Below are 144,179 nucleotides of genomic sequence, written 5' to 3'. Positions count from 1 at the left end.
GTGGAGAAACAACAGAGATCCCACTTTGTGGGACAATGCTACCTTGGCTGGGCTCATTGCCTGAGGAATGGAGCTTCATGTGATGTGGTGGAGAAATTATAGACCCTTCCGACCCTACTCTCCTGTTGGCACTGCCAGCGCCCCTGTTGCGTCTCTCACAGTGTGAGCGATGCCTCATGAAGCTGTCGCGCCACATGAACTTCTTCCCACAGCCGTGGCAGTCATAAGGTTTCAGACCAGTGTGGGTCTTCATGTGTTCAGTGAGGTGATGCTTCATCTTGAACTTCTTTGCACAGATGGGGCAGTTGAAAGGCCGCAGGTCCAGGTGCATGTTGATGTGGCGGTCCCGCATGCTCTTGTGCGAAAACGTTTTCCCGCAATGACACATGAAGGCCTTACCAGAACTGCCAGCCCCGCCGTCTAATCCTTCTATCCCACTACTCAGAGCCCCTTGAGCAGGTAAATGGACTGCCCCGTGCTCCAGGCTTCCTTTTAATGAAACACCAGACATACCTCCGGCAAGCCCTAATGGAGATGAAGATTCTAGGGCAGCCTGATTGTACAGAAGAATCTGGTTTCCTTGCATATCCAGAGGGAAGAGCTGAGCTCTTGCGGCCGAAGACTGAACTGAGCCAAGCATGGTGGAAACGGCCCTACTGGTACATTGAATGGGATTGTCAGGAGGGTGTTGAGAGGATGTTTGGTCCATCAAACCCCTCTCATACTTGAGGTAGTCTTCTGAGGACTGGCAATAGTCAACCTATGAGGAAAAACATTTTTTTAATAATAATTAAAAAAATAGTTAAAGAATTATAATTTTTTTCTCCCCAATTTGGAATGCCCAATTGCCAATGTGCTCATATCCTCGTAGTGGCATAGTGACTCGTCTCATTCTGGGAGGAGGAATCTCAGTTGCCTCCATGTATAAGACAGACAATCCGCACATCTTATCAAGTGGCTTGTTGAGCACGTTACCGTGGATACATAGCGCATGTGGAGGCTTCACGCTATTCTCCACGGCATCCATGCACAATACACTACACGCCCCACCGAGAGCGAGAACCACATAATAGCGACCACGAGGAGGTTACCCCATGTGACTCTACCCTCCCTAGCAACCAGGCCAAATTGGTTGCTTAGGAGACCTGGCTGGAGTCACTCAGCACTCCCTGGATTTGAGCTTGTGACTCCAGAGGTGGTAGTCAGCGACTTTACTCGCTGAGCTACCCAGGCCCCCTGAAATATATATATTTTTTAATCACAAGATCTTTTACTTTATGCCAGGTGTGCTCATTATGTAATGCATGTGTGTGCTCCGAGAGCACTTGCATAGCTGTGGTAATCCTTATGGTAAAATTCAGACATAGACAGTGAGAAAAAGTGGATTTGTATCAAAATATTGAACTTGGAAGGGTAAATGCAGTCTAACAATAATACAAAAATATATAACAAAATGTGAAAACTACTCACTGCTCTTGTCAGAATAACTTTAGCAGTTTTAAAAGCATCCATGAATCAAAATCATAAAATGAAGAACATTAATTCAAGTAGATTTGTTTATGTAAGGCTTTTTAAGTTCTGAATGGATACTTGATACTGCTGGTAATCATTTCAAGCACTTTTTAATTGTTTTTCCTGTTCTATCGTTTTATTTGTTCGGTTGCTTGTAATTCTTTGTTCTTTATTACTGACAGTTTACTTGTCTTCAATAATTGCTTAAAGGTGCACTCAAAGTTTTTGTCTTTGAGTCATCTTGGACTTAAACTGACACCTAGCGGCTTCATTTAAAATCAATAGTGTTCGGTTTCAGATGGCATTGTAGAAATGTAGTATTAGTATTCAGCTGGTCATGTGATTCTAATATGGCAGCCACCATGTGCGGACCCTCTCCATGTAGAATAAAACAGCTTTTATTAAGTTACTGATATGACTGGAGTCTTCATTTTAATGTGAGTGATCAATATTTCCAACATATATTGCAAAATTACAAAGTATCTCAACACTCTGCCCTTATAGAAGTCATCAAGTGTAGTAACCCCCCTCGCAATCCACTCTGACAAGCAGAAAAGGGACTTACTAAAAGATAATTTGGGGTTCAGCCATAAGCTTGAGGCAACATTTAAATAAATGCAGAGTGTAAATACGAGATAACGGGGTGTATTTTAACATCTCCGGTTAGTATGATAGAAAGGCTTTGCAATGGCGAAATAGGGGCAAGAACTTCCTGTTCAATACAAAACCAGGGAGGGGCTCTCTCAGGTGGAAGAGACCAATGAGCCAAATGTCTGAGACCGAATGCAAAATAATAAAACAAAATTTTGGGTAGGCCTATTCCATCAGTGACATTCGGCCAATACAGCTTACTGAAATGTTATATGGGGCGTTTCCCACTCCAAATGAAGGACTTCGCTATGCTGTCAAATTGCTTGAAATAAGAGAGGGGGACATCTATTGGGAGAGATTGTAGCAAGTAGTTGAATTTTGCTTTTGAATTCATTTTAATAACATTAACCTTCTCAATAATCAATAAATGTAATTAAGCCCACCTACTCACATAACTCGAAAACCATTTTATTGAAGGGTCAAAATTAACTAACTAAATCACAAAGATTGTCTGGGAATAAAACACCCAAATACTTAATGCCCTGTTTGGGCCACTGGAAGGCACCCGGTTGAAAAGCCGTTATCGGGCTGTACGCTGTCAGAGCCAAAGCTTCGGATTTAGACCAATTAACTCTGTATTCCTAGAACTTAGAAAAGGAATGAATAATTCTGTGGAGGCCATGAATAGATCTATCAGGGTATAATAAAATATAATCTACGTAAAGCAGAAGCTTATGTGCCAACCTCCTGCTATCCCACCTGGAAAATCATCCTCCTTTCTTATCGCGGCTGCTAATGGTTGCAAGGCAAGACAGAACAATAATGGGGAAAATTGCATGGTAACTCTTACACTCGCTTGGATCTTTGTCCTTTTTAAGAATCAGACTGATCCGGACTGGTGTCATGGTTGGCGGAAACTTTCCATTCTTTAATGATTCTGTATAAACTTCTAACAAATGTGGAGCCAATTCTGTAGCATAAGATCTAAAAAATTAAGAAGCAAAACCATTTGGCAACGGAGCCTTGCCTGTAGGCAAGGCCTTAATGACCTCACCAAGCTCATCTCAGAATCAAGATAATTTTTTTGGTCATTCATCAATTTAGGGAGTTATAATATCTTCATCAGTAGAAAAAGACATGGAACTATAGCATTTGTTGGAATTCAGGATTTTGCAAAAGGGATACATTAAAGCGGCAAGTATATGATTTCTTTTTCTCCTTATGTGGCAACACCTCTAAACTCACCAGGGTGTGATCTGACACTAAAATGTTTCCAATTGAACAAATCAACAACAGATGAAATGAGGGACTTGGATATATTAAAAAAATCTATTCTAGAATAAATCTTTAGGCCTGATGACAAAAATGTATAGTCCCAATCAGATGGGTTCAAAAGTCTCCAAATATCTGTAAGACCATGATTTTGACACATCCTATGAAGCGTCACTGTTGCTCTAGGGGGCTTACACACTTTTGCTTCACTGTGATCAAGGACTAAGTCCAACAAAAGATTAAAGTCTCCTCCCAATATTATATCATGAGGGGTGCCAGCAGCTTGTAACATCCCTTCAAGATCTATAAAAAAGCCCTGATCAACTGTGTTAGGTGTGTAAATATTAGCCAAAATCAACCTTTGCCCCTGAATTTCTGCTAAAACAATAATGACTCTTCCTACTTTATCTTTTATCTGTTTGAGACATTTGAATTATAGATGCTTACTTATCAATGTAATGATAAAACGTGCGCATTAACCTGACAGCACCAACTGGCGTCCATCCCTCTAAACTCAAACAGTCCATGTACGCCTACGAGAGCCCCCGTGACAACTTTGCCATCAGATTGCTGAAGTCTGGTGTTTCTATACAAATTTTGTGAGACAGAATTACACAACAGAAAATGATCTATAAAACAAACTCCATTCAATAGGAGGCATAAGCACAAAGAACGTGCAGATTCATCCACATACTGTCCCAAAGGTGTGTTTCTCCACAAAACAAACTCCAGCCATTAGCCGGAGCCAACACAAAAAGAAACAATGTTGGCACCCAGTTTCCTCAGACAGTCAAGTGAATGTTCAGTGAGTCAGGTCCACTTGGCTGCATCGAGAGATTCACACAATTACTTATTCCATTGACTTTATGAATGAAATCTCTTGATGTGGGCATGTAAACATTTTGCGGCCATCCTTAGTATCTATTGTTGGTGTTGATGTAAGAGTTTCTTGCATTCCTAGATGAATGTTTCTCTCTTGTCGAATTCACAAAGTCTGGGAACAAGAAAATGCTGTGGTTTTACAAGAAAGCTTTACTTTACTCCTTGCCTCACGTAACGCAAGATCTTTATCGGATGATCTCTGAAATTTGGCCAGAATTGGTCTACCTCTGCGGTGTCCATGCCGGAACACTGTGAGCTCACTCGATTTCCATCTCATGGCCTGTGATTTCGAACAGACTCGGGAAGAGCTCGTCTAGGAATTTCACCATATCTCTGCCTTCTTCGTTCTCAGGAATTCCAACAATTCGGATGTTGTTTCGCCGGTTACGATTATTAATGTCATTCAACTTTTCCCAAAAATGCTCCAAGTCCATCTTGATCACTAGTGGATTAGCAGCTAGTTCCCTCTCCAATGACTCCAGATAATCAATCCATTTCTCAATGTCCCCCATTTTGTCTCCATGGCAGTGATCGATCAACGTATTACAGCAAGATCCTCGAAGTCAGCAATGATCTTCGCCAGCATTGCCGCCATGCTCGACAGTTGACACTGAATCTCTCCCACCGCACCGTCCAAACCGAGTCCCCGGTCTGCGGCCCTGTGCGGGGGTATCAGCTTGTGCATGTAAGTGTCTTTTAATGTCTCCAGAGCCTGAGGATTTAGAATTCTTTGACATATTGTCTTCATAGAACAGTTATAGAATAAGGCGTATCGAATCTCACTGGTTTATGACACAAAGTATTAAAAACTAGCAAAGTGATCAGAACTCGCCGTTCACACAGCCGACCCTCGCATGGTGCCACGCGACACCATCTTTCCACAGTATTAAGATTAATGTTATCCAAAGTCTAAGTGGGATTTTGACTAATTGAAAGAACTAGTCCCCACATAGGTTGCATTTCCATTTCTATGGGCATTAAATCTCCTAAACTCTCATCCACCACAATAATAATCACTGGGAAAACTGTGGCTATCTGCTTTGTAACAGCAAACGTGAAGCTGCGTTCATGATTCACATCAGGGTGTCAACGCCAGAGTCGCTTTGAACACCATATGAAAAGCCTTTCAGACAAAAAGGTCTCATTCTGCATTTTTGTGATAATTAATACTTTGCGTGCTTCTTTGGTAATTAAAATGCCCATTACTTAGGCTGCAAAATACTTGATTTCTGTCACAAGTTCGATCAGGGCTTGTTTTGTACAACAAATAGCATTTAGAGCTACTTTCCCCATCACTTTATCACTGACACAGAATCACTGCTGTCTAATCACACCCTTCCAACCAATGTTTATGCATGTTTCTGCTGTATTAGGGTAATTCCAGCGTTATGGATGTGACATTTGAACTCATAATGACAGGTGAAATGTCTCAGAAAAAAAAAAACTTCTTACAATATTTAAATTGGAAATGCATATTCTCAGAGCACCCAATCTGGGGAATTGACAGGCAAAATATGTTTTTCTAAAATATATTTAAGCACCCCCAAAAAAGGAAAATATGCATGCGTTATGGATGTGACGGATGTGACGAGTTTTTGGTATACTGTTCGATTTCCTTTAAAGTCTGTGAACTTTTAAATCCAATGTATAAATATTGCTATCCACATGATGAAGGGGTCTTAGCTGAACATAAAAATATCAATGTTTAAAATATATATATTTTTATGAAGTGTATTATGAGGAAAAACCAACGTTATGGATGTGACAAAAACCCTGTTATGGATGTGACGCGTCTGAAATCCATAGAATCTGTTTGGAAAATCAACAATCAAACCATCATGTTACTTTTGTTGACGCATAATGGCTGTGTTTCCCCCCCCTCCCCCAATTATGAATTAGTTATTTTTTTAGCTTGGATCTTACTGTACATCTTAATTCATGAAAATTCTTCTTAACTAATGAATATTTTTCATTCATTCATTCTGCCAGTACAGCCTCTTTGAAATTATAATGGCCTCTGTTGTCAACGAAAGGACTGAGATGGTGGATAATTTGTCCTTTCTCCACCCACGACTTGTCCTCCTTTGTGGGCAGGATATAGACAAAGCCCAGTTCATCGTTTCTCCTTAGGAATTGCATTTCAAAACCACCAGGATCCAAATCAGTGACAAGGCCGACAAACTGCCTGCTGGACTTCTTTCCTTTGTAACTGATCAGCAGGCAATCACCTGTTTTTATGTTGCCCAATGGCTCACATGGGTGGGCTTGAGGCTCAACCTCACTTGAATGATGAAACGCGTGTGTTGCTGCCTCTGAGGATGAATACAGACTATGTTTGATGAGGCCCCAAGAGGTGGGCTCAATGTGGTGCACACTTTGGGTTCCTAAGAAAGAGTGCAAAGAGGTCATCATAATAATACAGATATCGCTTTGAATAACATTATGTACACATTCATTAGGGAGCACAAATTGCTATCCAATACTTACCTATGAGAGGTCTTACATTAGTCCACAGACGGTCTAGCTGGTGTTCATGTGTGAACATCTGGATGTCCCTTTCCAAAACGAGTTTAATATTAATGTTCGGGCAGTAATGTGCAGCTGTTTCCGCAAAGGACTGTGGATTGTTCACAATTACCTTGCGGCTTAGCACAGCTGATCTAACGCCCCTTTTCACTGTCCCACCTACTTCATCAACAGCTCCCTTTCCATGACTTGTGGCAAAGAAGTGCCATTCCACCTGGATTAAAGAGTCAAATGAATATCACTAAAGAACACCATATGTAACCTTCTAACACACAAGTCCATAATGATACAATAACATTTGAATAGTCATACCTTAAGGTCTGGAAAGATGTTCCTGAAAATTGTGGACATGAATGACCAAATGAATTTGTTTTTAAACTGCGATGCTGCTCCATCACTGAAGATGTGCAACTTTTCCATGCTTGGTTTTTTTTTCATCAGGTCATCCACCACCTTGGAGAGAAATGTAGCAACAGCCTTCTTTTCATGCTCCAGTGTATCACTGACAATAGCATAGGATTGCACCTCTGCTTTGCTCCATCCAACAGCAGTGAAAAGTGTGACTTGTCTGCTGGTCCAGTGGGCTGCCTGGATTTCATCTTGATATGCAGTAGTGTAATTTTCTGCAAAGTCAATCTGTAACACCACTGTAGTCTCACTTGCCTCTTTCATCTTCTGTTGGAAAACTGCACTTTGATTTCTTTTTATGAAGCAGTGCTTAAGAAATTTAGTGGTCGACGCCAGCAGCAATGCGAACACACCGCGCAATACTCCACTCTTCATTATCTTAACCTGAAACCCCCCTTCAGATTCCCATGAATGCCATGTTGTTTGGATGTTCTTATCTTCATCTGGGATGTTGCTAATGATGTTCTGAAGGAGAATTGCATCACAACATGTTTCACATCCATTTAACATACACTCCGGAGAATCAGGACTGCAGACCACAGCTATGATAAATGCTGGTATGCTTTCGAAAGCATGTCGTGGGATGTGTTTATGTACACTCTCAAGCAGCATTTGTGTGTTCTCATGGTATTTACAGAGGCAAACATTTCGAGGTGTTTCTGCTTTTGTGAAGACCTCTCCTGGCCGCAGTGCTGCAAATTTAGATTTTCCGATTTTAATCTCTGGGTACTCTTGCTGAAAGACTCTATATGCCTCTAAAATAGACATAGTTAAGTGCCTCTTTTGATATGTCTTCTTAACTCCATCTTCTTTTATGGTAACAGAATCTTTCCTCCCAGGTGCCTGTCGTGAGATGTCATCCCGGACATAAAATTGCTTAACCTTTTCTTTAATGTGGTCTGTTGTAACTGATAGGCCTACTTGTTTCATTTCACTGTGCTCAACACATCCAACTGTGTCAACAATCTTTTTCATCACTGCTTTTTTTTTGTTTGGACTTTGAGGAAGAGCAGTGAGGACTCGTTTGACTGCCCTCCCAAGAGACTGCTTACTCTTGTATGCCGGGACAGGAGCCCTTTGTTCATCTAAATGTTGATGTTTAAAACGGAGTCTCCTTTTCCTTTGTCTCTCTTTTGCAAGAGTGCAAACTCTTTCTTTCTCCTCATTAGTTTGCAGAGTTTTTTTTCTGGCCCTTTCCTCTCTCTTTCTTTTCCTTTCCTTTTCTTTGTAGTTTTCATCATTTTTGTGCCTTTCCCTGAAAGCTTTCTGACGTTCAGCATTGGACATAGCTTTTACCTATAGTGTAGCAGCCTAGTATTAGGTCCATTGGCATTTATAATTTTTATAAAATTATATAACATGTGTGTGTGTATATGCATGTATATGTATGTGTGAATATGTATGTCTGTACAAACACACACACACACACACATATATGTATACATATATAGCCTGCTATAAAGTAGGTTGTTATATTGTCATGGTATCTTATCTGAGGTGATGACTCTGAGGTGACAAGGCTATTTGATATGACACATTAATATAACTAGATTTTTATTCAATTTATTTTCCCTGATTGTGTGCGGTTTTTAGTATCATACCATTTTATCCATTTGTCGTTGTGGTAGGCGTTTAGCTTTAAGATATCGCTATCTTCGAGCTGTCAAAACCTGAGCTTGAATGACAGGAAGCGCGAGCGAATTAGAGGGCGCCTGTTTCGCGCCTAAACCAATCAGGTTCCTCGCGCAATTGCAGGACGCCTCTCGACCAGGACGTGAATAGGCTACTATAAACACACAGATTTAACATTAAAGCAGAGACTATTACGGAAGACAGTCAAAATTAAAATACATTAACAATTAATGTTTGTCATATAGGAGTTCAAATCACAGGTTTCCTCCACAGTCAGGTGAACCGATGGACATTATTGTCCGTAGATGTGAGTCACTAGCAATCATGTAACGCCTACGTTTTTTGTGTCTAAATGATCGCACGGTTTTCGGCCAGTTTATGGATTTTAATGCACAGTCGCGAGTCAAAATCATCACATTTTATTTAGTATAAAAATGATTTGACAAAATAATTGACACGCAATATTATTAGCCTATTATTATTATTATTTTGTCAGCGTGATCGTACCGAGCCTCTAAAGGGACGTGGTGGTGGAAAAAGCACATACAGATTACACAATCAGAGTTGCCTATTTCTTTTCGTTTCTTTGCAATCTTTCTATAGATAGGCTATATTTCTGAGAGGCATACGTTGAGTTTCTGTTCAGTTATGAGACGCGCTCAAGTTTACATGTTGCAAGTGATCGCACCTCCATGCTATATTTGCTTATTTATTAAATCCAGGCAATTGGTTGATGAAACTTTGATTTAAAATTAAGATACAATTTATACAAAACGAAATTCACTTTAAATAAAGTCTTTCTACAAAACAAAACTTGAAATGAAGTGGCCAAAATCATTTCTGTCTTGAAACAGATCACAATAGTCATATGCATGATTTAATATGAAGCGTCCGTAACGGTCACGTCCGTAACGCATTATTATGGTTGTTCAGAGCAAAGTAGTGAGATGAATTGTCTATCCTAATAAGCATAAACATAATTTAGCTCTGTAAATAAAGTTTCAAGTTATTTGCATTTATAATTGTCATATTAAATAAACTAAACCTTTAAAATGTTATGGACGTGACAGTGCACTGAAGCGTCAAGACCTCTTTATTATAGCCCTTATAAATTCAACAGGCAGTGCTGTTATGACCAAATTAGTATATTTATTTCTCAGGCATGCCTCCATCTTTCTGCAAAATGCTTACTGTTAAAATAAAGTTTAAAAAGGGGGGTCTTTGATACCTTTTTTTGAAAGCATGAAATATGGCTGGTTGAAAATGTAATTTAAGCATTGTTGCTCACCTCATATCTGGTGGATAAACAAGGCAATTTTCTTAAAATTTTTGTTAAAGCACATGAATACAGTATATTACAGATCTAAATGGACAACTTAAAAAGGGTTTTGTTCTTTTGGTTAAAACTTTATTTTTTCATGGTAAAGATGACCTTTGCATGGAATTGCCCATTAACGGTAAATATGTTTATCCTGATTAAGAAAAATAACGTGTTAACACATGCGATTAATCAATGCATAATTTTTTTTTAATCGTGAATAACACATTTACCATTTTGACGGCTCTAGTATGATTATAACAAAAATATATCCCAATTAATATCTAATGCAATTTAATCGAAAATTGGATCAGTAAACCATTATTGATGTCCAACACTATGAATTACTTTCTTCTTTAGAAAGAAGGACTGGATCATTGAGTTGAACTTGAGAACCGAATCAGGTTTAATTACTGTAGTTAAAAGTCATTTAAACAGTGCTGTGAACAGAATCACTTAATTTACTGAAAAGTTCTGACTATAAAGAACGATTCATTCACGAATTGGAAATTGCAGCTATTCTCTGCTACTTTCTGTCTGTTCCTCACACAAAGCTATAGTATTGCTTTAAAAAACGGAGTACAACTCACAAGTTTTACTTCAAAACTTTTACGTTGCTTTTTAGTGATTTTGGAGCTTGACAGCCCACATCCTCTTTTACTTTCTTTATATGGAAAAAAAACGGTCAGGATATTCTTCAAAAATTAAACTTATTTATTACATTAAAGAAAGTCTTATGTGATGACAAAATTACTTTTTGGGTGAATTATCCATTTAGGCTGAGTATGTCCAATTTTGAAAACCTAGTTACTCACCCGTGCCTCCAATTCAGTATCTTCTCGAAGTCCAGAAAGGGTCCTAACATTGGAGATGTTAAATGTCCTGTCTCTTTCTCTGACCATCTCCATCTCTCGCAACTCTTCATCTTCACCGCCTTCCTCTCCTGACACCACGATCAGGTCATCATCTCTCGAGTGCTCCGTCTTTACCACCACCCACTGTTTCCTAGGCATGATGCTCGGCTGACTATATGATGGACGCTTTTGGGGTGGTGAGGAATCTCCATCTTGATAAGACGAAACTCCAAAACTGTCGCTCTCCCCAACCTCTTGATCGGATACAGAGGTTGTGTTCTTCCGCTTGCTGCCTCCTCCGTGCTCTCTTTTCCTGGGAAACAAGAGCTCCTCCTCGTCTTCATCTTCTTCAATCATAAAACCCTCCTCCCCACCAGAAGGGGTGCAGTAGTTTGGATTAGAGTGTACAGCACCCTCCCCTACTGCTCCTGTTGTCACCATGCCCCCTCCAAAATTTGCTTCTCTAGGACTGAAGTAATTGGTGCTGCTAGGTGACTGGCTCTCATTGAACGAAGGTCGGCTTGGAGGCTGAGATGTAGAAGAGGTGTCTCCTCCATCTGCTTGGGCAACCTTGTTGGGACAACCACTGTGCCCCTCGTTTTCCTTTTCTCCGGATCCCTGAGGTCCACTTGAACCCCCCCTGCCCTCTTTGAGAAGCTCAGTGCATTTGTCCACAATGTGCCACATCTGAAGCACGCTGCCAACGGTGAGGTAGTTAACAATGTCTTCACGAAGCATTCGCAGCTGGCCAGTGTAAGCACAACTGAGAACACTCTCAAAGGCCAGGGGGTCCATGACGGCCGGGATGGAGACAGTGGACATGTTCTTGAGCAGCACCTTGTGTGCAAAAACAAAGACTGTGATATTACTAAGAAGGATTGCACAGTGCAACTTTTATGACAAATTTATATTTACTTTTAAAATAGCTTTTAAAAAGGTTTTGATTCGTGCTTTACGTTTAATTTTTTGTAAATCTTAAAATAAATCTTGAAAAGTGCATGTTATCGATAAAACTGTGTCAGCTCTTATTCCCAAATGACTCAGTGGGAACATCTACATTTGCTCCATGGAAAATAAATGTTATGTAAACTTAAAGGAATATTCTGGGTTCAATACAATTTAATGTAACAACAAAAATTCAAATCTGGGTTCCAGTGAGGCACTTACAATGGAAGTTAATGAAGCCAGTCGATCAATGTAAAAATACACATTGTTTCAAATGTATAGCCACAAGACAAACATTATATGTGTTAACATGATTTTAGTGAGATAAAATTACTTACTAACCGTATCAATGTAAATACTTTTGAAAAATTGTGTATTTTAACCTTTATTGTCTGGCCCCATTCACTTCCATTGTAAGGGCCAAATACGTAACTGCAATTTTTACTTTTTTTTTTTTTTTTAAATAAACTACGGATAAGTCTGAATAATTTTTGGCAACCAATATTACGCCACACATGCTGCTTATTAAGCTTAACTTGTATTGAACCTTGAATATTCCTTAAAAGGAAGGACATACCTGGTCGTGAAAGTAAGGTGACGATGCAGCCAGCACACATCGGTGGGCCTTAAACACTTGGCCCTGAACATGAATGGAGAGGTCACAGAGATGGCCTTCCTCACGCTGTCGATTCAGGCTATCCAGCACTGAGGTCTGCACCCTGGAGAAGCACACCTGCACCACTGAATCAGTGATGGGAGAACCCGCAGAGTCACCATAGCCTTGGTCCGCTGTGACCGACTGCATTCTGGAAAGAGATGAGCATCACAAAACAGCTGACTTTGTCAATATTAATGTATCGCACAGTGTATTTGGGGCGATCATGTTCATGTTGCTTGCTAGTAGGCATTATACTTCTGTATATCCACAGCCTGATATAGTTAGGTGTGCTAGCTTCTGCACATTTACTTTAATGGACTTAGGTGTAAATAGCACCTAGCACACTGTGCAGCTTAATGCACCCCAATATTCTGGTGGGAACACAGATGTTTGTTTTACTACAAACTAACATGGCTAAACTATGATAACTGTAGTAAAACCATGGATAATAATTATAAGGGAAGTTTAGTGCTAGGATTACAGGGAAAGGTTGGTGTAGGCTGTCTGTGGGACTCTAAATAACATGCATGCACACAAAAATAAAGTGAACTCACAAATAAATAAAATGAGATTTGCAAAAAAAAAAAAAAAATATATATTTAAAAATATATTTTTGAACTCACAAGCACAACTCTGTCCAGCATTTATTTGTGGTTAGCTTCCTGTGCATTTGAGGATCGCTACACATATTTGGCATAGCAGATCGTGTACACTGTGTAATATAGGGTATTCATTTATTGTTTGTGCACCTATGATCATCTAATATGATTCAAGTTTTATAAAGGCACTATCTGTACTACTGATCTTTTGTAGTGTCTATTAAGAGTAAAGGTTTTGATGACACATTTCATTTAAGAAACTTGGTTAAATCTAAAATAGCAGACTCATAGTCAGCCAGGTTAGCTATGAAACTAATTATCAGGACACTCTACAAATGGGCAATTTTCAGCTGTCGACATATATCAAAACACTACATATGTTAACAACTGAGAAAATGAAAAAACCTTAAATCACAGTATTCCTCTGATGGTGTCCGTTTCTTTAAAAGTTTGCAGCCTTGGAGTGTATCTGTATGTAACTGATTCCATGCTCATGAGAGCACTGTGACTCTGGTCCCGCCCTGATTGTAAAATGAAGTGTGATTGGTTGAAGATAGAATGTGCTACGATTGGTCCGAGTAATGTGGCCTTTATCTGATTGGCTTGAATAGATTATGGGTGGAGTCCACCTATTTATAGATTTGTGCGCATGTCTTGATGCTAGATATGTTTCAAAATCGACAAATGAGTGTAGCGGTCTGCAAAAGCACAGTAAGCGATCCACAAATAAATGTGTACGATTCACAAATTAATAACAGACAGAGTTGTGTTTGTGAGTTAAAAATTATATTTGTAAATATTTTTTTTATTTGTGAATTCACTTTATTTTTGTGAAACTCTTTCAATTTGTATGTTAATATGATACAATTCTATCTCCATATTGAACGCCCCTTTGGGCTATTTGCATTAATAATACACTCTATATACTCATTTTAAATAAAGCAGAAGTCCATAATGCCAAATTATCACATATGACAGATAAAAACAAACAGTTGCTGGAAATTGAAGAGTTTGTTTTCCACTGACAGAATGACAATATTACAAAAATGTTGAATATGTTTTCTTCGTATTCTCAGTAGATCCTGCAAATCAAATTGCCAAGTCCAAAGAACAAGGGGCATTGACCAGCCACTGCACAGATACTTTATTTATTCGAATGTTTTACTTATTTATGTTAAATACCGTTTTCTAATAATGGCAATTATCGTGACTTTTGTTTCCTCTGATAGTTAAATGTTACTCGTTCAAACATGAAGGGAACAGCAGTGGAAATGTCATGAATATGTGATATCCGGGAAAGTTGCACTGGTGTTTGCCCAAATAAACAACTCGTGGCATTCGCACACGCGAGATCAGCGTGAACTACGATTAAATTCGCCGCAAAACAAATTCAGTCATGATGATTTCTAACGTTTTGCGTCACCGCAAATTTGTATTAAAAAAAAAAAAAAAAAGTAGCTTCCCGGAATATTTACGTTAGCCAGCTGCTGCGAAACCGAACCGCACAACGTGTGGCCTTTAAAAATAAGGATTGACTCTTTTTTTTTAATCGAGGAAAATATCTTACCTATTTAAGTATCTCCGTCAGGCACTAATATAGGGGATTTTCATAATGATAATTCGCTCTTTCCCACCGTTCGGGAGTGCCGAGCCTAATGGTGGACTTCCATCAGAGGTTTTGAATCTCAGACGGACCGCTGGTTTTACCTTTAAGGAATCCCAGACAGCTGCGCTAGACTCGGCCGACTAAAAACAAGAAAGCAAAACGCTGCAGCTGATTCACTGTTGTCATGGTAACAAGTGCTGTTTTAGAACCCCAGACCGTCGAAATTGTAGAAGTGGGTTGCAACCACGGATCTATATAGATCCGTGGTTGCAACGCCTACAAACAATTTCAATGCAACAGTGGCCAAAAATGAGCATTTATAAAGGTGCACTCAGTAATTTTTTCCTCATTAAATGTAACCCCTAAAAGACATGAATAGTAATTTTGCAATATATGTAGGTTATCATGAGCACTCACTTTAAAATGAAGACTCCAGTTATATCGGTAACCTTATAGAAGCTGTTTTATTCTACATGGAGAGGGTCCGCACATGGGGGCGGCCATGTTTGAATCACATGACCAGCCAAATACTACTCACTTAATCTCAGTAACCATCCTGTTATTTAACTCTTTCACTCATCAATTAAAGTAATTATGGCTGACTGTGAACATTGCATTTTTACAATGTCATCTGAAACTGAAAACTATTTTAAATGTTGCTGCATCCAAGACTGGTAAGTGTAAGTCCAAGATGACACAAAGACAAAAGTTACTGAGTGCACCTTTAAACTACTTTAATTACTTTTTTTATTCCGTTTGTATGACCTTACATTTATTAAATATTTGTACTTTCATATATATATATTCACACTTCAGGAATATTTAACTGCAAAATGGTGATTAAAATGGTGAAGCGAAGGGGGTGAATCTGGAAAAGTTAAAGGAATATTCTGGGTTCAATACAAATTAAGCTTAGTCAATGGCATTTTTGACATATTCATATTCAAATGCATCCTTCATTCTCTTAAAATAACAAAGAATAATCTGAGTTACAGTGAGGCATTTACAGTCAATGGGTCCAATCCATAAACATTTAAATACTCACCAAGCGAGTCAAAATAAACTTGAGGTAATCAATATTATTCCACAAACGCTGTCGATTAAGCTCAACTTGCATCAAACCAGGAATATTCCTTTAAAATACAGTTTCAAAAGTATAGTCACATGATGTAAACAATATTCATGCCAACATGATTTTAGTATGATAAAATTGCTTATGTTTTCTGTGTGAAGTTATATCCAATTTTACAAAATAATAATAAAAAAAAAACTTTATAGCTGAAATATAAAGCTAATAAAATTGATGCAAGTGCTTTGATATAATTTGTTAAGCTTATAATTCTAAGCAAAAATTGACCCCATTCACTCCCATTTTAAGTGCCTCACAGTAACCTCAATTTCTGCCCCCCTTCTTTTCTTTTCTTTTTTAAACAGAAGTCGAAATTAGTTTTTTTGGTAGGCATTTTTTGGTAGCCACAAATGATGTATATTGAGCTTAATTTACATTGAAACACATACATATTCCTTTAAAAGTAATTGTGACCAGTCACAGTATCTAAAAATATTCACTCTTTTTTTTGTAAGTGGAAATAAAAATAATCAAACTAAACGAAAGAGTCTGCGGTCCCTGAGCATGCCCTTATACATTCATAAACATTTTATAGGGTTATTTTGATGAACTTAAAATATTGTTGGGGGAAAAAAAAAAAAATGTCTGTTGCAAAGTTATTACTATTAAACCATAACAGATATGGGCTCTCCTTCAAACAATCAACAAAGCTGCGAGAATGTAATTTTATTCCTTTTGGCAACAGTAGCAAATACCAAGGTACCGTACCAGTTTTATAGTTACTTTAGCATTCTGACAAACTATGGTTATCATTTTTGTAACAGAAAAATATGTAGCTAAAACATTTACAAACTGAATTCATTTTACCAACTTAACTTAATTTGAACTAAAACTACACATCATTCATTCGTTTTAAAATCCTTAGCTCAGTAAAAATAATTAAATAAAAAAAGAGATATATTCAAACTTGTCCACTTGGCATCATAATCATGCGTACTGCTGCATTACACGCCAAAATTGAACATTTATTGAATTATCTTACAAGTTTAAGTACAATTGCCTTTGATAGTTGATATACATTGATAAAAAAATTGTCTGCCAATCAGAAATCTAAAAAGATACCAACTGAACTGTACATTAAAATGTATCACAGACATATAAAAAGACAGATGGGGGGGATTGGGTAAATACGGAATAAGTGATGGGAACAGATCAAAAGAAAAACATAAAATCACAACATTGGAATATGAGAAATGATAGCTAATCTATTTCCGATTAGCTGAAGCGGTTCCGATAACACAGTCGTTCACCTGCAACACAGTAACCATGCGAGTTATAAACAGTGTTTAAGATCACAAATAAACTCAATCTATATTTTAATGGAATACAGACTTTCACATGATCACTAACCTTGCTGGCGAAGCGCAGAGAATTCAGGGACTCACTGAAACTCTCTTCCTCAGGGGAAATATTGGCAAACATCAAACTGCAAAAAGCAAAACACTAAAATGAAATAATTATATTCCACAAAAATCCCAAATGAAGTTAAATTGTAACCGCCATATCAAAGTGTAGTTTTTAAGTTTTGTACTTTGCTTACGTTTTGCTGTTGCCTCCGAGACAGTTCTGGAGGAGATAGGTGAGCTTGGAGTTACGGTAGGGAACAAAGCTGTCCTATAAAGGTTGAGAGAGAAAATGAGCGGGTGAAATCCAACAATACTCGCAGCTGTAGGCAATTTTTTACTGAATGGAATAAAAATGAAAAAGGATTAGTTCACCCAAAAATTTTAATCCAGTCATTGTATCCTCACCCAGTGTTGTTATAACCCTATATGAATTTCTTTCTTTTTCTTCAACTGTCAGTAAACATACATTCGATTTCTGTTTGTTTTTCACCAAACCATATCGTATGTGTTCATAACAATCATGAGTCTCATGGAATAATTTATACAATTTCTGAATGATAGTTTTGAAGCTTGACAAGGTATTCACCATAAACTGCCATTGTACAACACCACTAAGCATAACAATTAATCCCTTTGTGTTAAAAAAAAGAAAGTCATGTAGGGTTAAAACAACACAGGGATGAGTACAAAATGACAGAATTGTCATTTTTGGGTGAACTTACTTTTAAGAACAAATTTAACACCAAGTAGTTCATTACTTCAGCTTACCTTGTTGGCCAAAGCAGCGATCACGATTCCCAGGTTGGTGAGGGAAGAATTGATGGCAGTCATTTCCTTGAAGCGTTCTCCTTGTGACTGACTTTTCTGCACTCTTTCACTACCAGCCAAATCCACAAGACACAGTGTAGCTGAAAAGGAATCGAGTGCAAGATGATGACAGAAACCAAGTCATAATATCGGCCCCATTTGGGTTTTGCTCTACTATAATAATTTTACAACCAAACACTTTAATCCCTGAAAACCTCTAGACAAATATTCACACTTGATATCAAATTTTCACTTTTGCATCAAGAGTAATTAAAGCAATTCTTCATGTTTAATATTTCACTTTGAAAGCATGGACAAACTTAAAACTTAATGTAGGCAGCGTTACGTTATACTTACACTTGCACTTAGTGTCTCGATCAGAGTTCTTGCCCTCTATGTCTAGCTGGAACACCGAGTGAGAACGTGAGGACTGATCGTTCATGCAGGTGCGGGCGGTGGACCTGTTTTGGTTTGCCAACATGATCAAATTGTGTACCTGAAACATTTTAGAAACCACACTTTGAACAATCAGCCTCACAATCTAAATTTTGCCAACAGAATCAGTTTCTATATCAAACTACAGAAGCCCAATCATATAAAATCTTTGAGTATTAGCAGCCCATAAACATTAAAAATGATCCTATGAGCTTGTGACTAAATATGAGACTTTTTGGTGGATCTGTACTTTAAATGAACATTACCTCATCCTCATTGTTGACTTTTTGGTATGTTAGGTTGGTAACTGTGATCTCATTGTTGGAGACCTTCCTGATCTCATGCTCGAGTCTCTTGTTCGGTTTTCCCGTATACAGAAGGTCTCGAAGAGTCTCGTTGTAGATCTCCACAAAGCTAGCAGTGAATGTGTACTACAAAATATCAACACAGGTCCATTAATAAACCACAAGGAAACTTTGTATTTGCAAATTCTTACCAAATAGATGCATGGCACGATAGGTCACACTTCTTTTAACCTCATGAGACCCCGCATCCACATTCATGGATGTTGTATTTTGGCTTTGCAACACGCAACGCATAATGTAAATGAATTTAAACCAACTGAATAATGTTCACAAGACTCTAGACTCTTATTTCAAGGTTAAAATTCTGGTGCACCAAATTGTTTTCATTAAAACCTGTTGCGTGTAAAACAACGTAGCATCTCTGGTTTCTTTTGATAGGCCACTTTAAAAAACTCTTAATTTTTCACAGGTCAGCACGTTGATAAACATGTCCACATATGTGGATTTTGGTAATTATTCCCTCAAAAGTAAAAAAACAAAAACATGTTAGTTAGTTAGAATAACTTTTAACATGATGACATCTGTGGATCACTTCACTTCATTATAATATCAATGTTGAATGATTTTATTTTGTTATCACTGTACAATACGGTTCTATTCATTAACATTAGTTAATGCATTTTCACATTGAGAATCAATGGGTTCATCCAAAAGCTAAACATTTTTGCTTTCAAAGGCTTTATATGTAGTTAGGATGAAAATAAGATGCATTTCAATCTGTTCTGAGACCAGTGCAGACAGACTGCACACTGGAGGTTAATTAGGGAGCATCCTATTGCTTTCCTAGGCAGCTAAGTGCATTCACTCCTAAAATCTGACCTAAAGATCAGTTTCAGGCTGCAGATGATGTTTGGACCACTCAACATGTTTGTCAGATACGGGACAATGGAAATCAGTACATATTGTAACAGTTGGCAGTGATTGAATGATGCTGGACATTACATTGAATCAGAATTAATTTAGCCAATTTCTTGTGTAATGTCTGTAACATCTCAAAAACATTAATAACCAACACTCCTGGAAGAAAACAATTTGATGAAAAAAAAATAAATAAATAAATCTGACTTCGTAAGAATTGGTACCATTTAAAATAAAAATGTTAAACTTAGTCCCGCTGTTCACATATGTGGACAAATATTTTTTAGGAAATCTATTTGCTATATTTCTTTTTTGCATGTTTATTGGGGGGCTACTAGTTACAAATCAAAAAATGAAATGGAAAATGCACCGCAGTCACGTTTGGGTCACAGGAGGCTAAACTAGGCACTCAAGTTCAATACCAAGCTTGGACAGAGTTATGCTACAGAAAGATTCAGCATTTGCACTTCTCTTTGGCCCTTACCTGCCACCCTTGCTCACAGAGTGCTTTGGCATACTTAAAGATTTGCTGGACGGCACGTGGAATGACACCCCACAAGTCCTCCATTTCGCCCCCTTCCATGGTGAAGGTCTTACCACTGCCGGTTTGACCATAAGCAAAGCAACATACGTTGTACCCATCCAGAGCTGACTGGACCAGCAGGGAAATCTCTTCAAAAACCTCACTCTGAGAGGCACGTGGTCCAAACACACGGTCAAAGCTGAAGTTATAGCTTTTCTGTGTGTCAGCTGTGCGGCCTATGTGCGACTAAAAAAAGAAAAGGTGAAATTGCAGAGGCTGAATATGATTACATGCTAATAAATGCATAAGCTTGAACGGATGCATCTACCTCTTCCATTTTGGCCAGCGTGAGAGCCTTGTTGTCATGGGCAGGCAACTGAATATGCCGAACGTCAAACTTATTGCCAGTCAGCAGTGGCCGGACTCTACAAAAGACTCTAATGTTGCCCTATAAAAGGAGGGAAGATTTGATTTTTAGTTTTAATGTTTCTTACCACAATGAAAGCAAAAATACAGTGCAAAATAACAAAAATCATAGTCAAAAATAAAGTATTAAACGTTTAAGATATGTGGAGGATTTTGGACCGATAAGATTTCAAATTTTGCTGAGCTTCTCAGTGTGACAAATAGAAACCATGTGATGTGTAGGAAAGATGCAATACCCAGTGGAGCAGGTGGGGGCGCTAGAGAACAGTATGGGGCTGGGTACAAAAATTTGAAAAAATATGAAATATTTTAAGGTAAAATGTGATTAATAGATGGACAAAAAACTATTTAAAGTTGTATACATCCAGTAAGGTGAAAGGTCACAACTGTTTTTTCCTGTATGGGTCAAAATTGACCCATTAAGACAATGAAAGGAACAATTTGTTATAACCAGTTATTTCTCTTAAACAATTATATCAAAACATTTTTTTTTTCTATTTTGTTTGATTTGATGGTTTTGACAAAATCAATATATTTGGTTCCAGAACCAAAAACTATGCTGCATTTATAACATATTCTTTACCTGTCCCGGGTCAAAAATGACCCTATGACAATGCAAGGGTTAAATAAACAAAGAACAAGTTTGAATGTCTTTTTCTGGTAATCAACATTATGCAACAATTGCTGTTGATTAAGCTTAACTTGTATTAAGCCATTCCTTTAACATGGAAGAGATGCAATTTCATTGTTGCTTTGCAATCATGTCAAACCTTGATAGGACTTTTACGATGCAAATTTACAATTTAGTCTCATATTGTCCTCTGAAATATCCAGATGGGCCTTCACCAGAGCTTACTTTGAGCTCCTGAATGGTGTTGTGGAGTTTCCTTCGCTCCATTTCTCCAAAGTGTAGCTCTTCCTTTTGACGGGCCACAGTCTCTTCAAGGTTTCTGACTATTTCCTGACTCTCTTTCAGACTGTCCTGACACCGTCCCAGTGCAGAGGTCTGAATGGAGAGCTGAGTCTGAGAAAGACAAAAGAAGATTACAATTTGAAAAACACACTGAATCATGTTTACACATGTATGTAGTGCTGTATACTTGAGATAGAATCACCCAAAACACATCAAGTCTTCACTTTATTGCCTATTCTCATCTTGCATTTTTCAACACCAGCATAGATACCTGCACATTGCGGAGCTCAGACTCCAAATTATCCCTGAGACCTTCCAAAATCTTGTGTTCCTCGGTTAGCTTGTTGAAGTCTTTCTTAAGACTATCTCTCTCTTTAGAAGTTTGCTCCAGGTCATCTTTTACAGTAGCCAGCTTTACCAGTTCATCTTCACAGTCCCTATAACAGAATTAGAAATATTAAGCTAACATTAAATGTCACTACTTTCAGGAATATTATACAAACTAATTACCAACTATTCATAATACAAAATAAGACTTTAAGCTTTATTTTTAAGATTCAATTCTAATTAGTTTTTCAACACTTACCGGAGACGCTTTTTGATTTGATTACTTTCCTCTCTAATTTCAGCTTCTCGCTTTTGGGCTTTGGATATGGAGTCTTTCAGACCATCGTTTTCCTGATTTATAGATTTTACTTTGCTCTGGTAATTTTGTACTTTGTTCTCCATGTCACTGACTTTACCCTTCAGGTCCCATCCTGGCCTTCGGGACATCCCTGGACCTGTAGTTGCTGAAAGTAGATGCACTTAAGCACAATAAACGCCCTAAAACTTTTGTATCAAGTTCTGCATATATGAGCAAAGGTTTTGTGATTGCACAAATTACATTTACATATCCATCTCACCTTTAGCAACTGCTGCAACTGGTCTTTTCTGGACACCTAAACAAAGAAAGTTTTTAGATTCAAGAAATTCTAATTGCAGAAATGTGATTCATCCATAATATATATGGCATTAATTGGCATGTTTTGAAATACCTCTTGAGGGGGCAACAGCCACTGTAGCAGCTCCAGTTGGACGAAGAGGTTTGGCTGATAAGAAAAGGAGAGAGAGAAAACATTAAGACTCCATGCTCAGCTTCCTGATACATTTATAGCAATTCTAGCCAAACAGCCTTAAAGGAATAACCAGGGTTCAATCCAAGATAAGCTAAATTGACAGCATTTTTGGAATAATGTTCAGTACTACAACAATGGATTTAGACTCATCTCTCCTTTTCTTAAAAAAAAAAAAAAAGCAAAAATGGAGGTTACTGTGAGGCACTTTCAATGGAAGTCAATGGGGACATTTTTTGGAGAGTTGAAAGGCAGAAATGTAAAATTTATCATTTAAAAAAAATAACCCGCTGGTGACTAATCACAGACATTTCTTATAGCATATGGGAAGTATTTATACATATATGATTGTAAGGGATTGCAGATAGAAATATCTTGCCATTTTAAGAATCAACATTGGGATCGTACAAATTAAGATTAAGTTAAATAAATCTATATGATTGCCCGACCCTAGATCCAAATGTGTAAGAGAGGTCCAGTATGTCCATGAGAGAAACCGTTAATCCTGCAGGATCAGTTTCAGTCTCTTTCAAGCCTCATAGAAGCATCTCTGAAAATATCACGATACATGGAAAAAGTATCGTGATATATATCGATATTTGATTGTATCAACACAGCCCTAACTAGAACCCAGAGTTTTGGCCTTTTTTTAAAGAAAAGAAGGGGTGAGTTGAAATTTTTTATATAAAATATATAAAGGAATATTCCTTTTAGGCAGCCATGCATAGTTAACTTTATTTATTTTAAGGTAATTTTTTTAAACATAACTCACCTAGAGCTTTGACTGCTACAGGTCGTCTTGGGGGTACAACACTTGCTGCAGTTTTGAACCTCTGAGGCGGCGGCTCTGTGTCCACCTTGCGCATCTTCTTCTGTAGAAATATTGACATTTTTCATTATATTTTCAAAATAACACAAATATGTACATTTGTGTTAAATTAATTCTGCAGGTACAAAACAAAGGAGATTTGAGTAACAGACTTCAACTAAAAACAACACCTGTGCAGGCTGTTGTTGCTCCCCATCCGAGCTAGAGGTGTGCACCCGTTTCCCAGACATAACTGGGAGACGGGATGATGTATTCTGTAAAAGAAACAATATGTATGCCAGAATTACTATAGTAGACTTTGAAAAGCACACAAATGTATGTACAGTATACATGACAGCTGAGATGCGTCAACTTTTCAAGTACTTCAGACATGTAATCCAGAGCAAAAGTTTTTAGTTTAGGAGTAATACACTCATAGCTTAAACTGATTTTTCTGTTATTCTGTAAAAGTGTGGTATAATGTACATTACTAAAAATGTACAGCGGTGGGTGGGGGGCGCATTTTACATGCATGTTGTTAATTTTGACAGATCTTGAACCTGTAGGTCCCTGTACATGCCTAATTAAACATAAAACATTGCCATAAAAAAATTTTTAAAATTGTTTTTATCCAATACAAAATATTACCTCTTTGTTCATGGATGTTGTTTCAATTCTTCTGGAAGTCAAGCCCAAAATAAACAACACAGACATATTACACAAAGTACATTACAATGTAAATTAAAGTTAGCTAGACAAATAATTTTGCATATGAAGAGCGGAACCAAATATAAAAATTCCAAGGTACTGATTAGCAGATTTAATAAACACTGAGCTGGTAATTTTGGGTGGGAATTTTATCTCCTATCTTGATAATCACACGAAGCAAACACTTACATTAACAATCTCATTGTTGATGTACAGAGGTAAAAATTTGAAGAAAAAAATGAACCTTTATATACGTAAATGAGAAATACGACTGCAAATAAACACTTACCTGCGCAATGATTTCTCGTAGCCGTTTGGATTTCAAATTGAAAAATGTTTAGTCGCTATTCATGCTGACCTCTCATTGGTCGGATCTGAACCAATCAATACAAAGCACTGAATAATCCCGCCCAAATGGGGTGGAGAAAAAACCCTGCGTCCCCTCCTATGGCCCCAAGAGCCGATGCATGACATTTATATGTAAATTATATATATAAATAACATATTGAGGCGGACTGACATGAAATTTGTTTTTATTTAGCGTAGTTTGTCTTTTTATTGGAGGGAATTATTTGACCATTCTTGTCACGACCTCACAGGGCGGAAGTAATTTTTGGCGGTGAACGTTTAATCATTTTGACCTCATTCACCGGAAGTTTAGTCGTGCTAAATCGGACAGCCCTTCGAGAGAGAGAAAAAAAATAGAAAAAAAAATTGAGGGGAAAAAAATCGGTGAATCCAAGGGGTTTGGGCGGATTTGGACGAAGTTTCCGAACTGTCCCAGCCCGGAGTAGCCCTGGGGGTTGAAAGGGAATCGCCAGCACCGGTAATTAACTTAGATTTATGAGTTAATTGTCAATGATTTCTCCAAATTTGAGCAACTCGCGCGCGCGGTTCTCCCCGTCTCGACAGCCGGAAGTCTGCATGAAACTGCGTCTCTCTCGCATTGGCGTCGACGCTTTTTTTCCTCTTCGTTTTTTTTATGGTCGAGTTTTTTTTTATTTTTTTATTTTCTCAGCGAGACTAATGGAGAGAGGGATGGAGGCATAGGGGGTTATTGTTTGCAAGCGGAAGTTTACATGTTGCATAGCTTTTGGACAGAGGTTCTCCTTTGCTCGGATAACAAAAGCTGACATTTTAATGGAGGGTGGTTAGGAAAGCCCTGATTATACCTTTCCTTAATACTATCCATGCATATGTAATAAGAAGTTGTTCACTAGATTGCAACGTGCAGAATGAGCTGCTATTGCATCAGTTAGTGGATAAAAACACACCCGCAACATTTGATGCCGAGCAAAACGAATAAAAACTCGGAAGTTGTTTGCTAGGTGCCCATCCCCTGGCTTTCTTTTGGCATGCATTCGAAATATATTCACAATCTTCTTCTGTTCATTTAGAAGCCTGTACGTGAGCTGTTCATGTGCATTTTTTATTCTTATGATGAGCAATCGCAGTAATTCAGTTCAGACAGTTTTTGGCGCAGGATAGCGCGATGCCTTTTGTTTTGATGCCTATTTATAGCACGCTCTTTAGTGTTGCACCTCCATGCAAGGTATGCAGCTGTAGCTGCTCCCGTCTTGCATGCAATTAGACCCTAGGTGCAATTGAACCAGACAACAAAATTATGTTTATAAAGATAATTAAAATATGAGGGGTCAAGTGCTCTGCTTTTTATTTTTCTTGAATGTTTTTGTTGTTGCCTTTAACCAATTAAGTACATGTTCAGAGTTGGCACTTATGTAGTTTGCATTCATATTTCATGCATGCAATTTAAGTTTTGCACGTTGGGTGTGAATGCATCATGATTCCTAACCCAACACACTTCTTTGCCAGTCCTATGGCGATCATAGGGTCATCCACCCTCAAAATGAGCTTATGGCCTTTGCTGAAAGTGGAGTTAATAAAGATGCTTTACATTTGGCTGATATTTCAAAGCCAGTATCCTGAATTAATTGAATGAAGCAAGGGGCCTTGCATATTGTGTGGGGTACTTGGGTGTCACAGTGAAAACCTTCTTGCCCAAGTGAATAAACCTTTATACTGCCACACAACAAATCTATAAAAGGCAGGGTGTCATTTCACAACTGTTGCCGGAGGCAGAGTGGGTGTTTTACCAGTTATGTTGCTTTTTAATTGCAGAAATTATGGAAGATTCCCATTTCAACTCATCATACTTTTGGTCTCCCGTTCCAACAGTGCAAGGACAGGTAGACACCTTATTATTGGACTCTCTTGAACAGTACATCGTTGTGTCTTTAAAGGAGACACCATGCTTATAGAGCATAATCTAGAACTAAAAAAACATACCAGTCCAGGATGGCTAAACACCAGCCTCGCACTGATCCTTGTGAAATTAACACACTGGAAGCCCTGCACAACCATCGTGAAAAATTAACCCTTCCCTCGCTGCTCTCTCCTTCTCCTGTTTCATCCATCTGTTCATCTTTTCTGCATTTTTCTCTCAATCCATCCTCCTTTCTCTCTCCTCCTCCTCTCCTTGTTTTTTCCTTTCATTCCTCCTGGGAGTGTAGATTGAGAATGCCATGTTTCTGAATAAGATGAAAGAACAGCTGGGTCCGGAGAAGAGCGCTTCTTTTCCGCACTCGTCCACAGCGCACTACCCTACGGCGGTGCTGACGGTGCCAGGCACGGTCACCATGGACGCAGGATCTATCGGGAGGGTGCCCAAACAAGAGGGTGGAGGAGGTGGTGCATCAGGGGTGCAAATGGGTGGCGTGGGAGCGCACCTGCACCCGCCTCACACATCCCACAACATCACGGTGCTGCCCGTACAGTCTACGGGCATCATGACAGCAGGTAGGTGCTTAGTGTTTCAGTAATGGTCTCAATAACTGTGGACCCTTTTCACAAACTTTAATAACGTGATTCTGCTTTATTTAGCAGTGAAAGTCTAGCAAACTTTAACATTTTTAAAATAGTTTTTTTTTCTTCTATAATTTGTGTCATATTACCATGGCATTAATAATAATAAAAAAACACTAGTTACCACTGCTGTAATGCGGTTTCAAATACAGATGCTGAGGGAATACATTTGGCATACATCACTCTTCTGACTGTCGTAATCCATCGCTTTGTATTTGTTCCATTGAAAGTCATGGGAACGCAATAAACACAAAAATAATATTTGTTGTGGTCTCTCATTCAGCGCTATCAAAATTTACCCTGCTGTAGTTTACTTCAATGTTCCAAACCCCAAAATGTAAAAAGGGTCCATTACTTAAAATTAAAAGAAGCATTTTTTTTTTAATTTGTTGATTCCCATCATGTTTCCATTAGATTTTGATTCCTTTCATTTTATTTGTTTATTTTTAGTCTTTGGTTTAGTTTTTTCTTGTTTTTGACATTTTTCAAATGCAGATGTTCTTGACAGTTTCCATTAGGGTTGCAGCGGTATACCGGTTTCACGGTATACAACGGTTTGAAAATTGACACTTATCGTACCATGTACATTTGCTTGTCTAGCGGTATTGAGAAAAAAAATGCAACTGCACGGAGATTCTCTCATGCGCGTGCGCATCTCCTTTCCTTCTCGACTGTCTGTCAGACTCGTCAACTTGCGCCACACACAAACGCAGCATATGTCAGAGAGAAGCGAGGCGAGGGGGTCTGACATGAGTGTGTGAGTTAAAGAAGTGTTTCTCCATTGGTCTATTCGGACTGGGTCGCGGACAGCAGGGAAATAACAATGCCATGGTAACTTCTCCCATTCAAGATATTTCGGCGGTCGCCCGATTGATCGACTATTTAGGACTTCCGAGGCAGATTTAATGATAATCTCGCAAACAGCTAAAGACTTCATCTGCACTTTCGCGAGTGTAACGAGTTCGCGCTAATGATCTGCTCTTCTCTCTGGCCCGTCAGCAACTGGGCTTCCCTCGATATAGCGGAGCGCAGACATCAAAACTGTGACCAATTTCAACTTTTTTTTTTTTTTTTCCAACTTTTTTAGTTTAAAGTGTTACGGAGATTGTCAATTCGAACCTCCCAACAGTAGCAGCTCTGACATCCCAAACAGCACTGAGGAAAAGAGCAACACTGTGCTATGCGCCAAAATAAAAATAAATTACACGCATCACCTTTACAAATTTGTTTCAGGATTTTACTTGAGTAAAAGTAATTGTTATATTTTGACAAAATGTTATAGTTTCATATGAAATAATCTAAAGGTAGAATCTATTAGACCTCATTTTATATCAACAGTGGCAGTTTTAGTTAGTTTCAAGATGTGTTTCAGCTAGTATTTATTTTTCATAAATACATTTATTATTATTATTATTATTATTATTACTATTATTTAAGGCTAGCACACTGACCTAACCATGGTAATGAGGAGTATTTCCTTCTGTGAAATATGTGTATAAATATGTAATATTAGGTAACAAACGGGATAATAATGGGCTCAAATAAGTAAATATGCTCTTCAATTTTTAAAATGGGGAGAGACAACTTCCTGTAGATTTTGACATCAACAACAAAAATAATGTCGCTTAATGCATGTCCTTGTACTGGAAAACCATGAACAAATCTATGTAACACAAAAGGAAATGCAACCCAGGATACATTAAATACAGTTTATGTTTAATCTATGGCTGATTGCCACTTGATGTCCAATGTAAAATCTGTCCTGAAGCAAAACCAGTTGAGAACCACTGAGATAAAGGTACAGACAGGAGCAATATATGTCAATTATTAATAATCATAGGACATTACTTTAAAAGCTCACACAGCTGATGTTATTTTTCATTTAGTATTTCATTTAACATGTAAACTAACATGCTTTAGTTATATAACGTTATAGTTACATGATATTTTTATCATGTTTATAATTCTGTTTATTATAATTCTGTTAGCTTTCTTATTTTTTCTATTTATTTTATTTTCAATAGGGAGACTTTTTTTTACACATACTTGAATAAAATAAATGGTTTCAAGTTTCAATTATAATAAAGTGTTTGCTCAAAAATAAATAAATAAATAAAATAACCCTTCTGTTTTCACTGATAATAGTAATTGTGTAATACCTGAGAAACCGTGATATTTTCTGAGACGGTTATCATACCGTGAAAATCTCTTACCGTTGCAACCCTAGTTTCCATTCAAGTTGCAAATTTAATTTATGGGAAAAAACATTATCGCAAAAACAATGTGCGAATAAAGCCGCATTTCCATCCAAGGGTGTTCAAAAGGAGGAAATCGTCACTTCTGGACAAATTGTAGCCACTGTGAGTGTTTTAATAAAATACTGCCAGTCTAGAGCATGCAGACAAAACTCTCTGACTGTACCGTGCTGATCTATGATATTTGTCAAAAGTGTCAATAAACCTTTTATTCCATACAGTTCAAGTTTGTTTTCGACTTACTTGTTCTGAAAACTCTTTGTAGGCTTTGGATTTTATAAACCGTTATTTCAAGATGACCAGAGCAACATTTCAAATGTGATGATTGGCCCACCAGATAGTCCAGTAATGAACAAGTTTTTCAGTCACATGACCTTTTTAATGTGCATCTTTTATTCTTAAATATTTCAAATATTTGCTAATTTTGGAGATTTATTCCCATCTTGGTGTTTCTATCCAGCAGTTTTTATGCAATATCACAAAATGCGCATAAAAAACATTGATGGAAACATAGCTAATGTCAACAAAAAATATACTGATAATTTTGTTTTTAGTACAGACTAACATGTATTTCCTCTCCCCCTCTTAGCGGGGTTGGTGATCACGACTCCTCAGGGCACGCTGGTCACTCCTCCCGCCTCCTCTCAGTCTTTTGTTTCTGGCCCACCCACAACGACCATGATTGTGTCTGCGCTACACTCATCCACCACAGGTAAACTCACCCGTCTGATGCAGCCACCAAAAATTAAAATACTCTCGTCATTTACTTACACTCATGCCATTTCTTCAGCAGAACACAAATGAGGATTTTTATAAGAATATTTCAGCTATGTCGGTGCATACAAATTATAATGCAAGTGAATGGTGATCAGACCTTTTGTAGCTCCAAAAATCACAAAGGAAACATAAAAGTAATCCGTATGACTCCAGTGGTTAAATCTATATCTTCAGAAGCAATATGATAGGTGTGGGGTTTTTTTTGTTTAGTCTTTACTCTTTAGTTTAGTGGATATTTATGTTTTCTTTGTGATTTTTGTAGCTACAAAGGTCTGATCACCATTTACTTGCATTGTATGGACCTACAGAGTAGTGCCCGACCGATATATCGATATTGACGTATCTGTTTACTGATATAGGCAGAAAACTTTTTTCAGAACATATAATGCTGAAAACGATGCTTTAGAATTGGTGTCATAATGTAGTTTGTCCAGCAGAGTGCGCTCCCACTCCATTGTTTACAGAGCTGACTCTGAACTTACGGTGGTTCTGCAGACAGGGCGGAGTTAAGTGGTCTCTTCTCGGTAAGTTGTTAACTAGTTTGTGAAATACATACCGGAAAGATAAACAATGACCCCATAATATTCCCTCTTCAATATAACTAATATAATGTTAACCCTGTCCCTGACAACCATGTCAATCACGTTTAGCACATCTGTTTATGTTAGCCAGCTATAGTTTGTCAGTGCTGTCAGTAATGTAGCAGATTGAAAGGTAAATATCAGAGCATCTTTTTCCACCTTTAATATTTATAAGTCTGGTTTTCCACCATTGAAAGTTTCCCATGAACTTGTATAGCAGAATATGGTGTAATACCGCTGCTGCTGTTTATCTCGTGACTTGTCAGGTGTAAATGCTTCTTGTTTTACAACCTGCCAGTAATTGACTGGCAGTATTAATATAGTCAGCATTTGACTGATACTAAACAGTACTAATGTTTATTTAGTTATTTTATTTTTATTTCTTCTTTATTTTAATGGTCAGCATTTGACATACTAAACTTACATTACTGATTTTTATTTAACTATTGTATTTTTATTTATTTAAATGGTAAGCAATTGACTTGTACTAAACAGTACTGATGTTTATTTTGCTATTTATTGTATTTTTATTTATTCTTTAATTTAATGGTCAGCTACTGACTGATACTGAACATACAGTACTGATGTTTTTTAAGCTATTTATTGTATTTTTATTTATTCTTCATTTTTTCTGTGTCCATTTCTAGAATTTGTTGAAAATGTATAATAATAATGTAAAATATTGTTTTATAAAAATATTTGTTAAGAAAGCAGCCTTCTGAGTAGCTTTGCATATTGGTGCAAAATCGGTGAACAATCCACATAGAAAAGGTCAGTTTTCATTCCAGCTCAACAATTAACTATCGGCCACCATATCGTAATCTGTGAATTTTCCTAAAATCGGTATTGGTCTCAAAAATCCCATATCGGTCGGGCTCTACTACAGAGCTGAAATAGTCCTTCTTAAAATATTTGTGTTCTGCTTAAGAGAGTCATACACATCTGGGTTGGCATGAGGGTGAATAAATAATGAGAATTTTCTTTTTTGGGTGAACTGTCCCTTTAATCATCTGCGTGTTATTACGCTTTCTTTGTATGCTGTCAAGAAGCTTGTATAAAACTCACTTTTCACAAACCCTTGAAAACGTTTTGAACAAAGTCAGTCCTGAGTTTTTAGCCTATGATAATTGGTACAACAAGAGGGTATAGCTACATTTTTAAATATATTAAATTTACCCAAATTAAGGGCTGCACTTAGTTTACATTTATCCCCAAGTAATATGTCTGATCTGTGTTTGGTTCAGTTGACCCTAAGCCAGTCTTGGCAAACCCACCAGCTGTATTTCTTTTTATTGAATTTTTTTAGAAATACGCAATAATTTTTAAAAAATTTTTTTTGCATATCTTATCTTAAGTCCATTCAGACTCTATGATAATGAGATAATCGCAACAGTATTAAAAGTATTAAAATCAGGGACTAAAATCGGTTCAAGGAACAAAAACTGAAAACAAACACAAACTTTTGCAGAAAGTAACTGAAAATAACTGGTTCATTTCGTTACGATAATTTTTTTAATGAAACCAAAGACCAAAAGAGTTTTTCACAGTACATTTTCAGAATTACACCACTTCCTGTTAACCAAAAAATGGGGCTTCTCTCTTTTTAGTTGAACATAAGCATGTGCTTTGATTATGAAGGACACATCACACATTTCTTTGCCTTAATGCACATTGTGGATGTAGCCCACTGTGACATGCTGAAGACCTTTTAGACAGCTATATATAATTACAATTTATACATCCTGGATTAATCTAGATGCAAGGGAAATTATAGAGGTAAAAAGTATATTTCTCAGATGTTTCCAAGTCTTCACTAAATTACTGTCAGATTTGATGCATTGATACAGATTGCTGCTCTAGTTTTGATAGAGAAGCAGTTTTGTAATTATAACAAGTAAATAATTTGCATAAAAATGACATTTAGTCCAAATATACCCATGCAGTGTGTGCATGCATGCAGGAGAGAGAGATTTTGTCTATTAACTGATTTTAGATGGCCAGATGTATATTTGAGATTTTTAGGGGGGATATATTTGATATTGAAAAGTCGTTACTTGATTTAGGCTTCTGTATACTATGCTTGCTATGATTTCTATGCTGATAATTCCCCCACATGGGAAAATCAATAAATATTTTTGAAATATAAGTTTTGGGTGAGGCAAGTCCCCTGTGAGATCTGGGAACTGGAACATCACCCAACCTTAGCACAGAGTACTGTAATTATATAAAAAAAGAACATTATTAACCGTTCTTTAATTTTGTTGTAATGGTTACAAATTTGAAAGGAGGCAGCGGAACGCCAGAACCGTAATGAAAAAAAAAATACAGTTCTGCTCAGAATGAACTGGAATGGAAAAACATATTTTTTTTGTCCCTGAATTAAATTATAACTGCTGGCTAGAGAAATTTAATTTGATGATAATACGGTATCTAATGGGACCATTTGATGGCTTCTTTTGAGACTAGGGGTCGACCAATATGTCTTTTTGTTGTTTTTTTCTTTTCTTTAAATGGCAGATAATACTGTATGTAACATTCAAAATGTATGTAAAACAGACAGACAGCATGATTTTGCTTACTCATCCAATCTCAAAGCGAGAGCGATTGTGGGAGGGAGAGAGAAAAGATGAAAGAAGGGATGGATAGATAAAGGGAGAGAGGGACAGCGAGCTCTATATGTTGAGTATGTTCTGCTCTTTTCTGTCAGAAGATGGTTGGCCCCCCTCCCTCTATCTTCACAGCCACAGTAAGTATAAGAGCACATGTACATTTTTACCAAATGCTGGAAGGAAATGAGACACACTTCCTTCATTACAGGGACATGGCATCATTAGATGATCAGATAATTCGATTTGTAATCAAAATTGGCTGAATTGATGTAGATTTTAAGTAACATTTCATATAAGACTTGATATTTATTTTCAAAAATGGATGAAAGTCTACAACACAGAATAACCCTCCTCCTCATTAAGTTACTATGAGATCATCCTTGCATTTGTCCATTAACTGGACAGATGTAGGAAGATATTGTGCACAGCTACATATTACATTATGCTTTATCCTAGCAGCTGGGAGGATGCCATATCTTTACATTAGTGCATAATGTTTTTGCCTATTTTGCTGACTTTAACAGACAAGAAAGAAGATGGCAGTATTCCACCAGCTGTAGTCATGCCAGCACCCTCGAAGCGTGGCAGAAAGAAGAAGTCCATGATGTCAAGGGTCGGCCCCATTTCAACCCACACACTTGCCACAGGAAGTGATGCGCTGATTCTTGCACACCTGGCTGCTGGGGGACAGGTGAGAGGTTGCAGAGGTGTCGTACCTATCCTTACCTTCCTTACTTGAAAGAGTCTTCAAATAACAAGATATTAAATTGTAGGTTGATGAAGGAAAACCTTGGTGCATCTTTTTCCTCCCCTTTTCTCCCCAATTTGGAATGGCCAATGTGCTCTTAAGTCCTCGTGGTGGCATAGTGACTCGCCTCAATCCAGGTGGCTGAGGATGAATCTCAGTTGCCTCAATCTGCGCATATTATCACGTGGCTTGTTGAGCACTTTACCGCGGAGACCTAGCGCATGTGGAGGCTTCATGCTATTCTCCGCGGCATCTACGCACAACTCGCCACGTGCCCCACCGAGAGCGAGCACCACATTATAGCGACCACGAGGAGGTTAACCCAACGTGACTCTACCCACCCTAGCAACTGGGCCAATTGTTTGCTTAGGAAGCCTGACTGGAGTCACTCAGCCCGCCCTGGATTCAAACTTGCTTCTCCAGGTGTGGTAGTCAGCATCTTTACTTGCCGAGTTACCCAAACCCCAAACCTTGGTAAATTTTTAGTCTGTCTAGTTTATCTATTTAGCTTTATTACAAAATTATAACATTTCCATAACTGTCGGACTCGTTGTTGTGAGTGTGACCTCTGATGGAATACAGATGATGACTGGTAAATAAGTCAGGTTTTTCAGTTCTAAGATGCTAAATGAAGTTCCTTTTTCATAGCACAACACAAGTGACCCCTATGACCTCTCCAACGATGAGGATGATCATCCAGGCAAAGATGGGAACAAGTCCTACAGGTACAAATGATTAAGGAACACCTATATTAATATGAACATTGTACCTTAATACTTGATCTGGCAACTCGATTCATCCTAGTTCTTGATGTGCATTTAGCACTGTAAAGCCCCGTACACACATGCAGCGACTTTGTCGCTTGATGTCACTAGTATCTGTACTATGAAGTCGCTAGTGGGCGTTCCTTCTGCTGTCGCTCTAACGTTATTGGTGGTGTTACGAATGGAGGCAGCGAAGCAGACGAGGAGATGCGGATCCAATCGCAGTTCAACTTTATTAAGTAAACAAGCAAGAAAAAACACAAAGGAAAACCCTCAATGGGGAAATAAACATAAAACTAGAAAACACAGGCAGGGAACACACACCAGGCTAACAACATTCAACGAACGACAAGGAGTGAACAAAAAGCAGGGCTTAAATACACAGTGAGTGATGACAGAATGAGACACAGGTGAAAACAATGAACAAAATGGCAGTGATGATGGCAGGTGGATTCTGGGAAGTGTAGTTCTAAACAATGACAAGTGAGACAGTGGAGCTAAACAAGGGACAAAAGTGAAAACTATGGAATGCAAAGGTGACAAAAATGGCAGACAGAGGGCAACAGTGAAACAAGACAAGGAATTCCTAACATAGCCCCCCCTCAAGGATCGGATTCCAGACGATCAACATAAAACAAAAAATGTCCATTGACTGGGGGGGGGAGCTTGTGGTGGGCAGACAGACCAAGGGGGGCAACGACGGGCAGACAGGCAGTCCAGGGGGCAATGAAGGGTAGACAGGAAGTCCAAGGGGGCACAAAGGGAAGGCAGGAAGTCCAAGGGGGCACAAAGGGCAGGCAGGAAGTCCAAGGGGGCACAGATGGCAGGCAGGAAGTCCAAGGGGGCACAAAGGGCAAGGACAGGTTCAGGTGGTCTGGGAGCTGGCCACCGGGCAAGGACAGGTTTGGGGAACCTGGGAGGAGGCCACTGGACAGGGACTGGGTCAGGAGGCCTGGGAGGAGGCCACAGGACAGGGACTGGGTCTGGGGGCCTGGGAGGAGGCCACAGGACAGGAACAGGGTCAGGAGGCCTGGGAGGAGGCCACAGGACAGGGACTGGGTCAGGGGGCCTGGGAAGAGGCCACAGGACAGGGACTGGGTCAGGAGGCCTGGGAGGAGGCCACAGGACAGGGACTGGGTCAGGAGGCCTGGGAGGAGGCCACAGGACAGGGACTGGGTCAGGAGGTCTGGGAGGAGGCCACAGGACAGGGACTGGGTCAGGGGGCCTTGGAAGAGGCCACAGGACGGGAACAGGGTCAGGAGGCCTGGGAGGAGGCCACAGGACAGAGACCGGGTCAGGAGGCCTGGGGGAAGGCCACAGGACGGGAACAGGGTCAGGAGGCCACAAAGGCGGTGACCTGGAAGGCTCTGGCGGTGAAGCCGTAGGAGGCTCGGGAGACGGAGCCGCAGGAGGCTCGGGAGGCGGAGCAGAGGGAGGCTCAGCTGAGGGAGGCTCTGGAGGCTCAGAGGCCTCAGGGGGCGGAGCCGTGGGAGGCTCAGGAGGCAGAGCCGAGGGAGGAGGAACCATGGAAAGCTTGGGAGGCTCAGGGGGCGGAGCCGCAGGAGGCTCGGGAGGCGGAGCCGTAGGAGGCTCTGGAGGCAGAGCTGAGGGAGGCCTCAGGGGGCAGAGCCGTGGGAGGCTCAGGAGGCAGAGCCGAGGGAGGAGGAACCATGGAAAGCTCGGGAGGCTCAGGGGGCAGAGCCGTGGGAGGCTCAGGAGGCAGAGCAGAGGGAGGCTCGAGAGGCGGAGCCCTGGGAATCTCGGGAGGAGGAGCCCTGGCAGACTCGAGAGACTTGAGAGATGGAGCCCTGGGAGGCGGAGCCCTAGGAGGCTTGGGAGGAGGAGCCCTGGGTGGCTCGGGAGACTTGAGAGGCGGAGCCCTGGAAGGCTCAAGAGACTTGAGGGGTGGAGCCCTGGGAGGCTCAAGAGACTTGAGGGGTGGAGCCCTGGGAGGCTTGAGAGGCGGAGCACTGGGAGGTTCGAGAGGAGCCCTGGGAGGCTCGGGAGACTTGAGAGGCGGAGCCCTGGAAGACTCGAGAGGCGGAGCCCTGGGAGGCTCGAGAGGCTTGAGAGGCGGAGCCCTGGGAGGCTTGAGAGGCGGAGCCCTGGGAGGCTCGGGAGGCGGAGCTCTGGAAAGCTCGGGAGGCTTGGAAGGCGGAGCTCTGGAAAGCTCGGGAGGCGGAGCTCTGGAAAGCTCGGGAGGCTCGGAAGGCGCAGGCTCTAGGATGGGCATGACCATTGGCGCTGGCTTTTGGTCAGTCCAGGCTATTGGCATTAGCCCGGGAACGGTCGAGGCTACAGGCGCTGGCTCAGGGACGGTCGAGGCTACAGGCACTGGCTCAAGGACGGTCGAGGCGACAGGCACTGGCTCACTGACCTCTGAGATGACAGGCACTGGCTCACTGACCTCTGAGGTGACAGGCACTGGCTCACTGACTGTGGTATGCGCTGGCTCACTGACCTCTGAGGCGACAGGTACTGGCTCACTGACCTCTGAGGCGACAGGCACTGGCTGGGTGACTGTGGTATGCGCTGGCTTGGGTTCGCTGACCGTGGCTGACGAGGGCTCTGGCTCGCAGACCGGGGCAGGCGAGGGTTCTGGCTCGCTGACCGTAGCTGACGAGGGCTCTGGCTCGCAGACCAGGGCAGACGAGGGCTCTGGCTCGCTGACCGTAGCTGACGAGGGCTCTGGCTCGCAGACCGGGGCAGGCGAGGGCTCTGGCTCGCTGACCGTAGCTGACGAGGGCTCTGGCTCGCAGACCGGGGCAGGCGTGGGCTCTGGCTCGCTGACCGTGGCAGGCGGAGACTGGGGAGCAGAAGCCTTTCCTCTTCTCCTCCTCCGCCGGGCAGACGAAGCTGGCAACGCTGGCTCGTTGGCCGTGGTAGGCGTGAAGGGACGAACCACGGGCGAAGGGAGAGTTACCACTGTGCTAGGAGTGGCAGGGTTCTCCTCGATGACGCCCACAGTAAACGGTGAACCGCAGGCCAGCAGAGTCTCCTCCACGAACGCGTGGAGCGTCCAGCCGCGCGTTGCCTGTGGCAACTGCTCCTTGAGCGCACTGTTCAGGCTCGCCCGGAAAAACCCCACCAGGTCGGAGTCAGGAAATTCGGTGGCAATCGCGAGGAAATCGCGGATGTGGTCCTCCACCGGACGATTTCCCTGACTAAGGCTGAGCAGCTGACAGCTCGCTTTTCGAACCGCTGGATCCATGTTTGGTCGTTCGTTCTGTTACGAATGGAGGCAGCGAAGCAGACGAGGAGATGCGGATCCAATCGCAGTTCAACTTTATTAAGTAAACAAGCAAGAAAAAACACAAAGGAAAACTCTCAATGGGGAAATAAACATAAAACTAGAAAACACAGGCAGGGAACACACACCAGGCTAACAACATTCAACGAACGACGAGGAGTGAACAAAAAGCAGGGCTTAAATGCACAGTGAGTGATGACAGAATGAGACACAGGTGAAAACAATGAACAAAATGGCAGTGATGATGGCAGGTGGATTCTGGGAAGTGTAGTTCTAAACAATGACAAGTGAGACAGTGGAGCTAAACAAGGGACAAAAGTGAAAACTGTGGAATGCAAAGGTGACAAAAATGGCAGACAGAGGGCAACAGTGAAACAAGACAAGGAATTCCTAACAGGTGGATGCACATCTGGCCATGTCTTTTGAAAATTTTATCACAGATGAGGGATTTTGCTAGTAAAACTAAGATTTCATTCTAATTTGACAAGGAATCCATTTCCTTGCCCCTAATAATGCACGATCTGCAGGGAGAGTGTGTTTATGTGAACTGCAGCAGTGCTCAAGGCATCATAACATTAATAAGTTGAACGAACTTGCAATGTACGAAACTCAGACTGCCAACAAATTCTTTTCCACACATAATTTGTATTGTGTATATATATATATATATATATTATGTATGTGGTTACAGACTAGTCACATAGCAGTGAAATCGCTCACAGAATCTTCTCCTCTGTCTTGCCTGCACTTGACTCCATTATCTCACAGGAGACAGATGACCTGAGCTCCACTGACACAGTCTTAACTCCTATTGGTTGTCGCTCCTCGTCTGAATAAAGTTAAACTTTTCTCAACTTTGTTGTGTCACTCGCCACGTCCACATCTAGATTGGTCGCTATCGCCAGAAGTCGCCAGCTCTCATTGTCAATGAATGAGATGAGATTGCTTTGTCGCTGGAAGCCGCTGCATGTGTGTACAGGGCTTAACAATATTAGCACTGTTTGCAGCTGTTTTAATGCTCCTCTTTGAATCGAAGTGGCAGCTTCTTGGTAAAATATCCCAGACATTATTCTCAGTCATTTTGGAAAGAAAGCATCGCTAAGATCTTAAAATTAATGCATTGCAAACTAGTTTATATATTTTGCCAATATATTTTTTTCATTAAATCATTGTTGAAAAGTAAATAAGGCACTAACAGTCATTAAAAGAGTCTCTCAAAAGTCATATGGGTTTCCGCTACCGATTTTCTTCGTAGGTGCCGGATGTGTGCGGTGACTTTCTTCAGTAAATCAGACATGCAGATTCACGCCAAGTCACACACTGAAGCGAAACCACATAAATGTCCGCACTGTTCCAAATCCTTTGCCAACTCCAGCTATCTGGCGCAGCACATCCGCATCCACAGCGGGGCTAAACCCTACACCTGCTCCTACTGCCAAAAAACCTTCAGACAGCTCAGCCACTTACAACAGCATACACGGTACTGAATGCAATACGTATGTGTATGTGGGAATTTTACATGTTACTTCCAATGGGAAGTACCACTTCACCTGCTTTGACATGGACCTACATTTTGGCAAGGCTTTGTTTAGTTGGCTTAGATAAGCATTAGGGCTGCACGATTAATCAAAATAAAATTGTAATCGCGATATGACCTTGTGAGATTATTAAACCGCAATTTTAATCAAATAAGTAAATAGTCTGCTAGCGGTGCTCGCTTCAGTTTATTTAGAGCACTGCTCTGTCCTGTCGGTATTGTGTTAGTGCATTATTACAGATTTTTCAGAGCGGTTCTGTGCTCCACAGCGCCATCTTGTGCTCAGATTAACAGATGTGCTATGAGTTCGGTTCCGTTTGCTTAAGTGAGCTGAGCTGAGCGTGTTGTATTTAAAGCACTCCAGAATCACTTTAAGTTCTCTTCTGCAAATATCTTTGGTCGCTATAAGTTATACAAATACAAATATTATATCCCATGGCTCCGGGTATTTATGGGCAGAGGAGGAGATGATAAAATGAGGAGCTGTAATTGTGAAGTCAGCAAAACAAAATAAAAGCTTGACAGTTTAGAACTCATAAGTTTAACTGGACCGCATAGTGATGCCCCTTGCAAGTTAACGTTTGATTAATAAATAATAATAATCAATATATTATTATAATATTCAATTCAAGTTGACTGGGTTCCAAAAAATAATGATGATGAGTAGTATGCTTACAAAGATGGCAGTTTTTTTTTTTTTTCCTTCACTGTTTTATTTGTTTGGTGCTAAAGTGAAAAAGGTCTGAGTTTGATTCTTTTAAAGGTGTGAACCCTCAAAGAGTAGCACAAGTCTTTTATTGACCGTAGAACATAGGGAAAAACATGAACACATTTTGATCAAAAGTAATCACTAGTTTTTTGTTAATCATTTAGCAGTTCAAATCGCAATATTGCTCAAAATAATCGCAATATTACTTTTTGTCCAAATCATGCAGCCCTAAGAAGCATGTATCTTTTTCATTCCCTCTTTCTCTTAATATCTTCCAGCTCTATACTAACTTAAAGCTCTGACATACAGTATGATTTTACAGGTACATGTTCACTCATATTGATAGACCACCAATTTAAATGAAACTGCATATTGATTGGAGATGGAATCATGTCTTTGCTCAATATCTTTTTTGTCTCATTCAAATTTCATCACGCCACTGCTTGTCTCCTTTCTTACCCCAATTACTAACTTAATATTTGTTTTATTTACTTATTTTGGGTTCTTTTATTCTTCACCTTTTAGGACTCTCAGTATCATCTTTAAATTTCTGTCTACATACAGCATGATTTTACATCATTCTACATTGTGTACTACTCCAACCAGTTTTTTTTCCTCTGCTACTTGACCTTAACTGATGTTTATCCTCATCCTCCATATTCTTTTCCTTTTCATGCATTTAACCCTTGTGTGTCAATTTAAAAAATTTACTTAGAGGGCCTTAGAGGACAAAAATGTCCATGTCAAAAAACTGCCATAATAATATTATATATTAATTTTATTTTCCACTTTCAATGAGTTAATTTCTTTTAACCAACATAAGTCCTGACCATAACTACCAAACATTCATTCATTTTCTGGATTTTAACCCTTTAAATGCCAATTTGTTTATATAATGCCACTGTGTTTTTTTTAATAAAATAATAAAAAAAACACAAAGGTTTTTCCATATACTAAATGCTAAGGGAGTTTTTTATTTGATTTATTTTTTGGATTATCGCAGTCTGGGATATGTCCATGATTTGCCACAACATTTATTTTTATGCATTATTAGATTGTGTGCAGTGTCGGATAAAACATAAAACAAAAAAACTCCTTAGAGGACAAAAATTTCAACATCAAAAACTGCCGTAAAATAATATATTAATATTATCTTCCACTTTCACTGACTTTTTTTACACACACACACACACACACACACACACACACACACACACACACACACACACACACACACACACACTTCTCAATACACACACACACTTCTCAATACACATACAAAACACACTTGTGTGTGCTCAATAATACAGCAAACAGAAAATAGGAAAAAAGCATATATTTGCTCCATAGGCTAAACATGAGAAAAATGGCACCATCTGGTGGAAATTTTTAACATTTTGAAGCCAGGGCTCCTGAATGAAAGCGTAATATCATAGAATTCATGATGTAAATGTTGCTGTTTTAACGGGTTTCAATGAGGACATTTTTGTACACTGTGTATTATAGATGTATTATAGGAACTGGGTTTAAAATATCACAATTCCCCCAAAAATGCACACCTTTGGCAAAATTAACACAGTCAACATGATCGAAAAAGACAAAAATGTCCCGACGGTCGCACAAGGGTTTAGAGTGAGACTTCATTCCAAGCTGGTTTTGGGATGGTTTAATTTGAACTGATACCACACAGTAGTTAGGGAGAGGGAGGGGGGGAGGAGGAGAGAGGGAGAGAATGAGAGAGACAATAAGTTGATTGTGCCTTGTGTTTTTTGTGTGCTACGTTTTGAAACCCATACACAACAAAGAGCATTACTAGAAGCATGTAACATACATCACATTTTCTGATACATTCATGATTTGATCCATAAAGGGGTTATTTATTGGTTTCTGATAAATCTCTCTCTGTTTTTTCTCTCTTTTCATCCCCTTCCCTTCATCTCTTGTTAGAAACCACACAGAGGGCAAACCGCACAAGTGTCCTCACTGCTCCAAATCATTTGCCAACTCCAGCTACCTGTCCCAGCACATCCGTATCCACAGCGGGGCCAAACCCTACACCTGCTCCTTCTGCCAGAAAACCTTCAGGCAGCTCAGTCACCTACAGCAGCACAACAGGTAACAGAAAGGGATAGATAGAATCAGTATAGAAACATACAATATAAAAAGTGCCTTGAAAAGAACTCACAATCTGTCACAAGTTGTCACAATTTTGTTTGTCAGATTCCAAATTTAGAGTATGTTAAAGTATAACTTTTTTCCCCAGCTGGTACATTGTATTGTATATCATGACAAAAAAAAACTAAAATGTTGAGGATTAAAAAAAGGATTCATACTCTTCGTATTTACTAGGTTAACCTTGCTCTGGAGCAAGATAATGTCTTATAAACACATCCAATTTGTTGCTCTAGTCTCCACTATTGTTGAAAATTAGCCTATCAGCTGCTTTCAAATACTTCATGAGCATAAATACCTTCCCTCTCTATCCACCTTGTTTTTCAATGTAACTAGGGCACCTAAATCCTGCTTGTTGTCAGAGAAAATGTTTTGGGGGGGATTTTCTCCCAATTTGGAATGTCCGATTCCCAATTTTACTCTTAAGACCGCGGCATCTATGCACTTCACACCACGCGCCCCACCGAGAGCGAGAGCCACATTATAGCGATCATGAGGAGCTTATCTCGTGTAACTCTACCCTCCCTAGCATCCGGGCCAATTTGTTTGCTTAGGAGACCTGGCTGGAGTCACTCAGCACAACCCTGTATTCAAACTTGTGAACAAGAAACACTGTATCGTCATAAGAAGCAGATTTTATTATTGTCTCTTCAATACAACAACACAGCAACAAGTGAATGATTTACTTACTCTTTTACTATAAATGCTGAATTTAGAAAATTATCCTACATTATTCTGCTATATATCCTGTGGTTGCATGAGTTTATGAGCCCATATTAGAGTGCGGATCGGGCCGTATTTTTCTGTCCGAGCCCGGCCCGCGTCCGACAGGGCAGTAACCCAACCCGAACGTCATTAAGATATTTATGTCCGAGCCGGACACAGTTAAAAATCTCGTTTTTTTTCTCATACACGCACGTGTTGCGCGTTGTCACAGCAACATAAACTAATTTCCGCACACATGAAGATGGATGTTAGGGTAATATTTCAAATTTATTTTAATCACAAAAATAAACATTTGCATCCAGTTAAACATTATAATAAGCTGTTTTAAATTTCAAATGTTCAATGCCTTATCGCGCCGATGTGACCGAGCCCGACCCAAACCCGAACGTCATTTCAAAATATGTGTCCGAACCCGGCCCGGCCCGTCGGGTCCCGTCTGGCTCGGTTCGGGTATCCATCCTCTAGCCCATATCACTAAATTCTGGTATAATTATCCTTCTAGTTATTTACACAGTGGCTAATGACAGCGGAACTTTGTTACACTTGCCGGAAGTGCAGCCATCTGATTACTTCCGCTTTACAAAATAAGATGGATATGATCAAACTGTATATATATTAGGGATATAAATTGTGGAAAAGCACAAATCTGAGGAAGGATACAAGGACATTTCAAAGGCAATGTGGCCACTGCAAAAAACAACTCTGACTGATCTACAGAAGTCATTGGCTGTGACTGAAATCAATGTCCATTGCTCAAAAATCTCAAAACTATTACACAAAAAGGGGCTGTACAGCAGAGTTGCTAGGAAGCAGCCTTTGCTGAAAAAAAGCACATGCTTGCCCATGAATACTTTGCAATCTGTTACTCGGGTGACACTGCAAAGATGTGGCAAAACGTCTTGTGGTCTGATGAGACTAAAGTGGACATTTTTGGCTTAAGCACTAAATGGTATCAGTTGTGCAAAGCCAACACTACACATAAGCCATAAAACACTATCCCTACAGTGAAACACACTAGTGGTAGCAAAATGTTATGGGGGTGCTTTTCACTTGCAAGCACTGGCAATTTTATGAAGATTGATGGGATAATGAATGCTGCAAAATACTCTACCTATTCCCCTCTGCCAGAAAGTGTAAAATTGGGAGGAAGTTTGTGATTCAGAAGGACAATGACCCAAAGCAAATAGCCAGTGCAACACTGGAGTGGCTTAAAAATGAAGACAATTTATGTCCTTGAGTGACCCAGTCATGATCTGTGGAGAGACCATCAAAATTGCTGTCCATCAACGATTCCCAACTATCTTTGAATAAATTCATGCTTATTTATTTATGCATTGTTGCAGAGTTCAGTGATTCACAAATAATAATACAAATCTGTTGATTTACTCGATCTCCGGTTGTGCAAATCATTTGTGTGAAATAATGGTTGGGTGCCGAGTACTTTTTCAAGCCACTGTATATATTCCTCCTTGCATTCCTCTTCCTTCCTTCCTTTGGTAGGCATCCTGGAAATGTTTGTAGTTGTTCAAATTTTGTAGAATGACAGTAATTGAGGTGATCTTTTAATTTTGAACATGATCTGTGGTTAATTGCCTTAATTTTATTTTGAAGGATCCATACTGGTGATAGGCCGTACAAGTGTGTCCATCCCGGCTGTGAGAAAGCTTTCACCCAACTTTCCAACCTCCAGGTAACCATATTTTCATCTGATCGATAAGTCTTGACAAACTACAACCCTTTTATTGGTGATGATGTTCACTATAAAATAATGTGTAGCTGAAATGCCACCTGACATGATTTTGAACTATAACTGTATACAAAATGCTGTTACAAATATCTAGAGATGTCCCGATACAATTTTTTAGTACGAGTACTGATACTTTTTTTTATCACTCGCCAACAGGGTTGTAAAATGTTCTCAGAAATTATACTTAAGTGAAAGTATGGATACTGAGCATAAAGTTAAAAATCCAAGTATCTAGCCAAAAAACATACTTGAATGTACAATTTAATGTGAATACGTTTTACTTAAGTATTAAAAAGTAAATGTATTTTTTTCCTTGCTAGAATGAAATCAAGAGAGGAGATCGTGTGAGTGAGAGGATGTTGTTAAATTTGATTGGTTGAAGTAGCCTTTTTACTGTCTCCAACTACTGTCATATTTCTCCCCATGTGGCTTTCGCAACCTGGTTATAGAATCATGTTACAAGTACACAACTATATTTTTTGAAAAAATAATTTTTATTTGGACTGGTGTACGAAAAATGGCAATTTCCTAAGTGCTACAAAAACGCTAGATTAGACTCTAGACTCAACTTTCACTTAAATCATGAGTAAAACGGCAGATTATCAAGTCATAAACGTACTTTTCGCCGTGTTCCTCAAAATGCATATTATGACGTCTAAACACTTTTACTATAGCGCATGATTTATTTCACAAAATGACGTGGTTAATTCAGAAATGTGTTTTTTAAGACACTATCGATTAGGATTAAGTTTGCTAACAAGCTTAAACATCTTGGCTGATGTCTTGCTTCAATATATCCACAAAATATTCCTTCCTCGTGATGCCATCTATTTTGTGAAGTGCACCAGTCCCTCCTGCAGCAAAGCACCCCCACAACACGATGTTGACACCCCCATGCTTCATTGTTGGGATGGTGTTCTTCGGCTTGCAAGCCTCACCCTCACTCCAAACATAATGATGGTCATTATGGCCAAACAGTTACATTTTTGTTTCATCAGACCAGACACTTCTCCAAAAAGTAAGATCTTTGTCCCCATGTGCACTTGCAGACTGTAGTCTGGCTTTTTTATGGTGGTTTTGGAGCAGTAGCTTCTCCCTTGCTGAGCAGCCTTTCAGGTTATGTCGGTATAGGACTCATTTTACTGTGGATATAGATACTTGTCTACCTGTTTCCTCCAGCATTTTGTCATTTGCTGTTGGTCTGGGATTGATTTGCACTTTTCACACTAAACTATATTAATCTCTAGACAGAATGCATCTCCTTCCTAAGCAGTATTTTGGCTGCATACTATTGTTTGTACAGATGAACCTTCAGGCATTTGGAAATTGCTCCCATGCTTGAACCAGACTTGTGGAGGTCCACAATGTTTTCTTTAGATTTTACCATGATGTTAAGCAAAGAGGCACAGAGTTTGAAGGTAGGCCTTAAAATACATCCACAGGTTCACCTAATTGCCTAAAGGCTTGACATCATTTTCTGGAATTGTCCATGATGCTGAAAGCACAGTTTACTTTGTGCATGTAAACTTTTGACCCACTGGAACTGTGATGCAGTCAATTAAAAGAGAAACAATCTGTCTCTAAACAATTGTTGGAAAAATTACTTGTGTCATGCACAAAAAAGATGTCCTAAATGACTTTCCAAAACTATAGTTTGCTAATATGAAATCTGTGGAGTGGTTAAAAAATTAGTTTTAATGACTTCAACCTAAGTGTATGTAAACTTCTGACTTCAACTGTAAATCTCTATAGAACAGTAACCTTCATCTCATCTGTTCAGGAGAACATTTCACTTGCTTTTAGCACCACACAGTGAACATTTCACTTCAGAACTCCCCTGAGACATGTAATGAACCACAATTTTATTTTGCAAAAACGTTGCCACAGTCACACAATGTTCGTTGCACTTGAGAACGAATTGCGATGTCGGAGCACCCAGCCCCTTTAGACATAGAGAAAGATGAAAAAAATAAATAAATTAGCTTTGAAGAAAGTTAGTAATGTTGTTGGTTTTGTGAATGGTTTTCTAAGGTTTGCTACCTAACCTTGCTGTTGTGCAGATAGATAAAGTCAATACAATTTATAATTAATATTTACTCAAATTCTGTTATTTGTATTATTATCATTGTCATTGCTAGTTTTATAGATATTAATGTAATAGTTCCATAACAACAACAATAATAATTCAGCAAATAGAGAGTATAAATAAGCCTTTTGTTTTTTTTATATATATTTGCAACACAAATGATAATGTTATACTTCATAACTGTCCAATCTGTAGAAAGCAGCGGCGTTTAGAATAAAGATTAGGACAAAAAACATCAGTGTTTCTCACTTTGTGCTCTTAGTTTTGAATGAATACATCACTGTTGTATATGGTCTAGTCACAAATATTTCAATGTATCCAAACAGCCGCCATGCAACACTCCATTTGAAATGACGTACCTCTGGTCTGTTGTCTGTTGTTTGTTGGATGCTGTGAAAAGGCAGCTTCAGTCCAGTAAGACAAAAGACATTTATTTGCAAAAATGTAATGAGTACTTTTCAAGTTTCAATAAAATTGTAAGGAGTAGAAAGTAAAAAAAATTATTTGGAAAAATACAAGTATTCCGTTTTAAATTACACTCGAGTAAAGTACAAATCTCCCAAAAATAACAAGTATTTTTAAGCAATATCTCAAATCTGTGATGCTCTATTATGCAGCACTTTATCTGAAAAAAAAAAATAACTCCAATGTTGTGTTTAATATTGTGCAGCGAGGTTCTGTATAAAATCACCACTTCAACTCAATTTTATTTATATAGCACATTTAAAAACAAGGGTTGACCAAAGTACTTAACTATTTAGAAATCTAAAAATAGTAAATTAACAAACACCATCAACACACATTATACACAATACATGTTAAAGCATTATAAACTCTAATAAAAATCTGCATATACAAGATGAGATGTCAAAGAAGGAATCTCCAATATTCAGGATTCCCCCGATTCGAATATAAATGTATTAAGATGTGTTTTCAGCTGAGACTGAGAATATCTATAGACAGCGCCAAACGAATATAAAGGGGAAGATTATTCCATAATTTAGGAGCTCCTACAGAGAATGCTCGATGACACTTTGACTTTTATTGGACCGAGGGACAGCTAGGAACATTTGGTTTGTAGATCTTAGTGGCCTAGAAGTCATCTAAAGTCTTAGGAGGTCTGCAATGTAATGTGGAGACAAATTGAGAAAATCTGTGGAGGGAGCTGAAGGTTCGAGTTGACAAACGTCAGCCTCGAAACCTTAATGACTTGGAGAAGATCTGCAAAGAGGAGTGGGACAAAATCCCTCCTGAGATGTGTGCAAATCGTGGTGGACAACTACAAGAAACGTCTGACCTCTGTCATCGCCAACAAGGGTTTTGCCACCAAGTACTAAGTCATGTTTTGCAGAGGGGTTGAATACTTATTTCCCTCATTAAAATGCAATTCAATTTATAACATTTTTTACATGTTTTTCTGGATTTTTTTGTCTCGCACTGTTCAAATTAACCTACCATTAAAATTATAGACTGATCATTTGTTTGTCAGTGGGCAAATGTACAATATCAGCAGGGGATCAAATACTTTTTCCCTCACTGTATCAACAGTTTATTTAAATTTTATCATCAAAATGGTGTTTAAATAAATTCATTAAAACTTTAATCAAATGAAAGTATAGCAATTAAATTTCAACATGATATTGTATATGGTATCGGAGCATTTTTAAGATTACAAATACCAGTACACGAACGCGGTATTGGACCAGATTCCGATACCAGTATTGGTATCGGGACATCCCTACTAATATATTTGTCTTTGAAAAATTTCTATAGTTTTGTTGTTGGTGTGCAAAGTAATGTTGGTTTCATTCTCTTCAGGACCTAATGACCTCTCTCCTTTTTTCCCCCACAGTCTCATCGGAGACAGCACAACAAGGACAAGCCATACAAATGTCACAATTGTAACCGTGGTTACACAGATGCGACTAGCTTGGAGGTTCACTTGTCTACACACACCGTAAAACATGCCAAACTCTACTCTTGTGGCCTCTGCAATCGTGCATACACATCTGTAAGACCCCAACCAGACTATTAAAATTCTTCATCTCTAGTCCCTTTTCTTACATGTTGGCTAACTAGATTTTGTTATGCAAGAATTGCATCATGGACTTATTGTTATATACCAATCTATAACTATTACTGATATATCTGTGTATTAAAAAAAAGTCCTTTTGTGTTGGATTTTTTAATTTTAAATAATTTTAATTTTGTCATCAATAGGAGACGTACCTGATGAAACACATGCGAAAACATAACCCTGACCCTCTGACGGTAGCAGCTGCGGTGGCTGCTCAGCAAGCCCAGCAGGGCCAGAACCCGGCTCAGCCCCTGGGCAGGGGTCGTGGGCGAGGTAGAGGTGCTGGAGCTGTGGCTGCAGGTGCCGGAACAGCGTCTCAAGCACAGAACCAGCCCAATCCCACGGCACCAACCAGTTATTCTGTTACAGAGGGATTGCCCTGCCCTTTCGACCTGCATCAGTACAAAACCGTTTCTGCTGGAGAGATCCAGTACAAGCCTGTCAGTGTGGCCGACTTGGTGGCCCACAAAGATCTCTGCCTCACTGTTTCAACGTCGGCCATCCAGGTGGAGCACATGAACTCGTAGAGGAATGAACTCCGAGAGAAGACATGGACCATGAATTGGGAAGGAAATAAAAACACTGCCTTTGGACAAAAGAGGAGCTCCAAATACACAACTGGCAGTTTGAAGGCGAGTGCAGGTTTAGTGACGGAGAGGAAAAGAAGGGCTTTCAGGAGAGCAGCACATGAACAATGCAAATTGTCTTTCTTAAGGCTTGCTCTGCAGTGTCTCAGAAGAGGCTTTAAGGTGTCATGATGGCTTACTTTATTTAGTGATCATTTATATACTAGTAATGTCCAGCACCCAACCCCCCTACACACACATTTTGTCACTATACCGTGCATTACCACGATAACAGTTTAACTATTAGAGGAATAATTCACCCAAATATGATAATTCATCATTTACTAAACTTTGTCATCTCTAACGTGTATGACTTTCTTTCTTCACAAACTTAAGATATTTTAATGGATACATGATGTCTGTTTGTCCATATAATGAATGAATGGTGACAAATTTCCAAGCTCCAAATAGGACATAAATGCAGCATAAAAGTAATCCATTAGACTCCAGTTGTTTAATCCATGTCTTCTGAAGCAATCCAATCGATTTTAGGTGAGAACAGACCAAAATATAACTCCTTTTTCACTATAAAGCTTTACGTCCTTGGCCATCATGATTTCAAACTTGATTTCACTTTCTAGCACTCTGTGCATGCATCAAGCACTAGGATGTGTAATCGAGCTTGAAATCATGATCGAGCCTAGAGATTGCAACAGCAAGTTGTACAGTAAAAATGAGTTACATTTTGGTATGTTGGCGAGACTAAGCTATAAACTTTGAGTTCATTTTCATACCGTGACTGTGCAAGATTTAATAACATGGGAAACATTTTAAACAAGTATTTATGTTTACTTTTCTGGTTAACAGACTAGCACATGCTTTTATCAAGTTGTGAAAACCAGCTTCCACTTATTTCACGTTCATGCTGAACACATTTAGACTGCAGAGTTCCTGTTTCTTCCGGTTTACAAAATGGCTACTAGTTTACATTCCCTGGAGTATTCCAGAGCCTCTAATGGTGCTTGCATACTTGCATTGCATTTTTCCAGTACGAGTCATGATCTCAATGCATGCTCGATGCATGAAAAAGCTTTCTAGTTTACCATTTTCAAAATCCTACCACACTTGTAAGCTGTTATGAAGTTTTAATGCCTTGATGACACTGCTTTGCTTGCCTCCTGATTGACATTTTGAGTAAAAGTGCAACTGGTTTGTCACTACCGGCTGAGAGGCCTGTTGGAAATTGGAAGGAGGTGGCTAAGTTATAAACTGCACTAGAGTGGTGGAAAAAAGCTAAAGGTTACATGGGATATGGCACTTAAATGATCGTTTTTTTTTATTCATTGACTCTGTTTTTCATCATTTACATTTTAGCCATTTATAACATGTATGTATTTTTATATTGTCCTTGTGTATGTATGTATATGTATATATGTGTGTGTGTGTGTGTGTGTGTGTGTGTGTGTGTCTTTGAAGGGTTGATTGAAAGAGCACGTGAGAGAACATTTAAAAAAAAAAGGAGATTTATGTGTGGAAACATCTATAAAGTTGTCAGATTTTTTAACGGAAAAGAGTCCAGTCGTTTTATATTCTTTTGACCCTCCCAACTGTTTTTTTTTGTTTTGTTTTCAGAAAGGGAGGGGATAAAAATGATTGTGCAAACAACAATTTGTTTACCAGGTACTATTGGGTAGTTTTTTGTTATGTTTTAAACCTTTAATACCAACTACTATATCAACTGTTCTTTTTTTATGCAATTATATTCATTATTATCCACTGGGAGTTACTGTGTACATATAGAGAATGTGTTCATTCTGAAAAAAGGGAAGGGTTGGCTTCTGGTGCAGTTGAAATATGATTATTTTTTACATGTATTAAAAGGCAACATTAGGGATCAGAATAAAGGTTGTTAACATATTGCTAAGCCATTTAATCACTGACATCCACGATGCCATCTGTGTCCAGTTAGCAGCCAGGTGAATGGCTGGTCCTACATGTATAATCCTTGTTGTAACCCATTATATGTCTTTGGAAAATAACTCCGTTCTCAATATTATTATATGTGCAACTTCTTTCGCTCCTACTACTTATTAACTACTCTTTAAGATGACTTTGCTGTATAAACTCTCATTCATCAAACGTAACTGTTTCTCCTAATATGAACAATAAAAGAAGATTAAAAGAAAAACAATTTCTGGAACTATCGTGTTATCAGATGCAATCTGGATTACAACCAATATGTATAGGCCTATAGATTGCTTTTTTACCCCAGAGTTTCTCCTAAACAATGTCTCATAGTATGCAAATATGTTTTGTCCCACTTCTTGGTGAGTAAAATATACTATTTTATTACTTTCATACTCTCAACTACCCATTCATTTCATCCCTCTGATTAGTCCAGATTCAGAAATCCTGAACTGCCTCATCAAATTGATAAGTTCTCTGAAATAAATCAGAGGTATGTGAAATAATTATATATATATATATATATATATATTAGGTCTGTCAATCGATTACAATTTTTAATCAAATTAATTACACAATGTCCCGATTAATTAATCGCATATAAAAATATTTGCTGAGAAAGCCCCTCATATAATAATAATTAAATATGTAATGATGAAATAATTATACATAGTTATTTTTAAATATTAAAAATTATATATATATATATATATATTCAGATAATTAAAATGCATTACATTCTTGTGGCAGAAGAGTTAATCATTGATAAGACATTACAAAAACCGGCTTTATAATACAATGTATTGTTTACTACCATATTATTGAATATAAGTCAATCTTTGGCATACAGTTCACAGCGATCCATTTCACAAGTGAATTTATCAATCGCCAGTCTCAGACATGCTTGTGTAGCGTTTCGGGTGCGTTGCGTCATCAACAAAAAATATTTGGGTCACTGTGTCAAGTTAAATAAAGTTTAATGCTTAGAACACATCTTGAGATCCCTTAGTTCAAATTTGCGCTCCATCAAATGTTTTGAATGCAAGAACGTAACGCATGTCTGTGTTGTTCTGTCTGGTTGGTTTCTTCACTGTATAAACTGCGCGTTGCCACACAGCTGAAATTTCACTTACTGCCCTCTGGAGTAAACAGGTGGTACTACAAGCTTGCATTTCTCAGGAATCTTCCTTATTACAATCCGGGGGCATTGCGATTAATTGCGTACATTTTTTTAACACGTTCTTTTTAATAAATAACAGCCCTAATATATATATATATATACACACACACATACATGCATACATACATACATACAGGTGCATCTAAAAAATATATATATATATATATATATATATATATATATATATATATATATATATATATATATATAAATAAAAAAGCCTTTTTGGTTTTAATCTTGATGTTTACGGTTTACAGCTCATGGATAATCCAGTATTTCAAAATATAATAAAGAATTTACAACGTAGAAATGTCAACTTTCTGAAAAGTATGTTAATTCCTTTTGCACAAATTACTGCATCAGTGCGGCGTGGCATGAAGGCAATCAGCCTGTAGCACTGCTGAGGTTTTATAGAAGCCCAGGTTGCTTTGATAGAGGCCATCAGCTCGTCTGTATTGTTGGGTGTGGTGTCTCTCATTTTCCTCTTGACAATACCCCAAAGATTCTCTATGGGGTTCAGGTCAGGCAAGTTGGCTGGCCAATCAAGCACAGTAATACCATGGTCAGCAAACCAGTTACTAGTAGTTTTGGCACTGAGGGCAGGTACCAAGTCCTGCTGGAAAAGGAAATCAGCATCTCCATAAAGCTTGTCAGCAGATGGAAGCATGAAGTGCTCTAAAATCTCCTGGTAGACGGCTGCGTGACTCTCGACTAGAGAAAACACAGTGGACCAACAGCAGCAGATGACATGGTACATCATCACTGACTGTGGAAACCTCATACTGGACTTTGATGCCTCTTCCACTCTTCCTCCAGAATCTGGGACCTTGATTACCAAATTAAATGCTAAATTTGCTTTCATCTGAAAAGAGGACTTTGGACCACTGAGCAAAAATTATTTGCAGTAATTCGTGCAAAAGGAGCCCCCGACTCCGAACATTTCCACGATGTAATTTTTTTTTAGATGCACCTGTATATAGAAACGTCCCTTTTCCAGGACACTGTATTTTAAAGATAATTTTATAAAAATCCAAGTATCTTTACAGATCTTTATTGTAAAGGGTTTAAACAATGTTTTCCATGCTTGTTCAATGAACCAGTTAATGAACATGCATCTGTGGAACGGTCGTTAAGACACTAACAACTTACAGATGGTAGGCAATTAAGGTCACAGTTATAAAAACACTGAAGAGACCTTTCAACTGACTCTGAAAAACACCAATCATCCTGTTTTTGGCACCATTCGGAGTAAATTCGAGAGACGGTTGTGAGTGAAAATCCCAGGAGATCAGCAGTTACAGAAATACTCAAACCAGCCCATCTGTCACCAACAATCATGTCAACCAACACAATTTTTTTTCCCCATTATGATGGTTCATGTGAACATTAACTGAAGCTTCTGACCCATACAATTAGACAGAAACATTTGGTTTCATTATTGAAATAAATGTTTATTGTTATCTTGAGGTTAGTTTAAGGCATCATAAGCACAAATAGTATCTTTAGAGTGGATTTGGTTTGTTTGCATCTGCATGCATTGAAGCAGATAAAATCATAACATTTAAAACTGGTGATTCGGATATATAACTGTATAGATAGTACAGAATTAAAGAAAAAAAACAAAAAAAAAAAAAACATCTAATGTATAAATTAAACAAACTACCTTAACAAGACTAGCCTACACAGCATAACAATAGTTCTAACTAATGCCCTGGCCACTATATCTATTGAAACATTACTATATATGCATAAATATGTTTATTCTGCCCACCAATAATAATTGGACATCTTCAGCCTTCAAGGGATACATCTCACTGCATTTACAAAATATTAGTCAAGAAGATTAAAAAGATTGTGAAAATAAATATGAAAAAGTGTCAAAAACTGAACTATCTATAAAGTACCATAGCATAATGTTAGTGCTAGTTTTATAATTAGTGCTTGTGAAATGTCTCGGTCATGAAAAGAAAACATAATAACAGTTTGTAGTGTCAACACAAGAAGCTTAAATATATTGTAATGAGTCTGACATTTAAACATTTGAAGAAAAAGGAAATTCATCACAAATACTTATAATGTTTATGAATATGTAATCACAGAACTAGGTACCATATGTAGCATAACCAACATATTCAACCACATTAAGGGTGTCTCAAAATAATCTAAAAAAATAAATACAAGTTATTATAAAAAAAAAAAGTGTTGAATTGACCACTGAAATGAATGCAAAATCAACTTAAACACTGTTACACCATAATCTATTCCTAGTGACTGACAAAAGGGATGATAATTCCCAAAATGGTCCGGTGTAAGACTTTCAGTCCAAACTTATATGTAATTCAACCATTTACTCATGAATGAAAATTCTTCAAATAATTAAGCTTTTTTTTTTTTTTTTTTAAACAAAAGATCCAAAATAAATAACATCTAATACAGTAATTACTGGCCTATAACTTGTCTCACATTACATATAAATAAGTAATTGTTCAGTTTCATTATACACTGGAAAGATTCAAGATGATCTGACATAATGGGAGGTATCTTCAGTTTTCCACTGAACTGAGCATTGGACCATTTGAAGCAGATAACTGCAATAATTCCAATAAGTTTATGTTAAACAGTCAAACTAATACAGACACCATTGAAACACAACCTTGAGGATAAGTATATCCTATTCAACCTTCAGAAACAGTTACAGCAGCATCAGTTTGGCAGATTGGCATCAACCATTTTTATTACATTTTGTTGTATTTTCCTTGCGATGAAAATAGCTGTCTGGTTCTGCAATTCTTTTTTGTTCAGTAAAATACTGCATGTAAAGAAGGGGTGGAAATCACAAGGTAACTGGCGATACAACATAATATTGATATTTAGGTCATGACACAATATTATTGCGATTCTTTATTTTAGGTGCATTACAATTCAAAAATGCTAATTCGTCTTTATCGAACTTAAGTAAACTTTGGTTTCCAAATCACCAATTGCATTGTTCAGTTAATATAAAAGGTGCCAATTTACAAATCAAGGCCAATTTATTTCCTAATATCGATGTACAATGCAAAGCCATTAGCATAGAAGACCATAATGGCTCCTTACTTTTGTGGTTAGGTCATGTGGAAAAAAGTAAATAATAATATTGATATTTGGCATGCAAATATCAAAACAATAATCACAAGGAAAGGATATTTTAACATATCGATATTTTTTCCCCACCTCTATTGTGTCTTTTTATGGGATATTTTACTACTAGCTTAGCGCAAATTAATTGCCGAACCTCACTGCTATTTTTGATGGCATGAGAATATAACAGCCATAGTGATATACGTACATATTAAATAATGTACATTAAGACAAAAAAAAACATAAGCAGACTTTCAAAAACAGACCGGGCTTATGTTTGCAGGTGTTTGCCAGTTGATTTGAGCCACCAACGCAATGGATTGAGGAGCTGCAGCGACTCTGGAAAAATGCCAAAAAGCTCTGATCTCATTGGTTAGTCAGATTTCATCGCAGTCCAAAGAAAAAAATATATATATAGAACCACTCTCCGATTAAAAAACACCTTCGGAATATTGGAGTACGATTTGTCAGACTCGGTGAGAATAGCGCCATAGGAATCCATTGTTTCATTAAAAAGCTCGCTTGGAACGAACCTTTACTCATAAAGACATCAGAATAGAAGTATTGAGAACAGCATTCTTCTTCTCTGGACCTTTAGATTAAAATGCACTTTGGGTTATGGCAACAAGGCAAAAAGGACAGGCAGTGTTAGAGAGAGAGAGTAACATGGACAAGAAAAAAGATGTGAAAGAAGTGTGGAAGATAGATATAAATGGAGAAAGAGGCACATAACAAGAGAAAAGGAGCAATGAAAATATATTGAGGGAAAAATAGTGAGGCATGCATAGGCCTACATTTCAAAGTCATAGCTCTGTTGAAGAAGAGGTGGGTTTAACCAGTGCGGGCCACCTAAAGGGAAGAGAAATTCGGTGTCACTTATGCATTAAAGTATATGTACAAACTAATTATTTAGCCAGATAAATACATGAGCTGCATCCCAAATTGCTTACTTCTGCACTATTCTATGCTATTTTGTAGTGTAAGTTGCGTGTTCACACTGAAAACGCAATGAAAAGAAGAGTACAACGAGTACCCGGATGATGCACTTCAACTGAAATAACAAAGTGTGGAATGTAGGGCACTTGTTGCTCGCAACTTGTCGTACATAGTGGAAGGGGCGGGGTTACCAGGCAGAGATGCTAGCTAACAAGAGCAACTAGCAATCCTTCCGTGAAGACAACACCTAAAATGTGAATTGACTGCTTTACCATCAAAAACAGCTTATACTTCCATGTAGTAAAAACTGTTAGTGTTTCATTTGAAACTAAACGGTAAATGGTCTGCACTTATATAGCACCTTTTTTAACCTTAGAGGTTACCAAAGCGCTTTACACTGTGTCACACACACACACACACACACACACACACACACACACACACACACACACACACACACACGTTGTGTTTCCATGTTTTATGGGGACTTTCCATAGACATAATGGTTTTTATACTGTACAAACTTTATATTCTATCCCCTAAACCTAACCCTACCCCTAAACCTAACCCTCACAGAAAACTTTCTGCATTTTTACATTTTCAAAAAACATAATTTAGTATGATTTATAAGCTGTTTTCCTCATGGGGACCGACAAAATGTCCCCACAAGGTCAACAATTTCGGGTTTTACTATCCTTATGGGGACATTTGGTCCCCACAAAGTGATAAATACACGCTCACACACACACACACACACACACACACACACACACACCAATGGTGGCAGAGCTGCCATGCAAGGCGCTAACCTGCCATTGGGAGCAACTTGGGGTTCAGTGTCTTGCCCAAGGACACTTCGGCATGTGGAGTCATGTGGGCCAGGAATCGAACCGCCAACCCTGCGATTAGCGGCCGACCCGCTCTACCACCTGAGCTACAGCCGCCCTGTGCAGCCGCCCCACTACCCTATGAAAATGCATTACCTACATCAGTGGTAATCAAACTTTTTTAAACTGGGCATCTCAATCTAGTTTGGACACTTTTCCACTGACTTGAGATCCGAACTGTAATAAAACTGACCCTCTTACAAACAAAAACAGCGCATCGCGGACTTCACTAATGATGAGGCAGGAGCCGTTGTGCAAGTCATGAATAAAAGCGATTAAAACATTACAATATATCAATGTTTAAAACCACACTACACTAAATAGAAAGAGCAAAGAACACTTACTCGTGATGTACATTTCAAGAAACCTCTGAAAAACGTCCGTATTAAATATAAACGCCAAACACTTTCATCTTGTCCATCTCCCGAGAGCACGTTCCAATCAGAAGTGATATTTCCTATGCCCTATTCCCTTCAAAGACAATTACCCTCCACTCTGAGGGCTTCAGGGGAGCTGAAAGGTGATAACGGTCATTCACAACTCACTTCTACAATGATTTCTATTGGAAATTCTGTTTGGAAAGACCCCACAACATGGATTGTGCTCTCTTTGAAATGCCCTGCGAAGGAACCACCAGTGCAGGTGAAAACACAGCCATGTACGGTGAGTAGATTAATGGGGCGGGTGCATTCTCATTCTAGAACACATTTGACAGGAAAAAGTTTCTCTAGTACAGTACTCTGACATCATGATTTGACTGTGTCTTTCTAGGCGGAAGAGCGAGACTGCACAATTTAAATGCTTATATCTTCTGAAAATTTATTTTGTCAACCTTTAGTTAAGTGAACTGGCATATAGATATGGACTAAAAGCAGGTGGGACACTGCTATGAACGTTTGTTAAAAGATCTTTGTTTACATTGTTGATTATCTTTTTATTATTTGAATTTATTTCTTTTTGAAATACAAACCTCATGTCTGTACACATTTGTTGAGTATGCATGTAGACAAGGACATGTGTTTGTTTTCACCTGGGAAATGCTGACACCAGTCAGTTTCTCGATAGCTTCAGGCAGTTTGGTCATGATATCCAGCACTTCCCCTGTCAACTTTGCTGCGCCAATTTCTGAACCTCCGCTGGACACCATGGTGATCTTATTGGCAGCTGTCAAAGGCTTACTAATCTCCTCTGCCATCTAGCATAGAACAGGAAAGACTCAATTTAACATCAAAACAGGACATAAAACTTTGTTGCATTCAAACAGGAGTATGCATTTTATGTGGATTTCTCACCAGTGGCAGTTTCTCCAGCAACATGTCCACCATTGCTCCTTCCTTGTAATGCTGGAACGCTTCAGCCTTCTTTGCCATTTGCTCTGCATCTGCACGACCTTTAGCCTCCAAAGCGTATGCTTCGGCCTCTCCTCTGACCTGAGCAGAACATCTGAATTTCACTAGATGCAACTGAAATACATCTGCAAGCACTGACTAAATATGAACCATCACACTTATCTTCATTTATGAAGACATTAAATGTCTGAGCTGTGTGAAGTTCAGAAAAACAACAACGTTTTCACAACACTACATTTTTAATAGGCTATAGGCCTAATCAGTGATGACCAATGACTTACTCTAATGGATTCGGCTTCAGCCTCTGCCTCCATAATGAGTTGAAGACTATTGGACAGCACAACATGAGCAGATGGTGTAAGACATAAAACTCTGTATTAGTTTGATTACAATCAAATTTGACAATTTGACAAAAAGTTATGTGGCACAACGATGGTTAATACCATCTTACCGTTCAGCTTCTGCCAGTTTCTCGAGTCGGTATCGCTCAGCATCAGCTGGTTTCTTGACTTTGGCCTCCAGTTCCATCTCCTTGCGTGTGATCTCCTGTTCCTGCAGTGTGATTTGCTGTGATCTTTCCACCACCATAACCTGCATCTTCTCCTCCTCAATCCGCTGCTTTGTCTTTGCCACCTAATGCAAAATTTATAAAGCAGGGGTAAAGATTTACTGAAATAAAAAACATGATCTCTACAATCATTTCTCACAATAACGTTTGTAAGATAGGTCCTACTCTCTTAACAAGAAATCTGTGAATGTTTTTGTGCTTCTGCAGGGATTTTCAAAGAACTTGTACTGTCAGAAACGTTTATCTTATTTCTTGTTAGCCTCTACTTCTTTTCTCATACAATCTGGTTTCTATTGAACGAGTACAATCAAGCAAATACAATTAGCTGTGGATCTTCTACCATTGTTTCGCCATCTAATTTCCTTCATTTAATGTCAATCATTTATTCTCAAATATTTACCCCCAGTGTAACACAGGAAGACAGGAAAATGTTTCACACTGGTGATGATTGTAGTTTTACCTGTAGCTGGTAGGCCATCTCAGACTCAGCTTTTTTGGTGTTGACCTCAATGTCATAAACAGCCTTCTTCAGCTCATAGTCCCTTTGAGCCTTCGCCATCTGAATCTCATTCATGTACTGAGCAGATACCTTCTCCTGCGTAGCATGGGCTTCCTAAAAAGAGTGTGAGTGAAACAAGAGGATAAGAGAGACATAATGTGTGAACATAAATAATATGCAATATCAGCAAGAGTGTGGAAGATAATTGAGAATTTGCAATGGAGGAGAGAACTCTCACCCTGATCACTGCATCTCTTTTGTTCATGGCTTCCCCGATACGAGCATCCTTCTGCACCTGTGCTGTACGGGCCTTTCCCAAAGAGTGCAAGTAATCCTGGAAGAAAAAGAGACATGGACATAACCAGAGAGAGGGATTTGATTCTTAGATCACATGGTTCCTACACTTTTAAAGCATACGTAAAACAAGCTAATTTAAAAAGCAGAATAAACATCCCTAAGGGACTTCAGACCGAATGCATGTTTGCGAAACAAAAGCAAGATGCAGCGCCAAGGTAAAGGAGAAGGCGAGAACCGACAAACACACAAAGGTGTCGGATAGCTGTCCGTAAATCTCTCTCTCTGTCGCACTGCCGTCTTCGGTCAGCCCTTATCCCTCTCGAGGGCTAATTACCCTGATTAGGGGTCGGGTGTGTGGAATCACGACCTGGCCCCGCCCTCCGCCCTGCCACAGTCACTTAGTTACCAAAAAAAATATTGAATTAGATAAACACAATAACACAAACAGACCTGGTCATCATGAACATCTTTAAGTGTGTAGCTGACCACGCTGATGCCCATGTTGACAAGGTCAGATGAGGCCACCTGGAACACCTGCTCCGAGAACTTCTTACGGTCTTTGTAGATCTCCTAAAGAACAAACACAAAAACACAATTACTATGCAACTGCGTTTCTTACTTGTAAGACTTTTTGTTGTCAGAAGAAAGTAAACTTTACTGAAAGAATTAAAGGCTAAAACGTTGAGAATGCACACTTTGTGCTCTTAATCTACAATTACATTTAATCATGTACCAGACTGAAGCCCTAGGGACCTTTACATTTTGACATGAACGCCCAGCGTCTGCGTACAGTTGAACGCAAGCCTGACAGGCAGTCGCCACTTTTCGTGCACTATGACTGATATGAGACACCAGACTTTATCTTCAGGAGTTTAGACCCATAAAGATTTATATATATTCCTTCAGACTCGAGTTATACAAATGCAGGTCTCCAGACCTCCTTACACATGCTTTTAACTTCATCTCCAGATGTTTAGTGGCGATTCTAGTGCTTCTTCGTGACAGCAAGGGCTCAAGTGTGAGTGTTGCCACCTTGTGAACCCACTAATTAATGCAAATAACTCCAGGCACATACGCATTGAACGCGCGGTTAGAAAAATTTAGTGTTCGGTGCTCAAGCACTCTGCTGATGACAAGATCTGAATCATGTGTCCGTCCACCTGAAGTATACTTTGGGCTTAGTTATACATAGATTTAGTATACTATATCTAGCTTAAACTCTTTTGTTGCAGAGTTCGGTAATGAGCAGTGTTTATACATGCGTGTTTCATACCTCCACAGTCAAATGAGCAATGATGGCTCTCTGGTGGCCCTCCAGTGTTTCCAAGGCGATATGGGCAATATCACTCTCTGACTTTCCCATGAACATCTGACAAGCTGCAGCCAACATCTGCTTATTCTGCCCTTGAATCTTCATCTTTAGGAAGGAGAATGTGCAGTTTAGCCAAGCATTAATCAACAACGTGTAAGTCTTCCAGAGCCCTCAGTAGATTTCTTGCACATTCAATAACAGTGTTATGTGATCCTTGACTGGAGCATATATAATGTTATTATGCTGCCCTCACGTGCTATTGGAATTATCGTAAATACGAGTTTCCTAACTTTGAAGTTGCACATGAACATTTGCAATTACGACTGGGAGACTCCAAGATAACTTTGATACCTGAGTTTCTGAGTTGGGAGGAGACGTAAACTTTCAACATGGCGGAGGGGAGCTGGTTTCTGTTGTGAATATTTTTTTTGTAAATATAGTTAATTGTTAGCACTTGCCATTTCAGTCATATTCAATTATGTATATCAGCACCCATTTGCTGCATGTTGTACATTTTTACACCATGAAAATAGCTTGTATTTTACCAAAATTCCATTATCGTCAGCAAGCTATACATATATGGTGTCAAAATAAAATTTCAGCAAGAACCAAGTATGAACCTGTCATCGTCCATGTTTCCTGTTCTTTCCGACAAAGCACTTGAATGCGACATACTCATATTTACCACTTCAGAAGTGGGAAGAAGGATCATTCTGATAGCACATGAAGGAAGCATTAGAAGGGGTGCCCCGCTACAAGATTTGTTTGCCAATACCGATATCCGATTATTTTGAACATCTGCTAACACCGATAGTTGCAAGTCTCTACTTGTCTTCCACATTTCAGAGTAACTGGTCTCAGTTACAAACAAAACACTGAAACAAAAAGCACATTCTTAACTCACATTGATTAGCCTCTTGTTATGCTCACATTAATAATAATAATAATAATAGTAATGCAGTTTATTTATAGGTGCCTTTCAGGAGACTCAAGGACACCTTACAAGCATGAAAATTTAAGTACCACAATATAAAACAGTAAACAATGAACAAAAATTCACCTCAAGACAGACTTGGTGGTCAAACGGACAGAAGGTAGAGTGAAAGAGATAGATGATGAAGATAGAAAGATACGGAGGTGCAAGATTATAAAGGGCCTTAAAAGTAAGAAGCAAAATCTTAAAATCAATGCAATATTTCACAGTGAGCCAACTATTGAAGGACAGGGGAAATATGTTCTATGGAGGAAGTTCTGGAAATGATCCGAGCAGCTGAATTCTGGACTTACTGAAGTTTATGAAGAAGTGTGAGAGGAAGGCCAGTAAGAAGAGAGTTACAGTAAGTAATACATGATGTGACCAAGGGATGTATAAGTTTGGCGGTATTGTATGATGTGCAAGATGGGTGGAGATGATTAATATTGCATAAATGGAAATACACAGACAGAGTGATATTATTGACGTGCTTCAAAAGACAAGGTGCGGTCGAGAATGACACCCACGACACTTAAACTGAGGGGAACAAGACACTATGGAATTGTTCATAATCAAAGAGAAACTGTCAGATTTGCCCAAATTAGATTTAGTACCAACTAGGAGAACCTCAGTTTTATCACTGTTGAGTTTAAAGAAGTTGCATGAAAACCAAGATTTAATTAAAACTAAGCAATAAGAAAGGGAGGATGGAGGAAGGGTAGAGTTAAGTTGGGAAGACATGTAGAGCTGGGAGTCATCTGCATAGCAATGGAAATGTAAGACCAAGACTAAAAATAAGACCAAGGGGAAGGAAGGTACATTAACTGTACATTAACTGAATTCTGAATGAAGAAGATGCAGTGCAGATAATTGCTTATATCAGCCAATACTGATGTTTGGCCAATACATCTGTGCATCTGTAGTTATTAGAGAAGGAATGAAAGTATGTTATGAAACACAAAACATCACAATAAGCTTTACATACGTATCTTTGAAAGTACAAAACAGCTTTTTTCATCTTATTAGAAAGTGTGAGAAAGGGTAGGAAACCTGTGCAATTCCAGTGACAGAGATGGGCACTCCATGACGTGTGTAGACTTTATCACTTTTAACATTGAGAGTCAGAGTGTTCAGAGAGATTCTGTGATGGAAGAGAGATAAAGAGCTGATATTTATTAATGGGAACCACACATACACACCAACACACAGAGAGAACATTACCTTTGAATCTGCTGGATGCAGGGGATAACAAACACTCTTCCACCAGAGATCATGACCGGTGGAGAGCGGCAGAAACCTGGTACAGTAGTGACATGACGCATGTTAACTTCATGAATTCTACTGAAAATGTATTTCTCTATATAAACACATTTATGTGATATGATTAGTCTTACCTGACACAACCATTGCCTCATTGGGCCCACATGTGTAAAACATCTTCACACTATGGAGAAACCACAGAATTACATGTGGGATTAAATAAACTAACTTATGCTGGGCTATGCCTTTAAGTGCTATTGATTGACAATGCATTTTGTGGTAATCAATATTATCCCACAAATTGTGTCGCTTGATCCCAGAAGATTCCTATAAAGATAAAGACTATGTGAGGAAAACGAGCTACTATAATGACTTTTTTTTTTTTTTTTTTTTTTTAATGGCACGATATCCATTTTGTTATCTGCATCATAAACCCCGCTGTGCCTTTAAGTGCTAGCGATTGACTGATGTCACACGGCTTTATGGCAAGTCAGTCCACTGTCGGCCATTTTTGGAACGCTCACGGAAGGCTATTTCCAGTCATGCCAGTGCAGCTGCTTTCTACTTGAATGGGAAAAGGCCGAAATCTCCTAAACTGTTGGTCATGATTACGATTAACGGACAAATTTCAAATCAGCAGTAAAATCTGAAAACACTGGTTTCATAAATGGTGCTTCCTTACCTCAGATTACGCTAAACAACACCATTTTCACGGCGTGTATAGCTAACGCGCATGCGCGTTGTACACTTGATTGACAGGCGATGTCTGTATCTAAAAGGTGATTGGCCCTTACCTTTAAGGCGGGACTTCTTTTATACATTCGTTAGCTGCCGTTGGACGTTCCCATTTCTCTTATACGTTTTAATAGAAGTGGCCCATGTCTGCTAAAAAATCTCTGCTAATGTGTTCTCAGAAATGGTGGGCTTGTTTACTAACGAGACCTTTACCCAAGCATTTCTGGAGAAAAAATTACATCCAGGTCCATTATCTCACGATAAGGTTGTACGCTTGACAAATAGGTAAAAAACGAGCCTATCTCGTTCTCATAAATAATGAACCGTGAAATATTGTGTTAAGATACGTTTCACGACTACTCTTTTTTTTTTTTTTTTTTTTATAATGGAAAATTATCCGTCTGAAAAGGTGTTTAGGTCTATTTCTTAATATCGAAGATAATTCAATGTGGTTCGCACAGCGCACACGGGGGATTCGTATAAAAGTAAAGGGCTACTAATTTAATTATAGAAATAAAACATAATTTTGGCGAATTCTCAGCCTGCTGCTACATCAAAATCAAATTGTATTTTCCTAATACGCATAAAGACAAAATACAAGCAATATAACATACAAGATAGCTATAACTGCTACGATAAAGGTGCGATTTTATATCAGACAGCGACGGGAATAAATTCAGTGTTTACATCCATCACGTCACACCAGCGTAAAAGCGCTCGGAGCTGACTGCACACAAAACAGTAACAGATTGCCAAAATAACGCTTACCGTTGGTTGGACGAATAGTAGATAGTAAGAATTAATCAAACTGAAGATGGCACAAGATTCTGGATATTCTTTGAATGATTTCAATGGAGTAAGCGAGCAGGCTGCTCGTAACTAGTGTCTGTGTGTATTAGAGATGGCGCCCCGCCCGAATTACAGAGACTTGCTGCAGCATCTCATGGTGGGATTTAATTAGATTTACAACAGGCATGGACAGAAGAGGCAGTCTGACAATACTTTTACGAAAACATGCTCAGTATGACAAATGTGTCATTCATAATGTTTTAGAATCGCCCCCAACTTGATTGAAATATAACAGAAAGATGATTGCTATCATGTTATCGCTGCGTAATTATTTTGAGATTTACCAATCTTCAATCTTTACATGTTTGCTTAGTAAATTGTTTTTTCTATTCAAATACATTTTGAATCTGTTATTCCAGTACTTCCAGTTATTTTGCACGGGCAAAATATGGCTGAAGTTACCACAGAGGCCTAGCGCAAAAAAAAAAGACACAATATAAAAAGTATACAGCTTTACTGTTTATAAATATTTTTAATAGGCTAATGTCCACAAACCCTATGTTACTTAATGTCGAGAGCAACAAATAGCCTGTTTAATATTTTAGACATTATCTCTAGGCTATGTTTTGAAATGAACTTCGATCCTTCGTACCAATTTTCCGAATATCACCGACACTTTCCGAGGAAAGCCGATCTTAAATTGTCTTTAAAACGAAATCAGCCGAATCCTTCCAGATTTCGCCGATTTGCAAAACCACCGAAGTGTCTTTCTTTGGCAGATTGGGGGCGAGGAGGAAGGGTTGGAAAAGAGGAGGAAGAGCAAAATCACCATTTAAAAACACATCTCGTCTTCATTTAACCTGTCATTTGCTCTAACTGATTTGGATAACGTATATTAAGGTAGGCTAATTGCAGCACTTCTGTATAGGGGTTTAAGAATGGTTTAGAAAATCGGTGGCTTTCACATCAAACAAGCGAAAGAAGGTAAATGAGGCATTTTACCCCCGTTAACTATATTTTAAACTCGCTACATAGTATGTAAATATGTATGTGTATATAGAATATTTAGGGTGTGTTTCTAATGATAATGTGAGGCAAGAAACAATTCGTGTCAGGACGACTTCGCGCCATGAAGCGAGAGTGTATGAAAATGTAATAACCACATTAAAATAAAAGCAGAACTTCCTTTGGGAACTTAAAGCTTTTAGCAATTAGGTGTTTTATATTTACATAAATTAGCCTATTTAGGTTCACGTGGAAGTTATTATTTTATAGCTGATAGAAATTCCTCATTTAATGAAGAAAAAAAATTAGACAACAAATTAAGTGCTGTAGGCATGCACGTATGGGTAACACGAATAAATATTGATTCATAGTCGATTTATGCAGCTTCCCTCCTAAATGGGGCATGCAAAACACCAGTGACATAATGTTCTCAAAGGTTGGTCACTCACGATTTTATTAATGCCCCGCCACTGTGAGATATTGGCTCAATGTTTCATTTACGTAATATAACCGACAGACAGACTGCCGTTTCATACGTCTCTAATGTGAGTAGCAAATGGTTTAGCACCGATTAACGCGTTTTATTGTTTGTGTGTGCGTTTTCTTTCTGTAAATAGCTTTGCTTTGTTCAAGCTTGTGCATAAGAGAAATACAATGATGGACCGGTAATATGAGTGTTGGTATAGCAGTTAAATGTGCGTCTTTTGCTGATTTAAATCCAAATTTATTTCGGGTACTGAGTCAGAGAGGGTTCTCTTGTAACCCTTGTTAATGGGGATTATTTCCTCCTCATCCTTTTGATGGGACAGCTCCAGCAGAAGAGTCCACACGCCCTTGTCGCATCAGCGGGGCCGCATGAATTACAGAATACATGCTGTAAAATGTAATTTGTAACGTGTTCCGTTATATTACTCAAGGTCAGTAATGTATTCTAAATACTTTGGATTACTTCTTCAGCACTGCTAATTTTTTTTTACTTGTTTTTGACTATAAAAACTCATGTTGAAAATACATTCTCTGAAAAAACAAAATATCTCAAGAAGTGTTGTTTCTAAAACAAGATCAATCAAACTGATCGAAGGATTTTTAGATATTTTTACAGGAAAACAATAAAAAAAATTATTATCAAGAATATGATTTTTACCCTAATATCAAATGTCTTACTAGAAAAATACTTGAATTTTCTTGATAAATAAATATGATCGTGTCTGGTAACATGTGCATGTGAAATGGCTAGAAATAGCATTTTAGCTTAGCGTAAAGCTGACAATTTACACAAGGTTTATTTCTATTTCTGCTGCTCCAAACTTACTTCAATCGTACTTCTCTGTCTGCTCGTATGAATGTAACACATCATAAGAAAATGTTTCACTGCTGTACAAATGCACTTTGGATCACATCATTTATATGTATAAATGTTTTCCACCAGAAAGGACTAAATATTAAATGAAACAAATGACAATAAAATGCAAAGTAATCTCTTCAGTAATCAAAATACTTTCTAGAATGTAACAGTAGTCTAATTACCAATTATTTCAATTGTAACTGTAGTGGAATACAGTTACTAATATTTTGTATTTTAAATATGTAATCCTGTTACATTTATTCCATTACTTTCCAACCCTCGATATATGTGATAAATGCTGCAGTAACTTTCTTGGTATCCCCCCAATAATCAAAACAAGCAAGTACTACCCCCCCAATATTTATATCATGATAAATGGAAACATGTGGATGCTTTATGCTGTGCACCCCCCAATATTCAAGCCAAATCTATGCCCTTGCATCCATCTATCTATATTCCGAGTAGTACTGGAGCCTATCCCAGCTGTCTCAGGCCAAAGGCAGGGAAACAACATTGACAGGTGGCCAGTCCATCACAGGGCTAACACACACAGACATACACATTCACAGTTTCTCTCTTACCTACAGGCAATTTGGAGTTTCCAATTCACTTAATCTGCATGTTTTTGGACTGTGGGGTAATCCGTCACACCTGGAAACTACACACAGAAAAGCCCTGGGTGAACAGGGACTTGCAATGCTATCCATTGAGCCATCGTGCCACATTTTAAATGAAATACTATGTAATAAAATAAAAAAAATATTTAATTAAAGTATTATTATTAAACGTGAGCCCATTGAATTATCGGCTTGAGGTGCTGCAAATGGAGCAGATGCAGTTCATTTTCATGCTGAGGCTCTCAGATCTGATTAACTATGAGGCCAAGAGTAGCTTGGCAAAGGACTAGAATAAAGCTCTCTCTCTCCCTCTCTCTCTCGCTCTCTCTCTCTCATTAAGAATTAATGCTGCAATTATTGATTCAGTGACTAGAGTTGTCTAGAATGAAGAATTTATATAGGCCACAGTATATATATGGCCTAGTGCTGGGCGATATGTGAAAAATATTTGAACGATAATAGCCTTAAAAATGTTTGCGATATAACCGATTACATCTTCAACCCCCATGCCGAGGGTCAGTGAATATTTTTGCTTTATTGATTTGGATTTAAAAATATCATTAATTTAATGAAACATGATAAACATAAACAAAATACATTTCTAAATTCAAATAGCATTTTAAACTAAACTAAAAAAGCATTAAAATAAGAAAGTGATCTAAAAATCTTATATAACCACCTCCCTAAATCCAAACATTTACCATCTCCAACGGCTCAATTTGCCATCACGCAAGCATTCATCAACAACACCAGGTGCAAAATGACTACTAGCCTTCAGATTATGAGCTAAAGACAATCATATATGTAAAGATTAAAGTAATCATAATAATAAAGCCTAATAAATTCCCTTGTGTTCCCAAAATAATGCCGCCAAATGTGTGTTCTTATCGAATTTGTGTTTGTGTTGCATTTTGGTAATACAGTTAATGCTTCCTAAAGAAAAGAAAATAGAACTACATTTTAAGTTCAAGGTGAACGTGTCTTGTATTACTTTGATTTAACCACTTTTGTCTTTGTTTCTTTAATAGAAAGATATATATTACTGAACCTGCAGAGTTGCGTTCACAATGCATGCCAACCGAGTGGATATAAAGCAAACTAAACTCACAGCATCTCCTGAGATGATTTGCAGCATTCTCATAGATGACATTATTCTTGCAAACAGTTTTCAGACGAATGAAACGAGTTTTACATGCGCTTGTTTCATGAGACAGGCTTGCCAGCATGTGTGTTTCACATGACAGGTTTGTGCAGCACGTTTCTGAACTAACAGTGAATCAGACACCAGCACTGATGGCTTTTCTTTTATCTGTTCTTAAAAAATATAATAAAGTGTGTTTCTTCAAGTGCGTCTCTTTGTGACTAATAGCATTTCTTGTCATGTGTCACTACGTCGCCCCGTCTGTTGCGGGTAGATAAGCAAAATATTCTGCACATGAAAAACATTTGGACGAGGAGCTTGCTAACTGGATTCAGCCTTGTTGGATATTGCAGGTGGCGGGTGCTAGTTTCACACCCTGGCCACTGTTTAATATACTGGCGACTTCCCAGATCCATGGTTTTGCCATTTCCTGATATTGTCGATCATTGTCTGTTCGCAATCGGCATCGGCATCTTTACAAGACATCGTCTATATCCGATTACATCGTCCTATCGCCCAGCCCTAATATGGCCAAGCCTATATATATTGAGGTAGAGAGAAAGAGAAACACAGGGTTGTGCTCTGAATATCTTGGGATTCTGGCAGAAAGAATCTTAGCAGCTTTCGGTCTGGGCAAGCAGTCCTGCCAGCCACAGGATGCCATGCCATCATGTTAGTGTCCATCACAAAGCTTCTGGCTGACTAGTCACCTCACTTAATCAGATCTACAGTGTCTTAAATCATGCAGGGCTCTGTCAGGTTGTGTAGTTTGACCTAAAAGCGATGTTTTGTCTCAAATGATGTACATGGCTGGATTCAGTTTACCTTAATGATTCATGATCATCAGAGGCACGTTAAATAACTAGGTCTATTGGATGACAACAAGAATATGTTTTAAATCTCTTACTTTTATCTTGTATCTTGTATCTGGGCGTAGTGGTGGCGTAGTGTGCTAAAGCACATAACTGATAATCAGAAGGTTGCTGGTTCGATCCCCACAGCCACCACCATTGTGTCCTTGAGCAAGGCACTTAACTCCAGGTTGCTCTGGGGGGATTGTCCCTGTAATAAGTGCACTGTAAGTCGCTATGGATAAAAGCGTCTGCCAAATGCATAAATGTAAATGTAGTTGTAATTGAACCTTAAAATAGTTTTGCTTATATTAACCATTTTGTCATTCTGAATACATAGCTGTTATAGAGAGCAGCTTTCCGATTTCTGAAAACATGTTTTAGTTTTGATTTCTTATATTAGGTCAATGTTTTAAAGATATTTTAAAGTATTTTGTCACATATGGTTTCTTCCCTTATACAAGTTTGGATTAGAGGTCGACCGATTTATCGCTTTTGCGTATTAATCAGAACTATCGGTTATTAGCAAAAACAACAGTGATAGTTTACCGATAGTTAGGGTTAAGACTAAGAAGAGTAAGGGAAGACTTAATATATTGATTTTGAAAACTATCAGCCGATTAATCGGTTAAATGCTTTCTTCCGATACTTTAGTTTTCAGTATCAGCAAAATTCAATATCTGTTGACCTCTAATTTAGATTGCGCAGAAGGATTACATAATGCATTTTGCCAATTGTATTTGATGAACATGTTGTGTTACACTGTACATAATTGCATTATTTTCACAGAAATCCAGCCAAAATGAGCATCTTTGGTGTGGCAGTTGTTAGCACTCTACTGTGCTCTGGTAAGTGTTTTTACAAAACCTTTTCTGTTGCCACATTTCTGGTAAGTCTATAAAAAGAAATGCTGGTAATATTAATAGCAAACTGTTCATGTAGCCTTGATCTTGGAGGTAAATTGCTTGGATATAGATAGCTTTTGATTAGAATACAGATTTTTAAATTGCACATCCTTTATTCATTTCACAAGGGCAACATTTGGCAGTATAATTAATCAAAGGATGTTTGACATGGCAGTATTCCTAATAGTCCTTTTTATATTGTTTGTGCTGCAGTGGAGGGAAGCCTGCATTGCCTTTCTCCCCGATAAATCATCTCATTCACTATTAAGTGGGTGTATTTTGGTTGTCAGCAGAAAGGCATATATTTTTAGGGCCTATAAATTCAGGCCATTGGAATTATAATAGCTTGAGATGTTGGCATACTTCTTTGTGTTTGGCTTGAACTACATGACTTTCTTAGTCTCGGTTCTACATTTTGTTAATAGTTGAAATTATGATTAATGAAATGAAACAGCAAAGCATTAAATGCTGTATTAAAGAGGCTGATCTTGTCTCCTTGCATTTCTCCTTCATTACTGCTGATCTGAAGTCCAAAAAAAAAAAAAACTCTATTGAAATCTATTGGGGTGAATGTGTTTTCATTTCACAGCATTTATATAGATAAGCTAAATTTGATCTTATAGAAATATGATCTGTCACATCAGTAAAAGCTCACATTGCCAGTAAGATTTTGGTCAGTTTTCAAGCCAATTCATTTAATAGCATGTCAGATAATGAGGCATTTTAAACTTGCCAGAGATCGTTAGAGAAGTCATTAAAAACACTAAAATGAGTTAACATGAAACCAAATGCTGAATAACTTAAAAGAGAGCACATTTTGTCAATCCAAGTGAAGCAGAGAGGTTAAATGATTTAGATGCAATGTCAGCCATTGGTTTCAGTTATTTTTACTACAGCTACACTGTAAAAAGTTAAAATGTGCAATTTGTTACCCTTGTTAAAATGACCTTTGTTTGTGTACCAACAGATTTGGAATAGCAATTGATTTGAAATGGAAACATACCTACTTCTATTAAACTTGTCTTTTCTTTTTTTACAGTTTGGTCATCAACCATTAAAGGTAATGCCTCTCCAATTATTAAAATCATAACATAATAGTCTAAACATTTCTGTTTGCACATTCATCACTTGTAGGGTTGCCAACCGTCCCGTATAATACAGAATACTCACGTATATGAGGGAACAAAGTTGCGTTCCGTATGAAATCCACAGTCTCACACCCAAACTGCCGAGAATGTTTCACAAATCAGGAATATGGACCTGAAACACACAACTTTCAAGTGTGTTGTGTGAGATATCGGCTGTTAAACGGTACATGGACGCAACACTTGAGTGGCCGGGGAAAAGATGAGTGAAATTCAGTGCACTTCTTCCGTCGTGTTTTCAGTCAGAAGCAGGATAATTTTGTCAAACAGATTGAGTTTGAGTGCATGATAATTGTTTCTCGCCATTGTGATTTAAAAAACACCTGTAATGCATGACATGACATTACATGACATTACATTGCAAATTGTATTGCTCGTTCTGGAAGAGAGATTGAGCGAAATTACAGTGAGAAAAAGTACAATACATGACAGGTCAGGGTTGGGAGCAGGGGTGGACTGCGAAGAGAAATCGGCCCGGGATTTTAAATAGAAACTGGCCCTAAAGTGTGTGCTGTCCTTTCTGCATATGCTGCACCCTTCCACATATTGCTGCGTCATTTTGTGGCCCGTTCTGCATAACGCAACAGCTCATTTCAGCGTATCGTGGCCCGTTTGGCCCGTTTCAAGGCCGGCCCAGTTCTCACGATGGCCAGTCCGCCCCTGATCGGCCCCAAAGTGTGTCGGCCCACCGGGAAAATGCCAGATTACCAATCCAGCCCTGGTTGGGAGGGTTACTTTTGAAATGCATTCCACTACATATTGCAGAATACATGCTGTAAAATGTCATTTGTGATGTATTCTGTTAGATTACTCAAGGTCAGTAATGTACTCTAAATACTTTGGATTACTTCTTCAGCACTGGTACAGGTTTAGTAAAAACATTTTTGTGATTTTCCCTTGTGATAAACACTATTTACTGCTAAAACAACGACACTGTAATCCAAGGAGAAATACTCTATTTCATGTTAAGCATTTTCTCTCCCATAAATATCCATTATAATGCTTGGTTACTACAGTGATTATTTTTTTAGTGATAAAAATGTATTACGTTTTATTAAACTAAATATAAAATATTATTTTTGACACATTAGCCATATAGCCTACTGTCTACAAACTGATGACCCAAATATTTTAACAGGAAGCTAGTTAAAAATGGAAACGAATATGCCGGACAGAAAAATATTGTCTTTCTTTATTGATTGCAGCTTTGTACTTTTGGCAAATAGTCATGTTTATTAAAAGTGAAGATTGATTGAAATTCGTTTTTTCCTGGACATATATTAAAGCATTTTTCATTTTAGTCGTTTTAAGGGCTGTTCACACCAAACACGTTTTTGTGTCCCTCCGCGCTGTTTTTCATTTGTTTTCTATGTAAACAAGCTTTAGGTGGATCTCTTTAATCTTTGGGCAGCATCTCATGCTGGAGCCCTGCTGGAAAAAAGTGTTTCATATTTAAAGCTGGAATGTCCCATGTTTGGCTGGTAAAAAGTTGACAACCCTACTCACTTACTAAAGACAGTTCCACTTTCTTCTAACATTTTTAAGATGTAGTGTTTCTAAATGTTCTTTTGTAAATAAGTGTATCATGCGGACAAGTGTATTATGCTGAATACAGTATATTTCTCTCTTAAAGCATTGATCTTTCCCCTCACTCTGCAGCAAAAGATGAACACCGCACTGCTTTCTTTGGGGAGGATATTCATATTCCCGTGCCGGCTTTAGACACAACAGAGGTGATGTTCAAGCCAAGGGTGGAGCCGATGTCTGAGCGGGTTCTCCTGCGGAACAGGGACCATCTGAATCCAAGAGCCAAACTGAACACTCACATCAGCCAGTTGATTCTGGAGGATGTGGGCGAGGATGATGAGGGCACATATGTGGTGAAGAACTCTTTGGCTCCAGCAGATGTCAGACGGATCATTCTCATTGTTAGAGGTATAAGTACATCATTGCAAGTACTTGCTCATTTGGTTATCTTACATTATGATGAAAGATCGATAAGATGATATAATGTACTCTTTATTAATTAATAGTTACTTAATACTCTTAAGTAAGTAATTTGATTAGTGTAGTGTATTTACTGTCTGGATTGGAAATTAGTAAAGGTTTTGTGAACCAAACGCAGTTGAAATTTAATTCCCATTACCATTTTCCATCCTCTCTCTGACAAATAGAATATAAAGAGTCTTTTGTCTTTTGGCTTTCATAATAGTCTTTTGCGTGCTTCATTTTGAGGTGGTAAAACAGATTGCTTGTATTACAAGTGATTATCGTTGTGCAAAACAGTTTGCAGTTGACATTTTTCTGCAGTGTACACCGTGTTGCACCTGTTTTAATAACAAGCTCCTCTTAATTTTCTTGACCCGTTTGGGAGTCGTCCTGTTCTGCTGAGATTTTTTTCTTCATTTGGGGTTTTCCTGGGTCAAAAAGACTGAGTAGCACGAGTGATCCCTCTCTGAGCTCTCCTGTCTCTGTCTGAAGCACAAATATCCGAAAGCCTGCTGGATTTGCATGCGCTTCGGAGCTCTAGAGGCAGCGTGCACCACAATTACGCGAAACACATGTCAGATGTGTAGAATATTTAGCGCTTTTAAAGCACCAGACACGTGATGAAGGTCATTAAATTTGCTTGGGTGGTCGCAGATGCTAGATGCAATGCTAGAAAAACCCTGTCCAGTTCTCTCCGTCTCACGTGAAGCCCTGCCCACTTTATATCATCGCCACTATAAATATCTTAATATCTCCCAACCCTAATAAACAGGCAGTAATTTACATAGAATTTTAGTTCTATGTAAATGCCCTCTTCACATGTGAAATGAGTAACATCATTTACATTCTTTGGCTTTTAAGAAAAATGGTATCTATCCTACTTCTTTATTACCTCACCGTGACTGAGTCAGTCAAGTTTTTGAGTTTCGAATACATGCTGTTGATATGTAAATGTGGGCGGTCATGTATTGATGTATTCATCTATGTAATGTTAAAAAGTTATGGAAGTTTGAAACATGCCAGTTTGAAAGCTGCAGTACATTACAGTACATATATGAAAATGCATAGTGCATTGAAATCCTCTATTTCAAAAGATCAAGTAAAATGTAATTGGTCATACTTTGACCCTGTTAAAGGATCAGAAGCAGAACTGACTTATCTTCATCGATTCTTTCCCTGTTTTTTAAAGGCAATTGTACTCCATGCACTGTTAAGTGTTTTTTTATTGCTGTGTCGTTTACATTTACAGAAAAGCTTGATGAGCAGGTTCTGCTCACTCTGCTATTGATTAACATTAATTGTTGACGCTGCTAAAGCAACAAGCCACATTTTACCACGAGCATAGGCCTTTGCACACCAAACATAAATTTTCTGCATGGTTTCTCATGGTGATTAACATTTTGAATAGAAACAATCAATAATTGTGAGGCCATTCACACCTGGAACGAACAATCATGCGTCAAGTGCGTCGATTTTTTCTTCACCCAGCAATGAATTGCTCGGACCAAGTTGCATCTCCTTTAAAAAACTGTGATTTCTGTGGATTGCCTTCATAATGTATTCCATGTTGCTTTCAATTTTGCCTTTGCATTTAATCTTACGATAATTCTCTTATATCTCTAATATAATATATATTGTGGCATCTTTGCCTTTGTATCACTTTTTTATATAAAAAATTTACATAAAAGTGTTTTTCTTCATCAAATCTTAATAATATTAATACTATTGCTGTGTACTATCGGCTTTCTAAACGTTCTAATCAGCTGGGAGGGGGATAAAGACGAGCCAGAGGCACCAGTTCGAGAGCGAGATAGACGCACATGGCTGCGTTGCATGTGTGTCTGTGTTTGTTTATGTTTTTTTAAATTTATGTTGAGTTTTATCATTAAACTGTATGTTGACTGTTTTGCCGGTTCCCGCCTCCTCCTTGCACAACCTTTACCTGTTACACTGTCATTATGAGTGTGCATTGCACAGTTATTTTAAATAAACATGCATGGCAAAAATATATACAGTATCGTGGCATTGCCGTAAAATTAATATTGTTCCAATTGATAACATGTTTTAACTGTTAATATAATATTTAATGCTTGATATTTTCAAATCACCCCTCAGAAAATGGTGTATACATGAAAATATTGTCGGTCAAACTGTCCGGCAGGTGAATATATATAGTGTCTTGAATATTTTCTTTCTCGTTGAGCAAATCAACAGCAAACTTGCAACTGCTGCAGTTTGTAGAGAAATCAGTTTTCTTTTTTCGATTTGCTCATTACAGAAATTGCTTGCGTGTCTTTGGTATGGTTATTTTGCAAACTTAAAGTAGTTATTCTCATCCATAATGGGCAAAGGGCAGAGTAGCTGAAAGGTGCTTAGCGCCACCAGGGTAAAATTGCTTGTCGATTAGTATCACTTTTTGTAAAGGTATGAAAGTGCTTACGATGATCATTCGCCTCCTTTTTTCTCCCCAATTTGGCATGCCCAATTCCCAATGCATTCTAGTTCCTTGTGGTGGCGTAATGACTCGCCTCAATCCGGGTGGCGGAGGATGAATCTGAGTTGCCTCCGCTTCTGAGACCGTCAATCCGCGCATCTTATCACGTGGCTTGATGAGCGTGTTACTGCGGAGACCTAGCGCATGTGGAGGCCATTCACCGGCCTTTTAATGTGAAAGGGCCATTCATCTGTGAATAATTTTGCATTATTTCGTCGCCTCTGGTGTACAACGGCTTTACGGGATGTTCCCAGGCATGATACAGAGTGACTTAAACCCTCTTAAAATGGCCGTAAAAGCAACATGATAAAATACACCAATGTTTAATTAACAGTTCATTTTTTAAATTATTATTAATAATGCAACTTCTCTCCGAGTGTGATTGCTGTGTGCATTTACCATTAAGCTTTTTGATTTGTTACTAGTTGCACTTAATATACATTAAAAAAATTAAATAAAAAAAGGTTTTAGAGCAAATAGTTTTCCTAAAATATTTATGGCAGCATATGTGGACAGCGTGACTAAGTTGTGAAATTTTAAATAATACCAAGCTATAGAAAGTCAGTTCCCTCTCGAGAGGTCTCTCCTATTGCGTAAGTAGCTTACGCTATGGGAAAACTCCGTTTCTCGAGAAATACTGAAGTCTTTAGGTAAAACGCATTGCAGCTGCACAGCAGACAGCAATGAGCGAGGCAGCTCGGTCATTGGCTGTGCTGCGGCAACTTGCTCGAACCAATGGCGGGGCGACTCAACCAATGGGTGCGCGCTTGGCGCTTGCGCGCTCAGAGCCCGCCAAGATGGGCGTGGCTAGGGCTATATATTAGGCGCCCCGTCATGAGAGTTCTTTAGATTTAATCTCCTTCAGCAAAGACCTTCTCTTCGCTGGATCCTCCGGATTATTGGAGTCTTTTCAGCCCGCCGTCGACAAGCCTACAGCAGGACTGCTACTGAGGGCGCCGGCGCCTTCAGCCGCCTTCAAAGCCTTCTGCTACGCCATCCAGCGCGCATCACCCTGATATCCTTTTGCTAAGCTACTTTGCAAGTGTTCGCCTCTGCAACGCTTTTTGTATTTTAGTAAAAGAGCAATTTCGAGGCGTTGTTCCAAATGCCTTCCACCTGTGCCTCGTGCAGAGGCCTTCTTCCTGACGGGGACCGGCACATTATCTGCACTCGCTGCCTGGGACCCGACCACGCAGAAGCTGCTCTCACTCGAGGCGGATGCCCCGAATGTGACTCCCTGGGCCTCACCGAGCTGCGCGCTCGCTTCGCCGCCTTCGCCGCGAACGAGCCTGCTACCACCGTGCTGCCGTCCCCTCTGTTCGAGCCGCGCAAAAAAAAAGCGCCGCTCACAGAGACCGCCAGAGCACGCGGACTTCAGTGACGTCACGCCAGACCAGTCCCCGTGTGCTTCACCACTACCCGGGATCTCCCCGCCAGCCAGTCCATTTCACGCAGGCGGACCAGCACCCCTCCAACAGAGCGGTGGGTCTCGTCTCGTTCGGCGCGTCAGGGGACGACGGTGAAAAGGATGACAGCCTTTCCATTGACGCTGCATCCGACGACTGGCCGGGCTCGGCCTTCAACCCCGCGCCGTTGACATTAGCGGACACGAGCACGGGCACCAGCATGGACTCGGAGATCGTCCTCATCCTATCTAAAGCCATGGAAGACCTCGGGCTCGACTGGTCTTCTCCGGAAGAACCCGCCCGTAGCCGGCTGGACGAGTGGTTCCTACAGGGGCGCCGGCAGGCCCCTCGACAGAGACCCTCCCCTTTCTTCCCCGAAGTTCACGACGAACTCGCATTCCGCTAACCGAAAGCAGCCGCCTAAGCGACGGGGACCTCGGCCCAAGATCGTGCTGAACCCGGAGCCTCGTAAGTCTTCCTAGCCATAGGAAGAAAAAGAGAGAGCGTGTGTCTCGCAAAAGCCGGACCACTCTCTCCAAAACGTGTAAAACATTACCCAGTCCCCTTACAGGCGGCTGGAAATGTCTGTACAGCAGTCAATGGGCCAGTCACAGAACTCGCTCACATGCAATCAAACGCCGTTTTAACGGCGACACACAAAAATCACAAAAAGAGTCATTTTCTGCTTGTGTCACTAAGGGGTCACGTGTCCACACTAAAGTGCGCATTCCCACATATCAATACAGTGCCGAATACTTCCCCAGCTCCAGCTGGACGCCCCATAAATGTAGATCGTGTGCCTATTGTCATGTATGTACCACTACACACAAGCACTGTTCCCACAGTTATAAACACTTCCCCAGTAAAAGCGGAAATACTATAAAGGTAGCTGCGTGCCTGCTGTCATGCATGCACCCCTACACACAAACACTGTATGCATGGCCAGAAACCCCCCGCCTCGAGCGGGAGGCTTTATGAAAGTGGCGCGCGTGCCTACTACAGTATATGCACCCCCACCCATAAGCGCTGCCCAAACAGTTCTCTGGCTCATGCCGCGAGCATCACAGATGCGACGCGCGAGCCAAGAAACTCCCCGCTAAGAGCGGGAAGCTTTATGAAAGTGGCGCGCGTGCCTATTACAATGTATGCACCCCCACCCGTAAACACTGTCGATACAGTTTCAAACATTTCTCCAGCTCATGCTGCGAGCATTACGGAGATAGCACGCGTGCCTGTAATCTCACACGCACCCCTGCACTCGGCACTCAACAAAGCTGCTCAGCGCGCCAGCGCTTCTGAGAGCTGTAAGCTCAGTGTTAGCACAAGGCGATTCGCTGGTGGGGCCCATACGTCACTGCGACACGCCCCAGCCAGCATTCAGCCCATATCTGTGCGAGCAAAAGCCTGGAAAAAATTCCCCGACATACCGAAATGGGTTTTGAACATAATAAAACACGGTTACTCGCTTCAATTCGCTCGCAGACCACCCCGCTTTTCAGCGGTGGTCGAGACGAAAGTGAGGAAAGATTTTTCACATGTTCTACGCACCGAGGTGCTCAAACTGATAGAGAAGGGCGCTATAGAAACTGTCCATTCCTCTATGAGCGAGGCGGGTTTTTACAGCCGCTATTTTCTCATCCCGAAAAAGGACGGTGGCCTCCGCCCCATCCTAGATCTCAGACATCTGAACAAAGCTTTAAAGATTCGCTCGTTCAGAAAGTTAACGACCAAACATATCCTCGCGCAAGTTCGCCCCGGGGATTGGTTCCTATCAGTGGATTTGAAAGACGCTTACTTTCACATCCCGATAGCGCCTCATCACAGGCCTTTTCTGAGATTCAGCTTTGAGGGACAGTCATACCAGTACACAGTACTACCATTCGACCTATCATTGGCCCCCCGTACATTCACGAAATGTATGGACGCAGCACTTTCCCCCCTGAGACAGCGGGGAGTGCGAATACTGAATTACCTCGACGATTGGCTAATCATATAGAGAGTCAGTTAACAACGCACAGATCTTGGATTATCAGCCATCTAGAATGCCTGGGTCTGAGAATCAATTTTGCAAAGAGCGTGCTATCCCCCAGCCAAAATATCTCTTTTCTGGGAATAGTGCTAGACTCAGTGCAGATGACGGCGCGCCTCTCATCAGAGCGCGCGCTCGCTATTCGGCGCCTTGCAACATCATTCAGAGCACTCTATGGCCAGGGAGCTCATCTTATGGTCACAGCACAACCTGCGCTCGCTGAGAGCAGCACATGTGCCAGGCGTCCTGAACCAGGGAGCGGACATGCTGTCCAGAGACAAAGTTCTCCCAGGGGAATGGTCTCTCCACCCCCTGACGGCTCAGTGGTTATGGCAAACCTTTGGCGAGGCAGAGGTCGACCTCTTCGCCTCCAGGGAAAATGCGCACTGCCCTCTTTTCTTCTCAAAAAGGTTCAAAAAGCCGAACCGCCCCTTGTATGCTTTTCCCCCGATCGCGATGCTACCTCAGGTCATCAGTCGGATCAGGGAAGTGAAATGTGCAGTGCTCCTGGTAGCCCCACACTGGAAGAACCAGACGTGGTTTCCAGAACTGATGCAGATGATGCAATCTGCCCCATGGCCGATTCCGTTGAGGCTGGACCTCCTGAGGCAGGCCAACGGGATGATTCTTCATCCCGGCCCCGATCTGTGGGCCCTTCATGCATGGCCCCTCAACGGGTTCCCGAGAACCTCCCCAGTGGAGTGTTGAGAACCATCACTGAGGCTCGAGCGCCTCTACGAGGCTTTATATGCCCAAAAGTGGAAAGTGTTCAGTGACTGGTGTGATACCAAGAGCTTGAACCCCAAATCGTCGCGAGATACCAAGTGTACTCGCCTTCTTGCAAGAGCTGCTGGAGGCGGGCCGCACACCCTCCACGCTCATAGTCTATGTGGCTGCCATAGCGGCATCACACAATCCTGACAAGGGACGCTCATTAGGAAAAACGACCTAATCATTCGTTTCCTAAGAGGCTAGGAGGATGAACCCTCCTCGCCCCCTCGGTGCCGATCTGGGACCTGGCCACGGTCCTGGGCGACTCAAGAGTGCCCCGTTCGAACCTCTCCGGACCATGCACCTTAAACAGCTCTCGCTCAAAACTGCGCTCTTGCTGGCGCTCGCCTCAGTCAAGAGAGTGGGCGAACTGCACGCGCTGTCATCAAGCGCTTCTTGCCTGGAATTTGGACCTAACGACTGCAGAGTTGTCCTTAGGCCAAAGCACGGGTATATTCCTAAAGTGCTCTCCACACCCTTCAGAGTACAGGTTATATCTCTGGCAGCGCTATCGTCTCCAGCAGACGAAAGCGACGCTAATTTACTCTGCCCGGTCAGGGCGCTCAGAGTATATTTGGAACGTTCTGCCCCGTTCAGACAGACGGAACAATTATTCGTATGCTTTGGCGGCCGCACTAAAGGTCTCGCAGTCTCAAAGCAAAGAATATCGCGCTGGATAGTGGATGCTATAGCGCTGGCTTATGAAGCCAAGGGCCTTCAATGCCCCTTAGGCGTCAGAGCTCACTCTACGAGGAGCATGGCCTTCCTGTGGGCATGGTCGAGTGGGATACCCATTGAAGATATTTGTGCGGCGGCAGGCTGGGCCTCGCCTTCGACATTTATCAGGTTTTATAACCTACAGGTCCCCTCATGGCAAAAAAAAAAAAAAAATCAGTACATAAGATATGTGCTTATGTTTTTACAATGAGCACCCCACCATGGGCCACCTTGGGGCAAAGGCGCTCTGTATTATCCCATTATATAGCTCGCCGTTGGCCGGCTCGTTGAATAATCACTTTGCTTTAAGGCTCAGGCATCTGCCTCTGGCTTTATAGAGCGAAGTCAGCACGCACGGCATTTTGCATGGTGTTCCCATAGTGTAAGCTACTTACGCAATAGGAGAGACCTCTGGAGAGGGAACGACTCGGTTACTAACGTAACCTCGGTTCCCTGAGAGGAGGGAACGAGTATTGCGTAAGCTGCCGTGCTTGTGCTTGGTCAGTTCGCTTTCAGTCGATTGAACCTAAAGACTCTCATGACGGGGCGCCTAATATATAGCCCTAGCTACGCCCATCTTGGCGGGCTCTGAGCGCTGAAGCGCTAGCGCTCCATTGGTCAGCGCGATTCAGAGTCGCCCGCCATTGGTTCGAGCAAGTTGCCGCAGCACAGCCAATGACTGAGCTGCCTCGCTCATTGCTGTCTGCTGTGCAGCTGCAATGCGTTTTACATAAAGACTTCAATATTTCTCGAGAAACGGAGTTTTCCCATAGCGTAAGCTACTTACGCAATACTCGTTCCCTCCTCTCAGGGAACCGAGGTTACGTTAGTAACCGAGTCGATTTCTTTTCTATCAAATGGTTTATTATGTTTCCAGGAATGTTGGTTATTCATGTTTTTGAGACATTGCAAACATTACATCAGAAATTATCATAATTAATTCTGATTCAATGTAATGGCCAGCATCAGCCAATCACTGCCAAACATGTTAATTTTAAATTATAAATAAAAAATTCTGAATCTATGTCCTTCCTGCCTATTTAGTGAATGACTTAATGACCATTTATAAGTAAATATCGGAATTCTAAGGAAAAATGTGCGTAAGTATGCATTAGTGTACATTGTGTTTAGCAGTGTGGCGTTTCGTGATAAATCGCTTACATTTTAAAAATGGTATATCGGATGAAACTAGAGACTCAAATCTTTTGACTCAAACAGGTTTCAATGTAAAAATTTAATTAGGTTTCTTAGCAGATGTAGTTTTGTTGGCGTTTCTTCCAAAGACAGACTCTGCTGTGATCAGCACCATGTTGTTTTGTCACATGACTCAATATTTCAAAAGTTTAACCTTTTACTGACAGCCCAGATTCTTCTGAACTGAGATGAGTCAGTTTAAATTAATTAAAATTATGCGTTACATATAGCGAAACCAACTTCGTCCATGTAAGTAGACACGGGTTCATATAAGGCTAATATAGAATTTTACAACAGCTTCGAGCGGGGCTTATGCAGTCAAAACAGAGAGTTGGTACTATTTGTTTAAAATTTATGAGTGAAGCGGGATGCACCCTGTACGATTTAAAAATGTTTTTTTTTTTATGATTGTTCCTTGTCAGACTGTTAGGTATGATCCCAGTGAGATCTTGGGTAAAAGCCATGGTTCAGTGTGCGACATTATTTTAGACTGTACGATACGAATCGTAGCCAAGTCTTTGGTCCCATTCGTCCCGATTGACCACCAACTGGGAGTTTTATCTCATCTGGCTGTCCTAGGAGCAGTTACACAGCCACAGGCTAAAAAAACGATTTTCCCAGACGGAAAAATCATGGACAAAATTTACAGTGTGAACCTGGCTTTAACTGCTGAGTCCTTTAAAATCCCTGATGTATACTGTATATAAAGGCTGCAAATGGGCAAACATTTTAAATGGGAATAAGAGCTTTTGTATTCATGAGGTTCTAACATTGTTTTTCACTGCTGTTTCTTGGGTTTTACAAAATAGGACAAAATGTTTTTATTATATACTGCAATGCTGCTATGGTCATTATTTGTTATAAGTGGTCAAAATACATTATTATCATATTCACTGCTTTCTACAAGGTGAGAATTTAATATTGATATTTCAGAATTTTCATCATGCTTTATCATGTATTTCACAGAGTATATTTAATAAAAGACAGCAGCATAGCCAAGGTCCTTATACTGTAGGTGTGTTAATACATTTTAATTCTCTTCTTTTTGTAGACTGTGCACTAGAGACAGTGGTGAAATATGGAGACACATATCACATCCCGATTGACCCTTTGATTGGTCCATACACCCTTGAGTTCAGGTATGGAGGTCAAACTAATGTTAACCAGACCACAGATGCACCACCTGTGCTGCTTTTCAACCGGACCGCTTTCCCTATGGAAGCGTATGAGAACCGTCTCACGGTCAACGAGAAAAGGGTAAACCTCCATTTGGTCACAGGAGCAGACGAGGGCAGCTACACCATCGTGGATAGTGATGGAAAAGTCAAAATGAGGACCTGTCTCAATGTGAAAGGTGAACAATCAATCTAATGGTCTGGTGAAAGACTGGTCACTATGGAGAGAAAGGCTTGTATGAGTAAATATAAAGTCCTAAATTGGTATAATTGTAGAAAGATGGAAAAGAAAGAAGTGATGGGAGAACAAAGAGAAGAGGATGAAAAAGTTATCATGGAAATGAAATACAGTGCATGAAATACTAATACTGATGTATAATTACTTATATATATATATATATATATATATATATATATATATATACACACACACACTGGTGGCCAAAAGTTTGGAATAATGTACAGATTTTGCTCTTATGGAAAGAAATTGGTGCTTTTATTCACCTAAGTGGCATTCAACTGATCACAATGTATAGTCAGGACATTAATAACGTAAAGAATTACTATTGTAATTTTATTTTTATTTTTCAGAAAGAGTTTTTATCAAAAAATCCTGCATGTGCTGCAATGACAGCTTTGCAGATTCTTGGCATTCTAGCTGTCAGTTTGTCCAGATACTCAGGTGACATTTCAACCCACACTTCCTGTAGCACTTGCCATAGATGTCTCTGTCTTGTCGGGCACTTCTCACACACCTTACAGTCTAGCTGATCCCACAAAAGCTCAATGGGGTCAAGATCCATAACACTCTTTTCCAATTATCTGTTGTCCGGTGTCTGTGTTTGTTTGCCCACTCTAACCAAAAGTGGCTTTTTCTTTGCAATTCTTCCCATAAGGCTGCACCCCTGAGTCTTCTCTTTACAGTTGTACATGAAACTGGTGTTGAGCGGGTAGAATTCAATGGAAGCTGTCAGCGGAGGACATGTGAGGCGTCTATTTCTCAAACTAGAGGCTCTGATGTACTTATCCTCGTTTAGTTGTACATCTGATCTTCCACATCTTTTTCTGTCCTTGTTACAGCCAGTTGTCATTTGTCTTTGAAGACTGTAGTGTACACCTTTGTATGAAATCGTATTCAATTTCAGACATTGTATAGCCTTCAGTCCTCAAAACAATGATTTGACTGATGAGTTTCTAGATAAAGCCGTTTCTTTTTTTTTTTTTTTTTCTTTTTTTGCCTTTTTTGACCTAATATTGACCTTAAGCCATGCCAGTCTACTGCATACTGTGGCAACTCAAAAACAAAACAAAGACAATGTTAAGCTTCATTTAATGAACCAAATAGCTTTCAACTGTGTTTGATATAATGGCAAGTGATTTTCTAGTACCAAATTAGCAGTTTAGCATGATTACTCAAGGATAAGGTGTTGGAGTGATGACTGCTGGAAATGGGGCCTGTCTAGATTTGTTCAAAAATCTTGTTTCAGATAGTGATGGTGCTGTTTTTGCATCAGTAATGTCCTGACTATACTTTGTGATCAGTTGAATGCCACTTTGGTGAATTAAAGAACCAATTTCCTTCTGAAACAGCACAATCGGTACATTATTCCAAACTTTTGGACGCCAGTATATATATATATATATATATATATTATATATATATATATATATATATATATATTTGAGAAATATTTATGCCTATTCTTACTTAATCGTCTAGGTGCTACTCTAAATATTTGTAATTTTATTTTTATTTAATATAATTTATTTGATTTGATAAAATTTCTTTTGATTTTCAAGGTGAAATATATCCTGGACATATTCTTTACAGGTTTTATTAAGCTTTACATGTAAATGTATTCAATTAACTGGTATTTTACTGTTTTTTTCTATATCCCAGATCACCAGATCTTTGAGCACTTGAGTTATGGAGGAACCCTGAAGGTCAAGCTCCATGTGGATCACACCAAAGTTAAAATGGTCTACATTCCCGACACTGACCACAAGGAGCGACTCATCCTGGACCAGGGAGAGCTAGTGCTGCCTCTGGATCCTGCCTTGGAAGGTCGAGTGTCTGTTGAAGGATCTTTGTTCTTCCTGAAGAAAGTCAAAGTCAGTGACATGGGCGTCTTTAGAGTCATGGACTTTTCAGGCTTCCGGATAGCTGACGTCTACCTTCATGTTGAGCGTGAGTTGGCCTAAGGAGGCTGGAGGAAATTTGAGAAGTTACTGTAGATCACGTTTGGATTGCTAATCATTTTTCTTTCAAATTATGTTTCTTTCTTTCTGTGCTCTTTAGTAAATAACATATTGAGGTCAAATATCTTATACTAATGATCCTCTCTTTTCCCATAACAGCCTATAAGTTGCCACAGTTCTATGTAGCAATCATCTCCCTGCTGTCTCTGCTTGCGTTCCTGCTGTTGGTGTGTCTATTGTCCTGTCTGATTAGGGTTCACCGTCGGGCAGAGAGAGAACGTAAGATCACCTTAATCGCTCAGCAGGCTGGCAAGGGCGATGGAGATGCTTTCAGACAGGTAAAACCAATTGCAATCGATCACCAACTTATCACCGACAAATTTTCACTGTAGGATTAAGATTCAATGAAGAAAAATACAGCATAGATGTATCAGTTTTACTATGATTAATCAGGCTGCTCCAATATGGTACAGCGGTACAGTACATTTAAAGTGGTGAAATTGTTCAGATATGGTTGATAGTAAGTAATAAATGATGATTTCAGCAAATGTGATATCAACTGTCAAAAATCTGTGTCTGTGTGTTTATGTAAGTCTTTTGTCTTACCTCCTTGAAGTTGGCACCCCATATAATTAAATAATCACCAAAACTATTCCATTCGTTTGTGCTGATTTGTGCAGCAAATATTAACGTTTGTGCTGGTTTAGTGTTTGAGATAGTAAACATACTTTTTTGGGCGGTGTGACGTCACTCTCCACCCCATCTCGCTCAAATCGATCCAAACTGGGACTGGTCGTTTGTGCTCCGTTTGTGCCGTTTAAACAAACGTTGTAACTATTTCCCTTCCTTAGATATAGCAAGAATGTTTTCGGGAGCGGTGACGTCATTCTCCACCCCATGTTGTCTAAATAACTCCAAACCAGTGTAATTCGTTTGTGCTCGATTTGTGCTGTTTTGTGCCGTTGAAAGATACAATCTAACTAATTCCCTTACATAACAAAATTATCTCCCGGATCTGTGACGTCATTAATGCATTTACCTCATCTTGTCCAATGGACTCATTTTCTGACTCGTTCGTTTGTGCTTGCAGGTTTCTTACAGTTGCTTACAGTAGGCAAAGAAACCTATTCATGCATGTCCAGGTTAGTTTGGCTTAAAAATGTGATTTGCACAGCGAGTTTAATGGGTATTGTCACGAATGTCAAATATAAAATTAGCTTTTCTGCACTTGCAAATACAGGGCATAAATTTGAAGTCACTGCCAATGATCAAAATGTCAAGTTAAAAAAATTAAAATAAATAAAAACAATGAAAGCAACTTTAAGAAACCTGCACCGAGCAAGCACAAACGAACGAGTCCTTTGGATGAGATGAGGTAAATGCATGACTGATGTCACAGATGCAGGAGATAATTTTGTTATTTCTATGTAAGGGAATTAGTTAGATTGTTTCAACAGCACAAATCGAGCACAAACGAATGACGGTTACGGTTTGGAGCGATTCGGACGACATGGGGTGGAGAGTGACGTCCCCGTTCTTAAAAAAAGTTTTTTGTTGTATTTAAAAAATGATCACAGTTACAGGGTTTCATTCAACATTCAACAGCGATTTGGACGACATGGGATGGAAAGTGACGTCACCGCTCCCAAATCATATTTGTTATTTCTAAGGAATGGTGTGGAGCGGAGGGGGCGGGGCCGGGTCGGAATATAGCGCGCCCGGTCCCCAATCACCAATGTAACACTGTTAAAGGATGGGCAAGGAGGAGGCGAGAACCGACTTGTCAATGTAAATAATATTTAATGAAAACTTAAACCAAAAGCATAAACAAACACACACATGACGGACATGCCCGTGATTCTCTCTCTCTCGAACCATCGTCACCGGGCCGCCTTATTCCCTCACGCGCCTCATCAGGCCAATTGGGGACCGGGCGCGCGATATTCCGACCCGGCCCCGCCCCCCTCCGCTCCACAAATGGAAATACATAAAGTGTTCATTTTAATGGCACAAACTGGCACAAATCGAGCACAAACGAATGACACTGGGTTGGAGCGATTTAGACAACATGGGGTGGAGAATGATGTCACCACTCCCGAAAACATTCTTGCTATATCTAAGGAAGAGAAATAGTTACAACGTTTGTTTTAACGGCACAAACGGAGCACAAACAACCAGCACCAGTTTGGATCAATTTGAGCGAGATGGGGTGGAGAGTGACGTCACACCGCCCAAAAAAGAATGTTTAATATCTCAAACACTAAACCAGCACAAACGTTCAGAATTGCAGCACAAATCTGCACAAACGAATGCAATAGTTTTGGTGATTGTTTAATTAAATGGCTGTGCCAACTTCACAGAGGTTTTTGTCTTTGTTAATTTCCTTTGAATTGACTTTGATACAAACTGATAAACTGATAAAAAAAATATATATATTTAGTTATTTTAATAAGTTCTTGGTACATTTTTGTGATTGTATGCTTCTTTCTTTGGTTGTGAGACATCCTATACATATTGGTATAACCTCAAGAAAACCTTGTTTCAAACCCTTTCAAACCATTATGTGGTGATAATTTGCTAATTCAGCCTTGTTCATCCAGATACAGTTCATCCAGCAATCCAGTCTTGTTAGCCAGCTATAATCAAACATAAATCAATGAATTAACCAGTTTAACAATTGATCTGCGTTGCATTTGTATTTCTTAAAGGATCGTCAGATGGATTCCCTTCTGGGTGAGAGAGCTTTGGGTTCTGGTGTCATATGTTTCCTTTAGTGCTAAGTTGATGGATCTGTATTGGTGTTGTGGTAGCATAATAGGTGTCCCAAAGGCCTTCTTTCACTCTTCGTAACTGTGTATCTGTCCATTATTCCTCCCTCTGTTTTCATCTCAAACCTCCTGAGACAAGTAACTTCAGGTGTATTGCTCTGATCCTCATAGTTTAAGCTGTAGTATAAATAGGTAAAAAAGTAAATACACCTGTGTGTTAAAGCTTCTGCTGCGCTTAAACACACATGCACATACGCAATTTGCCCATATACAAAATATGCTATTTTTATGCTATGGGGAGGTAAATATGAATCTATGTGTATGTGTGTATATGTGTGCTGAATTCTCTTTAAATGCTGCTGTGTGAATGTGTATGTTTTATTGATGGTTGGCAGTGATTAATGTAGTCAGTTACAGAATAAGTTCAAAATGTTTGAACAGTTTACTCTGCTTATATTAACCTTGGACATGATTGCAGATTATTTAAATATAACAGCCTGATCTCAAGAAAATGACGTGACTGGTGACATTTATCCAAAATTATATTGCATGGCTCCTTTCATGTATCAGGCAGTTTCGAGGTGCCACTCCCAAACAGATGAGGTTGTTGAGGTTAAAAGGATTGTTCACCCGAAAATGAAAATTCAGACATTGTGCGTGTGTGACAGACTTTCACCTGAAGAGTCTTTTGCGAAAACAGTCAGTAGGTGTAACATTCTCAGCCAAAATCAAGAGTTTTAACCAGCATGTGAGATGATGGCTTCAATATAATTTTATCAGAATGATTTTGGTCCGGTGCCAGTTCATAGCAGACGGGACTAATGGCACAATGCCAAATTTAGAAACCAAGCGATGGACAGAATGTCCTGTCGCTCGTCGAAGCTGCTTAGAACAAAAACTGTAACTAACATGGAAAAAATATATTTTATTGCATGTTGTTTGTTGTCTGGGTAGGATACGTTGTGTCTGTAGCTACCTTTAGCCCCCATATCCCTGTTTGATTGAGGACTCCATTAAGAGAGTTCAAACAAAATCAATTTTTCGACTGCAAACTCTTCAGGCATGTTTGTAAGTTCTGTTTGTGTCTCTGGTTTGTGTGCAGCCATGTTGTGTTTTTTTTTTTTATTAATATCGCTGGTGTTCCTGTTGAAGCAAATCAAAATGTGTTTTAGCTTTAACACCACGCCTTTGTCTCATGAATGCACACAGTTTACAGTAATTTATTAGACATTAGAATTTTACTTTTGCGTCCTTTTGAAGCTTGAAGAGGCGGTCGCCTTAAACTGCCATTTTATGACATCACTAAGCTCAATGTTTTCACAAATTCTCCCTTTGTGTTGAGAAAAAGAAAGAAAGTCAAATGGTGTTATAACAACACAGGGGTGAGTAAACAATGACTGAATTTTCATTTTTTGGGTGAACGAATCCTTTAAAGCTCTGAGTTTTAAATAAAAAAAACCTACCTCCCTACCATAAACCTTAAACCTGAACCTAACATATAGTGTCATTAAAAGAAAATGTGAGATAAAAATTTAATTGCTGACGCAACTACATCATTTTGTGGACATGTCAACGTGCGTGCTCTTCAGGATTCGTACACCGGGCACTTTTATTGCAAGCAAGTTGAGCTCCCGCGCAATTTGATTGTAAATGTAGTTGGTTATGCAATGGAAATGTTGTTTACAAGTCATGCACTATAGTACAAGTGTTTTGATGTAATAAGGTAGCATTGTGTGAAGAACATTACGAAAGTACTTGTTTATGATTTTCTCATGATTTGTGTGAAAGCCATTGTTGTCGTAGCACCTCTTGTGTTCATTTCAATAGAAACTGCCACGATACGCACAAGGAGACATATAAAAATAATTTTGCAATGTGTATTGTAACGTGATTCTATGAGACCAGGTTGCAATATTAACCATTTCTTTTTCACATCTTATTTTTGTAAATAAATAAATAAATGGCTTGCATTTTTTACTTTTGGAAGTCCGAGACAATGAGTCACGATAAAGATGTTAGAATGAAGGTCAATTTGAGCATGAGCACATTGCATTGTATACTGCACTTTTTTAGCAAATGCAGTCTTTAGCAAAAGTCATTTGGGTATTTCATGCATACAAAATTTGAATACTTTGCACAATATATGTACTGCATACTGCAAAAATAGTTAGATTAGTATGGTAGTATGCTATTCCACACATAATTAAACTATTAATCATTAATCATTTGCCAGCCCTGTGAATTTTTTGTTGTCTGTGTGTTTGTCTTTGAAGTCTGTGATTTATCCCACAAAGTCTTATAGGTAATTGTGAATCAGGATGTTCACTATACGCTCATACTGTATATGTATTGTGACACTGTGAAGGGCCAGATACAGGCATTGATGCCTGGATGTTGTTGTGTTGTAAACAATACCAACTCCATCAGTGTCTTTGTCATTGAAATTAAAAGTATTCAGACATATTTGCCTGGTATTGCCCTTTGCATCCTCCAGCTTTCACAATATTACAGTATACAGTATTTTATACACGTTTTGCTAAATCTTTTTTCTAGATCTGCTTTTTTTTTTGTCCGTTTTCACACTTGGTTGGATTGTTTGGTTCAAACCTGAGTTTAGTTCCACTCTGTCCCCCTGCCTCTGCAGTTCTCTTGAAGTTACATTGAAGTAATTGTCTCTAAACTCAGAAGGTGGTGGCACCAAAATGAAAAGTGTTGTTGACTTCACATTTATACACGTTTTTGACCATTCAGTTTTAATAAGATTAATATGCACAATGAAGTATTCAATGAATAGCACTTGCATCTGTCTGCCGCAGTTACATGCAAGAGAAGCAAATAATGCAAGGTGCTCATCAGAGGCAATTTCTGCAGTCAAGCAGCAATGACAGATGCATTATAGATTAAACTTAGGTAAATCGGGCCTCTTTTGACATTTAGATGTCAAACACTTTCAAAAGAAGCTTAATTTACCTTAATTCATCCTACTTTAACAGACAAATGATAAGTCTTCAATAGCGGTTCCGTTCTGGAAATTAGGCTGGATTGAGTTCATCAAAAACGTGCACTGTACTCCATTTTCAAGTGGACCCGAGTGTGTATCTGAGTTTTGAAAAAGCATTCACACCAAGCAAACCAAACTCTGACATCAATGGGCTCTGGTCTACACCACAAGCTTAAGTGTGAAAATGCTCTTGCCCATATTTTTGTACTATTGTGAAACCACCAACCACACAAAAAGCTTATTTTTCACATCTATATAATAATGTTTTTCAGGTGGTTACTGATGCTTATACTAGATTCGCAGAGGACTCCACCATGCAGTCCACATGGGAGAACAACACTGAGAGCACAGAAGTTGAGATCAAAGTAGGCATTTGTTTTCATTCTTTATAAGCTAGTTTGCTGCCAATGTGATCTTAATGGAATATTCTAGGTTCAACACAAATGAAGCTTAATCGACAGCATTTGTGGCATGATCCAGTAATCCCGCAAAAATGACGATATAAAAAAACCTAACAGCTCAAATAATATACAAGTTAAATTAAGTTTAAGTGCTTTTATAAAAAAATGTAAACCCTCTAAAAATAGGCCCCAATCACTTCCATTGTAAATGCCTCACTTACCTTTATTTTTGCTTGTTTTAAGAAAAGGAGAGATGAGTTGATATTATTTTTGTGGTAATCAACATTATGTCACAAATGCTGTCGCTTGAGCTTATATTGTATTGAACCCGGAATTTTCCTTTAATTGCTATTTAAATGGTTTAGCTTTGAGATTTATACATGAGCAGTTTATCCTACAATCCTACCATTCTGTTTTGACTTTCCCTTTAGGGACTTGAGGTATCAAAACCAGGTCAGTATCAGGCTTTCCCTTCAGACAAAAACGTCTTGAGATGAATGACTCGGGTGTGGAATTCAATACATCCACGCTCCCTCTGGACAGTGATACAGATGTACCAGACAATTTCACCTCTCACAAGCTCATTCTTGAGTCTGACACTCTCGCCGGTGTCCCCCCAGCCATTTCCGAAGGTGACCACAGTGCCACTCGCACCCCTGATTCTGTCCTGAGTGCTAGCCCGGTGGTCCATCCCGAATCTGGGGCTCAAACAGATGGTAATTTGATTGAAGCCACCACACCTGAAGGAATGGCCAAAGCGAATGAACTAGAAGCAAAGACGAGCAAAGATGCCTCGCCACTTTCTGAGAAAGTCACCACATTGGATCCAGTCACTGGAACCACAACCTGAGGACTGTAAGGAAATACATCAGTATACTTAGTCTCACTAACCGACTTATCAGTCTCAACCATTACACCAATGTGAACACTTTACATCTGTAACTTCTCACCACTTGACATGGCAATTAATCTCGCTTGGACTCATCTGATCTACAACGAATGCTTGTCGAACAAGCAAAACAACTTAATCCTAGAAGACAACCCAAGAGTTGACAACGCACTCAAACTAAATTAATTAAATTAACTTTGGGGAAAAAAAGAAAAGAAAAAAAAAAACTATGATTAAATGGACCCACACAATGCATGCCTTTTGAATTACTGAAGATTTCTTGACTATCTAGCAGCCAAATGCCAGATTAGAGTGATCATGTAGTGCATGTGAAGAAGAAAAATAAACTCACAACACATTTCAAGACAAATATATAGATGGTAGATTTTTAACTACTGAACCATGCTGCTGGAACTGAGGCATTTATGAAAGTGTTAAACTGCCTGAAACTCCACGGAAGCTTCAAGCAATATCTGAAGAAAATGGGTGTCTACTCTCATATTTTTCAAAGAGTTAATCTACCAAATGCCAATGAGATATTTTGAGAGTTTCTTCATTTGGTCGACCACTTCAACTAGACCTGGTGGGAACTCTTTGTTTGAGACCTTTTAAAGTCAAAACCAACTTTGAAGTGCATTAATAATTTTTGTTTATGGTAAAATAAACATCCCGATGAATGAGGATCACGTTGGTGACAGGTATCTGATATGGTAGCTTAACTTTGTTAATAGGATCAGCTGTGGTCGAGAGTTTTGGCTCTGGTCCAGAGAAACTGCTGACAGAACCGCTTGTCTCAGCAGTTTCAGGTGCTGACTCCACTGGGGTGTCTCCAAAACTTTGGTTTTCCTTTTATCCCTTTTCTTTTTTCCTCCTTTATGATCCTTTATTCTGTCTAATTGGATGTGTTTGAAAGGATGAAAGTACTTTGATAGTTGAAAGTTCTTGAAGGAACCTCTGATTATTCTTATGTCAATGTCTCTATGACAATGACAATAATTGTTGGTGCTAAGTTTTTTGGAGCTTTTTAGATTTGCAGAGAAAATGCAGATTCTGGATTGCAAATTGTGTAGTGATTGCTTGCTCAATGAGCATCTCGTTCTTTAAATCTCTTAATACCATTCGAGGTTTCATGTTGACTGTGCATTGCTGTCAGCTGAACTTGACAAGAGTCTGAATCGAGAAGTGAACTGAATACAGGAATGAATATCCTAATAATCTAATAGTTTTTCAATATTTAAGTCAATACACTTAAATCTGCATAAAATACATTATTATTGTCATATGTGACAACATTCCTTACAAAAAGCATCTTGGAATTATTGCGATGTAAACATGGACAGTTTAAACAGTAAAATGCATCAATTTTTCCTACCATTTGAAGCCTTCCTTTCCTTTAAAATACTTCAGAATGTATTATAAATCATCAATATCTAGATGCACAATCTCTAACTCTTTTTTTCTTCAAACCATTTTCTCATAGCACTCAATTCTAAGGTATTAATTTGACTCCTAATGTTGTACATATTTGTTAACGTCTTGATTTTTGGTAAATGTGTGAAATCTTGCATGCCAAGATACTTTTAATGCTGATAAATGACAAGAAATACAATGCAATATTACAATGAGTTGTAGCTTGCATCATGAGATGTGGCACGGCCTGTTGGTAAAATTGCTACCTCATGTTTTGATGTCTGAAGATTGTAGAGAGGGAAAATGTCTGATGGTTGACCGATATTAGAGTTTGCTGATAAGGATAACAGATTAATTGGCCGATAGTGTTTAAAATCATTATACTGAATGTGTTTAAAAATATATATATTTTGGAATGCCCAATTCCCACTACTTACTAGATCCTTGTGGTGGCGGGTTACTCAACTCAATCCAGGTGGCAGAGAACAAGTCTCAGTTGCCTCCACTTCTGATACAGTCAATCCGCACATCTTATCACGTGGCTCACTGTGCATGACACCGCGGAGACTCACAGCATGTGGAGACTCATGCTACTCTCCGCGATCCACGCACAACTTACCACACGCCCCATTGAGAGAGAGAACCACTTAATTGCGACCATGAGAAGGTTACCCCATGTGACCTCCCTAGTAACTGGGCCAATTTGTTTGCTTAAGAAACCTGGCTTGAGTCACTCAACACACCCTGGATTCAAACTCGTGACTCCAGTGGTGATAGTCAGCATCAATACTCGCTGACTTACCCAGGCCCCGTTTAAACATTTTATTAAGATAAAGATAAGATATAGTTTATTGTGCAACCAAAATCGCAATAATAAATAAAAATGTTGGTGCGTGATGCACTTTTAACTATAAACAATGTTGAAATAACAGATATGCACTCTTACAATCATGCGCTACATTAAAAACACTAAAGAGTAGACATGTCATATACAAAAATATACATTAAAGAAAGTATAAAAATATTGAGGAATATTTTCACTTACAATGAATATAGATTCAGCAAATCTCCACAAGTTGTCATTGATTGTTTTTATTGCAGCTCCTGAGGCTACAGTCGTTGAAATTCCCAACGCCACCTACGGCAAAAAACTAGACAAACTATCTTCGATCATTTTTGCCAATAACTGATTGTTCCTAAAGCAACTATCTGCGTAATTAATCGTGAAAACTATTAATCGGTCGACCTCTAAAAAAACAAACACAGGTTTTAAAAAAGCACAATTAATTCAAACACCTTGAAATATGCTTATGAAATTGCAGCTAATGTAAATATAACGGTTTGCAAACAATTATGAAATGATGAGGAATTATTAGGAATTGTAACTTTTTTGCTTTCCTTTGTAATTTCAATTAGAACACAGGTGGTTTGATTGTATTTTTAAACTACATCATAAATTCAGTTGATTTATGTAAATATAAAAGAATATGCTTTTAATATTTTATTGATACTAATTAGATCTACTTAATGATCAAGCCCAACATTTTTAGACTATCAATCATTACTTTAAAGTACTTTTAATCATTACTTTTTCCTCTGCTTCAATTCAGATTTACATTTGTTTTCTAGGCTATCAAACTGACTGAAAGTGCAGTTATTGGGCCTTAATGCAATATTAGTGTGAAGACACTGTACACACACACACACACACATGCACGCACACACACATACGTGTACAGGGTTGATGCAATAGTATGAAGAAACATACACACAAACACGCTTCTGTATATACATAAATTGCATGCAAATTGTCAATACACTTTCTAGCCAATAATTGCAGGATTCTCATGCCTTTTATATAACACACACCTCTTAAAAAATGAATAGCAAAAAAGTCAAAATGAGCCATTATCTTAATTCAGCTCTTTTCCTCCCTTCAACGGAACAATCTGTCATGCTTTACTGAATGAGAAACAAATGCTTTGATCTTTTGACTCCTTTTTATCAACGCACTTAATAATGATTTTGATAATGCAAGACACAAGAAAAGAAATATTTGATCAAGACAGTATTGTTCTTAGTATTTATTAAATTATACTCTCTCTTGTATGCACTGATTTTATAGATTTATTATATACGCAATTTAGAGAATTACATTTGCATGCTGCACTAGAGATTGCCTGTTAGAAATGAGAGCTCATATCGCAATACTTTGTCTCTGATGAGAAGTATTCTTAATGTAATTTTGGAATTAGGAAATGTAAATATTTGGTTTATGGAATTTATGTTTTGGTACAAATTATGTCATCTAATTTACAATTTTGCAACAGTATTATACACATATTTATCCAGCTCGCCCTCAATACATGTACCAATCATATATTTGATCACTTACGATTATATAAGACATTTGTTTAAGTGTTGATTATGCTTTAAACAAAATCTTTCACACCTCAAAGTTCAGATTTACAAAGATCATTAGCTGGTTTACATTTTTTAAATATGCATTTATGTCTGTTTATGTAAACTTGATCCTGAGGTCATGCTAGATCAATCATTGCACGCTGAAAGACTCAGTGAAATGTAAAAGCCTTGTCATTCAGCAGTGGTATAGAAACAATAGCAATAAATGGCCATCCTGAAAGCTACTCAGGTTTGACAAGTGATTTACACAGATGCTGGTAATGCATTATTTATTCAACTCAGGAGCATTGTTTTTACATTGAGTTAAGCTGATTTAATTGTTTAAACTGATAATCTGTGTACTGGCAAGAGTTCTCAGGAGATGGACTTATTAAAGTTCGTCCTTCTCATACTGTACCTCTTTGAGAAGCTATAATTGTAAACATGCTTATCATTATATCAGTTTTTCTTCCTTAAAATGACCATTGAAAACCTAATTAACAGACTGCATCCTGAGATTGGAGTTAAACAGACCATATATAAGATAAATGGCATACTTTGCCATAGCCCAATACAATGGACATTAATAATACTTCACGGCCTTGTACAAAATATGGTGGCGAGGATCTTGTTTTTGGCTACTTAATTTAGTGTTACATGTGGCTCCATATATTGTTTGAACTTTTTTTCTCTTTTGAATGAATAAAATAAAATAACGTTGACTTTAAAAATCTCATTGTTTGTTTTCTCGTTATGTATTTTTCAGTGACACATTATTGGAATTTCATGAACTCTGTTAACTATGTAAATATTTGACAACAGAAATTCGGTTACATTTACAGATTAAAAAAGGAAGCTTTGGTTACCATAAATTCACCGTAAAAAATACAGTGACCATATTTTATGCATTACTGGATGTCATGCCTGTATATTTTGTTAACAACTGTACTGTATATCATTAACAGATCAAATGTTAATGTACCAACCTTCTGGAACTACAATAAATCTGCTTTGTACTTTAATAATTCTGCTTTTTGTACTGTAACAACAGAACACCACATGATGACTTAAAATTCATCAAAAGAAGCTCTTCAAGGAGCAATAACTATTTTTACAATAGTTTATCGTAAAAGTACATATATTGTCTTGTTAAACATAATATACAATATTGTTTAGAATTATAGACAACAATGTAAAATGTCATCTAATGTGGTTTTTAAATATAATATATTGTAACACATTTTTAGGTAACTGCAAGTTAAAAGGAATATTCAGGGTTCAATACAAGTTAAGCTCATTTGACATCTTTTGTGGCATAATGTTGATTAGCTACCTCAAAAATGTATTTCGACTCTCTGGGTTACAGTGAGGCACTTACAATGGAAGTCAAAGGGGCCAATACATAAACGTTAAATACACCCTGTTTCAAAAGTATAGCCACAATACATTATCAATATGCATGTTAACATGATTTTAGTGTGGGAAAAAATTGCTTACTATCCTTTTCAAATTATGTAAAATTTTACAACTACATTGCCATTATGCTGCAACACCGTAAACCCTAAAACAACCATAAAAATGGCAATTTAAACTGAAATGATACAAAAGAATAAATGGGCTGTAAGGACATTTATAACATTTTAATCTTCACAATTCTGCCTTTAAACCTTCTAAAAATTGGCCCCATTGACTTCTATTGTATGTGCCTCACTGTAACATCGATTTGGAATTTATTTTTAAGAAAAGGAGGACTAGTTGAATATATATATATATATATATATATATATATATATATATATATATATATATATATATATATATATATATATATTTTTTTTTTTTTTTTTTTTTTGTGGTAATCATTATTATGCCACAAATGCTGTCGATTGAGCTTAACTTGAATTTAACCTGGAATATTCCTTTAACCAATTAAAAAAAACAATTCCTGTAGCGTTTTTACATTTTCATAGCGTGTACATAAGACTCTGATACACTATGCAACTTTAAATGTTTTCACAAATACAATCTGCAGATTTCATGGGAACATAAAACACAGTTGGTCAGTTTTAAAGTTGCTTTAATATAATTAATATAAGATCCAAACTCGTCTACTTTGCGATAAAACAGTCAAAATTAATTGTCAACATCATTTCTTTTATGCAAAACAAATGCCAGATTGAATAATTTTTGGAGTGTTATATTCGTTAAATGGGAAGTTTATTAAGGGTAAGTTTATCAATCCATAATAATCTAACAATAATCATAATTTTCAGAATAACCTACATTGTGATGTACTATTTGACTGTCTGTCTCCTTGACAACATTGACGGAAGTGGCGTTGAATTTCGCGCTAGGAAACCCGTCTGTCCGTCCTGCTTGGTGACTAGGAGGGATCCCTCTCTCGTTAACTTCTCGCGCATGCGCATGCTGTTAAGATGCTTGTGCTTTTTTGATCGCATCTCAGCGTATTAATGATGGAAACTTCAATAATATCAATAATAAAACATTATTATTATCATTATCATAGAGTGACTATTTGCACTAGGTGTAAATACCTGCCAACATAGTGCGGCTATTTGCACTGAAATAGTCTGGTGGACACAAACAAAATAAAAACAAACAGCTTATTGCTTGTCTCTACAAGGGCTTAGTGTGATAAGGTAGTATTTATGTGCTTTTTCTATTTTTTCTATTTACACGTAGTGCAAATAGCATCTGCCTTATTATTATTAAGAAACCTTGTTGTCTTCTTGAAATCTCATATAGCACCCCATGCTTCTAGAATACAGTATTATTTAGACACAAGTTCATGTTACATTACTTTAAATCATAGCATCTTGGATTCTGTTATTGTGACTGAATTTACATTAATAGTAATTCATGAATTAAAACGTATTTTTGTTAAAAAAAATTATAATAATAAAAACAAAAATTGGCTGCAGTTTAAAGATGTTCATCAAAACTGACAATTTAAAATAATCTTTTACGAGCGCTTGTCGTTGCTGTGCAACTTCAAATTAACGCCGTGTAAGAATCTCGCGAGATTGACGAGAGAGGGTTCCCTTCTAGACACCATAGTCCTGCTTCTGGCGCGCCAAATTTCAAAGCACTTCCTGGGGTGATAGCACGGCTACATTTACCACGGAGCCGAAATAAAACACAGATGTCACGTTTTACTACAACATATCTTCATATTTCGGTTATGGCATGCTTTTGTAAGTGTTTTTTTGTCAGTATGTTCGATGAAACGAAGCTGTTGCTAATGTAGAATAATTAATTTCAGGTTGCATTGTGTGAATATGTTCTCTGTGTTTGGCGTCAACATTACAGAAATAGCACGCTAGCAATCTAGTGCATTGCTTCTTTACAGACCCTAATTTACAACCGAACTTCTAACGAAATGCTTTTTCTGAAGGCTATGACCTATTTGACACGTTTATAAACTAGGATTTTCCATTATATTTTATAGGATGTCAATGCTACGTATGGCGTAAATAATAGAGAATATTACTTTGGCAGGTCATGCCGTACAGAAATTTGATACATGGCAATGTAAACACACACCATATACGCTGGCGGCCAAAAGTTTGGAATAATGTACAGATTTAGCTGTTTCTGAAGGAAATTGGTTGTTTAATTCACAAAAGTGGCATTCAACTGATCACAAAGTTTAGTCAGGGCATTACTGATGTAAAAAAAACAACAACACCATTTGAAAAAGTCATTTTTATCAAATATAATAGACAGTCTCCATTTCCATCAGTCATCACTCCAACTCCTTATCCTTGAGTAACCATGTTATATTGATAATTTGGGAATAGAAAATCACTTGCCATTATATCAAACACAGTTGAAAGATATTTGGTTCATTATATGAAGCTTAACATTGTCTTTGTGTTTTGAGCTGTCACAGTATGCAATAGACTGGCATGTCAAAAGGTCAATATTAGGACAAAAATTGCAAAAAAGAAACCGTTTTCTCCAGAAACTCATCAGTCAATCATTGTTTTGATGAATGAATGTTATACGATGCTTGAAATTGCCAAAAAACTAGATTTCATACAAAGGTGTACACTACAGTCTACAAAGTCAAAGGTCAACTGACTCTAACAAGAACAGAAAGAGATGTGGAAGACCAGATGTACAACTAAACAAGAGGATAAGTATATCAGAGTCTCTAGTTTGAGAAATAGACGCCTCACATGTCCTCAGCTGACAGCTTCATTGAATTCTACCCGCTCAACACCAGTTTCATGAACAACAGTAAAGAGACGACTCAGGGGTGCAGGCCTTAGAATTGTTAGATTTTAATTCTTAGAATTAGCAATTATTCCAAACTTTTGGCCGCCAGTGTATGTTCATTTATGATTTTCATTGATACTTGTATCAATATATATGTCACATATATTTCAAAATAAGATAAAAAGTTGTCATTTTGTAAAAGGTCTTTTTCTAAATCATAGTGGATTGTGAATGTGCATATATGCCCAAATATATGAAGAATAATGATTTGTATGTCTGTATATATACACATACAGTACATGTGTGTAGGGCTGGGCGATAAAACGATCTCGATATGGCATCGCGATAATATTTATTTAGACTACGATGATAAACTTTTGACATGTTTACTCGATATGGATAGACCTAACAGCCTATTACAAAGCAGAAATAAACGGACAGCAGCCAGTCAGAACGCAGATTTTGGCTTGTGCGTCTAAGTACACGCCCATTTGCTAGCAGAGCACTGTTTGAGCTACCGGCAGTGAAGAAAGTGAATGTAAAGAAAAAAATGAGTGGAAACGACGAAAGCGACGGTGAAAGTGAACTCGAACTATCTTCCAAAGCTGAGGAAATTGTTGACAAAAAAGGTAACAAGACGTCAATTATATGGAAGTGGTTTGGATATCTGAAAAGCGACGATGCGCAAATAAAGACGGTCTGCAAAATATGCCGTCGGTCGGTGATAACCAAGACGGAAACACAACAAAACCTTTTCGGTCACCTGAAAAGGTACCATCCCAGCGACCACACCGAGAGTATGAAAATGCGGGCCCATGTTAATGTTACTCCGTCCACAAGTTTTGCCCAACAGGCTAACGTTAGTTAACGCCAGATGCTGTGGACAGACTAGTCTTTCTGGCAAAAAACCTATAATAGGGTAATTAGGGTTACATATGATGAGCACTAGCCTACCTAAAGGTGTAGCATAGTGACTGGTTTACAATGTTTACATTTTGCACTTTTTACTCAGATTTCTACCTCTAAAACATTTGATATATTTAAAACCAGTACACAATTAATATTTTATTTATCTTACAGTTAAGTACTTAAATCTGCCAGGGACTTTGTGGTTCACTTGTTTACATTTGTTGTCTTGGTTGTACCTCTACAAACATTTTGAAATGTTTGCTGCCCTGCCAAAGAAATTTGATGTGATAGTACTGTAGTCACAGCTTTTAGTTTTATATTTTATAATAAGTTACAAGGCAAGCTAACTTGCATTGTTTTGTCAAGGCAGATAAAGCATGTTTGCTAAAAGTAAAATGTTAACATTTAGATTTAAAGTTTATCAATATTCTTTTATAAAAAATATATTCTCAACCAATCCATGTTTGCACAGTTAAATGTTTGCATTGTTATTTATTTATGTTAATAAACTATATAGTTCAACAAATATTGAACCTTCTGGTTTCTTCAGGCATCATTATCGGTATACTTTTCAAACGGGCAGCATTATTAAATTATATATCGTAACAAATATCGATCAATATGGAAAAAAATATCGTGATAATATATTTTGCCATATCGCCCAGCCCTACATGTGTGTATGTGTGTGTGTGTGCGCGTGTGTGCGCGCGTGTGTGTGTGTGTGTGTATATATATATATATACACTGATCAGCCCAACATTAAAACCACCTGCCTAATATTGTGTAGGTTCCACTCGTGCTGCCAAAACGGTGCCAACCCGCAACTCAGAATAGCAATTTGAGATGATATTCTTCTCACCACAATTGTACAGAGTGGTTACCTGAGTTACCATAGACTGTATATATATATATATATGTATATATAAAGTATATAATGTATAGTTTAGTGTAATTCTTTTAATGTGCATGTTAAAATATGCTTGCATGTAACCGTTGTGTGCAAAAAAGTTTAAAAGTAATTTGTTTATTTTTAGCAGAACCTTGACTTGAATATGTAAAAAAAAAAAAAAAATAAATGTAGGAATGCTAAGAATGCCATAAAAGATTTAATGTTTGTAATGTTATTAAAGCTTTTTGTTGTACTCTGTTTTTCCAGAATGAAGACCAGCAAGTCACAGCATCTGGACATGGCACTGCACATTAACTTTTTATAGTCCACTTACCAGTTCTTAAAACCTAGATATTTAGTGCAGCACCTTATTTTCATTTTAGTCCCTCCAAATTTGTTAATAATCTTGTAGCTTGATTTTTATTATCTGCGTTAGCACTTTTATGAAGATAATATTCAATAGACATTTTTAAAGCTAGCATCTTCAATGTAGGAGATTTATTCCAGTGTTATGTAAGTGGCCAGCTCTGTTGCAGTTTTTCTGCACATTTATTTGTGGAATGTCAAAATGTCTTCAGGAGTTCAGTCGTGTTTTCAGTTGTTGAGATTCGAGCTGTCGTCTAATACAAATAATCATAAAGCCAATGGAAATGAGTTGTCAGACCGTGACCTGTACACATTCCGGCCAGCACTGGCCCAATGTGTGTTCCGGCTGGGACAGGCTGCAGAGCTCTGCGACGTCACTCTGGAGTCAACAACTGTGTCCCGTATTCATGCCGAATTGCATGTAGAAAGGAAAACAGAAACATCTGGAGAAGAGAGCTGGAAAGTCCAAGTTAAGGACCGCAGCAGTTATGGTAGGTGCAATGCCCTATAAAGGGCTGTTACAATTAGTTTAACAATCAGTTTTATTATTTTTTACTTTTGGCATTACTATTGTGATACTTTCCAAAAGAAACCTGTAGAATATCAAAGCACAAACAAGGTTTTACTGACTTGAAATGTTCATGAGTTTCTCTCTGTTCCACAGGCACATGGGTAAATGACATGCGCCTCCAACAAGGAGTCTTGTGTGAAATCTTTGATGGTGACACACTGACTATTGGTGGCCAATCAGATCGGACCAGCCCAGAATTTTACTTTCTCTTCCAGAAAGTGCGGGTCCGCCCACTGGACTTTGATGCCATCACTGTGCCCAAAGCAGGTTCCTTCTCAATTGACATTAAGAACCGGATCAGAACGTGCTCTGACTCTAAGCCAGACCCTGGTCTTGACATTTCAAAACTGTCCATCAACAGAGCCACTGTCATCCTCAACTCCATTGGCAGCCTGAGCAAGATGAACGGAAGCTGCTGGACTTTTAAGAAAAATGAAAAAACAACCAACTTGAATGCAGACGATTCTCCAGTGTTCACTGCTTTGGCCCCGCCCACAACTCCACCCCCTTTCCAAGCTGTTGGGGAGATTTCGTCGAAATCAGTCCCGTTGTCATCAAAAAGCAGACGGAAGTCAGCCCACACGTTTCTCCTAGAGGATGACAGTTCGGATGATCCTGGAAGTCGCAGAGAAGTGGATGATGGAAGGAGAGGACAGGCGAGGAAAAGACGAAGACTTTACAAGTCTGAGTCAGAGGTGTTTCAGCCACCTTTCCCCAAACTAGAGCAGAATTGTAGGTCACAGCTTGACATGACAAAACACAACGGAACTGTTTTCAATGTGGCACCTAATAGGAAGTTCAATCATTTCATGAACATTGGTCACACCAAAGTCAGTGGCATCAATTTGACTCCCCTCCACCAGCAGAAGCCAGTCTTCTCAGCTCCTGGTAGGAGACAGCGTGCAAACAGCTCTCCGATATATTCTGGCCTGGGCATGAGAGGTGAGAATTACAACCTGACCTCCCCGTCAGCGAGGATGTCCAAGGCAGAAAAAGCGAGGGGACTGATTTCTCGGTTTCAGGCCGTGACTGGGTGAGTGGACTCGGATGCATACATAAAGGGTTGCCACGGTCATTGAATACCTAGAGATATTACAGATTTTTAAACCTGAACTGTGTATTTTATCAACATTGAAACACTTTCTCGTATCCTAGCTTAATATGCAGAGAGACAACTTTAAGTAATCCATTCCTAGGTTGATTCCCTCGAAAAGTGTAAAAACATTGACTCAGTGGTGCCATCAAAACATTGCCCTGATAGAGCTTCCTGACCTGCCCAATAAAGCAACATTGGCTCAACCAATTGTGTGAATTTTGGGTGGGACTGCCACTTTTTTTCTGACCAAAGTCGAATGGGATAATTGTTTTGGGAAAACTGTTTTAAAACAATCAGATTTTTACACAATCTTGTACCTTTTTGTCTGATTTTCAAATACTTTTTTGCTTCAGATTAAAGTTTTTAATGTTGTGATTTCACCTAAGAGCTGGTTTCATTACTCTTTCATGAAGAGTTTCATGAAATCCCTATGGAAAAAAAAACACTTCCGGAACCAAGACTGAAATAGTGGGCGGTTCATCTTTTATGATTTACAGGCATAACATCAAGACAAAAGTCATAGAAATTTCTATTGTATATTTTTCTAGTTATGCTCAGCTCTAAAATATTTTATCGCTTATAAGTTTCTCTTTCTGAATGTAGTCTTATGAAAAGTAAATCCAGTAAACACAAATAACTAGAAAAATTATGGAAATTAATTGGTGAAAAGCTGTTCAGCCTACTTGTCATTTAACGGATGCATTAGGACCAATTTATTGACTTCCTTCAATGACAATACTGCATTTTGCATTTATTAATGTACAAATCTGATAATCTCTCTCTGCAGTCGACGACGTGGGAGACCCAGAAAACACCCACCACCCCGGCCTTCCCTTCCAACTCCCTCTTCCTCCTCCTCCAGCAGTTCATCCTCCTCATCCTCATCATCCTCTGAAGATGACGAAGAAGAAGGGGTCGTGCAGGGCATCGAGCCATGTGCAGCAGCACACTGTCGTTTCCCACAGCAGGACACCGTACAGTGGATCCAATGTGATGATTGTGATGCCTGGTACCACCTGGACTGCCTGCCGCACGACCGCAACCGAGACTTGCTGGTGCACGACCCGAATGCAGACTTCCACTGTGGCTGCTTCAGAGCCAGAAACCACTGAGTACATGAATCAATCAGGATTATCTTGGTCAACTCTCTTGTTTTAGGCTCTATAATAAACCAAATATGCTCAAAGACATTGTTATTATTACAATAATATTCATGGAGATTGGGAGATCTGTTGCTTCTTGGCATTCACAATATATCCACACAATTTAGCTCTGACAAGAATAAGCATCAGTTGTTGATGTTTTCCACAATGGTCCTAATTGTATTGAGTGGGGATTTTAAATGAATTTGGATCCTATTGAGTATGATGGATTTGCATGGCAGCAGAGCAGGAAAGGTTGCAAAAGCATATCAACACACTCCAAGCACTAGATGGATTCTAACAATTTATATCTTTATGATTTATACAGTATATACACCGATCAGCCACAACATTAAAACCACCTGCCTAGTATTGTGTAGGTCCCCCTCGTGCTGCCAAAACAGCACCAACCAGCATCTCAGAACAGCATTCTGAGATACTATTCTTCTCACTACAATTGTACAGAGTGGTTATCTGAGTTACCGTAGACTTTGTCAGTTTGAACCAGTCTGGCAATAATCTGTTGACCTCTCTCATCAACAAGGTATTTCCATCCACTGAACGGCCACTCACTGCATGTTTTTGGCACCATTCTGAGTAAACTCTAGAGACTTTTGTGTGTAAAAATCCCAGGAGATCAGCAGTTACAGAAATACACAAACCAGCCCATCTGGCACCAACAATCATGCCATGAATCAAATCACTCTGATGGTTGTGAACTTTAACTGAAGCTCTTGACCCATATCTGCATGATCACCTGGAATTTTAACACACAGCAGTTTCTAGAATTTACTCAGAATGGTGAAAAAACATGCCGTGACAGTTCAGTGGATGTAAATGCCTTGTTGATGAGAGAGGTCAACAGAGATGGTTCGAACTGACAAAGTCTAGGGTAACTCAGATAACCGCTCTGTACAATTGTGGTGAGAAGAATATCATCTCAGAATGCTGTTCTGAGATGCGGGTTGGTGCTGTTTTGTGGCACGAGGGGGACCTAAACTATATTAGGCAGGTAGTTTTAATGTTGTGGCTGATCGGTGTATACTATACAAATGTTAAAGGAACCGTTCACTCAAAAAATAAAAATGTTCATGCCATCCCATATGTGTATAACTTTTTCATCTGCAGATCACAAAGATTTTTAGAAGAATTTCTCAACTCTGTAGTTCCATACGATGCAAGTGAATGGTGACCAAAACTTTGAAACTCCAAAAATCACATAAAGGCAGCATAAAAGTAATCAATGTCTTCTGAAGCAATCTGATCAGTTTTGGTTGAACAGACCAAAATATAACTTATTTTTCACTGTATATCTCATTGCAGTCTCTATGCACGGTCATGATTTCAAGCTCAATTATACTTCCTTGTGCTTGACACATGCACAGAGATCTAAATGGTGCTAGGAAATGTAATCAAGCTTGAAATCCTGATCACCAAGGGACTGCTGATGTCAAAATTGAGTTACGTTTTGGTCTGTTCTCATCCAAAACTGATTTGATCACTTCAGAAGATGTGGATTAAACCACTGGAGTTGTGGATTACTTTTATGCTGCCTTTATGTGCTTTTTGGAGCTTCAAAGGTTTGGTCACCATTCACTTGCATTGTATGGACCTACAGAGCTGAAATATTCTTCTAAAAATATTTTGTGTTCTGCAGATGAATGTCATACACATCTGGGATGGCATGAGAGTAAATGATGAGAGAATTTTCATTTTTGGGTGAACTATCACTTCAATCACAAGGATAACAACTTAAAAAAATATATATGCATATGTAAATGATTCTATATAGAAATGAACTAATGTTTGAGAATATAATTTGTTTGGGATTTTGTATTTTCAAATGGATGAATGAATTCGAGGTTTTGAGTCTTTAGGTATATAAAATGGATGTGGTTTGGGACTTGATATCCTTTGTATATTGCTTAAAAAGAAAAACAATATTGTTGAAATGTGCTTTACCATTCTACACAAAGTAATCATCAAATACTGTATAAGAAGTTTTGTGGGAAATGAGGGTATCCATAATGCAGTTGTGATGTCTTCTTATTCTTTGGTTTTATAAATGAGCATTACTTGTTTTGTTATTTTAGTACATTTTATTACATGTGAAACTGAAATACGTACAGAAGCTTTTATTGATTCAGTTGTTTATTGTTATGTGGCCTGATATTAATGTAAGCTTTGAGTCTGATTAACTTTGCTTTGATTAACCCCATGTCATTTCTGTCTATAAGAATAGAATTTCTGTGGTATGAATGTTAAACATACTTTCACTGTCTTCACTTTAACTCAACATTATAGATATGGCAAATTACTCTTCGAAGGCTTGTCAATTGCAATGTTGGGAATTGGGGCTAAATAAAGAATTATATATTTAAAATAAGACCTGTCAACTGTTTTTGTAAAATACATTTAGCAGATGTGTAGATTGAACTAACTGTGAGATAGATTTGACAAATGGTTTGCCTATTCTTGTAAATGGGAAAACTTTATCAGTATTAATGCAGTATAACCACTTAACATGTTTACATGCACATCCTCACACCATTAATGTTTAATAAGCAGACAATGTCTGTGGACATGTAAAAGCTTTAAACTGTTTTCTTACATTGTCAGATTTTGTAATAAGCTGATTTTTGGTAGATATCAGCATATTGGTGTGCATGTTAATGCACTCAGTGTGTACGTAGTATCTTAAAGGGATAGTTCACCCAAAAATGTAAACTCATAATTTACTCACACTCATTCTATCCCAGATGTGTATGACTTTCTTATGCTGAACACAAATGAATATTTTTAGAAGAATATCACAGATCTGTAGGTCCATTGAAATTTCAATGCAAGTGAATGGTGGCCAGAACTTCGGAGGTCCAAAAAGCACATAAAGGCAGCATAACAGTAATCCATAAGACTCCAGTGGTTAAAACCATTTCTTCAGAAGCAATATGATAGGTGTGGGTGAGAAACAGCTCCCTATTTGCGTCCTTTTGTACTGTAAATCTCCATTTTCACTTTCACTTCCGCTTCTGTTTTTGGCAATTAATTTATAGTAATAAAGGACTTAAATATTGATCTGTTTCTCACTCACACCTGTCATACAGTATTTCTTCAGAAGACATGGTGTTAACCACTGGATTACCTTTATGCTGAAAATGTTGGTACCCATTCACTTCCATTGTATGGACCAACAGAGCTGAGATATTCTTCTAAAAATCTTTGTGTTCAGCAGAAGAAATAAAATCATACACACATGGGATGGCATTAGGGAATTTTAATTTTTGGGTGAGCTATTTCTTTAAATCAATTAATAAACTTTTACACATTAACAGCTTAATTAGCTTATTGGATTTTTGCTTATTTATTGTTTTGAGTATAGGACACTATTTTATTGTCTACTGCCACGCGTTCAACCCATCTGCAACTTTCTGGCGTTTTTTCAAGTCTGTAATGTTTGTCAGGTGGATTCCAGTCGTATTCCTGCAACCTTTATGAAGTCTGTGACCTAAATGTCTCCATCGCCTATTGTCACATCACATCCCATCACATTCGTCCAGTCTTTGAACGTCCCTGTTGGTCTGGGAGGCATTTGCAACACCTTATGCCTTTCAGGTCAGTGGAGACTCATACCTGTATATTACAGAACCTGTCTGTCTGATGGATGACTTGCATTGTGTTCTCAGGTCAGATAAAGTGAAATTCGCCCAGGCTATATTGTTTGTATATCTGTAGGTGTTTCTCCTTGAAGAATGTATCCTGAAAAACACAAAAATATGCACTTTTGATGGAGGTTTGGTATTATCAGAGCTATATATAATTAGTAATATATATTATATATTAAATTCTTTAGTGGGCCCACCCAAAAAAGATTGCAATTTAATCGTTTTTTTTCATAACAAATGATATAATCAGCATAATAATTTGATTGAAAAGTCAAACTTCTTAGTATTTGGCATTTCTTATTCATTTTACGTTATAATGTTTCTTTGTTTTAATTTGGTCTATTTCCAGGTTTAAATTAGATTTCAGTGTTGACTTTTGAATTGTTTAGTAGTTTTATTTATTCCATATTCTGTTCTATTATTATGTTTCCTTTATTGTAAAACCTTACATACAGTCTAAGAATAATCTATGAATCAATTTATCTTCTATGGAAATAATTATCATTTTTAATTCTAATTAATATTTAATGATAATAAATTATGTCAAGGATAATGATCATTCTTAATTAATAATGAACGCATAATGCATTCACACTGCAGAATTCAGCCTAATATATATTTAAAGTATATATACAGTGGCAAGATAAAGTATGTGAACCCTTTGGAATAATGTCATAAATTGTCTAATCTCCAACAAAGTCACAAGTATAGACAAACGTGCTTAAGCTAACAACACACAAACAAATCTTTCATGTCTTTATTTAACACAACCCATTAAACATTCACAGTGCTGTGGAAAAAGTAAGTGAACCCTAGGATTTAATAACCGGCCGATCCTCCTTTGGCAGTGATAACTTCAACCAAACGTCACCGGTAGCTTCAGTTTAGACCTGCACAAAGTTTAGAAGGAATTTTGGGCCAATCATCCGTACAGAACTGCTTCAGCTCAACCATATTCTTAGGATGTCTGGTGTGCACAGCTCTCTTGAGGTCATTCCACAGCATCTCATTGGGTTATGGTCTGGGGCCAAAAAGTGGAGTCAGTCTGTTGTGGATTTACTTTGGTGTTTATGGTCATTGTTCTACTGCATCACTCATACCTGATATAGTATTATCTTGTAGGATATCTTGATGAACTTGGGAATTCACTTTTCCCTTGATGATGGCAAGCGGTCCAGGCCTTGAAGCAGCAAATCAGCCCCAAATCATGATGCTCCCTCCCTTTCCGTTGGGATGAGGTTTTCATGTTGGTTTGCGGTGCCCTTTTTACGCATTATGTAATGCTGCATATTCTTCCCAAACTATTCAACCTTAAATTAATCAATCCACAAAACATTTTCCCGGTAACGTTGTGGAGTATCAAGGTGGTCTTTGGAAAACTTCAGCTGTGCAGCAATGTTTTTGTTGGAAAACAGCATTCCTTCATGGTATCCTGCCATGGACACTATGCTGTTTAATGTTTTATAGCTTTTAAAATTAATGTTTAATAGTAAATGCATGTCATGACCGAAAGAACTAGGTCGTGAGTACAAGCGGCCAAAATGGGCTTCCTCAGAAGTGTGGCGGGCTTCTCCCTTAGAGATAGGGTGAGGAGGTCAGTCATCCGTGAGGAGCTCGGAGTAGAGCCGCTGCTCCTTTGCGTCGAAAGGAGTCAGTTGAGGTGGTTTGGGCATCTGGTAATGATGCCCCCTGGCCGCCTCCCTTGGGAGGTGTTTCAGGCACGTCCAGCTGGGAGGAGGCCTCGGGGAAGACCCAGGACTAGGTGGAGAGATTACATCTCCACACTGGCCTGGGAATGCCTCAGGGTCCCCCAGTCAGAGCTGTGGCTCAGAATGTGGCTCAGGATAGGGAAGTTTGGGGCCCCCTGCTGGAGCTGCTGCCCCTTTGACCCGACTTCCGATAAGCGGTTGAAGATGGATGGATGGAATAAATGCATGAACAGAGATGGTAACAAGTTCCAAGGATTCCTTCAAGTCTTTAGCTGTCACTCAAGCATTCTGTGGTGTGCCTTTTAAGTCATCTTGGCTGGACGGCCACTTCTAGAGAGAGTAGCCACAGAACTAAATAGTTTCCATTTATAGACAGTTTGTCTAACTGTGGACAGAGGAATTTCTAAGCTCTTTGAGATAACTTTGTAACCCTTCCCAACATTATGGGAAGGAGCATTTTATGAGCAATTAATGCAGAAAACCGGTTAATTCCAATGGGTTTACATACTTTTTCTTGCCATTAAATATACTGCATGTATTGTTTTATTTATTTATTTATCATCATTATTATTATTAATGCTATTATTTATGTGTCCAGCATTGAGCAAATGTAAATGTACTGCTATAGTTCCTGCACAGTAGCCCCTATTCCTGGACATATACATCTGATGTCCAAAGCAACTATGTACAGTGTTGTTTGGATTATCATGTCAACCTAACATTTGTGTATATTATCAATCAGACATGTGAAGATAAAATAGTGAGAGGTTTGGAAACTTTACAGGTTGTTTCTAATGAGGGCAATGGATTGTGAATCTGTTCGTGTTGCCATAGCAATGCTGCTTACAGTCCATGGAAATATGTGGCAGGCAGACTGCAGCAAGACCTGACAGACAAATGTTACATAAAAAAACAACAACTAAACATTTCAAGGACAAAGCAATGAATATTATAGTTCAAAGTGTTGATATACCTAGAAGACATTAAGTAAAATATAATGGCTTTTAGATTAAATCAATATAGATTCTGATCTTTGTTTGTAAGTACTCTCTATTGGCCACCAGGAGGCAGACTTGTCCCACTAGCTTTAATGTATTTTTTTATCAAATTAATGTTTACGTCATCCTAGTAGGAAGTCAAGCATGTGCAAAGAAGCTCTTGTAAACTATATTTTAACATTGTCTGCTTTATAAAGGTGGTTGTGGGTGGTTGCTAGAGTGTTCTGGATAGTTGCTATCTTGTTACCTATGTCAAAAGAGCCCACCCACAAGTCTTTGTCATACAGTGGACACTAGAAATAGCTCGGTGTCTCCTTCAAAACAACTGTTCAGCCATAATGTCAATTTGTAGGCTAAAGTAGACACCAACATGTTTTTTAAAAACAGATCGGCTTCAACATGTACATTTGAGGTATGTCTGCCTTTAATTTATGTTGTATAACAAAATGTCAAAGTCACTTCAAGTAATGTTGGCTTTATTTATTTATAACTTGAAAATTGCTATTTTAAAAATCCACCTGAAAATCCAAAGGGAACAAATGGCTTAAAAATGCAACTTCTCGGACGACAAACTGAAAAGCTCTATAAGTCTATGGGGTTTTTCCACCTGTTTTATCATCCAGAAGATAAAATCGCAAGTCCCAATGCACTGAAAAGTAATGGTCCTCCTCTCCTTAAAAACCAAACAAATTGAGGTATCATTCATGTCTGATTCAAATCACGATGCTCTCTCCACTGTACTTCACTGCTGGGATGATGTAGTCATGCTGGTATGCAGGGCTTTTTCTTAAATAGTCATGTCAAGTACTGCGTGTTCTTACCAAACAACCTTAGTTTCATCAATCCACAAATAATTTTCCCAGTAGCATTTTGGAGTGTCAAGGTGGTCTTTGGAAAACATCAGGTGCACAGCAGTGTTTTTATCAAAAAGCAGTGGCTTTCTTCGTGGTATCCTGCCATGGACACCATGCCTGTTTAATGTTTTCTATATAGTAGACTCATGAACAGAGATGTTAACCAATTCCAGTGATTCCCTCAAGTCTTCAGCTGTCACTCTAGGGTTCTTTTTTTTTTTTATAAATCATTAAGCATTCTGCGTTGTGCCCTTTTGCTCATCTTAGCTGGACGGCCACTTTTAGGGAGAGTAGCCATAGTACTAAATCATCTCCATTTATAGAGAGTTTGTCTAACTGTGGACAGATGAATATTTAAGCTCTTTGAGATAACTTTGTAAACCTTTCCAGCTTTATGCAAAGCAACAATTATTGATCGTAAGTTCTCTCTGAAATATATTTTTTGTGAGGCATGGTCCACATCACGGTCAACATATTTCTTGTGAATAGCAAACTCAATATGTCTGAGTGCACCTCCAGTCTTGTTTCATTAATTGTATGCCAGGTTTGCCAATTCCTGACTCTAATTAGCTTTTGCTGATGTCATTAGCCTTGAGGTTTAAATACTTACACTGTGAATGTTTGAATAATGTATTCAATATGTACAAGAACAAAACAATAATCTGTGTGTTATTAGTTAAAGCAGATTGTGTTTCTTCATTATTATAACTTATTTAACATAAATGCAGGTAATTCCAAAGGGTTCACGTACATTTTCTTGCCAATGTACTAATGATTTATTATTATTTATAGATGAATGACTTAAGCTTAAACTTGCAATATAATGATTAATATAAAACATTAAACTTCTAAGACATAAAAGGCCTCATAGTTCAGAATGTGACAGACTGCAGCCAGACACGACTTAGTTACAGATCATCATAGTGCTTGATATGGATCAAATGTGATCGTAGTGCATGGAGACTGCTCTCACCGTCCCATTCTTGTGTGCTGTTCTACTAGAAAATTCATTCATTTTCACCTGACTGAAACTCAACCCAGAACAGGTGGACTGCCAGCAAACAACTCGAAAAAACAACTTCACTGAGCAATCGAGGGCAAGACAGCTCAGTCAGTGCAACTTTATGGGCCATGGCCTATCTGGACCCGTCATTGCCTGAGTGAAATATTAGTTTGGCATGTGGTTTGTAAAGTGTTATAAATGATGCAGGTGAACAAACCTTGCCACCTACATTAGTGCTTTTTACTGTTCCACTAAGAAGAACCACCTAATAATACAAAACTAAATAAAACATGAATATATGAAGCACAGTTATGTAGAAACGGTTCCTGTGGAATATTTAGTGGTGCTTGCTAATGGAAACATCACTATTACTAATGCTTATACTTAGGGGTTTGAACAAGCCTTTTTAAATAGGATGGCCAGACGTCCCGTTTTTCCCAGGACAGTCCCGTATTTAAGCACTTTTTCTAGTGTCCCAACTTATTCTGAAGAAAATCGTGTTTTCTCTATCGCCTATGTGGCTTTCTCAGTCACGTGAGTATTCTAATCAATGGTAGCCAAGGATACGGCTTATAAAACCAATAAAATAACACGTGTTATTTGAAGTACATGATTTGATTAAACTATCCAATCACAATCCCCTATCAATAGACATCCAGTTAGTGAACTGATTGAAGAGGCTGGAAAAATGTCAAGGAGGCGTGCATGTACATTTAATGAGGATCTTCAAAAAGAGTTTACATTTAAAAAAAGCAGTCACAGACAGAGCCTAGTAATGTAAGGTGTGATATTTGTGGAGCTCACTTTTCCATCGCCCATTGGTGGCCGCACCGAATGTTCATACAAGAAAGCAAGTGGATGCTGCTAAAAGTAAGTGTGCCACGGCAAGTGTTAGCGATTTGTTTTGTGAAGCAAAGATCCGAATCTAAGGACTTTTTGCTTATCGTTTTGCTGGGCACAGCCATAGTTTTTGGTTGGCTGACTGCACTGCAAAATCGATCAAGAAATAACATGATCCAGAATTTTCTTCTGCCCGCACCAAATCTGAAGCTGTCATATGCAATGTACTCGCTTTTGTGCTGGACAATCTGAAATTACTGCAGCATGGCAATACACTTTCCTCTCTCTTGGTCCAGCTCTTGAAAGAATACTACACATTTTCAATGGTCTGCGTGCATACTTTCTTTCTCAAGAAAAATGTACAAAGTTTCTAAGAGACATTTTCAGCGATCCTTGCACTAAATTTTGGATTGGCGAACAGCCACTTTTAACCATGCACTATAGATTGAACAGCAAGACCACAAATAAGCCACAGAAGTAGAAACGTCTTACAGGCCAGGCTGGAGGAATCATTAAAAAAGCAGTTGCCCTGGTTGAAGCTGGTGACATGCGAGCGGATGATTTCTTTATGCAGTGAGAAACTTTTATTCAGCCACTCATTGGAGAACACAGAAAAACTTCAGTGGGCCCTACTGAGAGACATCCTAGAGTGGAAAGACATTCAGAGCAGCCTCAAGCATTTGTACTTCAGAATCCCCGCTCTCAGTTTGATTGACAAAACCATGCTCTTTGATGAGTGGGCTTGCGTGAAAAACATTGTCGCTCGTGGCATCACTGAGTGGCCATGTCTGAGAGAGATGGACACATGTTTTTTGTGAGCTGAAGAGCAAGATCATCAAATTTGGAGTTTTAGCAGAGGTCATGGAGATAGTTTTAAGCCTGCCTGGGACATCTGCATCTGTAGAACGTGTGTTCTCATTAATGAATGCAGTATGGACACCAGATAAATCTCGACTCGAGTGTAACAGTCATGAAGGCAATTATTTTCCTCTGCATGTAAAATGCTCTGCATTTTACGATAAACTCTTGAAAGACAAGCGCACACTAAGAAAAATTGCTGCCAGCGAAATGTACAAGGTAATAACAGTTACAGATGCGGATGCACTCTCTAATTCGCATTGATCTGCGCCTAGGTAAGGATACAAAGTTTAATTTTTGCTGGGAGGGGGCTGTCCCATTATCCACAAGCAGGAATCTGATCATCCTATTTTTTAACCTCATGTGTAACTCTTCTCACATTGTTTGTGCTTTTAACACTATACTCATTTGTCTTTCTGGGGACATATATAAACCAAAAATTATGATTGTCTATTAACTGAGACGTGAGACATAAATTGCCATACAACCCTGCAATCTTTAGGAAATTATTAAAAAAAAATTCTATGCTATAATCAAAAATGACTGTGATTGGTCCATCCAGTCCATCGCTGCCAGTGCTGAGAAAATTAACGTGAACCACATGCTCATTCACGCTTACTTCAGCAGAGGTCTGGATGAAACTGTTGTGCAGCCAACATTATGTTATTCTACAGATTTGGTTTAGGTTTTTTCAAAATGTGCACTCATGGCCCAGCCTCTCCCTCCTCCTCATCACACTCACATTGACAGAATGATCAAATGGGCTGACAAATGACAAGACTGTCAAAAGATTTATTGAAATGTAAACAAACCCACATAAGTCCTTAATCGTCTCTTCTTTCTTTTTTCAATAGATTTTTTCAGATAGATTTCCATCCATCCATCCATCCATCCATCTATCTATCTGCCTGTCTGCCTCTCTATCTATCAATCAATCTACCTTCTTTTTTCTATATTTCATTCTTCTTTTTTCAATCAATCAATCAATCAATCAATCAATCAATCAATCAATCAATCAATCAATCAATCAAATCAATCAATCAATCAATCAATCAATCAATCAATACAATCAATCAATCAACCAACCAACAAACCAACCAACCAACCAATCCATCCATCCATCCATTTAAGCAATTTTTTTATGATTTACAGGAATCAATTTCATAACAAAATTCCATCTAATAGAATTGTATGTTTAACAACATTTTATTAACAAAATGTTTAATATTTATGTTTTTAATTCATTTGAGTAAAGATGACTCAATTTAGTTTGATGGTATTTTGTTAAGAAATTAAAATGTGTAAACTAATATGCTTTTTCTGATTGATGATACACTGGACAAGCTTTATCGTAAATGACCAATCAGAAAAATCATCCAGGCTGTTCCAGCAGACCCCCCTGTATCATACTAACTGCCATTCTACAGCTCTTTATTTCTATGACTATACATCAAATCGCTTGGTGGAAGGCAAAATGGATGGAAAATATTCCATTGACTTTAATTGAAGGAGAGGCCTGAGCCATATCTAGGGACTAGAATATGGAGACTTGGTGGAGGGGCTCTATTTACTTGTGCCAGTACAAAACACCCTAGCAATTACTCAGAATACCTTCAAAAAATCCTGGCAATCACCTACAATACCCTAGCATTGTGGCGGCAAGTTTTGCACGGGTAAGTGCCACTCACATTTACTTCATAAAATGTAAAGATCCAATTAAAAACACATTTTTGTTACCTAAAATGTACATTTATTCACATATATTTGAACAGTCTTGAGATTTTGTATTTGGGAAAACAAATCAAAATGAGCACAAGAGGGTTTAATGGTCATTAACCTGCGTCATAACCTTTTTCATAAATTGCAGGAATCTGATGGAACAAATTTTGCTGTATTGACTTTCATATTGATGTAGTTCTGCCTGCCTCACGACCCACCCAGACATTGAGCGGTGATTTGAGATAGCCCATGACAGGCTGGTGTTGCTGTAGAGGATATAGGTGCCCTCATCCTGCACCTCTGCAAATATCTCCTTTCCTCCAGTCATCGGCAATTTAATGTGAGCGGATGGATGATAGTGCTACCGTGTAGACGGTTGAGTGCGTTCGATATCTGCAATATAACTGTTACTCATTCCTGAATTTCAGATCAGTGAGCAGAAAGTACAGGGGAAAATCTGAACAGAGTTTCACACAAACTCTGGGGAATTTACAATGCATGGCTGTTGTTTGCCAGTTCTGCCAATGCAATGAACTATATAGATGTATCTTATTTGCTTTGTTTTCTGTGATCTGCATATGTGTTGCATAGATAATTCAGCTAACCAAAGTTGCCTGAAAATGTGTACAATATGGCACAAATGATACAACTAGAGTCAAGTTTTGTTAAATCTCCATTCTGTCATATTTTACAACCCATCAGAAAAGACAAATCACAAATAAGATCTAAAGTTATAGTTCATCCTCATGTCAGTCCAAAGAACACAAGAACTCCTGTGAAAATGAGTGCCACTGTGAACGAGTTTATCTCATAGCGGTCATTTAATGATGCCTTTTAAAGCTTTTAATGTGAGACACTATCCACTGTCACTGTATATGAAAAGATGGACTGCAAGTTCCTTTTGTGTTCTGCATTAGAGAGAAAGTCATATGAGTTTAGAATAACATGAAGGTGAGTAAATGATGACAAGAATTTCATTTTGGGTGGACTATCCCTTTAGAAACACTATGGTCCTAATAAAGTGCCTGACGTGGTGTTCTGCTATTGTTGCCCATCTGCCTCAAGGTTCGACAAGTTGTTCATTCTGAGATTCTATTCTGCTCACTGTTACCGTAGCATTTCTGTCAGCTCAAACCAGTCTGATCATTCTCCTTTGAACTCTCTCATCAATAAGGCATTTCCGTCCACAGAACTGCTGCTCACTGGATGTTTTTTGTTTTTGGCACCATTCGGAGTCAATTTTAGAGACTGTTGTGTGTGAAAATCCTTGGAGATCAACAACTACAGAAATACTACAGGCACTAACATGGCATGGTCGAAATCACTGATATCAATTTTCTTTCCCCATTCTGATGGTTGATGTGAACATTAACTGAAGCTCCTGACCTGTATCTACATGATTATATGCACTGCTCCCACATGATTGGCTGATTAGATAATCGCATGAATAAGTGTACAGGTGTAAATAATAAAGTGCTCAGTGAGTGTATAAATATACCATATGGGTTGACAGTCCCATTTCTCAGTTTTATGGGTGAACTATTCCTTTAACAGCAATGTGATAATTTATTCCTTTGTATTCTATCAGCTTTTACAAAACTCTGATGTTGCTAAAATGTGTGCACATTTATTCATAAAATGAACAACATGCAATTCAATAAACCATGCACAGAATGACTGTAAAACCATCACTGAAAAAAAGGACATGACCTCATATGCCTTTCTATCATTCACACACGCCAACACACACAAGTGGGACTGAAGTATACACACAGGACCATTCTAAGCAGATCATGGTTGACAAGTAGACGTCCCACAGCTCTGTTATGACAAAATCCCTCTATTTCATTCCTATTCTCATCTGCGTCAAAGTGTGCCTGCAAGTCACAGATAAAGACTGCATGGCTGTAATCAACCCAGTCCTTCTACTCTGCTGTACACAGTGCTTTATGTTGTTTACCAACAACAACGTGCTTGCAGACAGCAAAAACATGTCAGAATGTGGGACACCATCCATATTGGACATGAGAAATAAGTTAGAAATTAGTTTTGGTGTTTGTAAGATGTTGTTTCAGAACTTTGTTAGTCAGCAGGGATTACAGCTGCAACTCCTCTTCAGTTTTTTTCAGTTCAGATTCTCCCATTTTTCCATGTACATCTTCTAAAGCTTTGTCAGACTGAATGAGGAATCTGTAAATGCAATCTTCTCCGTCTCCCCATGGATTTTCTGTGATTCGAATGCAGTCTTTGGCTGCACAAACATATTTAGAGACGTCCCAAGAGCCCTACAGCATTATCTTCACTGTTTGCTTTGGTTGTTGTCATGTCTAAAAGTCTATTTTCTAGCTAGTCTCAGGTTGTGTTTTATTTTTTTTTAAATACCTATCAGTATTTGGCTTCATTCGACATCCAAAACTCAACACACAAATTTGTTACACAGTCTATTTACAGCTTTCGTGTAGCTGCTCTACCATGGAGGCCTGACTGATGGCGTCTTGCAAAGATGGTTGAACGTCTGGCAGGTTCTTCCATCTCTTCACAAGAACTCCAAAGTGTGAAAAGAGTGACCATTCCCTCTAAAAATAAAGGTTGCATTTACAACCAAAAAGGCCCTTAAAACTTGACGAATAGGAGAACTTCTTGAAGTTTCACAAAGCTTTCATTTTCTAAACAAATTATACAGTATACTGGTGCTTTAAAGAACTAAAACAACAACAACAACAATAACATACTGATCTGAAGATCCTACTTGTATAATGCAACATCAAGATTATTTTTTTTTAAGTCTCCAAAGAACCATACCCAGAATAGATTTTATTGCTCAGAGGTTGCGCTTTCAAAGCTTAGAAGACTTCTTAACTCAAAAAAAAAAAGGTTTCTAGGTTCAAGGCCATCATTTGGGTAGTACCCTTCTTTTGGGCATAGGCGCTGATTTAGGTTGGGAGGGTATGGACATGTCCCTACCAAGTTTAAGAAAATCAGGAATGTTCCCACCAACATATAGGCAATTTTACCACATAGAAAAAACTTTAACATTTAAATTTTAATTACTATTAAAGTTCCTTAAAATCATAAACATCAGCATAGAAACGGTATTGTCATGTGGCACCTGTTACTTTTCTCAGTGCTGTTCAGAATGCACCAATCATAGTTTTTTTTGATTACTTGATAAATATATTTTGTAATTATTTCTGGAGATTTCACAGGCGAATGTACATTTTTTATTTCATGCCCAATCCTTGAAATTAATAGATTTAAAGTATACTTTTTGGGTACAAATTGTTTTCTGTCTAAGAAAATAACATAGTCCTGATTTTTGCATGTGGCCAAATGAAGTACGTTTTTACGGCTGCTAAACACCCTCTAAAGTATGATGCCTTTGAATTTGAACGAATGTGCCAGGTAAGCAGGGCTGGACTGGGAAGAGATATCAGCCTGGGATTTTACATAGCAACTGGCCCAAAAGTTGTGCTTCGTTCGCTGTCCTTTTCTGCATATCGCGGCACCGTTTTGGGGTCCATTCCGCATAACACGGCAGCTAACTTTAGGTTATCGTGGCCCATTCGTTCCGGCCAACCCATCGGCCCGCTCGGGTCTTCCGTTGGTCAGTCCGCCCCTGATCCGCCCCAAAGTGCCGGGAAAATGCCCGGTATGCCAGATTACCATTCCAGCCCTGCAGGTAAGGTGGTAAAATATGTGGAAGTGATGGAAGTTGGAAAGTAGAAAGTTGGGAGAAATGTAAATTCTCCCCATATTTTTCTACCTTGAAATATCTATTTTTCACATGTAACTTTTTAATTTAGCCAAACTTTTGTTTAGATTTCCACTTGTTAAATGCTGGATACCTACATTTGACAACGGTATGTCCCTTGGATAAAATAGTTTTCTCGATGTACATCTACTAAAACCAAACATAACAATTTAATTTGATTGTGAAACATTAATTTTAGGATTATCGCAATGCATACAATCGCCATAAAACCCAACACGTTTTTCTTAAAACCAACATTTTGATAATTATCCTCCTTGTAATTGGTCCCTATCAACTTTCAAACCATACGCCCTTGGTATATTGTACATATTTGTACCCTTCAGGAGATAATACATTTTTTTTTGTTCCCAGAGGAACAAAACATATAAATGGACCTTTAAAGGTACACAATAGGTCCTTAGATTTACATGAGATATACATTTTAACTAGAGGTACAAAAAAGGTCCCTTTGAGGGTACCACACCATTGACTGTCCATGTATCTTTTTTTATTTCTTATGGAGTCCATGTTCAACGTGTTGGAATTTGAATACCTTTTAGCAAATCAATGTATGCATAAGTTTATATTAAATTACATGAACTTCATGGCTTGACTTTTGTATGTATGATATACTTTATATATTTACATAATGTACATTATATATACTGCAACACAATGTATAAATATCTAAATAGGACAGAGAACAGTCCTTTTGGAAGGGGAAATGAGGCATAGCTAACAACCTTTCTTGCTTCACACATTCAGTTCCTGCTATTCTTTCTCACTCTCGTTTAATCCTTTTTTCCAAATGTTGTTTGTATCCCCGAGGCAGACGTTTTTCTATACATGGAGGGGTGTTGAGAGGATTTGAGCCGAACAGTGTGAAAGAGTGAGCCAGTCATTGTGTACTGTATCTGTGTGTGAATATAATGCATTATGGACTGAGAGGAAAAGCCACACAAACAAACTAACACATACAGAACACACCGCAAACACAAGACATGTCATCAAAAGATGTGAATTGGGGAAATTTCAAAGAAATGTGAAGAAGTGCATATATACAGTATGTGTCACCTTCTCAAAGTGTTTCAACTACACACAGAAACATCATGCCCATTCAAAATGACATGCCCCCTCACTTATTTGTATATTTGATAATTAAGTTGCACAACTATTAAAGGTTTAATAAAAAGGGTTTATCTAAAATGCTGTTGCAGAATTTACCCATTCTCGTGTGTAAATCTTGTCAGTCCTATCGAGTTGCATCATTCACAAATCATTTGTTGTTAAACTGACAAATCTATCATCATCCCCAAACCCTGTGTAACATGAAATGAGTTATTATAAAATATATTTACCATACAAAGAAAATACTTTTTTTTTTTTAGAAATATAGCTTAGACATCATGGCAATCGACCATTTTCACAGACTGTGATGATGTGTTTATGCTTTATTTAGCAGCATAAATCTAGCCAACATTTTTATATTTTCAATTACTTGAAATAAATTGTAACATTATACTTAATTAATACTTCATTTGACCCTGGAAGTAAAAAAGAAACTATAAAGCACATGGTATGTGCTTTTTATATGGTATACCATATAAATTTTTTTTTAACTTATATATATATATATATTGTATACACACACACACACACACACACACACACACACACACACTGGCAGCCAAAAGTTTGGAATAATGTACAGATTTTGATGTTTCGGAAGGAAATTGGTACGTTAATTCACCAAAGTGGCATTCAACTGATCACAAAGTATAGTCAGGACATTACTGATGTAAAAAACAGCACCATCACAATCTGAAAAAAGTCATTTTTGACCCCATTTCCATCAGTCATCACTCCAACACCTTATCCTTGAGTAATCATGCTAAATTGTTAATTTGGAACTAGAAAATCACTTGCCATTATATCAAACACAGTTAAAAGATATTTGGTTCGTTAAATGAAACTTAACATTTTGTTTTTGTTTGTTTTTGAGTTGGCACAGTATGCAATAGACTGGCACGTCTTAAGGTCAATATGAGGTAAAAAATGGCTAAATTGCAAAAATCGAGAAACTCGTCTGAATGAAGGCTATACAATGATTGAAATTGCCAAAAAAATGAAGATTTCATACAAACGTGTACCCAACAGTCTTCAAAGACAAAGGACAACTGGCTCTAACAAGGACAGAAAGAGATGTACAACTAAACAAGAGGATAAGTACATCAGAGTCTCTAGTTTGAGAAATAGACGCCTCACATGTCCTCCGCTGACAGCTTCATTGAATTCTACCCACTCAACACCAGTTTCATGTACAACTGTAAAGAGAAGACTCAGGGGTGCAGCCTTATGGGAAGAATTGCAAAGAAAAAGCCACTTTTGAAACAGAAAAACAAAAAAAACGTTAGAGTGGGCAAAGAAACACAGATATTGGACAACAGATATTTGGAAAAGAGTGTTATGGATCTTAACCCCATTGAGCTGTTGTGGGATCAGCTAGACTGTAAGGTGTGTGAGAAGTGCCGACAAGACAGAGACATCTATGGCAAGTGCTACAGGAAGTGTGGGGTGAAATGTCACCCGAGTATCTGGACAAACTGACAGCTAGAATAACAAGGATCTGCAAAGCTATCATTGCTGCACATGGAGGATTTTTTTATAAGAAATCTTAGATAGATTCACAGATAGATTTATGAATCACACTGTAATAGTAATTTTTCATGTTATTAATGTCCTGACTATAAATTGTGATCAGTTGAATGCCGCTTTGGTGAATAAAAGTACCAATTTCTTTCCATAAGAGCAAAATGTGTACATTATTCCAAACTTTTGGCTGCCAGTGTATATGTATATATCATTATCTGTGTGTATGTGTGTGTGTGTACACTGTATACTGCATTTTAGTTGGGGATTTGAATCGGGTCCCACTGCCAGCCAAAAAACCTTGACTAACACATCTTTATATGGAAAACTACAGTTGTTAATTTTTTTATTATCTTGCCTGGTAACCAAATGAGCCAGGACTACCCTAAAAAAATTTAATCCTTAAATTCTTTAATTTAATTCTTAAATTCTTAAAATAAAATAAATAAATAACTGCATGTCGCGCTAGCACTCACAGTTTAACAGTGGAGCATGAATGATCTAATGAACAGAACCATGAACTAGTAGCAAAACAAAGTGCTTGATATCAGAGTAATCAAGAGGTGAATAAGGAGAATTTAGATAAATGGATGCAGAGTGCACTAGAAAGGAAGGTAATAACTGATGAAAGACGTCTTGATAAAAAAATGGAGGATCTCAGGAAGAGAGTGAGCAACATGAGAAATGAACCAAGACATTTAAAGTGAGTGCGTGTGGGTGTGTAAACTTAACACAAGTGCTGGTGTATGCAGAATGTATAAGAACCATACTGTGAGGTAGTCACCTTCTTGGCCTTATAATGTGTTTAATCAAAGCGAACCATATTATCAGCATTCCTCTTTGGACTTAGTGGGTTAGTTTAATGGAGTCTTATGATACACAATGATACACTATGGATCTGTTCCATCATTCTTTCTGTCTACTGCCTAGATAGACCTCATAAGTGACTGATTGGAATGCTTGTGCTTGTCATACAAATAACGCTACTCATGCAAAGCAATTGATTTTAAATAAGTTTGATGTTAGCATGTTGCTAAGCTAACAACATGATACTTTAAGTATAAAATATACAGAACACAGAAATATTGGGTGAAAATATAGATAGACTATGGATACAACGGGGCTAAAGGCACCTTTTAAGGATTTTTTTTTTTTTTGCAAAGTGTATTAAAGGTCCACTCAGTCATTTTTTCCTCAATAAAAAAGTTTAACTCCTAAAGACATTAATTATAATTTTGCAATATATGAAGGAAATCACGAGCACTAACATTAAAATGAAGACTCCAGTCATATCGGTAACTTGATAAAAGCTGTTTTATTCTACATGGAGAGGGTCCTCACATGGGGGCTGCCATGTTAGAATCACATGACTAGTCGAATATTACTCACTTAATCTCAGTAACCGCCCTGTTATTGGACACTTTCACTCATTGATTAAAGTAATCATGGCTGACTGTGAATACTACATTTCTACAATGGCATGTGAAACTGAAAACTATTGATTTTACAATCTATAATTACAAAACTATTGCATCCAAGAAGCTGCGTAACTGTCAGTGTAAGTCCAAGATGACACAAAGACAAAAGTGACTGAGTGCACCTTTAAGATTGAAATAATTAATTTCTTCAACAAGTCTTTTGTGAAAATAAATAATAGGTCGTTTTGATTAAAATTATTAAAAAATATATAAAAGTGACAAGGGGGCCTTTTAACCCACACTTGTGTAAAAGGCCCCGGTAACATTTTACAATAAGGTTCCATTTGTTTACATTAGTTAACAATATTAGTTAACAACATTAGTTAACAATAACTAACAATGAACAATACTTATTAAGCATGTATTAATCTTAATTTATGTTAATTTCAACATTAACTAATTCATTTTTAAAATCAAAAGTTGTATTAGTTAACATTAGTTAATGGACTATGAACTAACATGAACTATCAATGAACAACTGTATTTTTATTAACTAACATTAACAAAGATTAATAAATTATGTAACAAATATATTGTTAATTGTTTGTTCATGTTACCAAATGCATTTACTAATGTTAACAAATGGAACCTTATTTTAAATGTTACCAGACCAACAGCAGGGTTATAGTGATATAGTGTAGATATAGGGGCAAAAGTTATGGGACACAATTTGTCAACTTGTGCAGATATATTTGATATAGCAAGACACTTTTTTGAGTAAAAAATTAGATAATGCTTTTTCAAAATAACCACTTCAGAAAAAGGTGCACAAGTTTCTATTAATTTCACTCACATTTGGCATTTCATAACATCTCAAGTGTTCTATAAACAAATGAATCCTCATTTTAATAGGATCAGTCAATGTGAAAAATGTGAATATACATTTATCTAAACATTTCAGAATTAATTTATAATCAACATTTCTCTCAATTTTTCTGCCATCTTGAATAAACATTTTTAGTGAGCTTGGCACAACACATTACAGGGTTGCGTTCTCTATGTAAGACACATACGATGCTGCTTTACAATCTTACCAAACGAAGGTATCTTAGAAGGCAGCATGATTACATTTTAGACTACCTAAAATTTGGAATGTCTATGGTGCCTTAAACCATTCCCTACATTGCCAGGTCACTAGGTTTTACATCTACATTGATGCATTTGGTTGATGCTTTTATCCAAAGAGACTTGAAGTGCATTCAGAGAATACATTTTAGCAGTATGTGTGTTACCTGGGAATTAACACTACAGGATGGACACTTCATAAAATTAATCAGTCTGTCAGAGCTGGAGAGTTATGACTGCAAAGGTGTCGACAAGATACTGATACATGATCACATTAAAGCAGGCACAGAGCTTTATCAATCTGAGCCTGCTGGGCTGAGCTAAGGGACAATCTCTCAGAAAGCTTAGACACAGATATGTCTATGTGGCACAAGTGTGTGCCATATTTTTAAGGATTGTCAGATTTTGACTTGTGATCCTATTGGACCCCAGTTTAGGACATTGTGTTGGAGGCCATGACACTGTATGCTTGAAAATGTATCATTAGTGCCAAACTGTCAGCAATTGTTAGAAGCATTTAGGCCGCTGAATGGCAATTCGAGCTATTTTTTGGCCCCGATGAGATACACATCGTCAAACACATCTGAACAATCTGTACAATGTGGGGAAAGACAGAAATATACTGAAAGGATTCAATTGCTCTATTTCTTGTGAACCGTATGACAATGACTATGTTATACTAAGGTAATTCTCGATCTGAAAGGTGGTCAATAATGTTAGGTAACATCATAATAAAGACAGAATAAACAGTTGCAAAAGTCTAACCTCTCATTAAATTTCCAGTGGAGTGGTTAAGAAAAATGAGGGTTATGAGTTGAAGATGCATTCATATTCTTCTCCCACTGGGGTTACATGTCTAGTTCACATGACTCTTAATTGCCCAGCAGTTACATTTGACCCAAAGGCACTCTGAGTAAATGGTAAGATTTCCACTCCCTGAAACGCTGTTAATAGTGTCCAAATGGATTTTAATAATTTTACAGAGGAAAATTATAATAATTACATGCAAAAACCTAACACATTACAATGATCTTCTAAACCATCTATCTATCTATCTATCTATCTATCTATCTATCTATCTATCTATCTATCTATCTATCTATCTATCTATCTATCTTTTTTCTTATTTGTCTATCTATCTATCTATCTATCTATCTATCTATCTATCTATCTATCTATCTATCTATCTATCTATCTATCTATCTATCTATCTACCTGTATTTTTTCTTATTTGTCTATCTATCTATCTATCTATCTATCTATCTATCTATCTATCTATCTATCTATCTATCTATCTATCTATCTATCCATTTTCTTTTCTTTTTATCTATCTATCTATCTATCTATCTATCTATCTATCTATCTATCTATCTATCTATCTATCTATCTATCTATCTATCTATCTATCCAATTTCTTTTCTTTTTATCTATCTATCTATCTATCTATCTATCTATCTATCTATCTATCTATCTATCTATCTATCTATCTATCTATCTATCTATCTATTTTCTTTTCTTTTTATCTATCTATCTATCTATCTATCTATCTATCTATCTATCTATCTATCCATTTTCTTTTCTTTTTATCTATCTATCTATCTATCTATCTATCTATCTATCTATCTATCTATCTATCTATCTATCTATCTATCTATCTATCTATCTATCTATATTTTTTCTTATTTGTCTATCTATCTATCTATCTGTATTTTTCTTATTTGTCTATCTATCTATCTATCTATCTATCTATCTATCTATCTATCTATCTATCTATCTATCTATCTATCTATCTATCTATCTATCTATCTATCTATCTATATTTTTCTTATTTGTCTATCTATCTATCTATCTATCTATCTATCTATCTATCTATCTATCTATCTATCTATCTGTATTTTTCTTATTTGTCTATCTATCTATCTATCTATCTATCTATCTATCTATCTATCTATCTATCTATCTATCTATCTATCTATCTATATTTTTCTTATTTGTCAATCTATCTATCTATCTATCTATATTTTATTCTTATTTGTCTATCTATCTATCTATCTATCTATCTATCTATCTATCTATCTATCTATCTATCTATCTATCTATCCATTTTCTTTTCTTTCTATCTATCTGTATTTTTTCTTATTTGTCTATCTATCTATCTATCTATCTATCTATCTATCTATCTATCTATCTATCTATCTATCTATCTATCTATATTTTTTCTTATTTGTCTATCTATCTATCTATCTATCTATCTATCTATCTATCTATCTATCTATCTATCTGTCTATCTATCTGTATTTTTTCTTATTTGTCTATCTATCTATCTATCTATCTATCTATCTATCTATCTATCTATCTATCTATCTTTTTCTTATTTGTCTGTCTATCTATCTATCTATCTATCTATCTATCTATCTATCTATCTATCTATCTATCTATCTATCTATCTATCTATCTATATTTTTTCTTATCTATCTATCTATCTATCTATCTATCTATCTATCTATCTATCTATCTATCTATCTATCTACCTGTATTTTTTCTTATTTGTCTATCTATCTATCCATTTTCTTTTCTTTTTATCTATCTATCTATCTATCTATCTATCTATCTATCTATCTATCTATCTATCTATCTATCTATCTATCTATCTATCTATCTATCTATCTATCTATCTATTTTTTTTCTTATTTGTCTATCTATCTATCTATCTATCTATCTATCTATCTATCTATATTTTTTTCTTATTTGTCTATCTATCTATCTATCTATCTATCTATCTATCTATCTATCTATCTATCTATCTATCTATCTATCTATCTATCTATCTATCTATTTTTTTTCTTATTTGTCTATCTATCTATCTATCTATCTATCTATATTTTTTTCTTATTTGTCTATCTATCTATCTATCTATCTATCTATCTATCTATCTATCTATCTATCTATCTATCTATCTATCTATCTAGATCCATTCTTAAGTAAATTGTTGCTTTGCATTGAATCGAATGTGACAGTTTATATAAGAATGGCTTTATGAACGATTAACAAAGGAATGTGTTCTTTGCTTGCATTTCATGAATGAGGAGAGGACCCTACTGCATATCTGTTGCACACAATACAATATTGTTTAACTAGCACTACAAAAACTCCCCGTCATTGTCGTGTAGTTAAAAAGAGAAACAAATATGAAATTGAACAACACGTCCATTTTATTCCGAACAAAATCAGTTGAACGCACATCCCACATGATAGACTAATTATGACATTCCAGTGAGGATTTGAAGGCAGCATTAATTCAAACTCTAATCAAACACACCAGAAGCAGCTAATAAAGGACTTGGCGTTCACTTGAAAATGATGGCAGGTGCATTAGAGCCGTGTTGGAACTGAATTTGCTTATATGGATTGAGCACCTCAGATTTAATTGGTAATGAACTTTTGATTCTCAATTTCACACTTGATCTTTGCCCACAGCTTTACACTTCTCTACAAAGGGGAAAAGCTATACGTAAGGGGAAAGGCTATGGGCGTAGTTGGCCACAAAGAAAACCAAATGTCATCATTTAAGAATCAGTTTCCATGGTGGGAAAAATGCATTGGACGAAGAGAATTCCAAATGAGATCTGGTAAAAGTGCCGTCAGCGGCAATACCGGTAATTAAAATTATAAACGCATGCACATGCAGCCTTTTATACATAATCGAAGAGACGCTGTATTCCGTTTGACAAAGATTTAAAAGTCAGGTCTATGTTAGGCGCGCTTTGCATGCCGATGAACGTGGGCGCGTAATTGCAAAGATCTGTCAATAGATGGCACAGCGAGGTCAGTGATTAGTATGCAGACCATTCCCAGCGGAGAAGGCACAGTTGAATTCATCAACTTTGTCCTTGATTTCAGCGCATTATGCGTTTTTTTTTTTTTGACATTTCATCAAAACATGGGTTTGCAGCAATACAGAACTATGAAAAAAGTAATGCATTCGATAATTGAAATAGATACAAACACATAACGTTCCCCTAACATTCATGTATGGTTCCCGTTTGGTTATGACAAACATTTGATCGCGTTTATAAACAATTGTCCCCCCCCCCCAGATCCAGTTCAGAAACCATTGTAAGACAGCAGAGAGATTAGAACAAGCTAAAAGCAAAGGCAAAAAACAAAATAATAAAACAAATCTGAATGGTGGTTTTCTGGCTAACGTGGAAACCCTTCATTGGGGAAACTAGAATAGCTGGTCCTTCCGCGAAAACCTTTAATCGCAGCAGCCCAATCCACAAGTTCTAAACTTCATTCCGGCAATGGCGTGACGCTATTATGACATCACAACCAATTCCATCGGGTTGCGCTTGACAGCGTTCGATCGAACAGAACAAGTCAGAGGCGAGCAGCCAGGGCTCACGGCATTCCGCTGTTCCGTCTGCGCACCATCACGGCCACAACATACCTGTGCACACTCCGTCCTTAACGGGAGAAGGGCTTTAGTAGCTGTTGATATATATTGGAACAGGCTGTAGACTGAGAGATTCTGATCTGACGAGCGAGTCCTCAACATACCGTCCCCGGTTCACTCCGCAAAGTGAATTTATGATAAAGTTTTGAGGATTTCTTTGTCAACTACCCGGACTGCGCTGGATATCAAGAGCGGAATGAGTTACTTTACGATGATAAACTGTTGCCTGATTGTTGGCGCGTGTCTGCTGTCCAGCCAAGGTAATGTGACACAGTAGCGTGTGGGTTAATCTTTGTTCTGTCCGCCTGACATCGCATGCACGTTTATGGTTATATAGAAACGACCAACGTAAATAAGACGTAATTTTCATGATCTTTACCGACAATGAGAGCCTAAGAACATGAAATCAACCGTCCCAAGTGAATTGAACCGCAACTCGCACGCATGTGTTACGCTTGTGCACGCTGATTTCAACATCTTACAGATGTGATTAATTGGGTTATCCCGGTGAACTTCAAAGAGCGACTGACCACAACCCGCATCCCTTGTGTCGGTACGCCATGTTACGCAAGGTGTGGCCTGTCGTGATCAATTTTTGTTTTAATGTTGTACGACAGCAGGTGGGATTGTTTTGCCTCACTTACCTCATTTGAATTTAAGGCGCTTAATTAGCACCCTCTTATTACAACAGCTGTTTGAAACCAGTTTATATATCTTTTTATGCCATTAGAAATGTATGTTGACGGGTAGAAAAGAAACAGGGACTTGATATTAGTACCACTTCACATAAGGTTCCTTAATGATACCACTTCTCTTAAGTTATTTCCAGATATTAGCGTTATAAACATAACATTTATAAGTTTATGTTCTACTAATTACGTACGTAAAGGAATGTTCCGGGTTCAATACAAGTCACTCAAACAACAGCATTTGTGGCATAATGTTGATAAGGAAAAATAATCGGCGAAATTCATTAAGGCGATTGTAATGGAAGTGAATGAGGCCAGTCTATATAAACGTAACACCCCCACATTGTTTCAAAAGCATAGCACTGAGATGTACTCTGGCGGCCAAAATGTGTGAATAATGTACAGATTTGGCTGTTTCGGAAATAAATTGGTACTTCAATTCACCAAATTGGCATTCAACTGATCATAAAGTTTTTGTCAAACACTATTGTCAGGGCATTACTGATGTAAAAACAACACCATCACTATCTGAAAAAAGTAATTTTTATCAAATATCATAGACAGGCCCCATTTCCAGCAGTCATCACTCCAACACCTTATCCCAGAGTTATCATGTTAAACTGTTAATTTGGTACTAGAAAATCCCTTGTCATTATATCAAACACTCCTGAAAGCTATTTGGTTCATTCAGTTTAGCCTAACATTGTCTTTGTTTTTGAGTTGCCACTGTATGCATTTGACTGGCATGTCTTAAGGTCAATATGAAGTCAAAAAAGAAACAGCTTTCTCTAGAAACTCATCAGTCAATCATTGTTTTGAGGAATGAAGGCTATACAATGCTTGAAATTGTCAAAAAACTGAAGATTTCATACACAGGTGTACACTACAGTCTTCAAAGACAAAGGACAACTGGCTCTAACAAGGACAGAAAGAGATGTACAACTAAACAAGAGGATAAGTACATAAGAGTCTCTAGTTTGAGAAATAGACACCTCACATGTCCTCCGCTGACAGCTTCATTGAATTCTACCCGCTCAACACCAGTTTCATGTACAACTGTAAAGAGAAGACTCAGGGGTGCAGCCTTATGGGAAGAATTGCAAAGAAAAAGCCACTTTTGAAACAGAAAAACAAAAAGAAAAGGTTAGAGTGGGCAAAGAAACACAGATATTGGACAACAGATCATTCGAAAAGAGTGTTATGGATCTTAACCCCATTGAGCTTTTGTGGGATTAGCTAGACTGTAAGGTGTGTGAGAAGTGCCGACAAGACAGCCACATCTATGGCAAGTGCTACGGAAAGCGTGGGTTGAAATGTCACTTGAGTATCTGGACAAACTGACAGCTAGAATAACAAGGATCTGCAAAGCTATCATTGCTGCACATGCTGGATTTTTTAATGAGAACTCTTTGAAGTAGTTTAAGAAGTTCTGAATTTTTTTTTCAAACTGTAATAGTAATTTGTCATGTTATTAATGTCCTGACTATAAATTGTGATCAGTTGAATGCCACTTTAGTGACTAAAAGTACCAATTTCTTTCCATAAGAGCAAAATCTGTACATTATTCCAAACTTTTGGCCACGAATGTAAACATTATACATGCTAACAAGTTTTGTGCGATAAAATCAACTAATAAACATATTCCCAGATAGCACATTTGCATATCCAATATGTCCGTTTTAGATCTTTTCATCTGGAAAGCATCACAATTTAATTAACATCTGCTAAACATCTTAAAAAATCGAATTTAAAAACATTCTAAATCAAATATCTGAAAAACTTCTGCTGAATGTCTCATTATCATCCGAGACATACTTATTGACATTATTATTAACCTTTATTTAACCAAGAAGTCTCTTGAGATTAAATCACTTTTTCAAGAGAGACCTGGCCAAGAAAGCTCACCGAACAAGGTAAAAAGTTTAAAGATCAACACAACAAAAACAGACATAGGACAAAAACAGGACACAATAATGAAAACAATGGACTACAATTACAGAATCCAGTTTATACATAGCAATTGCACTCTTCAGTCATACACTTTTTTTTATTTTTTTTTTTTTATAAAAGATTTGAATTCACCCAAGGTAACAAAGTGATTTATATGTAATGTGTTCTGGAGGGAATTCCATGACCAATGTGCAAAATAAGAAAACGCTGTTTTACCCAGATTAGAGCAAATCCTGGCTACATACATCTTGTAGACGAATTAACAATGTAAAAAAACAAACATCTTCCAGACATAAACACAAAAATCAAACAGACGTCTGGGTGATCTACTTGCGCTTTTCAGGGTTGTTGTCATGACCATGTAACGCAAGGCTGTAACATCCAAATCCAAGATTTTTGTCTCAAATGTGTTTTAATATTGACATTTTGTGGCTATATGTTTGAAACGGTGTACATTTTAACATTTATTATTTGCTTCCACTGTAAGGGCCTTATTTTAACCACGTTTTTTCATCAAAAGTCAATAATTTTGTGGTAATTAACATTATGCCACAAATGCTATCGATCAAGCTTAACTATTGAACCCGGACATTCTTTTTAATTTGCCACACTGGTGCTCTGGTAGTGATGTCCATTGACCTTTTATTTCCTGGTGGTTTGAGCATCACTATGATTTGATGGTGTCTTGGCCTCTGTGGGGCTGGCTTGCTCAGATAAGGAATGATGTGTCTGCGAGTGTGCTTACAGGTACACGGATAAGGGAGTGAAACTCAATGAGATATTGTCAACACATGGCTCTGTAAATGATTCTGTATTCCAAGAAGCCCCTAGTGCATATATTTGACTGAAAAAAGGGTTAGTATCTTCTTTGCTGTGGGATAAATGAGTTTTTGGATGGATGATTGGTGGCACCACAATTAGTCATGCCAAGATTGCAGTGCATGGGCACACTCTGGGGTTCTCCTATTAATTTCCTTGTGGGATAAGGCATTTTACACCTCAGGACTTGCAGTGGGTTATTACCATGTGCACAAGCCTTTCCTCGGCTCGCTAAAGAGTTTTGGTTGCCCATTAATCTTGTTGGTACGTGTCAAAGGTTCGTATTAGTTCTAAGAGTGGATCTTCAGGGGTTGAGATGCAGGTTCCTCATGGTTGTCATGGAGACCTCTGTTCGGGGTGATGGGGGGTGTGAAGGCTAATGGCATCCATCTTGTTTTGAGGTCTTTAAAGGGAAGTTTCAAACATTCAATGCAAAGTACTAAATTAATCTTGGGATTACCAAAATTGAGAATAAATGGAAGATTCACTCCCCTTGGTATTCCATTACTGTCAAAAGCAACAAATGTCAGAGCAGCTCAAAGAGTTACTCCTGCAAACAAAGGCATAATGTAGTTTCCTTGTATTTCTTTTCTCTTTACCCCTGAACAATAAGCTTCTATGCCAACAGGTTTCTTGGAACAAAAGACCTCTGTCTCTGCATTGTCCAAAAGAGATCATAGAATGAAACTAACACCTCCACAAGAAACCTTTTACTGTCTTCCCCTCTGACACTCACCCACTCCCACGTTGAGCATGCAATGGGGGCTGAAATTGCCAGCCTTAAGAATGAGTGCCCTTTCCCTGCACCCCTCGTTTATTTCCAACAAGCATTCAAAGCTACGTCTCAAGCCTTTGTTCTGGTGGCTGTAGTGATTGGCTGCCTATAAGACCCCTCTGTCTCTGCTGCTTCCATTGTTATGAGAGTCTGAGAGTGGAACATGGGAGAGCATTTTTCTCTGAGTGCGCAGACAAAAAGTCCCCCCCCCCCCTGTCTGTCTGTCCTGGATTTACCTCCCTCCCTCAGACATGCACATGGTTTGCACATCATTATGCCACTTTTCTGGATGCCACTTCCTTTGAGCTGAAACCATTTCCCAGGTCTCTCTCTACTTTGAAATGTAGATTTAAATTTGAAATGATTCAAAAGTCCCAAAGAATGAAAAACTGCTACTGAATGGAGGTGAACATCGCTTGATAGGGACAGTCTTGCTCACTGGGCTTGGAAATATGCAGCAGCCATAAATAAAGTTTCAGATGTTGCTGCATAACAGATGGAAAATCTGTTCTGTGTCACTGTCCATCTCATGATTTATCTGTTTGTCTTGTATGGTGAACGGTGTAAAAAAAAAAAAATCCCTGATGCTCTTTGGCTATGTTAACACAGCAGCAGAATATCATTGTCAGACCTGTTTTAGAAAGCTAAATATGGTTCCGTTCACACACAGTTTGGTTATGAACGAGAGTGACAACTGCATTCTGTCAACAGTGCTTTGAGGGTGAATTTGTGCTTCAATTGGACTTGTTTATTCAATAATGCCTTTTCAATTGTGGTCAATTTACATGACCTTGTGTGCACTCACTGTGAACTTGGTGTTTGTGTCTAGAGTGGTGGTGGCGTAGTGGCTAAAGCACAGGGCTGTTAATCAGAAGGTTGCTGGTTCGAACCCCACGGCCACCACCATTGTGTCCTTGAGCAAGGCACTTAACTCCAGGTTGTTCCGGGGGGATTGTCCCTGTAATAAGTGCACTGTAAGTCGCTTTGGATAAAAGCGTCTGCCAAATGCATAAATGTAAATGTAAAATGTGTCTCTGATGTTTCTGTCCTATTTTTTTCTGTCATCCTTTGCTCTTCTGCACTGAGGTCATCATACAGTGCCACTAGTGAAGGCCAGAGGACTTCTGGAGCCAAACCATGCCGTCTTATCACCCACCACTTTGCCTGATAAAATGAAGTCTAAAAGAGAGGGATTTTTGTGTGGGCTCTGAGATCAGCCTTTTTGTGACCTTGGACTCATTCAAAGGGCAATTTTCTGTCTTTTAAAACTTCCAAGCCTTCTTCACATCTATTGAACCTTTTAGCAAAGACCTACAGACTTTACATTTTGGTTTTCTTTGAAGGCAGCATTGCATTGATATTCCTTAAACGTTGTGATTGGAGCTTTTTCCAAATTCTAAACTTGGGCAATTCATTCAGCCTGAACCACAATAACGACAGTACTCTGTTAAACCTTAATTTAGACATTTTAGTCTGTGTGATATATTTTTGGGCTTTTCTTTATTTTTCTTTATTTAAAAAAAAGTTTCAATTTGTCCTAGATTTCCTAGGCATGTTCAGCATTCTTTCCAAATTAAACTGCCTGTGATGTTGTCATGATATTTTTTATGCTGAATTGTGATTAGTCTTTTCCTTCTTGGATCTATTTAACGTAATTATGGGTTGATTATAGCTTACAGAAAACAAGATGAGTTCATTTTATTTCTATCTATAAGATTAAATCCATTACACAATTCGATTTTTGACTTGCAAGCACTGGTATTTCCCTCAAAAAATGCTAATCTAGTTCTTCGTTACAGTCTAACATTTGCACGAGGATGCACACACTACGCTGATTCATTTATAGATCCTCTTGAGGGAGGAGTTGAAATTGTCTTAATTACATCTGATCTTCTTCAGAAGCTGATTGCTTGATTGACTTTCCGTGCCCTACATCGTTTGTGCCGAGGATTTTAATTGTGCTGGCATACATGCAAATGAGTGTGTATGTCTTTGTTTAATCCACCTTTTTGAATATAAACCTTGTACCTCAGAAGACCTCTGTTATTTACAGCCATGTTAACCTCATTAAGAACATTATGAACAGGGTGGCCTATACAATCTAATTTTCCAGTTTCTTTTTATCTCCGAGATAAGTTTAAAGACCATGTCAATTGCGAGTTGTAATTAAACCTTGGGGAACGCGATAACGTTTTGGGCCTTCGAGATCAGTTGTAACGGACTGTACACTTTAATATTTGGGTTTAAAACTCAATCAAAATGGAACTCATTTACTTTCTCAATGCATATTCCTAGTCTTGGTGTATACAATTCATTGTTGAATGTTATTCCATAGAAAAAATCTTTGTAATCTTTAATCAAAATGTAATAACTTGCTCCTTTTCAGCTGATGTCATCAAGCCCTCTTATTTTTCAACCCATCCACGCCACCCATTCTGGTATGTAATGTCCACTTTTCACAATCCAAATATTTTTGCCCTAAATTAAAAAATACACAAAATCTCCCGAATATCGTGTTTCACTCATGAATCACTTTATGGAAGTAAAATGGATTGCATACAGCAGTTCACGGTGACTTAAAAGCCATCATAAATGCCATTTTACTTCTGTAATGTGAAAAATGAGTGACAATATTAAACGAGAAAATTGTCGGGTGGGATTTCAGTTCATTGATCTGGATTGACTATATTGTGAAAAATTCTCAGTATACTGTAACTGTTGGTTGGAGGGGAGAGCTTAAAAAAGGTGACCTCAGCGGAAAGGAACATTTATTACATTCTTTTTTGTTTTGGAATGTGCACCCTTGAATTGTACCCCATAAGACCAAGAATGTGTATTAATGAAGCAAATAGGGCCAATCTTGATTTCATGCTGACTTCTAAAGCTACTTTAAAGAAAGCTGGGAAGAACAACCAAATAGGCAATTTTAACGCAGTAAGAAAACAAAAATTTAGCTATTATTTGTTTCAATATTTCTGAACCATTTGGGTAATAACCAGAGTAATGGAGAATGACTTCCAACTAGAGCTGTTATTTCAAGACATTGCAAGTAAACAAAATGAAATAAATATATTCAACTTTATCTCATGTTTGGTTTTAATATTTGCGTTTTGGAGAATTGAGAAGACAGGCATATCTCAAGCCAGCCACTTAAGCCCTAGAGAGATTTTTTTAAAAAAAATTTAAGTTGCCTGCCATCCAAAGCTCTGAGTTGAAGGGAAAAAGACTAAGGCTTCCAGAGGTTTCCATGGTCCTCCAGTCATGGTGTTAAAGAAAATGACTTCAGTGTGAAATTTTCTTAAATGTTTGTTTGAGCGGCTGACTGAGACGCCTTTTACTTTGTTGTTTTGTGTGCCTGTGTGTGTCTGTCTATGTGTGTGTTTCTGTCTTTTTAATTCCAGCTGACTGTGCTGTTATATGGCAGTAGGGGTTTGCTCATCCTTTTGTAGCAAATGAAAATGTCTAAAAGAGATTTTAATAATACAGCATGTACTACATTAAACACATTTTAAAGGGATAATTTACCCATAAATGAAAATTCTATTGTTTACTCTACTCATTTTATTCAGACCCTGTATTACTTTTTTCTTTCTTTGAGATCTCTTCTAAAACTCTAGAAGAGACACATGTGAGATTACTTGGGACTTTTTCTGAGGTGAAAACAGGAGAAGCAGAAGACTTGGGAGACTCCATTTGCTCTCCTTTTCATCTTTCTTTCCTTTGAGTGGCGTTGCAAAGATTGGCACACTCATTTTCTTCCTTCTTTCCGATATCCATCTCTGCCTGTCACACAAACCTCATGTGGTGGCCTGAGTGTCAGGGGCATTGACACTGCACAGGTGATTGGAAACTTATCCCAGTCTCTGGATATGAGAGCAAAGTCCAGAAGTTTCCAAAGTTTGGCAGTACTGTCACAGCTGTGGCTATTCTAAGAAGCTCTTCACTATTTCTCTCTTTCTCAAACTGCTGAGTGTCAAATCCAGCACTATTTCCCAGAACATTGATGGAGAGAAAAAGAGAAAAGCCAAAGGAAATCGACTATGAGTCAGACGACAGAGGTTAATTCCTGCTTCATTAGGAAGCGTGGTCCGAATCATAAGAAGGTTGTTTAATGTGTAAGCCTTTCAAGGATGGAGATTAAGTAGTTTTCTGAAGTGAAAATAAGAGGCGAGGCTGGATTTGATTTCACTTTGATTATTGATGTATAGCAGTGTTTATTACAAGATTTGGCCTAATAACAAATATTGTGTAATTTGTAAAACAACACCTTTTAAAGCTATGAACCTCAGTAGTTTTGAAGTGCGTGATTTCTGTGCTATTAGCGTCACTAAATGGACTAGCGAAGATCCCACACTAAACTCATGCCATTGGTTAAGCCAATGATGCTATGACAGTCAGAATGCTCAAACTAATGGCAGTGTTTTGATAGAGCAACAGAGCCACAGTGTTTACCGTTTTTGGAGTGTAACAATTATACTTCTCTTTTATTAAGTTGGAACAACCAGTTGGTAACCTTACAGATTAGCTTGCTTTCGAAAAAAATAGATAACCTATGATTCAATGAGCAAGTTGGTAATCCCAGGCTTATGGATGGGAAGTCAGTTTTTCAGTTTATAATTCAGGCAGAAGACTTTGTATTAGATTCAGTTTGATTCACCAATCGGTCAGACTGATTAATTACAAATCAAATTATTCCATGATTTGGACAATATTTTGCTCTTCAAAAGCTGTCAGCATGAACAAAGCAATAGAAAGTTGTACCACAGAAATCTGTTATATCGTGGATGTGTTTGTGTGTGTGTGTACACAACCCCAATTCCGAAAATGTTGAGACAGTATGAAAAATGCAGATAAAAACAAAAAATTGTGATTTGTAAATTATTATTTGCTATATTGAAAGCACCACAACTACACATAATATGTTTGACCTTTTATTTTATTGAAAATGTACAGATTATTGCAACACGCTCCAAAAATTTGAGGAGGGCAATTTAAGACTAATATCAATTTGACAAGTTGAAATAACAAGGCAATGTGAAACAGGAGATGTTAAACAGGTGAGGCAATTGTGTCATAGTACTGTATAAGGAGCCTCCAAAAACAGCCTAGTCCTTCAATAGCACAGATTGTTCAAGACTTGTCAATTTGCCAACAGATGCTTCAGCAAATAATCCAGCCCTTTGATAACAATGTTTCCCAAAAGATTTTGGGCATTTCAACCTCTACATTGCACAATATTTAAAAGATTCAAGGAAACTGGTCAAATCATGGTGTGTAAAGGGCAAGATGATCTCTGATCCCTCAGACGTCACTGTCTTAAAAAATGTCATTCATCTGTAATGGCTATCATGAACATGGGCTTGGGATAACTTCATTAAACCTTTTGTTTGTCAACACCATTTGCCGCTGCACCCACAGATGCAAGTTAAGACTTAACTATGCAAAGCAGAAGCCATACATCAACACTGTCCAGAAGCGCTGCCGACTTCTCTGGGTTTGGTCTCATCTTAGATGGAAAGTAGAATGTTTGGTTACTTATGTAACCTCCATTCCCCGAGGGAGGGAACGACACATTGTGTCGGAGAAGTGACACTAGGGGTCTCTCTTGAGCGCCGATATCAGTACAGGGTAGCCATTAGGGTACCCGCAGTGGCTTGGGTCGGTGAGTTCCTCCGCTGAACCGCGGACCCGGAGGGCTGGGGAGGAATCGACCAGGGGCCCAACTCGTAGTGGGGCGCCCTGGGAAGAAGGCGCACTACTTTACCTTGACATCAGGAAAAGGGCGCTGGGCGCAAGCGATCCACCCGGCCGGTCGGTCTACGTGTTACCGAGTTCTACGGGCTCGGACCTGACAAAACACAAGACGCAACCGACTCAACGCGGAGGTTGTAAAACCTCGCAAAGGTGTTGGGTGTTGCCCAACCCGTGCCTCTGCAGATGTCTGCTAGGGAGGTGCCCCTGGCCAGTGCCCACGAGGACGCTACACCCCTTGTTGAGTGAGCTCGGACCTGCAAGGGTAGGGGAACGGCCTGGGTGTGATAAGCCAGTGTGATGGCGTCGACAACCCAGTGGGCGAGCCTCTGTTTGGAGACGGCATTCCCTTTCTGCCGTCCCCCAAAGCAGACAAAGAGCTGCTCAGAGCGTCTGGTGCTCTGTGTGCGGTCCAGGTAAATGCGCAGGGAGCGCACTGGACATAGCAACGAAAGGGCTGGGTCTGCCTTCTCCCGGGGCAGCGCTTGCAGGTTCACTACCTGACCTCGGAACGGTGTGGTAGGAACCTTGGGCACATAGCCCGGTCGCGGTCTTAGGATCACCGATGTATCTGCCGGACCGAACTCCAGGCAAGTGTCGCTGACAGAGAACGCTTGCAGGTCCCCGACCCTCTTGATTAAGGCGAGCGCGATCAGCAGGGCCGTCTTAAGGGAGAGGGCCCTGTGTCCAACTGATTCAAGCGGCTCGAAGGGAGGTCTCTGGAGTCCTGCCAAGACTACCGAGAGATCCCAGGAGGGAACTAGGCCTGGCCGGGAGGGATTCAACCTCCCGGCCAGGCCTTGACCTAATCGCGCATCTCTGCGGGTCTTCAGCTCGGGAAGAGCACCAATCTGCGAACAAGCGCCACTTTAGGGCTCTGGCTTGGTTGATTGTATTCACAACGGTCGCCGGTAAGCCGGCTAGCTCTTCCGCGTCCCGTCCAGGGACCAGACGTGGAGGTTCCAGAGGTCTGGGCGCGGGTGCCAGAGCGTGCCCCGTCCCTGAGAGAGGAGGTCCTTTCTCAGCTGGACCGACTGGGGGTGAAGCCTCCACTCCCCGCCGGGCAGGCGTTGTCGTGATAGCGCGTCCGCTACGACGTTGAGCTTGCCGGGGATGTGAGTGGCACGCAACGACCTAAGTCGCTGCTGGCTCCATAGGAGGAGACTGCGGGCGAGTTGTGACATTTGGTGGGAGCGTACGCCACCTTGGCGATTTATGTACGCCACCACCGCGGTGCTGTCCGATCTCACGAGGACATGTTTGGACCCGAACTAACGGGAGGAACTTCCTGAGAGCAAGAAGGACGGTCAGCAACTCCAGGCAGTTGATGTGCCAACGCAGCGGGGCCCCTTTCCAACGGCCCGCTGCTGTGTGCCCGCTGCACACGGCACCCCACCCGGACCGGGAGGCGTCGGTTGTGACCAGAACGCGTCGGGAAACCTGCTGCAGGGGCACTCCTGCCCGTAAAAAGCAGAGGTCTGTCCAGGGTCGGAGTGTTTTGAGGCAGGCGGGGGTGATTCTTACCCGATGCGTGCCGTGGTGCCATGCTTGTCTCGGGACTCGCGTCTGGAGCCAGTGCTGAGTGGTCTCATATGTATCAACCCCAGCGGCGCGACCGCCGCAGAGGACGCCATATGCCCCAGGAGCCTCTGGAAAAGTTTTAGAGGGACCACTGTGCCTGGCTTGAATGAAGCGAGGCAGTCCAGCACCGACTGAGCACGCTCGCTCGTGAGACGTGCTGTCATTGAGACTGAGTCTAACTCCAGCCCGAGAAAAGAGATGCTCTGAACCGGAGTGAGCTTGCTCTTTTCCCAGTTGACCTGAAGCCCCAAGCGGCTGAGGTGCCGGAGCACCTGGTCTCTGTGTGTGCATAGTAACTCTCGAGAGTGTGCTAGAATGAGCCAGTCATTGAGGTAGTTGAGTATGCGGATGCCGGCTACTCGTAGCGGGGCAAGGGCCGCCTCTGCGACCTTCGTGAAGACGCGAGGGGACAGAGACAGGCCGAAGGGGAGGACTTTGTACTGAAACGCCTGGCCATCGAACGTGAACCGTAAGAAGGGTCGGTGTCGTGGCAGAATTGAGACGTGGAAGTACGCGTCCTTCAGGTCTACCGCTGCGAACCAATCTAGATGCTGAACGCCAGCCAGAATATTTCTCTGCGTGAGCATTTTGAACGGGAGTTTTAACAAGGCCCTATTGAAAACTCGCAGGTCCAGGATTGGTCGTAAGCCGCCACCTTTCTTGGGTACAATGAAGTAAGGGCTGTAGAAACCCTTCCTCATTTCGGTTGGAGGGACGGGCTTTACCGCGCCCTTGGCTAAGAGGGTCGCGATTTCTGTGCGCAGGGAACTGGCATGCTCGCCGTGTACTGCGGAAAAGCGGACGCCCCTGAATGGGGGCGGGAGCCGGGCAAACTGAATTGCGTAACCGAGTCGAATGGTCCGGTGCAGCCAGCGTGATGCGTTGGGAAGCGAAAGCCACGCTTCCCAG

The 144,179-nt window shown here is 38.7% G+C and overlaps 7 protein-coding genes across 16 annotated transcripts in view; 4 read left to right on the top strand and 3 right to left on the bottom strand.

The window, feature by feature from the left end:
• The window catches only part of LOC127620248 (zinc finger and BTB domain-containing protein 22-like), a 17,487-nt gene extending 2,601 nt beyond the window's left edge, over nt 1-14,886 (bottom strand). Inside the window, exons 1-4 of the mRNA XM_052093410.1 lie at nt 14,765-14,886; nt 12,518-12,746; nt 10,957-11,832; nt 1-760 (exon numbers count right to left, since the gene is read on the bottom strand). The exon at nt 1-760 is cut by the window's left edge and continues 2,601 nt beyond it. Of these exons, the coding sequence (XP_051949370.1) occupies nt 1-760; nt 10,957-11,832; nt 12,518-12,745 (1,864 nt within the window). The 5' untranslated portion in view covers nt 12,746; nt 14,765-14,886. The remainder of the gene's footprint in view (nt 761-10,956; nt 11,833-12,517; nt 12,747-14,764) is intronic.
• Nucleotides 14,887-16,590: 1,704 nt separating this feature from the next.
• LOC127619813 (carboxy-terminal kinesin 2-like) lies at nt 16,591-24,568 on the bottom strand. Of its 2 annotated transcripts, none has more exons than XM_052092812.1 (17): nt 24,526-24,568; nt 24,177-24,207; nt 23,720-23,803; nt 23,493-23,592; nt 22,643-22,696; nt 22,511-22,546; nt 22,192-22,396; nt 21,877-22,042; nt 21,549-21,716; nt 20,595-20,714; nt 20,228-20,512; nt 18,787-18,951; nt 18,443-18,581; nt 18,047-18,186; nt 17,473-17,546; nt 17,283-17,358; nt 16,591-17,182 (listed from the first exon to the last, which is right to left on the bottom strand). In XM_052092812.1, the coding sequence occupies exons 2-17, from the start codon at nt 24,186-24,188 to the stop codon at nt 17,138-17,140; spliced, it is 1,869 nt and encodes a 622-aa protein (XP_051948772.1). In that variant the 5' UTR covers nt 24,189-24,207; nt 24,526-24,568; the 3' UTR covers nt 16,591-17,137. The 2 variants fall into 2 exon arrangements, with proteins under 2 accessions (XP_051948772.1, XP_051948773.1); XM_052092813.1 differs by having other exon boundaries at nt 24,177-24,204; nt 24,526-24,547.
• A 281-nt stretch (nt 24,569-24,849) lies between these two features.
• On the top strand, nt 24,850-51,916 carry LOC127619814 (zinc finger protein 384-like). 5 transcript variants are annotated; one of them, XM_052092815.1, is made up of 12 exons: nt 24,852-25,062; nt 26,376-26,443; nt 26,768-27,053; nt 29,964-30,086; nt 33,443-33,478; nt 33,866-34,032; nt 34,738-34,814; nt 39,359-39,583; nt 42,297-42,464; nt 44,859-44,937; nt 48,933-49,091; nt 49,301-51,916. In XM_052092815.1, exons 2-12 carry the CDS (start codon nt 26,381-26,383, stop codon nt 49,682-49,684), a joined length of 1,767 nt encoding a protein of 588 aa, XP_051948775.1. In that variant the 5' UTR covers nt 24,852-25,062; nt 26,376-26,380; the 3' UTR covers nt 49,685-51,916. The 5 variants fall into 5 exon arrangements, with proteins under 5 accessions (XP_051948778.1, XP_051948777.1, XP_051948775.1 ...); XM_052092814.1 differs by having other exon boundaries at nt 33,440-33,478; XM_052092818.1 differs by lacking the exon at nt 39,359-39,583 and having other exon boundaries at nt 24,850-25,062; nt 33,440-33,478.
• Nucleotides 51,917-54,333: 2,417 nt separating this feature from the next.
• LOC127620358 (flotillin-1) lies at nt 54,334-65,721 on the bottom strand. 2 transcript variants are annotated; one of them, XM_052093569.1, is made up of 14 exons: nt 65,573-65,721; nt 64,204-64,253; nt 64,031-64,106; nt 63,860-63,950; nt 61,798-61,941; nt 60,975-61,094; nt 60,466-60,561; nt 60,189-60,341; nt 59,612-59,793; nt 59,442-59,487; nt 59,104-59,241; nt 58,842-59,006; nt 56,783-56,837; nt 54,334-56,580 (listed from the first exon to the last, which is right to left on the bottom strand). In XM_052093569.1, the coding sequence occupies exons 2-13, from the start codon at nt 64,244-64,246 to the stop codon at nt 56,820-56,822; spliced, it is 1,272 nt and encodes a 423-aa protein (XP_051949529.1). In that variant the 5' UTR covers nt 64,247-64,253; nt 65,573-65,721; the 3' UTR covers nt 54,334-56,580; nt 56,783-56,819. The 2 variants fall into 2 exon arrangements, with proteins under 2 accessions (XP_051949529.1, XP_051949528.1); XM_052093568.1 differs by having other exon boundaries at nt 54,334-56,837.
• A 649-nt stretch (nt 65,722-66,370) lies between these two features.
• Nucleotides 66,371-98,452, top strand: LOC127619603 (uncharacterized). 3 transcript variants are annotated; one of them, XM_052092500.1, is made up of 9 exons: nt 66,371-66,493; nt 71,342-71,400; nt 72,497-72,517; nt 74,262-74,537; nt 84,254-84,556; nt 86,278-86,565; nt 86,736-86,914; nt 92,618-92,710; nt 93,178-98,452. In XM_052092500.1, the coding sequence occupies exons 2-9, from the start codon at nt 71,355-71,357 to the stop codon at nt 93,241-93,243; spliced, it is 1,272 nt and encodes a 423-aa protein (XP_051948460.1). In that variant the 5' UTR covers nt 66,371-66,493; nt 71,342-71,354; the 3' UTR covers nt 93,244-98,452. The 3 variants fall into 3 exon arrangements, with proteins under 3 accessions (XP_051948460.1, XP_051948462.1, XP_051948461.1); XM_052092502.1 differs by lacking the exon at nt 93,178-98,452 and adding an exon at nt 89,285-89,309 and having other exon boundaries at nt 92,618-92,641; XM_052092501.1 differs by lacking the exon at nt 66,371-66,493 and adding an exon at nt 66,500-66,577.
• Nucleotides 98,453-100,570: 2,118 nt separating this feature from the next.
• LOC127620334 (transcription factor 19-like) lies at nt 100,571-106,942 on the top strand. The gene is made up of 4 exons (XM_052093534.1): nt 100,571-100,663; nt 103,756-104,345; nt 104,519-105,458; nt 106,309-106,942. Exons 2-4 carry the CDS (start codon nt 104,057-104,059, stop codon nt 106,631-106,633), a joined length of 1,554 nt encoding a protein of 517 aa, XP_051949494.1. The 5' UTR covers nt 100,571-100,663; nt 103,756-104,056; the 3' UTR covers nt 106,634-106,942.
• A 24,554-nt stretch (nt 106,943-131,496) lies between these two features.
• LOC127619846 (nectin-2-like) overlaps nt 131,497-144,179 on the top strand; it is a 183,794-nt gene continuing 171,111 nt past the window's right edge. For both annotated transcript variants that reach the window (XM_052092862.1, XM_052092861.1), the window contains exon 1: nt 131,497-131,965. In XM_052092862.1, the coding sequence (XP_051948822.1) occupies nt 131,902-131,965 (64 nt within the window). In that variant the 5' untranslated portion in view covers nt 131,497-131,901. The remainder of the gene's footprint in view (nt 131,966-144,179) is intronic.

This window comes from Xyrauchen texanus, chromosome 26 (assembly GCF_025860055.1).
Source record: "Xyrauchen texanus isolate HMW12.3.18 chromosome 26, RBS_HiC_50CHRs, whole genome shotgun sequence".
Taxonomy (NCBI): Eukaryota; Metazoa; Chordata; class Actinopteri; order Cypriniformes; family Catostomidae; genus Xyrauchen; species Xyrauchen texanus.
This window is presented reverse-complemented; position numbering and strand designations above follow the sequence as displayed.

Bases quoted from the DNA above. Each gene is read 5' to 3' on its own strand.
- LOC127620358 (XM_052093568.1), bottom strand. From the start codon at position 64,246: ATGTTTTACACATGTGGGCCCAATGAGGCAATGGTTGTGTCAG. The intron at 61,942-63,859 runs GTTTCCTACCCT...TCCTTCCTAAAG, and splicing joins CTGTCACTGGAATTGCACAG to ATGAAGATTCAAGGGCAGAA. The intron at 60,562-60,974 runs GTCTGTTTGTGT...TTTTTCTTCCAG, and splicing joins AAGATGTTCATGATGACCAG to GATTACTTGCACTCTTTGGG.
- LOC127619603 (XM_052092500.1), top strand. From the start codon at position 71,355: ATGAGCATCTTTGGTGTGGCAGTTGTTAGCACTCTACTGTGCTCTG. The intron at 72,518-74,261 runs GTAATGCCTCTC...CTCACTCTGCAG, and splicing joins TTGGTCATCAACCATTAAAG to CAAAAGATGAACACCGCACT. The intron at 92,711-93,177 runs GTAGGCATTTGT...CTTTCCCTTTAG, and splicing joins GCACAGAAGTTGAGATCAAA to GGACTTGAGGTATCAAAACC.
- LOC127619814 (XM_052092814.1), top strand. From the start codon at position 26,381: ATGGAAGATTCCCATTTCAACTCATCATACTTTTGGTCTCCCGTTCCA. The intron at 30,087-33,439 runs GTAAACTCACCC...CTTTTCTGTCAG, and splicing joins GCTACACTCATCCACCACAG to AAGATGGTTGGCCCCCCTCC. The intron at 33,479-33,865 runs GTAAGTATAAGA...TGACTTTAACAG, and splicing joins CCTCTATCTTCACAGCCACA to ACAAGAAAGAAGATGGCAGT.
- LOC127619813 (XM_052092812.1), bottom strand. The intron at 22,697-23,492 runs GTGAGTTATGTT...TTTTCTTATCAG, and splicing joins TGTAGCAGTCAAAGCTCTAG to CCAAACCTCTTCGTCCAACT. The intron at 22,043-22,191 runs GTAAGTGTTGAA...ATTCTGTTATAG, and splicing joins CAAATCAAAAAGCGTCTCCG to GGACTGTGAAGATGAACTGG.
- LOC127620334 (XM_052093534.1), top strand. From the start codon at position 104,057: ATGTCTTCAGGAGTTCAGTCGTGTTTTCAGTTGTTGAGATTCGAGCTG. The intron at 104,346-104,518 runs GTAGGTGCAATG...TCTGTTCCACAG, and splicing joins TAAGGACCGCAGCAGTTATG to GCACATGGGTAAATGACATG. The intron at 105,459-106,308 runs GTGAGTGGACTC...CTCTCTCTGCAG, and splicing joins CGGTTTCAGGCCGTGACTGG to TCGACGACGTGGGAGACCCA.